The sequence below is a fragment of the Camelus bactrianus genome, chromosome 22 (genome assembly GCF_048773025.1).
Source record: "Camelus bactrianus isolate YW-2024 breed Bactrian camel chromosome 22, ASM4877302v1, whole genome shotgun sequence".
Lineage (NCBI taxonomy): Eukaryota > Metazoa > Chordata > Mammalia > Artiodactyla > Camelidae > Camelus > Camelus bactrianus.
In genome coordinates, this window is record NC_133560.1 from 29,073,123 (window position 1) to 29,191,917 (window position 118,795).

Sequence of the window (118,795 nt, forward strand, 5' to 3'; positions counted from 1 at the left end):
TCAAAGATGTGAATGCCTGCTTGACAGTAAAGATCTATTTTTTTCTTTCTTCTAATGCTGGCAACCTAAAAGAATGGCGTTCTTTCCCAACTCTGTAGGGGGCATGATGACTTGCTGCCCCCTTTGTACTTGCTTACCTGGACAATGCGTCTTTGGTGAATTTTACGTGAAATATCAGTATGTCACTTTGATGTACACAGGATCCTTTGTCTTGAAAATGCATGTGACTGTGCCTTCAACTTCTAACAGGCAGAACAGTTCTTAGCGCTTTCTGAGAATATGCTTCCTGGGTTATAATCCCTAATTTGGCTCAAATAAAATTCCCTTACTTTTCTTCTTAATTTAATAGTCAATTGAATTTTTGTCAACACACTTCTTGTCCAGTCCAAGTCTCCTTTTGGAGTCACCCCACTGCACCCCTACCTGAGGTCTAGCCACCAACTGGGTATCCCCCAGCCACTCAGACTCAGCAGAACCCAAAATGGCCGCTCATACCCCTGCCTATTTTGTCTTCAAAAACCCTGGGCTGGACCTCCAGCCTCTCTCATTTGGACCCTGGCCATCTTCTAGGCCTCCATATTCACCCCCAACCCCACCCCTCTCCCATCTTGACTACAACTATGCAGGGGGAGGGTATAGCTCAGTAGTAGAATGCATGCCTAACATGCACAAGGTTCTGGGTTCAATCCCCAGTACCTCCATCAAAAAAGTAAGTAAACCTAATTACCTCCCCTGCAAAATAAATAAATAAATAATAAAATAAAATACAGCTATGACCATCTCCCTCCCCTGCTCTAAATCCTTCTGTGAGTCCCCATTGCCTTTGATAAATAAAATTAAAACTAGTTGCCGTAACTTTATTAACTATTAACCATTTATGGCACCCCTATATGGCAGTTCTTGTAATCAAGAATACTAGACAGTTCAGCAGATGAAGAGGTTGCCCAGAGTCACACAGTTCTTGGGTGGATTCCAAAGGCTATTCTTTGCTATGTGTATAAAGTCCAGGCAGCCTTATAACTATTCAATAAATTGAATTTGTAATTTCAAAAATCACAAAAAAGAGGTAGGTGGGTATAGCTCAAGTGGTAGAGCGAATGCTTAACATGCACAAGATCCTGGGTTCGATTCCCAGTACCTCCTCTTAAAAATAAATAAATAAATAAATAAACAAACAAACAAACAAACCTAATTAGACACCCCCCCAAAAAAATCATAAAAAAGAAGTCTCCACGCCTAGGTAGAGAATTCTACAGAGGTTCAAAGAATTAACACTACTTTCACATAATCTCTTCCAGAAAACTGAAGAGGAGGGAACACTTCCTGATTTATTTTATAAAGCCAGCACTAGCCTGATACTAAGCCAGATAAGGAGAGTACAAAGTAAACTACAGAACATCCTTCATTAATTCACACACGAAAGTCCTTAACAAAATATTAGGAAATAGAATTCGGCAATATATAAAAAGAATTGCACATCATGACCAAGTGGAGTTTATTCCAGGGATGCAAGTCTGGTTCAGTGTACCAGATTCAATCATTGTTACCCACCATATTTAACAGGCTGTGGCAGGTAAAATAATGGTTCCCTACAGATGTGCACATCCAAATCCCCAGGACCTGTGACTATTTAAGTTACATGACAAAAGGGATTTAAAGTTGCAGATGGAATTACAGTTGCTAATCAGCTGATTTTAAAATAAAGAGATTGATTACCCTAGATTATCTGGGTGGGTCCAATGTAATCAATCACAAGGGCCCTTTAAAAAGGTCGAAGGAAGAGAGAGTATAGCTCAGTGGTAGAGCGTGTGCTTGGCATGCAGGAGGTCATGGCTTCAATCCCCAGTACCTCCATTAAAATAAATAATTAGAAACCTAATTACCTACCCACCCCCGAAGAAAAGAAAAGAAAGGCCAGGTCTGTGGATTGGAAGACTCAACACAGTACATAAAGATGTCAAGTCTCCTCCAACTTATGATAAACAGGTTTAGTGCTATTCCTATCAAAATTGCTGCAAGATTTTTTGGTAGATACAAGCAAGATTGTTCTAACATCCAGGCAGCCTAAGGGGCCTCCTGGAACTTGTGTCACTCTCTGGTCACATCCCCTCGCCACTCTGGCACCAGAGTCCTTCCTTTCTCCCTTTCAGGCCTTTGCTTAAGCAGGTCCCCCTCTGGTGCCCCGGCTGCCCCCCACCCACCCCCGCCTGGCACTGAAAGGCTCTCCTCCATTCCCTTACTCCAGCCAGCCTTTCCTGACCTCCTTCAGGGACCTAAGAGGCCGGGATTTCCCTGGGATCCCTGGGCAGGTCCTGCCCCAGCCCAGCCGCCGCCCAGTGCTGGCAGGGGAGGGAGCTCGGGAGCTGACAGAAGAGAGGAAATTCCCCTGGAACCTGTTTCTCAGCTTCCTGGCTCAGCTGGTGCGCCCACTGGAGGGAGAGGCCGGACCAAAGACCCAGGCCTGCCATGGCCTCAGCCCTGAGCCCACCCCGGCTCCCCAAGCCCAAGAGCATCCAGCCCTCACACTACTACGAGAGCTTTCTGGAAAAGAAGGGACCCCGAGACCGGGTAAGACAGGCCAGGGAGCTGTCACTGCTGGGCCACCCGGGCAGGTGCGGCACCTCTCTGAGCCTAGACCTCCCTAGCCAGCCAAGGAGGGTGGGGTGGGTGCTGGGTAGGGCAGGGCACAGATTGGGGGGTTAGCTGGGGAAGATTCTGTCCCTCGTCTCTCTCTCTTTCTGTGTCTCTCCCTGCCTGGCTCCATCTGTCTCTCTTGGTCTCAATCTTTCTGTCTCTCGGATACAAATAGGATCAGGTTCTTCCTCCAGGAAATGGAGAGCCTTCTGATTCCCATGCCTCCCTCCTCCCCCAGCCCAGAGTTTTGTCTGTGAACCTCAGCCACAGAGGTCAAGGGTGGCACAGATTGCAGGTGTGGACAGTGAGAGTTGAGGGGGTGGGGGCTACATTGCACAGGACCAGATACTGGCCAGGGGCCCAGTGTGTGTGTGTGTGTGTGTGTGCCTGTGTGCCTGTGTGTGTGTGTGTGTGTGTGTGTGTGTGTGTCTGTGTGTGTGTGTCTGTGACTGTGTGTGAGAATAAACCCCAGCCTCTCGGTTCCCACTTAGGTCCCATCTCTCCTACTAGGACCCAAACCAACCAGGCTTTCCCCTGCCTTTGCCAGGGCAGTTTCTTCGTCCTTTCCTTCTGCCTCCTTGCCTCCAAGTCCTCCCTAGCCTAGAAAGCACTCAGAGGCAGGAGACCACAGGGTTAAGAAAGAGCGTGAGATCCCAGAGTGCGAGACCCAGGTCAACATCCCTGCTCCACGCCTTCCCAATGCCCAGGCCATGTATCAGTGATTCTGCAACTTTGTTCCTCAGTTTTCCCCATTATAAAATGGGTTGAAGAAGAACACAGTCACTGTTTCAGGAGGGGAGTAGCTCTTAGCATGCCCAGGAGCTGACTCAGTGGGAGCACTGGCACTTTGCATGTGTTAACTCACCCAATTCTCACAACAGCCTCTGAGGCAGGTACCATTATCATTACCATTTCCTAGGTGGGGAAACTGAGGCACAGAGAGCTTAAATAACTTGTGCCATGGCACAAGCTGGAGCCTGACGAAGCAGGTCTGACCGTGCTGAGTTTAATCACTTTTTGCTCTATTCCCAGTGGTTGGCACATAGCAGGTATTCAGTAAATGTTAGTTAAATGTATGTCTGTATCTAGGATGTATCTATGGGTGGACAGATAGGTGAATGGTTGGGTAAATACAGGTATACTTTGGAGACACTGAAGGTTTGGTTCCAGACCACCACAAAAAAGTGTATATTGTAAGGGAGGTGGGTGGGAAGGGACAGACTGGGAATTCGAAATTTGTAGATACTGACAGGTATATATAGAATAGATAAACAAGATTATACTATATAGCACAGGGAAATATATACAAGATCTTGTGTTAGCTCACGGTGAAAGAGAACGCGACAATGAATATATGTATGTTCATGTATAACTGAAAAATTGTGCTCACGTTGAAAATTGACACAACATTGTAAACTGACTATAACTCAATAGAATAAAATTTTAAAAGATGAAATGCAATGAAAAAAAAGTGAATATTGCAATGTTATGGAAATGACAGGCCAGCCAAGGAACGAGCACCACTTGGAGGGTTGGAGTACTCAGATTTATTACGCCAGCGGGCTCAGAGGGGCTTCTGCTCCAAAGCTCTGAGCATCTCCAAGACGTGTGCATGAGGTTTTATGGGGTTAATTACAAGCTTGGGGTATTCGGCCAATAGGCATGGAACAGCTTTAGCAGCATCATTATCACAAAAGTAGAGGCAGGAAGGCAGCAAACCAACATTTCAAGGCCAGATATGTCTCTTTGAAAATCCAGCTGGCTGGCAAAAAACATGAACAGGGAATCAGCAAACCGACACCTACTAACTTAGATTTACGAGTTAGCCCAGCAGAACTTAGATCAGTAAACCGACACTTGTTGCACTTAGATTTATGAGTTATCTTGTTAGCCCAGCCCGGCTTTTCCTTCTCAGCAATAAAGTGAGTCATATAAATTGTTTGGTTCCCTCGTGCATGTAAAGGTGATCTTGACACTATACCGAGCCTATTCAATGTGTGATAGTATTAAGTCTAAAAAAAGAGAAAAACTATGTACATACCTTAATTTAAAAATAATGCTCTTGGAAAAATTTTGTTGATAGACTTGTTTAATGCAGGGTAGCCACAAACCTTCAATTTGTTAAAAAAAAAAAAAAAGCAGTATCTGTGAAGTGCAATAAAATGAGGCATGCCTGTAGATAAATAGATGGATGGGTGGGTGGGGACATAAGTGGATGAAAGGATGGATGGATTGATAGGTGGATTGCTGGATGGATGATCACTGTCAGTGTAAAAGCTACCCTCATTATCACTATGGACTAATCAAAGTAACTCCTCTTTCAGGAAGTCTTCCCAGATCTCCCAGTCGGAGGGCCTCTCTCCTCCTCTGTGATCTCGGCCCAGGGTCTGTCCCTCCCTGAGGGTACTAATTTCTCTTCTCTGGACAATTTTAGTATCTGTGCTTTCTCTATCCTTCTGACACATTATCTGTTTAGCAACAGATGCCATGTCCCATTTATTATTTTGCCTGCAACAGAGCTGGGTGCAGAATAGGTGCTTAGGGAATATCTTGTGAAAAAAAATCCTAGGATCTTACTGTAGACTCAGCACCTCGCCCAATGCCTGGCACCTAGGAGATGCCACTAAATATTTATGGCATAAAGGGATGGGGGATATTTGTATGTATGTGTGGGTGGGTGGATGGACGCATGGAGCACCGTAAAGTGAGTTAGTTCTAATCACTCCTAGAACTCCCTCCTTCGTAGATTCCCTTTGGTCCTTTCTTGGAGAATAACAGATCCCCAGAAGCTGGGCCATGGATGGAGAGGGCCTCCCTGAGAAGGCAACAATTGTTCAAAGAGCCAAAGCAGGTGATGAAGGAAACTATGTAAAAATCTAGAAGAGTATTCAGGCAGAGCAAACAGCCAGTGCAAAGGTCCTGAGGCAGAGTATAATAGAGCTACCCAGCTTTGCCACCTCACTTCCTTCTCTTTCTCCACCTCTTGTCCACAGGATTACAAGAAGTTCTGGGCAGGCCTCCAGGGCCTGACTCTTTATTTCTACAATAGTAATCGGGACTCCCAGGTAAGAATGGAAATGAAGGCTCAAGAGCTGGTCCACCCTTGACCCCAGGGACCAAGCAGAGGGTGCGGGTGGTGTGTTCAAGTCAGGAGGCCTGAGGGACCACAGGTGTAGTGCTCAGACCCTGGCTTCTGTGCCCCCAGTACGTGGAGAAGCTAGACCTAAGAGTGTTTGTGAAGCTCAGAGATGAGGCTCCCTGGGGGAGCTCCCAAGACCCTGGCACCCACTTCTGCTTGGTCCTGCGGAACCAGGAGATCAAGTTCAAGGTAGGTCTCTAGGTAGGGCTGGTGGGAGACCCTCCCTCCCTGTTACACCTACCATCAACACACACTAGCATGGTGTTGTAGTCTACTACTGGGTTGGTGACACTGGGTAGGTCACTGAGCCTCAGTTTCCCCAACTGAAAAATGGCATAATACATGTACAGTGCCCAGAACAAGATCTGATCCAAAAGGATCATCACTGTCATACTCTATCTTTCAGCTAATTTTATTGAGCACCTACTATGTGCCAGACACCCTTCTAGTTGCACAGCAGTGAATAAAACGATTAAAAATCCTTACTGTAAATGTGTAAAATATATGGAGTGTCAGATTGGTGGTAGATGCTAGGGAGACGAGTACTGGGGAAAGGGGATGGGGGGTCAGGATTGCAATGTTAAGAGGTATGATCAGGAAAGGCGGTATTGAAGGCCTGAAGGAGGTAAGGGAGCCAGCAGTGTAGATATCTCTGAAACAGCTCTTCAGCAGAGGAAACAGCATGTACAAAGGCCCTGAGGCAGGACTGTGCCTGGTGTGTTGGAGGAACAGCGAGGAGGTCCATGTGGCTGGAACAGAGTGAGTGAGGCAGAGAGAGGGAGGAGAGGAGGGCAGGGAGGGGACAGGGCAGGTCATGCAGGGCCTTGTGGGGCACAGGGAGGACCTGGACTGATATCCTGAGGGAGGCAGGAATCAAGGGAGGGTTTTAAGCATAGGAGATACATCATCTGATTTATACATGTATAAAAATGTTGATATAATAACATTAAAGAATAATAATACCCTGTATTACTAAGGATTTATATCCAGACGTCATCCTAAATGAATCTGTTCTAACTCATTTAATCTTCAAAACAGCCCTTGGAAACAGGGACTCATTCCTCATTCCAGCTTCACAGATGAATAGACAGACGCTCATCAACGTGGAATCTTTTTCTTTCCCTCCCCAGGTAGAGAGTGTGGAGTCTCGGGAGATGTGGAAAGGCTTCATCGTGACGGTGGTGGAGGTGAGTGGCTGCCCTCAGCCCCCTCTCTCCCATTCCCCACTAGGCCTGCTCAGAAATCCTCCTTTGTGTTTCCATCCTTCCCCCAAAAAACCTCTTGAGTATAGCACACTGGTCTCAAACTGGAGGCCTATGAGCCAGATGTAGCCCATAAATGTCTTTTGTTTTGCCTGCCAACAAAGTGCTATAAATTTAAAAGTTAGCTGCTATCACTTAAAAACCAGGAGTTTTAGTCAATATTCCTGATTTCTATTTTACTCATTTGTTCCCTGCCTGACCCCTGCAAGCTGTTGAATTTGAGACCCTGCATTCTAGCATCTGCCCCCGACTCCTCCCCAGCACCCGTCTCTCTGCGCATCCTCTTTAAGCCCTCTTTGCACTTGAGGTGTGAGGAAGCTCTGGAGCCCCAAACCTGAGTTTCCATCCTAGCTCCATCCACACTCTGGCCTCTGTTTGCCCCTCTGTGACATGGGCACAGCCGCCCGTTCCCTGACGCCCCAATCACCCCTCAGCTCCGTGTCCCATTCAACCTGACCCTACTTCCCGGACACCTGTACATGATGACCGAGGCCCTGGCCAAAGAGGAGGCACGCCGTGCGCTCGAGATGCCCTCGTAAGTGGACCAGGGTCTCCAGGATGGCGGCGGACTGGAAAGCTTGGGGCTGAGGGTGGACAGTGAGTGAGGTCTCCAGGCATTGGGTGTTGCGTTGAGTACAAGGCTGCATCCGGGCAGGGGCGGGGGTTAGGTCTCACTGCTGTGAGCCCTACTGGGTGTCTAGGGGCGGGACATGTTTTCCAGGGACGGGTTTAGGTGCCTGGGAGGCGGGTCTGGGTCTCTGAGTGTTGGACTCTGTACCTGGAGGACAGCCCTGAGTCTCCCGAGGCACAGCCTGGGCCTGAGGTGCGAGGCAGCGTCTCTAAGAGCGAGATTGTGGACGAGTGGGCGTGGCTGGGTACCCGGAGACGCGGCGTGTTACGTTCAGGGGCGTGGCTGTTTTCTCGAGGCGGGGTTACGAAGGGAGGGCGTGGCTGTGCCCCTGGGGGCGGGGCCTTTCCTGGTGAGTGACGCGGCCCGCCCCAGGTGCTTCTTGAAGGTGAGCCGGCTGGAGGCGCAACTGCTCCTGGAGCGCTACCCGGAGTGCGGGAACCTGCTGCTGCGGCCCAGCGGGGACGGCTCTGGTGGCGTGTCGGTCACCACTCGCCAGGCGCTCAACGGGTGCGCATGCGTGGCTCCGGAGCCGGGGTTGGGGGGCCGTCGGACGCGGGGGCGAGCTGAGAGTTAGGGGCGGGGCCAAGCCAAGGGTGGAGTCAGAGCCTAGGGGCGGAGCCAGGACGGGGGCGAGGCCTCCCCGGGGTGAACTCCTTTGGGGCATGGTCCTGGGGCCGGGTGGTGGGGCGCAGTGCCAGGACCAGGGGCAGGGTCTTTCGTGCAGGTGGAGTCAGTCGAGAGCCTGATCCCCCACAGAGAGCCACGCCAGGACGGGGAGTGGTCAGTGTGGTGGGGAGCAGGAGGTGGGGTTAGGCCCTCCGTAGGTGCGGGGCCACGGCGAGGGGCGGGCTCTTCCCTGTCCTCAGCCAGGCCACTGCCCTCGCAGGACTCCGGTAGTCCGGCACTACAAGGTGAAGTGCGAGGGCCCCAAGTACGTGATCGACGTGGAGCAGCCGGTGAGCGTTGGGCCGGGGTCCCGAGAAGGGCAGTGGCGGGACCTGCGCCCCTTCCCCTCAGGCCCTGACTGCACCTCCTATCTGCCCCCAGTTCTCCTGTGCCTCACTAGACGCAGTAGTCAACTATTTCGTGTCGCACACCAAACAGGCGCTGGTGCCCTTCCTGCTGGATGAGGACTACGAGAAAGTGATAGGTGGGTACAGCATCAGGGAACTCGGGGGCCCAGTCCGCGCCTCTCCCGCCCCATTCCTGGACGGGGACACCCCTGGGTCAGCCCCCTGCCACCGTACCTTCTCCAGGCCACCCTCTCTGTTCCAGGCTACGTGGAGGCCGATAAAGAGAATGGCGAGAGTGTGTGGGTGGCGCCCTCGGCCATCTGCCCAGGTGACGCCCCCTTCCCGCGGCCGCTGCCAGGGCAGAGTAGAGACTTAGGACTCTCGTGGCTCTGCCTGTGCCCAGGCCTGTACCCTGAGTTGCAGGGACCCAGAAATTACCCAGAAAGTGCCCTGTAGGGGCTTCCAGGTTTTGGAGGGGGTGGACATGGCTGGGCACAGACACTCCCAGCCCCCTGGGGTTGAACCTGGGGTTGGAGCAGGGACAGCACCTGAAGATGGGGAGAAGAGGGGGCAGGGCAGAGTAGGGGGAAGTCTTTGTGCAGGAGGGGGTGTTCCCTGAAGTTTTCAAAGGATTTCAGTAGGTAGAGTTGGGAAATTGGGGTGGGAGGTGGTTCAGCATATGAAGCAAGAGGAAGAGACTGGAAAGGTCTGTGGCATGAGCAGCAGGGTCCCCTCTGGGCTGGGCAGATGTTACAGAGCCCATGTGCATGATGGTCACATATGTAGGTACACACATGCCTCACTCACAAACACGAACTGTGTCCACCTGCATAATCAGCTCCTATGCAGACAATGGCTCCACACATGCATGAGCAGGGGCGTCACACAATTTCAGTTCCATGTAGCACATATATATATACCTTGAGCAAGCCAAAACCACGTGTGGGCACACAAATGCAGACATTCCATTCACGAGCACAAATTCAGAGCTTTATAGACACACGTGTACACACAAATACCGACAAGCACCCAAGCCATACCTCAGTACCCACGTGGTGTCATTCATGTATACACACGGTTAGGTGCATGTGTAGAAAACCTTTACATGCATTCAACTTCTGCAAATTCACCCAGTGTACACATTGATGCTACAGACACAAACATACAGATTCATAAACGGGCATGTGCACAGACACTCACACACAGGGACGCATGCCTGTGTCTGGGTGTGCACACACACATCCCCATTCACAGAAGCACACAGACCCACCCTGAGTTGTCCCTGTACCACATGGGCCCCGACAGTGACCACAGTTTCCCACCAGGTCCTGCACTCCCCAAGCAGCTGCCTCCTGCATCCATCACGCCTGTGTCCAGCCACAACAAGCTGCCCCCACTACCAAACCAGGATGAGAACTATGTGATCCCCATTGGAGATGACCCTGCTGCCAACTACGTGAACGGGGACGGTGGGTGGGGGACCAGGGGTGGCTGAGAGTTGGGGACAGGAAACAGGCTAACAACTGGATGTGACACACCATATCTTTGTCCACGCAGTGCCTTCCCCTAGTCGGCCAGTTGTCCAGAAGCCCAGGAAGTTGGCCAAGTTTCAGGCCAAGCCTCCAAAGACACCTGTTATGCCCAAACCAGGTAGGGGGTCCCTCCTCCCAGCCCCTCCCCCATCCAGTGGAGGGAGGGCCAGCCTCAGCTTTCATCTGCCTTCTTCTCAGAGCCCAAAGGCCTCAACAGTGGCCTGGCGAAGAAGCTGGCAGTCAGCTCAGCACAGGTTTTCTCCCCTACAACAGGTAAGGGGTCAGTGCAGGGTGGGCTTTACAAATGGGAGCCACACTCTGGACACTCTTGGGTTAATGCTCTGCTGTGTTTGTCTTGAAATGCTTCATGCCCACTGAACACACTTTCGTTTTGTGCTGGGCCCTGAAAATTCTGCAGTGGTCCTGGGTGCATGTAAGGGGAGAGAGCCTGGACTGGGGACCCCTGGCGCCACTGAGGCCTTGGGTACCCACCCTCCATCCCAGGGTTGGCAGGTGTGACAGCAGAGCTGGAAGAGAAACTGCAAAGGAGGCGGGCGCTGGAGCACGCAGCTGCGCGCACTGGGGACCAGCAGGCCAACCTCCAAGCATGACACATCAGTCAGGCAGACCCCTCCTCCCAGAATTAAAGCTCCAGAGACCCCAGGACCCATGTATGTGGCTTGGCTTGGCTTGGTGGGGCAGTGAGGGGGTCCGGCAGATGGCTGGCCACAGCTGGCCCCACTCAGTCCCAGTGGTCTTCAGCTCAGCAAAACCTGCCACCTGACCCTGCAAGAAAAGCCCGCTTTACAGCCAAGAAAGCTGAGGTCCAGAGAGGGCCGGGCACACCCAGGGCCACCCAGTCCCAAAGAACCAGCAGCGCAGCCTGGCCAGTGTTTGACCTTTATTAGGAGGTGAGGTGGGGAGAAGGGCCCACCCCAGGGCCCGCTCCCCATTGGTGACCTCCATCAGGAGTTAAGGCTCCAAGCAGCAAGTGAGAGGAGGGTGCCCGGCTGAAACAGCCAAGGCCTGGAGGCAGCCCCCCACAAATCAGCCCAGCTGGTGAGCGGTCTGGGGGCCTAGGTGAGGCTGGTGTTGGAGCTGCTGGTGGCACTGCCCCGCTTCTGCAGGCAGTGCACAGAGCTGGGGACCTGCAGGCCTGTCGTCACGTGGAAGCTGCCACACCACACCTGAGGGACAGGGAGGGGACCCGAGAGGCTCAGCAGTGAGGCCAGCACTCACGCCACCCCCTCTTATCTCTGGGCCGCAGAGGAGGCCTCACCGTGAAAGCCGGCAGCAGTGGCTGTGTGAACTTGGCCTTGAAGGTGTGCAGCAGCTGTTTGGTGCGGGCGTTGTAGAAGGACAGGAGGCCTGGGGTGGAGGGCGAGAGTGACAGGGGGACCAGTAAGAGGGGTCTGGGCAGGGAGACAGTGGACAAGGCGGCTGGACGGGCTGGGGGGGTGCTTGGGGGTCACCTTGGTGGAAGTCGCAGTGCACGCCCAGGCAGTCGGGCACGGGGGCGTCCAGCACCTTGGCCTTGTTGCCGTGCTTGGCAGTGAAGCTGACCTGCAGCCAGTTGTTGACGTACAGGCACCAGGACGCGGCCGTCTTGCCCAGCTGCTCGAAGCGGCCCAGGCTGCGGTAGGCCACCCCCACGCCAAACGCCTTGCTGTCCGGCTCGTAGCGCACCTCCCAGTAATGCTCCCCGCCATCAATCAGCGTGTCCCCTGTCGGGTGGGACAGGTGGGCGGGGGGACTGGGTAGAATCGGGTCCTAGGTGCCCTTCCAGAAAGGGGCAGCCAGACCATAGCTAGTGCCTCCAGGTGTCTCCCAGGCTCCATCAGCTCCCACCAGATACTCATCAAGTCCAGATACTCCCCAAGCCTCAACTAGTCCTTTCGGATTCTCTATAAGTCTGAGCTAGTCCTTCCAGATACTTCCAGGCCTTAGAAACTTCCTCCATGTTCAGATACTCCTCTGTCCTCAGTCCTTCCCAGAGATTAGATAATCCCCAAACCTTGCTCCTGTCCGACTCCACATAATCCCGCAGGCCTCCGGGGAGTCAGTCCTTCTGCAGTCCAGATACTCCCCAGGATGCTGAGATACTCCCCTTCCTTTTGCTTTCTGAATCTAGGTTCTACCCACACCCACAGCTCCTGGTGGAGGTCAGGTTCTTCCAGACCCTTAGCTTATCCCGAGGTCCACATCCTCCCTGGAGTCCAGATCCAGATTCTGGCCACCTCAGCTACTCCCTGATCCAGCTACTCCTGAGCTGCAGCTTCTCCGCACACTCCTGCCCCACCAGACGGCAGCTCATCTCCATCTAAGACCTCAGCTCCCCCCAAGACACAGGACAGGTCCCCATGTACATTTCTTCTCTAGGCCTGCTGCTCCCAACCACGAGTCCGGGCTCCTCCTGGGGGTCAGATGGGTGAGATATCTCCCTCTTGACTCTTGGCCACTCTGCAGGCTCCCCCACACCATTCCCTGCTTTTTCCCCAGACCCCAACTTGCTCCAATCCCAGATGCTTCCAAGAAAATCCAGACCCTCTAGAGAACCTTAACATCTCTTCAGGTGTTCATTTATCCCTAAAAACCAGCTACTCCTCAACTTCGTCATCCTCCACCCACACCTGCCATATGTTACAGACCACACTGGCTTCCTCACACACCCCAGCCTCTTTTTCAAGCTTTTCTTCTGGACGCTGGTGATTCCCTCTAAACTTCAGCCCCTCCTTGGACTCCAGCTTCTCCTTCACAGGGTCCGGTCACTCCTGCGGTGCTAACCATTCCTCTAATCCTAGTCCTTCTCTCCGCTTAGACTCAGTGACTCTTTCTGGCTCTTCCACACACCCTAAGCCACCTCCTGGAGCCCCCGTCTTTCTTCAGCTCCTCCATAAACCCAGCTGCTCAAAGGCAACTGTTCTTTCCAGCTACTCCCCAAGTCCCAGCTGCTCCCTGATTTTCAGCTACTCCCCAAGTCTCAGCTACTCCACAGACCCTGGGAAATCCCCCCTCCAGAGCCCAGCCACTCCCCAGTCCACAGCATCCATATGCTTTGGTTCCCCCCAGTAATCCCTCATCCCCCAATCTGCCCACTCCCCCAGTGACACAGTAACACATTATTGGGACCATTCCCACAGAATCTTTGTTAGCTGCCTTGGTTTCCCCAACCAAAGGAATTCTCTCCCATCACCCGCCATCAGGGCCCTGCCCAGAGTTCTCCCTCCTCCTCTCCTTACCCAGTACCGTGTAGGACTCAGCTGTGAAGCGATCCCGTCCCCCACGACCCGAGGGCATCCTCTTGGGAGATGGAGTACCTCTGTGGGTGACAGGGAGGGGGAAGGCTCAATTCAGAACTCACCTCCCCATAGGAGGGCTCCCTGGCCCACCCCAGCCACCACGGACTTTTCATCATTCCTTGACAGTATGTGGTTCTTTTCATACACTGGGCCTCTCATGTCAGAACATGCCTGTGCCCTTCCTCATCAGCAAAACTCCTATTCAACTGTCAAAACCCATTTCAAAGTCTCCCCTCCTTTCATTCACTCTTTGGGCTCGCCCAGCTCTGTGTCCCTCCCTCCACCCCAGCCTTGACCACACTGGGCTCTGTGTGTCCATGTCCAGCTTGATCTCCTCCACCAGAGACTCAGGGAGGGGAGGGGGCAGGCTACCTGGCTGGGGAGTTGACGGGAGACGCCGTCCGCCCCTTGCCATCTTTCTCGCGAGCTTTGATATCCTGCACCTTCCCGCCCATGGCGTCCCATTCCACGGAGAGATCATCCACCCGCAGGTTCTGGTGGGATGTGGACGCATCCAGGCGGAACATGAACGCTGGGGCCAGGCAGACGCGGGAGTCACAGAGATGGGGAAACCCGGAGACACAGAGACAGAGAGAGACAGACAGTGACCAAGACAGGCCATGACAGGAACAAAGAGAGAAGAAAGAGAACAGAAAGAGACAAAGAAACAGAGACTAAGAGACAGAGAGAGACAAAGAGACCAACAGACAAAGGCTCAGAGACAGATATGGAGACAATAGGCAGAAAGACACCAGGCAATGAGATGAGGAAGAGTGGAGGGGGCAGAACATGTAGCCAGAGGAGTGAAGGCCAAGGGCTTGCTGCCTAAAGGTCTCCCAGGTCTGAAATCTTTTTCAAACCACTGTGCTGCCCTACACATCCACTGGGGATTAATCCCAGGAAAGGGGCTGGGCTACAGCATGACAGAGTTAAGCTAGACTGCAGAAGGACTTCCTATCTGGACACACAAATGTGTCACTCTGGGAGGCTAAGTAATCTATCTTCACTACTGACATTCCATTCCCAATTCTATAGAGCAGTTAGCTATTTTTTGGAAAAGAGAGTGAGTGAGACAGAGTGAGTGAGTGTGTGTGTGTGTGAAAACCATCCAGGTATAATGGAATCAACTACATAAATTAACTGCAAAACCAAAGGACAATACCAAGTTTATGCCAGACACTCAGGCTAAGGAATCAACTGTAGACTGAGCACTGAGCTTCCTGGCAACCAGGGCAAAAAGGGCCACAGAACCCTGAATAGAAGATTCTCATTAGACAGCAGTCCCTGGGGCCCTGAGAGTAAGGGGTTATGGAGTCACAGCCGGGGTAGGGATGGGAGCCAGTCACCTGGTGTCTCCAGGGTCACTGGCTCGGAGAACTCGCCTGAAACTGCCTTATTACAGGCCTTCACACGGAAATTCATGTATTTCATGTCAAACTTGAGACCTACAAGGCAACAGAGGGATCTTAACAACATTCTGTTCACTTTGAGCAATAGATTAGAGGCCCCCTGTGTCCCACAGTAATCCCACTGCCCCTCATTCTAAGGAGCACCTTGCAAATGACATCTTACCCCTGAGAAACCATCCTTGATCTCATTTATCTGAGGGGCTATGGATGACTTGGCTCTGCCCCCAACCCAGGCTGGCCAATCAGGATGCCCTATGGCCCAGTCACAGCCATTGATCCAGGGAAAAGCACATGACCCACACTGGCCAATCAGAATCTGCCCTGGGACTCTGGCTGGTATTAGAGCCAACAGAGTCCCCCTTTCCCCTGGGCTGGCCAGCTAGGAGGAAGCTCATCCTGGGAAAATTTGCCAGTGCATTGGCAAGCCTCCTTGAGAACGCAGCCCCTCGAGCCGGTAAGTGTGTGGAACAGAGCTGAGCGAGTCATTTGCTTGAGCCCCTGGATCTAGCCATGCCTGATTCCTTAAAGATTTTCCCTGCTACTAGGATAGATCCCACCCTCCCTTTCTGTCCTTTTTCCTTATTAATTTCTTCTAATCTTAAAAAAATAAAGGCAACAATCAATCTGTCTTCCCCCTCAAGCTAAACCTCTTTGGATAGCTGTCCACACCCCACCCTCGGCTGCCTCACTCCATCTTCCTCCTCTGGCCTTGTTAGTCCCATGTTGCAGGATTTCCTGGCTGAGCACTCCTTCCTTCATGGAAGTTAGGCGCCAAGGCATTGCTCTCTCCTAGCTGCCCCCTTTGATTGCTCCCCCTTGGTCTTTTTTTTTTTTTTTTTAAATTGTTTGAGGGGGGTAATTAGGTTTACTCATTTATTTTTAGAGGAGGTACTGGGGACTGAACCCAGGACCTCGTGCACACTAAGCACGCGCTCTACCACTGGAGCTATACCCTCCCCGGCCTTGGTCTTCTTTGCAGGCTCCTCTGTACCCTTCAGTGTCCAGGTGGCTCCGTCTGGGACCCCTGCTCATCTCACTTTACTCACTGTCCCCTTCTCGCCCTTCAGGCACCACCTGTCCACCCACAGCACCCATAGCCCCACCTCTAGCTCAGACCACACATCCGGTTGCCTCAAGTGTTCCCTGCAGGATGCTCATTCTCTGGGCCTCTCCAGCAACACTCAGCACCTCTTGCTTTGAACCCTCCCATAGCTCTCCCTGCCCTCAGTGTAAAGTCCCCATTCCTCCTCTCCCCTCTCCCCACAGGTATTCCCTCTGCAAACTTAACTAGATCCAGGCATAAAGGCTCGGTGTTCTGGCCTCTGAGCCCTTGATCAGGCTGTTCCTCTGCCTGGAGGCTGCTCTCCCCCCTTCTCCTTTGGCCCTCAGTCTGGCTGTTACCTCCTCCAGGTGCCCACCCAGACTGCCTCACCCTTCTTTGGATCCCTTCTCTGAGAAGTCTGTGGTTTGCTCATTAGCGCCACCTACTGCCCCAGAGCTAAGACCACCACCCACTCTGCGAACCAGCAGTCGCATTCCCCACACTGAGCAGGGTTCTGTGTGCCGATGAGATGAGTCAAGGAATGTCAGTTACAAGCATTTAACCCAAACCTTCCTGTCTCTCAAGCAATCAACGAGATAGTAGGTGGACTGCAAATAATCACACAGGCTATTCACACAGGTGAGTGAATTCCTCATGATCAATATCGCAGGTCTTTGTGAGGGATTCAACTTCCTGCCCTGAGGAATTCACTCACAAGGAATTTTGGAAAAGGCCAGAGGGGTAAAAGGGATGCATCAGGAAGCCTATGGTAGAGAAGATCTACACCTTGATTGGGGTGGTGGTTACATGAATTTACACATGGGATAAAACTGCCTACGGGATTACACACGTGAATGAATGCGTGTAAAACTAGTGAAAAGTGAGTCAGCACTGCGGAGTGCACCCAGGCCAGCGTCCTGGTCCTGGTCTTGGACCCTAGTTATGTAAGTTGCCACTACTGGAGGAAGCGAGGTCTAGCCATACAGTGGAATATTATTCAGCCTTAAAAAGGAAGGAGACTCTGACACACGTTACAAGGTGAATGAACGCTGAGGACATGATGCTCAGCGACATAAGTCAGACACCAAAGGACAAATTCTGTGTGATTCCACCTATGTTAGGTGCTTATGAGTACTAACAATCAGGGAGAGGACGTAGCATGCTGGGTGCCAAGGGCTGGGGGTAAGGGAATGGAAGTTAGTGTTTAATGGGGACAGAGTTTCACTTTCACAAGATGAAAAGTTCTGGAGATGGATGGTGGGGATGGTGCTGGCACAACATTATGAATGGACTGAATAACTGATCTGTATACTAAGAATGATTAAGAAGGCGAATTTTACCTTATGTGTCTTTTCCCACAATAAAAAAAGATTGGGGGAAAAATGGGATGTGTTTATTTTGATTCCCATGCAAAGGATAAACCAAGAGCTCAGGCCCTCTGGTCTGCCGGTGGCTTTTCTTTCCTGCAATTGGCATACTCGTTATCACCCATGCATGCTAATTACAGACAAGGAACAGACTGATTACAGTCCAAGTGCTGGGGTGTTAGTTAGCTTGTCAGCGAGACTCTCCCCGCCCGTGAGGGTTTCCTCTGGCTCAGGATGGCCTCTTAACTCATTAGGGACCCCTGACTTTACCCTCCTGCAGACCCTCCCCTACCAGCCGGATGGATTCCCCCTGGCTTTCTGCTTTCTTATAACTGCCAAGGAGACCCCCATATTGTGGGGCGGTGACCCCCAGAACACCAGCTCCAGGAGAGGGGGGGGTTTCACCCACTTTGCTCACTACTGCAAGGACAGTGCCTGGTACCCTGCAGGCACTCAGTAAATTAGAATGAATGAATGAATGAACGCTGGGTCAGAGAGATGACAGGGATGGAGGATGCCCTCTCTCCCTATGCCTCGGTTCACTCGTCTGTAAAATGGCGATAATAAGCATGCCCATTACATGTGGGTAAAATGCTTAGCGCAGAGGAAGCCCTCAATACACGGCGTGGAGGCCGCCAGCAGTGTTTTCCTTATTACTTCTGCTACTCCCAGTCAGCCCAGCCAGGCTGTCCTCACCCCGTGAGCCCTGAGGATCATCCACGAGCCCCGGCTGATGGATGCAGAAACGGGAGCCCGGAGCTGCCCTTACCGGTCAGGGTGTGTTCCATCTGCCGAATGCCCTCGATGACCATCCAGGGGTGGTCCTCCTTGAGGCGGGGCGGGCCGTCAAAGTTGGTCCGCCGATACTCCAGCACATAGTGGTCAATCTTGTTGTCCTCATCCGGCATGCGCCACACCAGGGTTACACAGTTGTCGGCTACCAGGGACTCGGCCAGGTCGATCACGGGGGCGCTAGGCACTGCCCAGGGCAGAGGATGGGGTGGGGTTAGGGTACTGGGCCTGCAGGGCCAGGCCCTGCTGTAACCCCGCCCACACACAGACCTTCTTCGGGGTGGGGTCTCCTCAGGATCCCAGGGTTGGGGGAACCCCTCTGGATTCTGGGGCTTCCTTGGGGCTTCACCAAAGGGTAGGGAATGGAGAAGAGCTTTCTCTGAGTTCAACCAACAAATGTCTAGACCTTCTCTGGATTCCACTATTTGGAGACAGAACGTTTCCAGAGCTCTACCAGTTGGGGGTGCAGCCTTCATGGGACTCCACCTGATAGGTGAGGCTTTTTTCAGGGCTCGGTAACAGGATGGGGCTTCCTCGGGGCTCCACCCAGGGGTGAGGCCTCCTTGTGGCACTAGCCAGGGTTGTGGCTTCCCCCGTGGCTCCACCCACTGGGGGTGGGCATCCCCAGGGCTCCACCCCTGGAGCAGGGCCTCCTGGGGGTTCCACAAATGGTTGTCATCCTTACTCCAGGCGTTGCCTCAGGGACCCCCCAGACTCCTGGCTATTTCCCTGTAATCTTGACCCTCCAGCGAGTTTTCCTCTCACCAGGCAGGAACGTGAGTGCCTGCAGCATCCTCCGCTCCTGTGCAAAGTCCACCATGAGGTGACTCATGTTGTCGCTGACCTTGGCTTTCAGTGACAGCCGGAAGGCAGGGGCCATTGTCACACTGCAGGGAAGGAGGTGGAAGCAGCCTGCACACTGCAGGGAAGGAGGTGGACGCCCAGGCCTAGTCCTCTGAGGTGTGCGTAGGGATCCCCCTCCCCCCTGTTCTGGTCCAGGGCTCTGGGCCGAGGGACCCTCACCTGGGCGTCCCCACCTTCACACCCGGGGTGGGGCACTGGCGTGGGTGCCAGATCCCAGCATCTTACCCATCTTTGATTTGCTTGGCAGCCTAGAAAGAGGAACAGAATAAAATCCACAGAGTTCTGTGCACTGGATTAGAAAGCCACAATGCAGACAGGAAGACGATGCCCAGCCGGCTGGCTGGTGGGCAGGTGCCCAGCCCTGAGGCAGAGCCCCCAGCGCGCCCCGAAGGGGCGGGGGGCAAAGACAGGCTCCCACTCCAACCTCTGCCTTCTGGCCAGTGCCCAGGACATACGGTCGGTTAGCTTAGCAAATAAAGATACAGGATGCCAAGTTAAGTTTGAATTTCAGATGAACAATAAATGATTTCTTTAGTATAAGTAGGTCCCATCCAATATTTCAGACATACGAGATACCGCTTGCAGTGTGTTGCTAAGAAACTATTCGTTGTTAAATCTGGATTTCAAATAAATAATGAATAAGTATTTTAGCATAAATATGTCCACGTAGCACGTGGGAAATACTTACACCAAATGTTTGCACGGGATATGCTCATACTGAAAAATTATTCGTTGTTAAATTTGAATTTTTGATCGACCACAAATACATTTTTTTTAGTGTACGTATGTCCCAGGTGATCTTTGGGACATACTTAGACTAAATGTTTCATGGGCCACACTTATTCTCTTATTCTAAAAAACGACTTGTGGTTGATCTGAAGCGCAAATGTATCTGGGTGTTCCATGTTGTATCCGGCAGCCCTAGCAGTCTGGCTTCTGAAGTGCCCACCTGAGGAAAGTCTTCGCTGTCTGTGGCCTGCAAGGTCTGGTTGGCCGTCTCCAGAAGCTCCTCGGAGCTCTCCAGGGCTCGTGTGCAGGCAGCCAGCTGGTTCTACAGGTTCATGGCACCGAGGGAAGAGACACCTCACCCCACCGCATCAAACCCTCCCAGGGACCCCCACTGCCTGCGGGCCCCCGGGTCCCATGCCCTTCTCCAACTCCAGGTGGGAGACAGAGGCTAGGGGGAGGTTGGGCCTCTCTGCTGACAGGCATCAGAATCACCTGGGGATCACACACGCCCGGCCCCACCTGAGCCCAGGGCGCTACATTCCCTGGGGATGGGAATCTGGGCTGTCAGGAAGTTGCTCAGGAGGTTCTAATGCAGCCCCAGAGACCCCAGCTTGCAATCTGAGACCCCATGGGAGCCATGGGGGGGGATCAGGTAAGGAGTGATGCCGTCAGATCTGGGGGACCAGGGGGTAGGGCTGAGGAATTAGAAGCGCTGGGTGAGGATGGGAGGGGAGGAATAGCCAGATGTCGGGGCAGGGCCGTGTAAAGGAGGGGTGGGGGGGGTGGGAGGGGGGATTAAGGGGAAGAGCAGGAGGCCAAGGAAGGGGCTGGGAAGAGCCCAGGGAAAAGAGGAGGTGAGGCCAGCACCCCTGGAGGGTCTGGCTCTGGACACTGGGGACACATGGGGGCATCTCTGGGAAGGGGCACAGGAGGAAGAGCAAGTCTGGAGGAAGACACTGACGCCGGCTGGGCTCTGCTGGGTGTGAGGGGTCCAGTGGGGGATGGCACCTGGGCAGGGGTTGGAGAGAGCCTGCCCCCCATACCTGCAGCTCATAGGTGCGGCTGGCACGGTCCTGCTTTATTTTCATAAGCATGCCCTCCTTCAGCTCCTCCAGGAGGGAAAAGAGGGACTGGAACTCCACTTCCAGGTCCTCCTGCACCTTGGCCGAGTTTGCCTTGGAGAGACGTCATGGGGTCAGAACGGCCAGGACTGGCAAACCAGTGCTCAGATGGGGAAACAGGCCTGGATGTGGCAGCCGAGCCCAGAGTCCCGTGGACATCAGCATCAGGTTAGCCCCTCTGGCTGCCCCTCCCCACCTCCCTCCTGGGGGCTGCCTTCCTCACCTCCACATTCAGCAGCATCTGCTTGAGGGAGTAAATGAAACTCTGAATCTCTTCATTCTTCACAGCCAGCGTCGTGATGATCTTCCGCAGAGCCTCCTGCCCCAGGGAAGCACACACACACACACAGGGAAGCCCCCCAACCTGCCTGGCTGGGACCCCTGACCTGAGGCTCCCTGTTCTGCCCTCCAGGGATCCAGGGAGGGCATGTGGGGGCTACCCTGCCAATGAGCTTGGGCACCTGCCACCGGCAGGACCTGGGCGGAGCTCTGGCCCTACATTCCTCACAGAGCAGGTGGGCTCTGTGAGCACGTCCATTTCACAGGGGAGGAAACTGAGGCTCCAAGAGAGCGTCTTGGAAAGGACAGACCCTGGGGCCCAGCCAGGTCTGCCTGAGCACAATGCCTTTAACCAGGTACCTATATTCTGAGGGCGGGGCGTGACCTGGGGTGAGGGGCTAGCTTGGGGAAAGAAACTCCAGAGGAAAAGGATGCCTGCAGAACGCGGGGTCTTCTGGGGAAGGGGCTATGCTGGGAGGTGGGATTAACAAGGAGAAAGGAGGTACCTGAGGAAGGGGATGAGGAAGACCTGGTAAGTGGAGAAGGGCCCGGAGGCCTGGGGTCGGGGATGCCGGGACGGAAAGAGGCGGCGTGGGAGGATCCTACTGGGGCCTGGGGCCCTACCCAGGCCTTGGATGGGTCCTTTTCCAGGCGGGGCAAGATCAATGGGGTCACCTGTGCTGAGCTGACGGGGCGTCCTCCAGGGTGGGGCGGGGGCCGGGACACCTGGTCCGCAGTCCCAGTGGAAGGCATAGGGGATGGAGTCAAGGCTGGGTCTGGGATACTGGGCGGGCGAGGGGAACATGGAGGGGATGCGCCTGAACCCAGGCCAAGATGATGTGGGGTCGCGGCGAGGGTCGGGGGCTGCATCCAGAATGGGGGCTAGATCCGGGCGGGGTTACGGCGGGGAGGGGCTTCGGCCGCAGAGCAGCTGAGAGGGGTGCGGGGAGGGCGCTGCGGCATCACCTGGTCCTCTTCCATCGTCCACCCTCGCTGCGGGCCCCGCCTCGCCCCGCCTCGGTCTTACCTTCTGGTGCTCCATGGCTGCAACCCAGGTCTTCTCCTGCCAGGCCTGCGGGTCCTACTCGCCCTTCTAGTCCCCAGGCTGCCTTTGCCACTGCCGGGAGCCAATGGCCCGCCGAGCCCTCGCCGCCGCTGCCGCGCCCCCAGTCAGCGCTCCATCACTGGCCGCTGCGCGCAGGCGCGCCCGTCGTGGCAGGCTGGGAAATGTAGTCCTTTTGCGCTGGGGTCGCCGAGACCCGGGACCCCCAGAGCATGGGTCTCACCAGGCAATATTGCTAATGATGTCTGAGGTGGAGAGAGCCCGGAACTGAGAGTCAAGATGCCTGGGTTCAACTGCCATGTGACCTCGAGCCCATCCCTAGTCCTCCTAGTGCCTCAGTTAGTCCACGCGTTCACCCAAGCAACTTCTTGGCTGCTAATCAAACTGGAATTCCACAGCAACCCACCCACCCCACCCCTACACACACATCCACCCCAAGATCTGGCCCTTGACTATTCACACTTTGCATTTACTGAAAAGCTAAAGTCTTTTGCCTAAGCAGTTGTTCAGTTACCAATGCTGCCTTTCCCTCCCTACATCACAACTGAACTCCTATACATCCCACAAAGCCCCAGGTGCTCACAATCTCCAGAAGCCTCTCTGCCTGCCCAGAATCCATAGGGCTAGGAATGTCTGCATCCAGCTCTGTCTAGCCCGTCAGCTTGGGGCTGACTTTATCCATGATCTCCAGCATCACCCCTTGCAGAGGACAGGTGAAGAGTGGAGTTTCAGAAAGTCCTTTCTGGGGAGGGGGCTATAGCTCACTGGTAGAGCGCATGCTTAGCATGCACAAAGTCCTGGGTTCAACCCCCAGGACCTCCGTTAAAAATAAATTAAATAAATAAATAACCTAAAAGACAAAAAGTCCTTCCTGAAAGTCTGAAGGAGGGGGGAGGCCTGGGCAGCAGGAGGCTGGGAAGCTGTGTGTACCTACTTGGGACGTGTGGGCAGAGCGCCACCAGAGGGACTTCCCTGTGGTTGACAGGAACATTTCTGTGAAGAACACTGACCCTCTTCTTTCTAGTTGAAAAAGGAGGTCACACTGTGGTCTGAGATGAGACATTGAGGCCCAGGAGTCTGCAACCTCCTCTTCCTCCGGGGCTGGGTACTGCCAGCTGTGATGGGTGCAGGGCTGGGAGAAAGTCTAGAGCCTATGAACCCCCTCAACTGGGCCCCCAAACTTCTCCCCAGACTGTGGGGGTAGGGGAACGCCCCTACCTGCCGCAGGACTCAAAGTCATCAGCAGAAATCCATTTCTCTGAACCTCAAAAGAAGACATCTTAGGGGCAAAATAACTGAGGCTGGGATTCTGTCTTTCTGTCCTCTGCTCAGGCCCGTGTCATCTGTTCCCCTCCCTAGTCCTTGCTTTACCTGCCCTTCCAATGTGTCCCCCCAACCTAGGCGTGTTTATGTAGTCTTTCAGAAAGATTTTCACTCACAGTATCTCCATCGCATGTGTATACCACCTTTCAGATTAGGGAAAAAAACCTTTGAGGAAACTGAGGCACGAGATGACAGGAAGTGGAGCCCCAAGCAGCTGTGGCCACCGGATGTCTGCCGGCTGGCCCAGGTGTCACATAGGCCCCTGTGGCGGGGATGGAGTGTCACATATGCCTTTGTGGTAGGAAGTCTGTCAAATAGGAGGGGGAGTGGAGGTGGTGGGGAGCCACCCAGGAGAGGGGGACCTGATGGGCCAGGAATGGGGTCCCCAGGCACAATGCTGGTCCTCCTGGTGCAGCTCTGGGGTGAGTACTTGGTCCTCCCTTCCCTCTGTGGCCATCCTCTTGGGGCCCATCACCCCAGCTGCCTGCCCGTCCAGTTCGGAGCCCCTGCAAACCTTAATCTCTCCGCTGTGCCAGATAGGCTCCGTCTCTCTCCTTGATACTCAGAACTTTACAGGGATTGAAGGATTCTAGCAAGGATCCCCAGAGGGGGCCCCTAGAATAACATTCACACCACAATCTGCAGGTAAGTCTTGTGTGACCTGGCCCCGCTGGCCTCTCGTGTCTCCACCATCCCCTGCATTCCCTCTCTCCCTGGGGTCCAGCTGCTGACTCCTCTCTCTTTTCTTTTTTTCCTCAACACATCAAGCCTGATCCCACCTCGGGGCCTTTGCACGTGCTGTCCCCTCTGCCCAGAACACTCTTGCCCGGATCTCCTCTTTCTAGCTTCGGCTGCAATGGCATACCAAATGCCAGGAACTTGACACAAATTCACCCCTCTGGGGAGTCTCACAGGCGCTCCTGACTTCTCTTGGCCGAAAACAAACTCTTTCTTTCCCCCGAGCCCTGCGTCTCCCTTGGTGTCCTTCATCTTGGAACAAAGCCATCGCTGTTCACATAGTCCCTCGAGCTAAAACCTTGGAAACCTGCCACCATCCCTCTCTCCCAATTCAATTCTTCTTGTAGTTCTTCCAGGGGCAACCTTCAAAATCTGTTCGGACTCTGATCTCTTGTTTGAGGGTCTGGCCCCAATTACTGCTCTCCTGGACCCTCATTTCCCAGCAGCCCCGATATCCTCAACGGCATATCTGTTCTTACCACAGCAGTCAACTTAAATTGGACCCCATTTCCTCCCTGCTCCACTGGTTTCCCATCACTCGTATATTAAAAAGTAAACTGCTCCTCTTTCCCCGCCCCCACCTCCCTACCTCTGCAGCACCCGACCCCTATGGCCGGCAAGCCTCTTATAAGCCATTCCTTGCCAACTTCTCTGATCCCATTTCCTTCCTCTCTCCCCCTGGCTCACTCTGTTCCAGCCACAGGGGCCTCCTCCCTGTTCCTCCAACTCACCAGGCACAGTCCAGCCTCAGGACCTTTGCACAGGCCATTCCCTCTGTCTGGAGTGCTTCTTCCTCCATATCTTCCTTCCTTCCCATAACTGCCTACTTCTTACCATTCAGATCCTTGCTCAAACGTCGCCTCCTGGGAGAGGCCTTTCCTGACCACTGTCACTCAGTAGACCCTCCTACCTCAGCCTTATCCTCTGTTGCTCCTCCCCATTCCTTTCCTCCATCATGATTCTCATTTCACGACTTCCTGTGCCTCTCTCTCCCCCTAGACTGTCAGCTCCATGAGGGTAGGGATTTTTGTCTATCTCAGTCACCTCTGTGTCTGAGTCCACAGTGTCCAGAACAAGGTCTGGCACACATGAGGTGATATCTACGTGGCTGAGAGCTGGACACGTCATAGAGTCCACCGTGAAATCTCACAAGTGCCGAGAGACTTAGACCCATTCCACCGATAAGGCCACTGAGCTTCAGCAAGCAATGACCTTGCAAAGATCACACAGGTGGCAAGCTTTCAGACTGGTAGTGCCCCATCCCTGTGGCCCGGCTAGCGGAGCAAGTCTCACACTCACACACGTACTGAAAAAGGGCTCACTCACCTCTTCTGTCCCCCAGCCCTGCAAGGAGCCACCGGCCTGAGTGTGCAGCAGGCACCCAAGGTGCTGCAGGTGAGGCAGGACAGCCGAGTGACCTTGGCCTGCCAGGTGGTGCAGGCCCCGGCCTGGGAGCGGCTCCATGTCGAGTGGACCAAGGACGGAGACACTCTGTGCCAGACACACATCACCAACAGCAGTCTCAGCGTGGGGGGGTGTGGGCCCTGGGGACGGCTCTCCTGGTGGCCACCTGGCCACCTCACCCTGCAGCTGGACCGCGTAGGCCTCAATGACAGCGGGTCCTACGTGTGCTGGGCGACCATGGAGATCCCCGAGTTGGAGGAGGCCCAGGGCAACGGGACGCAGCTCCTAGTGGAGGAAACAGGTATGAGAGCAAGGGGGGGCAAGCCCGGGGCTTGGAACTCCTAGAATCTTAAGACTCTAGACTCTCAAATTCCTAGAAACACAAATTCTCCAAATCAGATTCTTAGGAACAGAGAGTCTACAAACGCAAGAACATCAAATTCTGGGTAACAGAACCAAAGACACACTGGAACCTATAATTTCAGACCAGGGCTTGGCAATTTCCTTTGTAAAGGGCCACCTGGTAAATATTTTTTGTTTTGTACACCAGATAGTCTCTGTCGTAACTACTCCACTCTGCCCTCATAGCATGCAATTCACCATAGATGTACATGTAAGAACGGGCGGGCCTGGGTTCCAATAAAACTTTATTTAAACAAAAAGGCAGTGGGCCAAATTCGACCCACAGGATGTAGTTTGCTGAGCCCTGTTCCAGGATATCACACTCATAAAGACTCTTGAATATATATAATTCTGGATTTTGAGTCAAAACAATCCCATAAAACGTGTTATTCAAGTATATCCTACATACAGAGAAATGTACATGCCAGAAGCGGCCAGCTCAATGGACGTCTTAATTCAGCTGCTGCTTTAAAAAAATACTACAGGTTGGGTGGCTTATAAACAACAGATTTATTTCTCATAATTCTGGAGGTTGGAAACCTGAGATCAAAGCAGCGGGGTCGTGTGGTGGTGAGAACCCTCTTCCTGGTTCATCGCCTGCACCCTCTCGCTGTGTCCTCATGTGGCGGAAGGGGTGGAGGTGCTTCCTGGGGTCTTTTTTTATATAAGAGCTCTGACCCCATTCATGAAAGCTCTACCCTCATTCTCTAATCACGGCCCAAAGGCCCCAACCTCCAAATACCATCATATTGGGGGTTAGGATTCAACCTGTGAATTTTGGAGGGACGTATGCAAACCATAGCAATGTATTCTCCCAACCTGAGCACACCCAGGTACCAATCACCCTGCTCAAGAAACATATCTGCACCCCCAGATCCATCCTCATGCCCCTCTCACATCATCCCAACTCCTAACAGCGTAAATCTATTTTGACTGCTTTCATATTTTATTTAACAACCTAGAACTTGTCTTTTGGTCAACTTTCGGGCACATTTCTATTGTGCCTAGGACAATTCCAGAATCTTAAACTACAAATAGAATCTCTCAGTTCTAGAATGCTAGGGACATGAATTCCAGGCCCCTAGAATTACAGCATATGTTCTCAATGGGGACTACCACTCTTAAGGAGGCAAAAATTGGTTTTGGGGGAGCAAAGAAAATCTTACTTTTTTTATATATAAAGCACAGACATGCAGATAAACAGATTTCAGTATATCTGTGATATTAAAATTTCATGGGGGAACAAATTAAGAGTCTTAAAAAGTCTCCTTAGTGGGGGTGATAATGAAAAAGTGTTGAGAAACACTGAAATAAAGGAATGGATGATTCTAGAATCTTAGAATTGTAGTATTGTAAGTACTTTGAATAGACAGGTGCTTAGAGAATTTTGCAGTCTCAGAGTGTGTAAGAGGAGAGAATTCTAGAATTCCAGAATCGAGACTCGACAGCCATTGACTCTCAAGACTGGCAGAAACTTCCCGGATCAGCTAAACCAGCTGCAGCTGCCTCGGTTTACAGAGCATGAAGCCACACACGCAAGCCAGGGGTGCTGCCAGCTTTCCCGGGAGCCCCAGTCACACGTTTGCCCAACTCTGCGTGACACCCCCTCATGGGCTAACCCTGCATGAGGCAGGAGACCCAAGCTGACCCAGATAGGGTCCTGCTTTCTCAGAGGGTCTGAAGGGCCTTGTGCGCATGCCCAGCCCCTATCAGGCAGAACGGAGAACTGCCCGCGGGCTCCCAACTCCGAAGTCCCTGTCTCTCCAGCTGGCAGGACCCACCCACTGCCTGCCTCCAAGGCGGTGTGTTATGGCTGTCCTGCCTGCCCCCCATCCCTCCAAGTGACGAAGGGGCCAATTACCAATTAGCAGAGGCGGGGTGGCAGAGGCACCAGGCTGTGAATTGTTGGCAGCTGCAAGGGAGTGGGAGCTGGCGGGCACAGGTCCAGCTCCACACAGCTGGCTTCCTCACCCCTGAACAGCTGCTTGGCAGCCCCCCGACCCCGGGACCACTGCCAGCTTTAGAATCTGCAGAATTAAGGGGCTGGGGCACCTGGACTCATTTCAGTCACAGAAGAAGGAGCCTTTGGCTGGGATTCATGTCAATTATAATTATAATTTAAAATATAAAAGCACATGCCCATTCTGCTATTTACTTGCTGTGTGACCTTGGGCAAGTAACTTGACCCCTCTGTGCCTGTTTCCTTAGTTATCAAAATACAGCTTATAGTGCTTTCCTCATCAGACTAGGTGAATTTAAAGGAAGCATACCGGAAGAGTTTATTACAGGGTCTGGGACATAGTAAGTCCTCAATAAACAGAAGTGGTTATTATTGTGTCTGCGGTGCTGATTATTCAGCAAGACTCAAAAGTTCAGGCCAGTGTAAGTTTTTGTTTGTTTGTTTGTTTTCTGAAACAGTGAAAGTGGTGGGGGAGCTGAGGGGAGCAATGCCTTTGCTCAAAGCAGGGTGTGCGACCCCAGGCAAGTGACTCAGGCTCTCTGAGGCTCAAAAAACAGGAGCCATGAGGATGATGGGTCCCATGACCAGGAGGATGGAGCTCATGGTGGGGTTGATGAAGTTCATGGTGAGGACGATGGGACTTATGGTGGGGATGATAAGGTTTGTGATGGGAGTGGTGTAGACTATTATGGGAGCAATAGGGCTCACGATGAAAAAGTCCCGTTGGCAGTTATTTCACAATAACTCAGCAAAACAGTAATGATTAGTCTCATTTTTCAGAAGAGGAAACAGGTTCACAGCAAATACTTCCCTAAACTCACACAGCACGGCAGGGGCAGGAGCCCTGAGGTCCCATACGGGGTAGAGGGGCTCTTACCCTGAACGGGTGCAGGAAGCTGGACTCAAAGGTGAGCACCCCCCGAGACGTAGGTTTCTTCTCTGCAGACGGCTCGCCGCTGAACCTGGACCAGAGCTTCTCAGGTGAGCTCCGCCCACGTGTCCCTCCTCTAGCCCCGCCCCCCGTCGGACCACCCACAACCTTCCCTCCCCTCCAAGGGCTCTTTCTCGCGCTGCTGGTGACGGGGGCTGTGGCTGTGGCCGCTTTCGCTCTGGGCGCCTGGATCTGGGGCCGCCGCCGCCGCCGGCACACGGACGCAGGTAGGGAGCCGCGCAGGCAGCGTCGCGGAGGGCAGACGGTTCCCACGGGCGCTGACATCCCCTGGCGACTCCGCCCCCGGGTGGCGGAGGCGGGAACTGCAGCTGCGAGAGAAGGATAGACTACATCCCCGTCTGGCTTCCATAGCTGCCCCTTTTGGAAGGGGGGAGGGTGGGGCTGGAGGGGCAGAGAAGGGGAATAGATGGAGAAGCCTGGTCCCTACACCCATGTTTTTCAGAAGTATAGACAAAGCCCCCAGAAGTGAGCTGGAGCGGGCCAGGCTCTCTTAAGTAACTGTTCCCTCTTGGTGTCATACCCTCCGCTTTCCAATGCAGGGAATCCAGTCTACAGCAATGTCCTATACCGGCCCTGGAAGACCCCCAAAAAGAGTGAGGCATGGTCTGTGGAGGGGAAGGTGCTGGACATCCCCAGGGAGGATGAGAATGGCCAAAGCTTCTATCTGATCTCTTTTCCCCAGCCCCCCACCCCCAAGCGGCATGTAGCTCCCAAATCCTGCCCCAGTCCTAGGCCCAGTCCGCCCATCTCTACAGTCAGAGTCTCTCCTGGCCCAGGCTCCTCTGGGCAGCCAAGGCCAAGAGCGTTCCCGGGAGTGGGAAGGGGAATCAGAACCCCCAGACCCAGAGAGGGCCCCCCAGCAGCTGTGATGGATTCCAAGAGGATCAGGGAGTCCAGTAGCCCAGCCTGAGACCCCCATCCTTATTTCTGTGAGGTTGGACCTCTCCCTTGCCCCCAGAACACCAAATAAAAGCTCGTAAAGAAAGCAAAGCCAGGATTTGTGGCAATTTGGGAATGCTGAAGACATCAGTCATCTGAGGGGGGGGGCCTCAGAGGACCACTGTGGTGAGGGCTCTTTGACGACTCACCAGCTTCCTTCCTCTTATCCTTGGAGGGACATGTCCAATTAGCAGAGAAGTGATGTCCCTAGTCTCTGAATAGTGCCCTGAGCTGAAAGCTCTCCCCCTCCCCAGCTGGTATCTCCCCATGGGCAGGCTTCGAGTCCGGTGCGGTGGTGGTGGGGTGAAGGGAGATGGGGCAGTGAGTGGGGAGATTGGGGCTTCCTGGCATTTATCAGTCCCGGGTCCCCTGTCCGACTGTCACCTTGAAGTGACACCAGCTGGGCTGGCTCCCTTCCCCCCTTCTGCTGTTTCCATGGGGACAGATGTCCTTTCTGCAGCTGCATCAGCCGGTGGCCACCCGCAGGGATGGGGAGGAGGAGCGGGGTGGGGGTGGGGTTGGCCGGAGAGCCTTGGCCCCTTGGTGTCTCCATCTTTTTTGTCTGTAGGTCTCTGCTCTCTCCGGGTTTTTATCTGCCTCCATACCTCTCTCTCCCTGCCTGTCTCCAGCTCTCCGAGTTTTGGTCCCTCCTTGTGAGCCATTCAGGCACCAACCCCAGCTCCGTGCCCCAAAACCAGGGGCTGGGGGTGCTCTTCCCCCTCCAAGGGTCTGTCTCCCCTCTTCCTTCCGAGGGGCTGAGATCCCCATCTCCCAGAAAGGACACCTGAAACATACAATAACTTATTTATTTTCCAGGCCAGAGGATGGTTTCCAGACACCATTCTGGGCCATAGAACCCAGAAGGGGGCCGAGCAAGGCGACTCTGATGAGGACCCAGGGCCTGAGGGACAGGGAGTGTCTCCATCTGGCCTCCTCCAGGGCTGGAAAGACCTCCAACGTTTGCAGCCAGTGTTTCTGGGTCCTTGCAGCCCAAGGCAGGAGGCTGAGGCTCCCGGTCAGGGGGTCTGTGAGACCACTGGGTACAGCAGGGCCAGATGCTCAGCGCCCTGCACGGGCAGCGGGCGGGAGCTATAATGGAGCACCAGCTCGGGCACGCTGGCGAAGGGGCCACTGTGCTGACCCAGCACCAACTGGTTCTCTCGGGTCCGTGCGAACTTCAGATGCAGGAAGCCCTGGCTGCTCCTGGAGGAGAGGGGTCAGAGGAGGCACCCACACTCTCCAACCCTCAAGTCACCACCTCGTGGAGCCCAGGAGCTCTGGGCTGGCGTTCCAAAATACTTCTGGTTAACAGCCACTTGCCTTCAAGCTGCCGGCTAGTTCCCCACTGCAGGGAACCCTTCCAAGCTTGTCCCCAAACAAGGCAGGCTGGAGCTCCTACGAGGTGGAGGTCCCTCCCCGGGAACACGGAAGGCACTTTCTCTCCAAACCTCCTGACTCCTTTTGCTACCTATCGTGGGCTCCTCGCTAGTTACCCTCAGTCTAGGGTCCCTTTCCTTTCTCTCCATCTCTGGTGGGGGGAATGAGAGAGAACCTGGAAATTATTTTATCATCATTATTAATATGAATTAAGCACTTCCTGTTTCCTAGGCATTATTCTTAATGCTTTGTCACGTTTTTGTTTTGTTTCATTTTCCCATGTAATCATCACAGTATTATAAAGATGTTGATGCTATTATTATGCTCATTTTACAGCTGAGGAAACCGAGGCCCAGAGAGGCTGAATGACTTAGCCGAGGTCACACAGCTACAAAGTGGCAGAGGCAGGATATGGACCTGGTTCCAAGCCCTCTTCAATCCTGACCTTTTAGGAATCTCATACTCAGATGTCTGGTAGACTCTTAGGAGGGTTTTATAATCAGACACAGTTAGAATCTGAGGCAGAGAAGCACGTAGAACTGAAGTCTCAGACTGAGATTTCTACACTCTGAGATTCTGGCCCTGGACGCATACAAATGGATGTACTTCAACTTTTGGGCTGGAGGGGGATCCGAAGGGACTCCCTAGTTCCCCATCTCACTCAGGTCCTAGATCTACTGAATGGCTTCTTATCCATCTTCCTACATACCTCTAGTGACAGTAAGCTCATTCTCAGTGGAAACCACACTGGTGCCCTCCTTAGAAGTCCCACCCACTGGCCTGAAAACTCCATCCATGAGCCCTGAAAGTCCCGCCCACTGGCTGCAGGAGCCACACCTCTCTGCTCCCACTGAATTCAACTGAAAGCATGACAGTCAAAAGCATGCAGTCCTGTGACCCTCTGTCCCTCCAGGGGGCTGGGGTCTCACCTGAGGGACAGGGAGCAGTCTTGGGGGCTGGTCTCGCTGAGCCGCACTAGGTAGCTGCCTTCCTTGCAGAGCGACAGGAGGTTCTCCGCATCTGCCCGGCTCAGCGGGCCGTGAAACCACCTAGCGGGTGGAGATGGATGTCTCCTGAAGGGCGATCCCCCTTCCAACACATCCTGAGGCTGAGTGCGGGTACAGCTCATTCAAGGACTTGTGACGTCCAGGCAAACAAGTGAGAAAAATTCCCTTGGATTTCTCAAGAGGAGCCTAGTTTTCAGGCAGACAAGGTTTTCTCTGGGAGGCAGCTGAGCCGAGGTCAATCTGGAGCTGCTCCTTTCAATTAAACACGTACCCCTGACCTTGATCTTTAATCTCCCTCAGCTGGGTCCCCAAGTGTTCTCAACACCTCCCTAATCCCTCAGCTCGAATCACTTGCATAACACTTTCATGAGATTCGCCACAACCTGTATCCCCACCCACCTGTACCATTGTTTAATTTTTTTTTAATGCGCTGAAAGAGAGGATAGCAGTGCCAGCAAGGTGTCAAAGATAGATAAGCACCAGTTGTTTGTATTGAAAGAAAATACCCTGTGCTTCAGCATGAATTAGGCAGTTCTGTACTTCCCAAAGAGTTTGAGAATGACTATGATAAACACACCCCAGTACCCCTGGGCTGGCCTCTAGGGGCTCAAGGAGCTCCTCCAGGAATGACTAGGCTGGAGAGACACAGAGAACATCCAGCCCCTCCCAGCTTGGGAGCTTCACCCTAGCCTAAAGTTGGGACCCCTTCACAATCCTGCTCCCCCCACTGTCATCATAAAATCTCGTGGCAGTGAGAATGACTTCTGTGTCTTTGCTCTCAGGCTTAGAAGTCCCAGTCAAGGGCAGGGAGGAAATCCCCTTTTATTCTGTTTGAGGCAGGCACTATCTTGGGGGTGATGAACACTGGGGTTCAGAGAAGTTAAGTGACTTGCCCAAGGTCACACAGCCAAAGGATACAGAGAAAGGGTTTGAACCAAGAATCTGACGCTAGAGGGAATGGAAACTCCATCTGATTCTTTGAACTGAGCTGGGGATCCGGCCCACAGCAGGTGCTGGCACCCAGTGAAGATTAGCTGAAGAAACAAACGAAGTGAATGAATGAATTGAAGTGTCTCCAGCCTCCCTGGTCTGAGGAATCTGTGGCTGGTATGGGGTGGGGAGGGATTTAACCGGGCTCTTCCATCTTTCACTTCCCCACTCACGGCTGTTTTTCCAGGGGCAGGGCTGGGTCCACGCGCTCTGCGGGCTGGGGGCTTCTGGGCGGGGGTCTCCGGAGCTCCTTGGCTGAGCCTGAGGTTCTTTCCCACTCCGGACTGTCAAACTGCACTGGACAAGGAGGGTTAGAGAGAAGAGTTAAGTTCCGCTTACCTGGGGTAGGGGGCAAGCCAATGGAATTTCAGTAGGAAGGCGGTGCCAACTTGGGGCAACCTATTAGAATCCAAAAGAGGAGGGGCTGGGTTTGAGGCAGGGGCAAGACTGGTACACAGGCAACCAACCGGGAGCTTCAGAAGAAAGCGGTGTGGTCATTCATCAGTCTGGGGGCAAAGAGGGGCTGGTAGTTCCATGAGTAATAAATCAGAGAGTAGGGGGCGTGGCTAGAGAGGTGGGTTGGAAGTTCTGCCTGATTCTGGCCAAGTCATAGAGCTAGAAAATTACTCCCAATATGCAGACAGACAGACTGAGGCACTGTGTCCCAATTTCCCTTACAGTCATACAACTTCTGGGGCAGATTTTGGTTTGCACAACTCTTCCTGGTCCAAGTTATTTTACTTCTTAAAGCTGACCTTAATATTGGGGTTCAGAGACTTATCCAAGCTTACCCAACTCAGTTAGGAATTGAGTCCAAGAAATGCTACCCTCTTCCCTAACAGCTCCTGAATAATTGAGCACTTTAGCATTCAATTTACAAGTACCCTGTTGGATGGGTACTAGAATGATCCCTATTTTACAGGTAAAGGAACTGAGACTCAGGGAGATCAAGTAATTTGCCCAAGTAAGTGACCCAAACTCAGGTCTAGTCTGACACCAAAGCCTATTCCTGCACTATACGGAGCAGAATGAGTAAGTTCCATTGCACTCTAAAAGGGGTTTCAGTTTTCAAGGGAGATTCAGGTTCTTGCGGGAAGAGGAATTTATGACCATCAGTCATTCACACTTTAGTGAGAATTAACACACTACCAAAGTGTCAGGTGATGGGAATTTACTTGAAAGTTGAAACAGGGGATGTGACCTGAGCAGAAAATAGAGGGAGGCAGGCATTCAGAGGTCAGGGTCAGAGAAGCACCTGCAAATGCCTTGGAGATGTGGTCTTTCTTCCACTCCCAGGGCTGGTCATACTCATCCGCTGGCCGTTCATCCTCCTGGGGCAGCCGGCTCTGTCGAGGTTTCTGCCCTGAAGGAGGCCCATCTCCCGGCTCTTGGTCCTGCTCCTCATAGGGAGTGTCATACAGCTGCACCCCTCTGCCTGGCAGTTCTGGGAGGTAGAGGACACTGGTCAACTCCCACTCCCACCTGGGGCCCTAACACCTTCCCCCAGGCCCTGCTCACTCACCACTCATGACTCGCTGGGCATCGTAGGGCTCCATGTAGCCATCATCCAGGGGTGGGGGATGAGGCTGGGCATCAAAGGGGTCTGAGTACTCAGTGTCGACTTCCGACTGGAGAAAGGAAGGAAGGGGAGGGGGCCAAGGGTTCAGGGGGATCAAGCCTATAGCCCTGGGTACCTCTGCTGGGCAATAGTACACCCCTTGCCTGCCATCTCTGGGCCAACTGACACACCCCTTCCAAGGAAGTAGTCTTATCTTCCACTCACAAGTGTCCATAGATAGATGCCAGCTTCCCTTGCTTTTTCCCTCCATGCTGTTCTAATTCTCCCCGACACAGAACTTCTACCTCCCTCCTTCAATAATTTTAATGTTTATCAGATGCCAGTACTATTCTAAAGGCTTCACATATATTTACGTGTAATACCAACACTTAACAGTAAGTACATTAGCCCCTTTCTTTATGGAGGAAGAAACCAAGGCACAGAGGGCAAGTGACTTGCTCAGGGTCACACAGCTGATAAGTAAAAGGCAGGGTTTGATCCTAGGTTGTCTGCTTCCCCAAGTCCCTGCCTCCTCCTACCTTTCTCTGTGCCATTAACCACTACCCAGCGCAGCTTCCCGTAACCTTCCTAGAAGCCTTCTATTTGTCTACTGAGGGTTTGGGGTGGACTCCCTGATCCTCTAGGAAAAATGCTGAAAAAAGCACGGGCATTGGAGGCAGGTCTAGGTACAAAAAGTTCTAACAAACTAGAGCCATGTGAGCTTGGGACAGTCACTTCTCTTCTGTGAACCTCAGTTTCCACTTCTGTAAAATGGGAGTAATAACAGAAGAGGGGTGAGGAGTAGCGCCGAGGATGTACCAGACCTGACTCACTCATATTTGTTTTAGGAAGATACCTCCAGCTGCCAAGAGGAAGGGAAGCTGGGAGGAGGGATCTGGCAGGGGGGAATCGGGAAGGAGGAGGACAAGGGGACACAGCAGGGCCAGTCAGCGGCAGGAGGACAGCCAACGCTGCACACTGAAAAGGGACAGAGAGCAAACTCTGCCAAGCAGGTGGAGGATTGGGGAGTGTCTGGCCGGTGCCCTGGCCTGCCCTTGGGGTCACACATAAAACAACATCCCCAAAGTCCAGGGGAGACCCAGCCTGGCCCTCCCCACCCAGTCTCCTGGGGCCATCCAGCCTCTGGGACTTAGCCACGCACCTCTTCCCTGGGGCTGCCCAGCAAAACCTTTGCTCTGGCCAAGTCGGCTGCCTCCACCTTGATGAGCCGGTGCTTCGGAGAGTCGTACTTGGCGTCTCCAGGGCCCTTGGAGTCCACGTGCCCCGTGGCGTCGGGCTCCAGGCGGCTGTCGGCGTCCTCATAGGGGTCCTCAAAGTCCAGATCCTTCTGTTCCCGATAGGCCCGCAGGATGTCGCTCTCCGTGTAGTCGGGGGTGGGCGGCTGCGGAGGGGGCCTCCGACCGCCAAAGCTCAGGTAGTCTCGTAGCCACTTGGCCATCTGAGCGCGTGTCTCCCCAAACCTGTCCACCGTCAGAGGCGGACCCACACGCCCCCTTCTTGGACCCCTTCCTCGGTAGAGTCTCCAGGGAGGAGGAGGAGAAGGGAGGAAGGAGAGAAAGGAGGAGGAGAAAGACCCGGTGTGCCCCTTGGTTGGGGTCAGAAGAGGATGAAAAGGGGAAAAAAAGGAGGAGATAGAGGTGGGAGAAAGAGAAGGAAGGAGGAGGAGAGAAAGCGCACCTTAGCCCGGCTCCTGAAGGACAGCGTGGGAAGGGGGCGCTCCGCAGGGCCCTGAACGCCGAGCGCGGGGTCGACCGGCCGGAGCTAGGGGCATCCGCGGAGGCGCGCAGAGTTCCCACCGGCAGCGCGGTCTCCGTGCGTGGCTCGGCCGCCCGCTGTCTACGGGAAGCTCGGGGATCCCCTCCTGGAGGCCGGGAGCCGGAGACCCGGGAAAGTGCCGCCTGCGGACGCCCCCTAGCCCTGGCTCAGCCTAGACGCCTGGGTTCTCAGCGCAGCGGGCGGGCTCCCCGGGGACCCGGGCTCCACGCACAAAGTTGGACCGCGGGGACGGTGACCCCGGTGCCGCGCATCCTTTGTTGCGCTCCTCGCCGCTCCCGGGGGAGCCCCAATCCCGCGGCCCCGGGGCCCGGCCGCCTCGATCCGGCCCCGGCCGCGGGCACAAAGGGAAATAAAATCTCCTCCAATCCCCCTTCACGCTTTCGGAGAGACTTTAGCCGCGCCGGCAGCGCACGGTCGGGAGGTGGGACTTTGGGGAGGGGGCGCTAGGGCGGACGCCCCAGCCCCACCAGCTCAGGGCAGCGTCCGGGGCAGCGACGTCAAGGCTTCCCCTCCCCCCCCACCGCGTCTTCTCCCGCCCCCTCTTCCCCCCCCGCGCTCCCCTCGGAGGTGACTGAGACCTTCAGCTGTTCTGGGGAGGGAGGGGAGCCGCTGCCGGTGGGGGGAGGAGGGATGCGGGGCGGGAGTCGCGGGTGCTGAGGCCGCGGCGACTGGACAGTGACCCGAAGGACCCAGGCTGGCAGGAGCGAGAGAGAAGCGCGGGAGGTGGGAACCAACAGAGGCTGACCTTGCTCGGGAGAGCGAGAGGTGCTGAGGTGGGGAGGTGGGAGAGGGAGTGGAGGTGGAAATTGGCCGGGAAGTGTGGGGCTGGACTTGACCGCCAGAAAGGGTGAAATTGACCGGCAGAGGGGGTGAGAGTCGCCACTGCTGAGGACTGAAATCGACCAAGGATCTGAGGTGAAACTGACCAGGAGACTGAGGGTGTGGAAATTGTTCCAGAGGTCACTGGCTAAAATGGGTATCGACGCAGCCAGCTGAAGGAAGAGGGCAGACGACAGAAGCGACGGGGTTCTGCCTTCCCCTCCCCCAAGAGGGCTCTTCTCCGTCCCCTCTTCCCAGGGGATTAATTGCAGGATGGGGGAAGGGGGCTGGGGCAGCTGGCCATGGGAAGGGAGATGGTATCTGTGCCTGCGTGTGTCTTCAGCATCTGTCCTTTTGTGGTTTCTGGGGGTGGAGGCAGGGAGGGGTCACAAATGAGAGAGGTCTCCGTCTTGCCTGGCCTGGCTGCCTGTAGGCAGCTGCAGCTGTCTGGGGGTGAGGACGCTAAGGGGTTAGGGGGCAGTGAGAGAGGCAAAGGGAGCTGCTGGCCGGTTCTAGAGCAAACACATTTTTTCTTTTCCCATAAAGGGGCTTGCTCATTTCCCCCTAATAGTGCAGTAAGAGAGGGGTGGTCAGAAAGGATGGGCCCTCAGATTTTCTTCTCCAAGCCCCCTAGGGTGGGCAGGTGCCTATGGCTTGGAGGGGAGGAAGGACACAAGTCAGAGGTGACACTGGTGTGAGCTGCCCCCCCCCAAGAATAGTGGGACCAGGGCAATGTCTATAGGGACTGCACTTTGCTCTCCTGATTTGAAAAATGGTGCTTCTGGTAGGAAAACCCCAGAGAGCTTGAGGAAGGATCGCCAAGGAGGGAGTGAATTTTTTCCTGATGGGGAAACTGAGGCACAGAGAGGGGAGGGACACCCCACACAGCTCATTTCTGCTTGGACGCCGTGATATGTCCTGGCTTGGGGTGACATTTGACACCTGCCAGGTCTCTTCATGGAATCAGAGGTTCTCTGTCTCCCCTCCACTATTAGTCCATTTCCCAGATGGGGCAAATGAGGTCCAGAGCTGACAAGGCAAGGTCTGTCCTCCCCTCGTCTTTCCTGCTTTGGCTGACTCACCCAACACAAACCTGTTGAACTCGGTCCTCCCTCCCAAAAAACATTCATACAGCCCCCCACCCCACCCCGCCCTCTGCTATCAGCAGCAAGGCAGCACCCCTCGGGACTGCCAGGGAGCAGGCGGATGATTGTCCTGTTTTCTGTCAGCCGTAAGGCAACTCCCTGCCCAGCCAGGGATGAGCTGCTGACAGATCTCATCAAATCCAAGTCCTCTCCCTGTCAGATAAATACACGATGTCTAAGGTATAGATATTTGAAAGGGGCCTTCTAATTACAGTGTGTGTCAGGAATAGCAATTAGAGGGCCCCGGAGGCAGAATCAAACGGCGTTTGACTTTCCTGCGCTTTTGAGCTGGCTTCTCCTGGGGCTGCCCCGACTCCCACCGCAAGAGAAGGGAGGAGGTTTGGGGAGGAGGGAGCGGGAGGTCATGGATGAGGAGGAGAGTCAGGCTGGGGGTCTAGCGACCCCAAGGTGGTGTGACCTTGAATAGCCACATAACCTTGGGTGTGATTTTCTTTTCTTTTTTTTTTTTTTTTTTTTTGGTGGGGCGGGCAGGGAATTTTTTTTTATGCGGGTACTGGGGATTGAACCCAGGACCTCTTGCATGCTAAGCATCTGCACTACCACTAAGCTATACCCTCCCCTCGGGTTTTGGCTTTCTGACTGGGGGAGGAGGGAGCGAAGGAGCCATGCCAGGAGGGGGCTTTGGCATGGACAAAGACAAGGAGGCAGATAGTCTAGGGGTCCTGGACTGAGGGGACCTCCCTTCCCCCAGCACGAGTGGCCTCCTCTTGGGTGGGGCTCAGTTTCTGACCTTGGGTAAGTGATCTGGACTACCTTCCTGTCTGTACAACGAGAGTAACAGCTAACTTCTGTTGAATGCTACTGCCTGGCACTGTTTTGGGCACCTTAAAACATTTTTTTTGGAGATGTAATTCACATACACCATAATCTACCCACTTAAAGAGTAGATTTCAATGGGTTTTAGTACATTCACAAGATTGTGTAATCATCACTAATTCTAGAACAATTTCATCATCCTCCAAAGAAACCCCACACCGTTAGTAGTCACTCCCCATTCTTCCCAAATCTTCAGCCCCTGGCCTCCGTGAATCCACTCTCTGTGGGTTTGCCTGTTCTGGACATTTCACATAAATGGAATCCCACTCTATGCTACCATCTGTGTCTGGCTTCTCTCACTGAGCACCATGTTTTTAAAGTTCATCTAAATGGTAGTGAGTGTCAGTGTTTCATTCCTTTTTATGGCTGAACAGTACTTTCTTGTATGGCATTCAGTAGGTGCTCAGTATATGCTTAGGGTGGATGGGACCTCAGGAAGAAGAGAGAGGAGGTCCCTGGTTGGGGTTGTGCCTGCTCTCTCTTGCCTCATGGATCCCCATGTCTGCAGGGGGGTGGGAACCAAGGCACCGGACAGGAGGGGACCAGAGGGGCATGGCCCATGATGGGGCCTAAACACTCCTGATCTGATGGAGGAGGTGTGGCCTCAGGAGCTCCTAGTCTGATAGGAGAGGTAATTTCTATCCTCAGAAGCTCCTGAACACAGCCCTGCCTTTCTGAGCTCACAGTCTGATGAGACATGGCCTTGCCCTCAGAAGCCCCTAGTCTGATGGAGGAGGCATGACCCTGCCCTCTGAAGTACCCAGCCTGACAGAGGAAATACGTGCCTGCTTTCAGGAGCTCCCAGTCTAACGGAGAAGACATGGCTCTGCCTTCCAGGGCCCCAGGCTGATGGGGAAGGCACTGGTCCGCCCCCAGAAGCTCCCAGTCTACGGAGCGTGGTGGTCAAAGCTGCAGCCTCGCAGCCCTGCAGTTTCAAACCCAGGTCCTGCCTGTCACCCACTCTGCGTGTAAGGGAGTGTGTGCCCGAGGCCATGGGCGGCGAGCTCTGGGGTGGAGGGAGCTTGGGGAAGCAGAAGCGGCCCCTCGGCCCCTCCTCTCCTTTGTGAAGCCCAGGACCTGGCGGGAGTGGGCTCCAGCAGGAGGGGAGGCCACCCCCCACCAAGTCCCTCTGATGTGCTCGGGCAGCCAGGCAGCCCCAGGGGAACTGACGGAGGAGATTCTGGATGAGGCCTGACAGCTCCCAAGGACCAGATGACAGACACAGAGCTTGAGGGGGAATGGGGACCGTCAGCCGTGATGGGGAAGGGCAGGCCCCAGAGAGTGAAAAGGGGAGTATCCCGGGGAGGCAGGCTCAGGGCAGGGAGTGGGCTGGGGCCCTGGGGGGTCAGCACACATGACAGACCCCCATGTGTGGCTGTGCTGTGCCTCTGCCTGCTCGGCCTTGGGAACCCCCGCAAGGAAACTGGGGGCCAAGAGACACACTGTTCTGAGTGGGAGAACAATGCCTGCAAGGAAAATAAGAATGAAAGAAACAGTTCCAGTGGAGTGCAGAGGAGGCGGGGGGGGGGGGGAGTGGGCGGGGACATGGGGCTCCCTGGGCTTCAAGTTCCTTATCTGTGAGTGGGGGCCACCCACTCAGGCCCCAGACATGCACTGAGCACCTACTAAGTGCTCAGATGATCTCAGGTGCTAGGGACTCATTCATCAACACATTGACCCTTGCAAAGCTCACTGTCCAGGGGGTGGTCTGCAGGTAGACCCTCAGGTGGTCCCGAATGACTGCAGTCTCCTGGTGGTTGCACCCACCTGTGAGCCCCTGGAATGTGGGAGGGACCTGTGGCTCACTTCTAACCAGTGGAGCAGCCACAGTGATGGGGTGCCGCTTCTACCAGACCCTCCTTATGAAGCCAGCTGTTGGAAACATCTGTGCAGGCAAGGAACTAAGGGCAGTCTCTGGCCCAGAGTCCGTGAGGAAATGCATTCTGCCAACAAACACGTGAATGAGTTTGGAAATGGATCCTGCCCCCGTTGGGCCTTCAGATGAGACCCCAGCCCCAGCCAACACCGCACCTGCTGCTGTGAGACCCTGAAGCAGACAACTCAGCGAAACCACACCCAGATTCCTGTGGTTTTAAGCTGCTGAATTTGGGGATCACTGGTTATGCAGCATTAGATCACTAATACAGGGGCCACAGGCAATAAACTCACCTTCTCAGGCACCCCCTCAGAACCATCCTACCCTGCTTTAGTTTCCCAAACATTATCACCACCTCTTGTATTTTTTTTATATCTTAATATGATATTTAGATGTTTAGCCTTTTATCTCTCATCTTCCAACAAGTATGTCACATTTGAGAGTGGTCTATGAGGCTGTTTTTCTTCACTGCTGTAGCCTCAGTGCCTAAAACAGAGCCGGGCACATAGCTGGTGCTCAATAATTGTTTGGAACGAGCAAATGGATTAATCACTTGCTTTGGGAAGCTTAAACAAATGAGTGCATGTGAAGAGCTTAGCAGAGGTTTGGCAGACGGTCCGTGCTTCACTGACATTAGCTGTTATTATTCCCTAAATGGACCCCACGTACTCCATCCACCGTGTCACCTGTCCTCAGGGTGACATCAGCCAGCAGGGATGTAGGAACAGTGTGAGCCTAGAAGTCAGGGTAGGAGTTGTCTTGGCCACCTTTCCCTGGAGGCTGTGGGGAGCAGAGCTGTGTGACCCAGACTGGGGCCAGAGAACCTTTTCTATAAAGGTCCTGAGAGTAAATATTTTGGCTTTGCAGGTCCTAGAAATACTGTCTTAACCACCCACTTCTGCCGCCGGAGAGTGAAGGCAACCATGGATAATATGCACACAAATGGGTATGTCAGTGTGCCAATAAAACTTCATTTACAAAAATAGGCGAGGGGCCAGGTTTGGCCTGTGGACCATAGTATAGTGACCCATGTTTTAGAATGGAGTTAGGTTAAGACTTAATAATATTAAGTAGATAATAGTAACAGATGGTGCTCAGCAACTTATAACTGGCCGCGTACAAGGCAAAAATTGTGTGGATCAGGAGCATTGGAAGTTCAGGAAACAGTCTGACAGAATGAATCAGAATGAACCAGAGAGGTCCCTCCCCTAAGTCTCTGTTCACAACTACTTAAGCTGGATGATTTATTTTTTAAGTATTTTTTTGAGGGGGGAGTTAATTAATTTATTTACTTTTAATGGAGGTACTGCGGATCGAACCCAGGACGTCGTGCATGCTAAGCATGCATTCTACTACTGAGCTAGACTCTCCCCCGGGTGATTCATTTTAACCCAGAGTCTCTGAGTGGCCAACATCCCAGGCCCTGCCTGTAGGATGCTGAGTTGGGAGGAAATGGGTGCTGGTCCATGCTTCACAACTGGCTCTGGCATGGAGGACCGATTTGCAGCATTTGCTGACTTCCATGGTGTAAACACTCCTGCCGTGGCCAGCTGTAAGCTGCTGAGCATAGAACTTGGAAGAGAGATGCAGGAGGCTTCAGTTCTCACCAGCTGCCAGTGGGGGCTGGCTTCAGGGTTTCAGAATCAGGACCCCCAGGTTCCATCCTCGCAGCCATGGAGCTGTGATGTGAGACCCCCTGCCCCTCACAAGAAGCCTTGGTTGGATCCCGGTTCACTTCTTCATCCTGTCCCTAAGCAGGGAAATCATGGTAGGAAGCAGATCCCCAGAGTGGGGGCGTTTCATTCCCAAACTCTGACCGCGAAAAGCACAAAACCTAATTATCGGATGCCAGACGCAAGTCTGTGTGTTTGTGAGTGTGTGTTGGAGAAGGGCTGATGGCAGTAACCCTGGGAGAGAAGAGATGGGGGTTGATCAGGATATGGAGGAGTCTTGTGGGGGCACAGGACCTTCAGCTAGAAAATACTGCAGTAGGAGAGGCAACCCTCAAGGAGCACGAGGTGTGGAACCAGACTTACTGGCCACGTGACCATATCAGTTTCCTATTGCTTAACAGATTATCCCCAAACTGCATGTGCTAGACAGCATTTATTATCTCGTCTTTTCTGAGAGTCAGGAGTCAGGGACTGGCTGGGTCGCGTGGGTCTACAGCCCCTCCTCAGATGCTGGCACAGACAAGGTGCCCAGGCCAGATCAGCAGGTTCCTTTCACTGGTTCCAGATGGTTCTGTGGTGGGAAGGGATAGAGCCAGTTGGGGTGGGAGGGCTCATCCACGTGCACAAAACACCTCTGACAACTCAAGGACTGTCCGAGAGACTACCTCCAAGGCCTGCTGGAAGCTGTTCCAGGGATGCTGTGGTGTGAGCTGCGGACCCCGAGCTCCAGAGAGCGGGAGGGCGGGGGGACAGGAGAGACACTGAGTCCTTTGGCGGAAGCTCTCGCTGGCCCCACCGGCCTTGGAAGACATTCGTGTTTGTCTGGTCGTAACTCCAGTTGGTCCCAAGGCCTCCTGCCCGACCACTGACCACCGTCTGGAGCTGGATGTGTGACCTTGACCCCAGGAAGGGCCGGGGGCAGGGCTCAGTTGCTGCTGTTGCTGTCCTCGCTGTCCGAATACACACCCAGCTGGCTCAGGGAGGAGGTGCCGGGCATCCGGGGAGCAGGGTCAGCCACCTGCCCATTCTCTGTGGCGCCTGGGGGAGAGGCAAGAGCTAGCTGACCAGGCGTCTCCCTGCAGCCCCTCTCCGGACAGCTCTGGGAGGGCTGAGCCCAGGTGAGGTCGGCCATTCCTGCTTGTTTGCAGCCTTTCTGGAAACCGCCTGGCAGACCCATCACAGTGCAAATCCACACACCCCTTAGCCCAGCAGCTCCACTTCTGAAAGCTGACCTGGGTGGGCACAGGTGCCTGTGCAGGAGTACAGCACAGAAAATGGAAATGTTCCGAGTCCCAAGTGAACCTGTGTACCACTGTGATGAAGAGGGGCAGACACTGGCTTCGCCACCCACCCGGCTGTGTGGCTCTGGGCCAGTGGCTTCACCTCTCTGGGCCTCAGTCTCCTCATCTGATAAGCGGGGTAGTAACTGTTCTGGTAACAATGGCCCACGTATCCAGAAGGCCCGGTGGGCACCAGGATATACTGCAGGCACCTGATGTGGAGCAGCTCAGGGATCAGCCCCAAACTCTACGAGGCCCTGGGGGTTGGTCCTGTTGTCATCCACGTCTTACGGGGGACAGGCTCCTCAACCGAGGCCACAGACCAGCACGTGGTGCCCCAGAATCCTGCTCTTTCCACCTCGCTGGGCCGACCCCACCCTAATTCTCCATCTCCCAAGGTTCGGGGGCCACATACACAGAGCGTAAGCGACACAACCACCAGGAGGCAGACACATGGGAACCGGCCTGGGGCTGGTGTCTGTGGACAATGGAAGACAGGGTACTGGAGGCGGCGGGATCTGGCGATCTACCCTATACATCCTCATCCGACTTGAGTTTTAAAAACAAGCACTTGCTCTTTTTGTAATTAAAAGAAAAAAGGAAACTCCACCCTTCTCCCCTTACCTTAGGTGGGGTGCACACACTCCCCAGCTCACACCCCACGGAGGCTCTGAACAGCAGGAGCGCTGCTGCCACCTGGTGGCCACCTGTGGTACTGCATGCAGCTTCCGGGTCAGCAGGAACCTACCTTGGGCAGGTGGGGCCCCACCGCACTCGATGCTGCAGTCCAGGTCTGTTTTCTTCACCACGACCAGGCCCGACAGCTGGGGCCTGCTACCAAGGGTGCCCACGCTGCGCTCCCAGCTCTCTGCCTTCTTCTTGGCTTTTGGGGCCTGCAGGTGGTGGTGGTGGGGAATGACTCAGGGGTCTGTCCCAGATCCCACCCCTTCTCTGGCCTCCCTGCTCCTAGTACCCAGCTGAGCCAGGAGATTTACCATTCCCATTTCCCCTGCTGTGCTGACCAACTCTCTCCCCTACTCTAAACTCCTCTGTGGCTCCCCATTGCCCTAAGCTTGGCACTCAAGGTGTCTGCCCATTTTCTACGGCACACACCCTGCACTTACACTTCCTAAATCACACCGTGGCTGCTCACCTCCACGCTTCTACCCACGCCATTCCCTTCACCTGGAATGCCCCCTTTGCTTCTAGTTCACTTGGTGAACCCCTACTCATCCTTCAATACCCAACGCAAGTATCTGCTCTCCTGGGAAGCCTTTCCCCGTAGTTCAAGTAAGTGCTGCATGTCTGTGACCACAGTGCCCTCTACTGCCTTATTAACTGCCTCCTCAACCACGCGGTGGTGTGCTGTCTTGTTCACTGCTAGGTCTGTATTAGGTGCTCAACATGTTCTAAGGAATGATGGAAGATGCAGGAACCCACACTGGGAACTAGTTAGGGGGAAGCAGAAAGAGACTCAGCCCCACCTCCAGCTCTTTTATCTCACCAGGAGGGACCCCTTGCATCTGTTTGATGTTTAAATAGAGGAACTGGAAACCACTGGGTACAGGAGGCCGTCAGAGCCAGGAGCTGGGGGTGCAGGGGAGCTCACCACAGGGGCCAATGAGGGTGGGTGAGCAAGCAGATGACAAGGACACAGTCATCAGACCAGTGGTGTGAAAGAAAGAAGTCAGGGTGGTGTGACAGTGTACAGGGGGGCGGCCACTGCTGCTAAGCTGGTCAGCAGAGGTTTCATCAGAGAGGTGCCCTTGTGCTGAGGTCAGACGAGGAGATGCAAGGGAGGGCGCTCTAGGCAAAGGTGGGGGGGGGGGACTGGGCCTGGCCCATTCAGGGGGCTGGTGCGACTGGAGTGGTGGGGTGGGGGGAGGAGGAGGACACAGTGGCCACCCTGCATTCCCTGTGTGTGGTGACCAGGACAGACGCAGTCCGGGGCAGGGACAGAGAGAGACTGGCAGTCCCAGCTGAACCTTTCTTATCCGGCACCACCGAGCTGACTGGCGGAATAACTGCTGTCCTTCACCTCTTGTCAAGCACCGTTACGGGCCCCGGTGTCGGGCTGGGCGCTGAGAGCTGCGTGTATTCGACCCCAAGCCTGTTTAAGCCAGGTGCTTGTGTGATTAAACTAAACCAAGGGAAAGAGAGGGCTAAAAAAAGAGGTGCTTCCCTAAGGGTTATAGGGAAGTTTGTGTAAAACAAAAGAAAACAGAAGGTCTACCATCAAATTAGTGACAAACAAGGTAACTATAAAAAAAGACGGGGAAAATCATAAAAGGTCAGACTGCGCTGAGAGAACCTTCAATCTCTTCCTCCACTTGAAAGAAAAAAATAAAGAGGAAATTTTAGACAATGAATCCTGAGGGTACAAGACAGTGTGAGAACTCTAACCAGGGGATACAGCCTCAAAAAAAACATCTAGGTCCTATGTCAAAAGATTAATGGGTGAGAGTGAGTGGCCTGCAAACCCACGCTCGGAATTCTCAGCTGAAACATGGCTGTGCCACGAAAGACTACATTTCCCAGGCCCCTTTGCAGTGGGGTGTGGTCGGGTGGTCCAGTTCTGACCAATGGGGTGTGAGCAGAGGGATGTGCTCAGCCCAGGGTATGTGGACCCTCCAGACCCTCCTCCCCTGCCCTATCCTTCCCACTGGCTGGGATGCAGACGTGGCACTGAGCTGCCTTGCAGTGAGGGCACCATGCTCGGAACGGCAGGACAATGAGGAGGCCTCCTGGGCCCGGGACACCAGGGAACCACCCTCCCTGTTCTGCATGGCCCTGTACAACTGTTGTTTCAGAGAAAAGTAACTTCTGTGCAGTTGAAACCGCTGTTCCTTTGGGTGGTGTCCAGTGGTTAGACTTGTATTTAACTAATACAGACCACAAACACGGTTTGAATTAAAATAGAAACACTCTGGGGTGTCTGTGTTATTTACAATTTCCCACTTTAACCCCTCTCCTTCGATTAACAAAACCGAGTGGCCCTGACCACCTTGGGTAAGACGGCCATGCTGGAAAATGCCAGTCATCCCTGGCCCCTCCCGGCCAAACCCTCTTCTTGCCATCTGTCTGCCAACGCCGGCAGCTGGAGGCGGCAGCTGTCAGCTTCCACTGCGGCAGATATGGCCCCGTGACCACGTCCAGCCCTGGGCCTGGAGGGGAGTGGAGGTGGGCTGCATCTGAATCCGGGCCTCGGGCTGCTTGCAGGCGTTCCTCCGCACACCCTCAGCCTTCCTGCAGCGGGAACCCCAGGGTGCGCTGAGCCAACTGTAACCACGGAGCTGGAATCCACGTTCCAGGACAGGGCAGAACAAGATGCGGGGGAGCCTGCATCCCTGAATGATCGCACGGAGCAGGGCTGCCCGGGAGTCCACAACTTGGGGAGTCTCCTGGTTTCTGCAGCTGAAGCAGGGGTGCAAAACTACTGATCCACAGGGCCTACCACCTGTCTTTGTAAATAAAGTTTTATTGGCACATGGCCACGCTGGCTTATTTACACATGATCTATGCCTATTTTGTGCTACGACGGCAGAGGTGAGCATTTACGACCCAGACTCCTCTTTCAAGACAATGTTAAGCCAAACCCTGGTTCACTTGGTTCCTGCTTAACCTGTGAGCGGGTGGAGATGCAGGCAGCCCCACTCACCTCGTCCAGGATGGCAGTGGGGTTGGGCCAGACAGCCGGCCGGGGCTGGCAGGGAGGAGCACCCTCGTCTGAATCAGAGTCTTCCAGGAGTCTTCGTTTCCTAGATTCTTCCACTAAGGTGCTGCGGGACGGAACATGGGACTTGGGGATGCACTCTGGTGGGGGGCAGTGGCTGAGACACACAGTCCCTTCCCCACCTGCTGAGGCGTGCTTCCCTGACCTCACTGAGCAGGGGATGCAGGGTGCACAAATACCTTAAAAAAGTAAAAGTGCTTTGTCTACTGGGCCCAGTGGGGTGGTTAAGTGCCTGGAGGCTGGAACCAGGCTGTCTGGATTCGAACCCCAGCTGGGGGATCCTGGTCAGGGCTGTGCCTGGAGCTCCCTATACCTCAGTTCTCTCGACCACCATAATGATGGGGCCAAACCCCAAATAGCCTGGCACCCAGAAGGGGCTCGATAAATGCAGACACCGCTCCCTGCTAGTCATGGAATCACCGATCTGCCAACCCAACAGTGCCGACTGCGCACCTACTACGTGCCTGACCCTGTTCCAGGCCCCGGAGCCAGAAGCCAAACCAAGTCCCTGTTCAGACTCTCGAGGGAAGACACGATAGATCTGGAAAGGGGTGAATCAGCAAGATGGCTCTGGACAGCGGGAGACGCCGTGCAGAAGCATGAACACAACAGGCCTGAGGCCATGTCTTGCGAAGACTGCTCACCAGCCTGGCCCTTGGGGGTGTCTGGAACTAGGCCTGGGGCTCCTGCCACCCTTGCTGATGAGGGGCTCCCTGTCCCTGCACTGTCTGTGCAAACATGGGGTCTACACAGGCACCTGCTCTCCTCTCGGAGCCTGGGGTCTCGGCCGTGCTGGACAGAGGTGCTTGCGTGACTGGGTCTCATGAGTCCCCCTGGGCACGACAGCTCACCTGCACTGTCCCATCTCGTTTTGGGGGAATTAAGCCCGTCCTGTGGGATGCCACCGGGAGAGGACAGCTTGCACCCGGTCCCCCGACTCTGCCCCAGGCACCTTTCCCCTCTGCTGATGTTTCTCTGTAACTTCACTACAATTAGCCATTGAACCTGGGGGTGGTCTTGGGGCCCCGATACAGATGCCATGAAAGAGAACGTGAGATGAGGGGTGCAGGGAAGGCCTCCCTGAGAAGGTGACCCTTGAGGGGGCCGTGGAAAGATCCGGACGGGGAATTCCAGGCAGAAGGAAGGGACCTACGAGGGCTGTGCGCTGGGTGGGCACACCCAGGGCTCCCGGGACTGCGGCCCTGCCCTCCATGACTCACGCCCCGACTCACGCCGCCTCCCTCTCGTCCTCCTCCTGCTCCTGCTTCTGCCGCTCCTCCTCCGACAGGCGGTGCTGCCGCAGCATGGCCTCGAAGTCCACGTGCGCCTGCCGCTGGTTCAGGTCCTTGAGCTCCTGCAGGTTCTCCAGCACCTCCATCTCCAGCTTGGAGTCCTTGGTTCTGTTCTCCAGCACCTGACGGGCAGGCAGACACTGGGCTCAGTGTGCTAGGGCCTCACCCCGCCACACAGCCTGTCTGGCCTCGGGGGTCATGGGGGCAAGGCAAGGACACCACACCCTGGTGCCTCGATCCACAGCGCCTGGTCCCGTCACTGTACCCATTTCACAGCTTGGAACACTGAGTTTCTGGGAGGGCAAGGGACTGCCTGAGGCCATGTGGCTGGTCAGTGGTGGAGCCAGGTGGCCTGGACATCCAGCCTGGCTCTGTCACTCAGTAAAAATAATAAAGCAGATTAACAAAGACAACCTGAGCAACTGCCATGTGCCAGGTGCCAGGCTGAGGTGTTTCCAAACATAACGTCATTTACTCTTTGCAACAACCCCATTTTACAGCCAAGGAAACTGAGGCTCAAAGAGGCGGGGCTGGTCCCCCCAGGTGTCCGAGAGGTGGCTCTGGAGCCCGGCAGGGCTGGGTGTGACTCCTTCCTGGCTCTGTCGCCTTGTTGTGTTAGCCCTCTGGGAAAGCTCTGGCGTTCGTGGTGGTTTGGAAACACGGTCACACGTTCTTTGGCCTAATTCCCCTCCCACGGAGGGAGGGCTGGTTCAGTGACTCGCTTCTAAGGAACAGAATAGGACCAATGATGTGTGTCACTTCAGAGACACAGAAGGCCCTGGGCTGCTCCTTGTTCTCTCTAGGACTCTCACCAGGGGAGGGGGGCGGCCCCCACACTGTGAGGGGGCTCGAGCTGCGGAAGGGCCCACGTGGAGAGGAGCTGAGGCCCCCAGCCCACAGCCACACGTGGGAGCCGTCCTGGAAGCAGCTCCTTCAGCCCTCAGGTGAGGCAGCCCCGGCCGACAGATTTACTGTGACTGTGTGAGGGACCCCACACCAGAACCATCCAGCAAAGCTATTCTTGGATTCCTGACCCTCAAAAACTGTGGGATGATAAACATTTCAAGTTGTAATAAACGTTTGAAGTTGCAAAGTTTTGAGGTAACTTGTTACACAGGGACAGCTAACCCATACCAGGGTAACAAGCCCTTGCTGGCCAGTGTAGCGGTAACTGGAGCTGCACACGGACAGCACTGGAGCAGCTCTGGGCACACAGCAAACTGTCTCTAAGGCCCATTTCTTTCCCTGCTGCTCTGTGCAGCCACTGAAGAGTCAGATCAGATCATAACTGGTAGAGGCGGGAGGGACCAGGAATAGAGGAGGATTACGGGGCGAGAGAAGACAGGAGGGAACACGGACATTCAGTATTTCTGAGAAAAGTAGCAAAAATGTCCAGTTACAGATGAAAATAATTTCTTTAAGGAATAACAACAGTCTGCACATTTATGGACTACTGACTATGTGCCAGGCCCCGTCCTCAGTTTTATGTGTATGAGCTCATTTAATCCTCACCACAGGCACATAAGGAGGGGACAGTTTCGATCTCATTTTACAGATGAGGATGCTAAGGCACAGAGAGGCCACGTGCCTTGGCCAAGGTCACATAGCCAAGGAATGGTCAAGAGAACTTTTCCTTCTATAACCTAGACTTAACCCCCTTACTGGTCTAACAGGTCACGGGAACCTCTGTAGAAAACTGTAGGGTAGCCGCCTGCAGGAAGTACCTTGTGTTCTGAAGTCCAACTTCCTGGCTCCCTGAGTCTGTTCTCTCTTGCTGTGCAACAATTTGCCACCAGCCCAGTGGCTTAACACAGCAGGAATTCACTGTCTCACGGTTTCTGTGCGTTGGAAGTCTGGCCTGGCGTGGCTGGGTTTTCCAGCAGGGTCTCACTAGGCTGAGGTTAAGGGCCCAGGGCCCTCTTCTGAGCTTGCCCAGGCTGCTGGAGAATTTAGTTCCTCGTGGTTGTGGGACTGAGATCCCCGCCTTCCTGCTGGCTGGGGGCCGGGGGCCATTCTCAGCATCTAGACACTGCCCACCTTCTCTGCCATGTGGCCTTCTCCACAGTGTCACTCCTTCACATCTCTGATGTCCTCTGTCTCTGACTCTAGACCCAGACTAATGCGCTCAGGTGACAGGCCAGGTCCACCTGTCTCCCTTTCATGTGATCTCCCTTTCCTGACGGCAACAACTGGGCTACAGTTCAATCTAACATATGTGATCACAGGAGCAGACCCTAGTATACCCAGTCCCAGGACTATGCAGGGCGTGTGACCAGGAGGTGGGGGTCTTGGGGACATCTTAAGAGTTCTGCTGACCACACTCCCCACCCCATCACCCTGCCCAGAGGCCTGAGGCAGGAAGGGGCACCGACTCCACCAGCATCCATGCACGCATGCACACACACACGTGTGCAGCCACGCACGCACACGTGGCACCTGGCTCACCTTCATGGGGTTGTTCAGCTCTTCGTCCTCCCGCTCTTTCTGTACCCTCTTCTCTTCCTCCTCCAGGAGCTTCTCGGCCTGGAAGTTCCGCGTGGCTCCGTGCTCCATGGTGTAGTCTGTGTTTTCAGGGTCTGTCTGGGAGGGAGGATGGGCAGATGTCAGCTCATAAGTCCCTGGGCATCGAAGCTTCTGCTACTAAACAGCAGCCAGCAGCCTCGGACACCTCTCTGTGCTTCACTCCTCCTAATATTGATTCTTTCTTTTCTTGTCTTATTGCTTTGGATAGAACAGTTCTTTCTTTCTAGTGCTCCTGTGTCCTTCTACAGAAACGCTGAACTCCCTAGCATGGAATTTCAGACCCTTCTCCACCTGCCTACTGCCTCCCTGCTACCTTTCACCCCCCACATTTGCAAATAAAAGTCTCTGGGCCTCTGCACATTTCCCTTCTGTTGTGTGTGTACGCATGCACACTTGACGTTTTTCCCTTGATTATAAATTACACATCAAGTACACACAGGGTATGCTCCCATTTGCATTTATAAAGCAGAGAGGCAAAATACAACGTTGCATCCTGGATAAGACCCTGGAACAGAACGAGGACATTAGTGGAAATGCTGAAATCCACACCATGTCTGGAATTTGGTTAACAGTAATGTTCCAGTGTTGGTTTCTTGTGCAACAGGTGTCCTGTGGAAACGGAAGGTAATAGCAGGAGGGGAAGCTGGTGGGGGCAGATGGGGCCTCTGTGTGCTGTCTGTGCAACTTCTCTGCAAGCCTAAAAGTATTCCAGAACAAGAAGTGTACTATTTCAAAAGCACTGCTTGAATTCTGTTTTTACCACATGCTCACACACGCACACATACACATATATGTGTAATCCTAGTTATTTAATCAACTGAAATTCTTCACAAGAAAGGCCAGTCTGTAACACTGTGCCATAGATACTCCAGTCCGTAAAAAAGTCACGTGTATTCATTAATATCTAAATATATACATATTCCACAATTCAGGTTAAAAATATCATTTTCAGGACATATCAACCCCAATGTCCATTAGCTGATGAGTGGATAAACAAAACACAGTCCATCCACAGAGTGAAATATTATTTGGCCTTAAAAAGGAGTGAAGCATTGACATTCATTACAACTTGGATGAACCCTGAGGACTCGATGCTCAGTGAGAGAAGCAGACACAGAAGGACACACAATGTGTGACTCCATGGATGTGAAATGTCCAGAGCAGGCCAGTCCACAGGGACAAAGAGTAGGTTCCTGGGTCCCAGGGGCTGGTGGGGGGAGATGGGGAGAGACTGCTAATGGGGATGGGGCTTATTTTGGGGCTGTTGAGAATGTCCTGGAATCAGGCAGAGGAGACAGTTTACGACATTAGGAATATACTAAAAAACCACTGAATTACACACTTAAAAGGGTGAATTGTATGGCATATAAATCATCTCATAAAGCTGTTGTCAAAAAAGTAAATAATTAAAATACATAATTTTCAAATGTACTCTGTTTATTTTAATCAAATCTGGGTCTTTTTTATTGAATTATAGTTTACAATGCTGTGTTAATTTCTGGCGTACAGCACAGTGATTCAGTTATAAATACACATAAATCCATCCCTTGTTCATATCCCGTCTCATTATAGGCCGTTACGAGGTCATGAGTGCAAGTGCCTGTGCTACACGGTAGGACCTTGTTGTTTATTCAAAATCTTGTGGGGTTTTTTTGTTGTTGTTTTGAGGGATTTTTTGGGAGGGGGAGGGGAAGCAATTAAGTTTACTTATTTATTTAATAGGATTTTTTTTTTTTTTTTTGGCGAGAGAGATAATTAGACTTACTTACTTACTTTTAGAGGAGGTACTGGGGATTGAACCCAGGACCTTCTGTATGCTAAGCATGCGCTCTACCACTTGAGCTATACCCTCCTCTGCAAGTTTATTTATTTTTTAATGGAGGTGCTGGGGACTGAACCCAGGATCTTGTGCATGCTGAGCACATGCTCTGCCACTGAGCTGTACCCTCCCCACTAAAATCTTGGTTTTTAACTGAACGAAAAAAGCCTCTGGCAAAAAACAAAACAAAACACTCCAACGGTACTTGTGAAGTATGTGAAGAGAAAGCTGTAGGTTCTCTTCATCCTTTCTCCACATCTTTAATGCCACCCTTGGGGTAACAGTTGCAGTGACAGCGTGACCCTGCTGGCGGGAACTATCCCACCGTATAGCAGTTTGTCTGCTGAATCCCTCATGATTGTACAGCTAGGCTGCTTCTGGGTTTTTGCCTTTATAAACAGCACTGCCGGGAACTTCTCCCCAAACATTTGCCATTTCCTGGATTTCCTAGGAAGGAGAGGACAGGAGCGGTGACCCCAGGGGAGGAGGGATAGGCCCGACTGGCCGCCTACCTTGAAGGTGATCTCTGCCAGGCAGCGCGTGCACTTGATGTAGAAGCGGAAGATGGGCAGGCCCAGGTAGGCCTCGTTCTGCACCGTCTCTTTGCGAGCGTTGAACTTCTTGCCCTTGTAGATGTACTCTCCACATGTCTTACACCTGTGGGGCAGGATGGGGACTCAAGCCAGGTCGGGACCCTGGTTCCTACCGGTAGGATGCCTTAGCCTTACCTGGCAGATGGCTGCTTACATGCCTCCCGGGATGGGGAGCTCCCTCCCTCCCAAGGAGCCTGGCCCACTATGTGTACAGATTTCTCTTAGCTGGCACACTCTTATCACTAATATCCACCCAGGTCTCGGCCCAAGTGTCGCCTTCTTGAGAAGCACCCAGACCATGCAGACTAGGTGAGACTCACCTGTCACATACTCCTGGAAGCAAGCCTGATGTTCACAGGGCATCCTGACCTCAAGGGGGGAGATTCCACCAAAAGGAAAGCCACTGGGAGCAAGGCAGAGGTCCTGACCCCCTGCCCTCCCTCAGCCCGTCCCTGGGCCCAGAACACCAACCTCCTGGCTGATCCTACAAACACTCTGGCTTGGTCCCACCTCCGGGCCTTGGCCCTGGCAATTCCCACCGCCCGTGACACCCTTCACTCTTCAGGTCCCAGTTCCACTGGCATGTCTTCTGATATTTCCCTGACCACCCCAGCGAAGCAGCCCTGCTTCCCTGCCCCAACCAGTCACTCTCTCTCACGGTGACTGACGAGTCCTAGAAACGCCTCTCGTGAATAAGCCTGAGCACCTGTTTGTTATCTCTGCTTCCCACCAGACTGGGGTCCCTGGGGTCAAGTCCTGATCCCTACTGTGTCCCTGGCACACAGCCTAGGCCCCGGCACACAGCAGGTGCCAAAAAACTGACTGCTGAGGGGTAAAAATGAAGAAAGGAAGAAGAGAGAGAAAAGCAGCAGATCAGTAACATGTAAACAGGTGCTGAGTTTAACAAAGGTGTCTCTGATCACTACTTCATTTCCAGCAGGCTAAAGTGTGAAAAACTGTGGGGCTTAGAATTGGAGAGCTCTGGTAATTCCGAGGTGGTATAAAGGACCAGGTCTGGGGACTACTGGGAGTTAGGGGAGAATAGAGAGGGTTGGGCGGGGGTCAGGAGGACCTCTCTGAAGGGGTGAGATTTAAGCCAAGCCCTGAATGGTGAAGAAGAGCCAGCCACATGAGAGCAGAAGGAAGAATGTTCCAGGCAGAGGGAACAGCTTAACAGCTTGTGCAAAGGTCCTGGGGCAGCAGTGGACCAGGCTTTTGGAGGGAGTGAATACATGGTAAACACTTTTACTACCGCTGATCAGGATCTCGAGGCCAGAGCCAGCCAGGAGCTCTGAGAGGTCAGAGAGATTAATCCTGAATGGCAGCAAAACAAGGTCTGGCACGGTCACTCTCTCACTGGGTCCATGCCTGAGCCAGGACTGGTGACCTGGTTTGAGCACTGGGGATGGGCTGCGCCCTGTGGACGCCGGGCACTGGGTCTGTCTGCCCTGACCAGTGCACGGGACCTGCAGGGTCGCTCACCTCATGTTGAAGGGGGCCATCAGCCGCACCACGTACTGCCGGTCTTTGGGCAGCTTGAGCTTGGGGATCTTCGATGGGTCGAAGTCAGGCGGGTAGTATTTCTGTGGGGACAAAGGAAGGGTCAGGGGAGCTGCTTTTAGATGCAGGGGTAGGCCAGGGGCAGAGGGAAGGGGCTCTGGGGAGTTGTGTCCAGATCTCCAAGACCACCCCCAGGTTCGATGATTTGGTGAGAGGATTCGTACAACTCCACACACACTTGTGTTCACAGCTACTATTCATCACAGCAGAAGGACAGAGAAGAAAATCAGCAGAGGGAAAAGGCACATGGGGTGGGGCCCAGGGAGACCAGACACAAACTTCCAGAGTCTTCTCCTGATGGAGTCAGGTTCCCCAGGGATGAACTGTGATGATACATGTGGAATGTCTCCCAGGGAAGTTCGTGGGGACCTAGTCCCCAGGGTTTTCACTGGGGGCCGATCATGCAGGCATCTCTGCCTGGCATGTACAAAGAGGCCAGAACCCAGGAGGGGAGCAGATGCTCAGCGAAACCACATTGTCTGTACACAGTTTAAGCTCAGGGAGCCATTCTTTTCAGAGAACAGTGGGAACCATCCTGAAATTCAAGTTCACAGATGCCAGCCAGGTCCAACATTGCAAGCCAGACTTTGCAAGGACAGGTGTCTCAGGCCTGCTGTATTAACTCTTCCTGCACAGGAGCCTGGGATGAGAGATGTGGAGGAGGTGAGTTTGGATTATGAAAAAAATAACTACGTAGGCTAATCAGAAAATAAAGCACTTTGCATTTTGAGCACCTACTTGGTGTCAGCTGCTTTTTAGAGAGATTTATATTCCTTGCCTCATAGAATCCTTGCAAAGATTCCATGAGATGAGAGTGATGTACCCATTTTACACAACAGGAAATTGAATCCCAGTGGTTTCAGCTGCTGGAGATCACACAACGTAAGCAGCAGAGCCAGGATTCAGACCTAGAGACATGACTCTGGGAAACTATAGTATAGTGATGAATTAGATGAATTACAGAGCTGGGGGGGGGATGGGTTTGAGTCCTCTACTCCCTGGCTATTATATAACCTCTCTGGGCCTCAATTGCCTCATCTGAAGAACGGATAACCTGTCCACCTGCGAGGACTTGTTAAGTATGGCACTTAGAGAAATGGCTGGCAAATAGAAGTATCAACCAACAAGTTATGGAAATAGATGGGCCCCCAGTTGGATCCTCAGAATGGAAAGACTTTCAGGACACGAAGTCTAGCACGCTGCAGTAGAATGTGGGGTGGCTAGGGCTGGATCCCTAACATAGGTGTTTAAAAGATTAGGGCACTGAGTCACAGGAAGGGGACATCAACCTGACCTCGGAAACCTGGGCTCCAAGCCATCAGTCTGGAGGTCTGCTGTCTACTCCGTCCTGACATCTTGAGCTTACACACTCCCATGCCGGGGAGCTCATCCCCTTCCTGGGAGCACATACCCTCCTGGAGAGTGGGAAACAGGGACTTAGAATTCCGGAGCTCTCTTCTCCAGAAGCTGAATCCTGCCTTCCAGACACCCCCTCTAAACCCCAAGAGTCCTGGTTTCCCTCAACAGAGCTGGGAGAAATTGCGGCAACTGGAAGGGCACCTCTGACAGCAGAGCAGAAGTGTTTAGCAAAGTCTAACCCCTCCAAGGAACACGATTGGCTAGAGACCCCAAGTGGGGCGGGGTTAACAGAGCCACGCCTCCTGAACGTGAGGGTGTAGAGTGGGCATACCAATGATTTACGGAATCTCCGCCCCCAATAGAAGTGATTGGATAATTCCCTAGGACAACCCAATCAGGAGAAGTGATTGACTAGCTACCCCAAGCTCCGCCCCCACAGGTGATTGGGTACAGCCCAGCCTGGAGGGGAAGGTGTAGCGAAGGCCCACCCCCCGCGGAAAGTGATTGGGAGGAGTGTGGAGAAGCCCGCCTGCGGAAGGCCGTTGGGGAAGAAGGCAAAGATACCGAAAGCCCACCACGACCAGAGTTCCGAAATGTCCCGCCCCGAGTAAAAGCCCTAATCGCCCAACACTTACGTTTAAAACTTTTCGCTCCGACATCTTTGCCTCCTATTCTTGTCACTAGCACGAACGTACTGGTTACGCTTGGTGCTTATCGAACTTCCCCGATCGTCCGTCCCATGTTTCCGACTACGTCACATCCTCCACCCGCTCTTATTGGCTGCGGCACACACAGCTCTCCTTTTCATTGGTTATAAGCCCGCCTGTCAAGGTCCTAACCATTCTGTCTTCCCTTCCGAGTTGCAAACTCGGTGGTGCACAACAAAGGTTCCGGGAGGTGCTGGCCCCCTAGAGGTGAGCGGCGTCTCGTTAAAATTTCGACGTGGCCGGTGGTCGCGACATTTCCGGATTTGTTCTTTCATTCAGCAAATAAAGGGCTCACTGTTGGGCGCCTACCCTGTGTGTTGGGCCTTGGGAACCCACACACTTTTCCTGTGTCCCTAGCGCTCACCTGGGGACTGGGACAGTTCTCAAGGGCCACACATGTCCACAAAGGAGCACCCTGGTCGCCCTACCCCAAGTTTATCTTGAGTCACAGGCAGAGACTCAAAGACCAGGCTCCAAATCTACTTACCCCTACACACACGTTAGCTCCCTGCTGTCCTCCCACCATTGCTTGCCTCTGCATAGTCCCTCTAAAGAGGATGTCCCTTCCCTGACCTCCTCCCTCCTTTTTACAAATGTTTGTTCCGTGTCAGAGACCTTCAGGATAAAAAGTGATGAGTAGTGGCTACTTCCGATGTGTCAGTGTCCTGTGGCTGCTGTAACAAAATGCCACTAGCTCAATACTTCAAAACAACACATTTATTATAGTTCTGGAGATCACAAGCCTAAAATGGGTGGTAGGACTGGTTCCTTCTGGAGGCTCCAGGAGAGAATCTGTTTCCTTGACTTTTCCAGCTCCTAGACGCTGTCGGAATTCCATGGCTCACGGCCCTGTCTCACTCTGACCTCTGCTACCATTGTCACATGACCTCCTATGTCTCCCTCTGACCCTCCTGCTTCCCTTTTATAAGGACACTTGTGATTACCTGGGGCCACCTGAATAACGCAGTATAACTTTACTTCATTTTCATTAAGCTAATGAAAGATCCTTAATCTTTAAATTAAGAATCCTCAAGATCATTAATTTAATTTCATACGCAAAGTCCCTTTTGCCATGTAAGGTACCATAGTCACAGCTTCTGGGGATTAGGACATGGGTATCTTTAGGGAGTCATTATTCTGCCTGCCATAGATGAGGTGGTCGGGGAAGGCTTCTTGGAGGAATTGACCTTTGACTTGAGACCTGAGTGAAAAGCACAGAGAAACCCCTGGATTGAGAAAACGCTTCAGGGACTGGCTGTTTTTCCCCCTCCTCAGAGAAATCTTCCCAGACAAACTCATGTCCCATTTGTGCCCACCACAGTGGGGCTCACAACTAGGTAGCCTCTGAGGAGGCAAGTGAACCCAACTGCTGAACCGAATGCATTTCACCATTCTATCCCAGGCAGAACGCCTCCACCCCTGCCCTGACTCCCCCAGCCCATCTCTTCCTCTGGTCCAGCCCTGACCTCACACACAGAGCAGGGATTCACTGTGTGTGTCTGGTCTGCCCTCTCCTCCCAGACTCTCCTCTGTTGAAGGAAGAGGAGGAAGAGTCCCGATTCCAGTGGCAATGACCCTTTTCTAATTGAACAAGTGAAAAAAAACCCCTCATATTCACAGTTCACGAAACTTTGCACTATTTCAAAAGAGGGAAGGAATACATCCCCATTCACAGATTGAGAATTGGAGGCTCAGAGAAGCAAAGTCACTTGTCCAAGGTTGTCCAGCAACTCGGCAGCAGCGAACCCAGGTCAGATAGATCCCATTCATCCCCAGGTGAATGGCAAGGATCCAGCCCCTCTTTAGGGGGTGCTGGGAGGCCCCTACTACTTGCCCAGGGTGACAGAGGCAGCAGCAGGGAGACTCCAAGCGCTCGATTCCCCGTAGTCAGTGAGGTCCTGGGCAGCCACCTGGATGCAGTACCTGGCTTGGGGCCTCACAGCCCTGAGGGTGAAGGACGTGGCCTCAATGGGCCCCACCTGAGAGCAGAAGGAGTGCCGGCTGAGTAGCAACAGGAGGCTGTGATGGAGCCTTCTGTCCCCCAGCTCAGGCTGCTGTGCCAGGACTCAGGCACCAAATGCCCATCCTAAAGGCATGCCATCGGCGGCCCCTTCCACGTCTTTGGACATCTTAAACATCCTGCTGACCAGGGAGAGACTGCCCCTCCCGGAGCTCATCAATTCTTGATCAACCAGGAGCATGCCTTTCATAGACAAGCCAATCAATCCTGAGTCCACACCCCATTCAACCCCCTTCCTCTACCTCACACACCATCCCACACCCCCTGCCCCGGCCCTGAATCACCACAGAGCTGGGTACCAGGCAGCTGGAGACCACCTTGCAGCCCGGAGCCCCTGGAATTCTTGAAACGCGCCACCTCTAAGCTGTTGACCTGCCATGCCTCACCCTTCCCGCGGGAACCCCAGTTGCGCTCCGGCCTGGGCTCTCCCCTGGCCCCGCAGGCCTGATGTGACCTGTGTGGTGCAGTGTGCCCCTTTCTCTCAGGAAATGTAATAAATTCTTCTTTTCACTGCCTTGACTGCTCCGTGTCCTCACTCAGGCACAGATTTCATCTGTGATGAGACACCCGCTCAGCTCTGCCTCTTCTGTTCTCCCTCCATCTGGCCTGTCCTCTCTGTCCCTGGCCCCTGCACAGTCTTCCTCCTGGTCCAGGTCCCCCCTCACCTCAGCGTGTCCCCAGCCAGCCACCACAGGCAGCTTCCCAAGCCCAGGTCTGTCTCCCTCCTCGCTCACCGAGCTGTCCCATGTGGCAGCTGGATGTGACACTTTACATTTTAAATTTAGATCAATTAATGGTTGAACAGCCTATGAGTCCACTCAGGGCTCCTGGCTTGTGCGCTATAAAACACTCAGCTTCGTGGCATGTGCATTCTGTCTCAATTTTGAAATTGCAGGGGGGGAAGGAAATAGCTCAGTGGTAGAGTGCATGCGTTCAGTTCCTGGTACCTCCATTTAAAAAAGTTGCAAACATTTACACAGTGAAATTAATGAGCGCCGAATAAAACTTAAAGCCAGTTCCTTGGCTACTCTCTATGTTGCTACCGCCCGGTAGCTCATATCCGGGACAATGTGGATATGGAATATTTCCACTGTGGCAGAAAGTTTTGTGGGACAGGATGGCAAAAGCCTCAACCCTGCAGAGACTCAGCTCCTTGCCCTAGTGCCCGAGGCTGCCCAGGACACGACTGACCTTCCCAGATGCTCAGCGGTTCCCTGCCTTTATTTTTTATTTTTTAAGAGTTTAAAACGATGGCAGGGGAGGGTGTAGCTCAGTGGTAGAGTGCCAGCTTAGCATGCATGAGGTCCTGGGTCCAATCCCCAGCACCTCCGTTAAGTAAATAAATAAACCTCGCTACCTGCCCCCCACAAAAATTAATAAAATTTTTAAAAATTTAAAACAATGTGTGTTGCTCTCCATTCAGGTGAAATTCCCATGACATAAATGTAACCATCCCGAAATGCACAATTCAGAGGCATTTAGCACATTCGCAGTGTTGTGCCACCATCACCACTCGAGTTCCAAAACATTCCATGACCCCAAAAGAAACCCTGTCCCACTCAGCGATCACTTCCGCTCCCCTCCTTCAGCCCTTGACAACCAGGAGCCCACTCTCTCTCTCTGTGGACCGGCCTGTTCTGGACACTTTATATATGTGAAATCACACACTGCGTGTCCTTCTGTGCCTGCTTCTCTCCCTGAGCACCGCGCTCTCGGGGTCCGTCCCCGTGGGAGCGGGTGTCAGGGCTGCTCTCCCTTTCACGGCTGAGCGATGCTCCCGTGTGTGGAGGGACCTCGTTCTGTGTCTCCATCATCTGCTGATGGGCATTTGGGTTGTTTCCACCTTTCGGTCGTTGTGACTAGTGCTGCTGGGAATGTTCGTGTACAAGTATTTGAGTCCCTGTTTATAATTCTTTTGAGTGGACGCCCAGGAGGAAACTGCCGGGCTGCCTGTATGTCGCTCTCTAGCGCCCCAAGCTGTGATCCAGGCGCACTGCACCTTTTGCACGTGCTGCTTCCTCGCCCTGGGACCATCCACCCGTCCCCCAGTCCTCCTCACCTGGCGGAAGCGGGTAGCTCCATGACGCTTGTAGCGAAGCCGGTATTTGAGTGAGAAGATCTCGGGGAAAGGCCAGGACCGGGGGGGTTCCCACTGTACCCACAGTCGCTGCCCAGGGAGGGGGCTCAGGCGTACGCCTTCCGGAGGGTCTGGTTTGACTGACGGGCAAGCAGGAGGCAGGGTCAGCGGAAGGCACATTTGTTCAATCATTTATACAATCAGCCAATAAATACTGAGTGCCTACTGAGTGTTCAACCATGTCCTGGACACTGGGGACACAGGGGACACAGTAGGGCCAGCCCCAACCCAAGCCCTGTCCTCTGGGTTCTCGGTCCATCAGAGCAGAAGACAACAGACAAGAGGCAAATCTGAAGGTCATAAAAAGGAGGGAAGAAAATTCAGGAGCACAAAGAGGGGAGCGGACTGTAATGTTTTCTGACACAGTCTCAGAAATACCACAAAACATACCACAAAACTCACCTTTTAAAAATATACAATTCATTGATTTTTAGTATATCCACAGAGTTGTGCAGCCATCACCACTATTTAAACCAGAACATTCCATCACTCCCAAAAGAAATCCCATCCCCCTTAGCAGTCACCCCCCATTCCTCCCTCTCTAGCCCTGACAACCACTAAACCACTCTCTCTCTTTGTGGACTGGCCTGTTCTGGATGTTTCATTAAGAACAGAGCCACACGCTGCGTGTCCTTCTGTGCCCGCTTCTCTCCCTGAGCACCGTGCTCTCGGGGTCCGTCCCCGCGGGGGCGGCTGTCAGGGATGCTCTCCCTTTCACGGCGGAGCGACGCTCCCGTGTGTGGAGGGACGCGCTTTGCAGGGGCACTTGTGCTGTTTCTACTTGTCTATTACGGGTCGTGCTGCTATGAACACTTGTGTTCATGTGTACATGTGTTTCCATTTCTCTTAGATACATGCCTAGAACTGGGGTTGCTGGGAGTTACGTGGTAACTTACGTTTAACGCTTATGTTTAACTCTGCCAGACTATCTTCTAGTAATCAACAGTAATGTATGACGGCTGCAATTTTTAAAAATATAGGCAGAGGGAACAGTTTGCAAAAGGCATGGGGCAGGACCATGCCTAGCTTGTTGGAGGTACAAGGAGGAGGCAGGTGTGGATGGAATAGAGTGAGGGGGACAGAGGGAGGGAAAGAGGGCGGGAAGGGGACGGGGGACAGGTCAAGGCCCTGTGGGCTGCGGGGGGGGGGGCCTCAGGCTTTTACCCCAAGGGAAGTGGGAGCCCTGGAGGGCTTGGGCAGAGGGGCGGGACCTGACTGGGAGCTCACAGGCGCCCTCTGGTGGCCACTGCAGGGAGGACAGACTGTGAGGGAGAGGATGGGAGCCTAGGGCAAAATCTGACTCGGGGCTCAGAGGCGCCCTCCAGTGTCCGCTGTGGGGAAGACAGACAGGGGTTGAGGGCAAGAGCTGGGGTACCAGAACCGAGGGAACTGCGCTGGTCCAGGTAGGCACTGATGATAGAGATCTGACCAGGTAGGGGCTCAGGAGTAGGAGAAGTGGGCAGATTCTTGATGAGCTATGAAGGCGGGGCCCACAGGATCCAGGACAGATGGACAGGATGAGTGACAGGTGGGAGGAGGGGAATGGTGAGAGGAGGGAGGAGCAGGAGCAAGCCGGCGCCCCTCCACACCCTCACCGCCACCCCCACTCACTGATGTTCTCCGGGACAAAGGGCAGGAAGCTGCTGCTGACGCCCTGGCGGTGGACGGCTGTGACGTTGAGCACGTAGGGCACCATGGAGAACATCTGGACGTCAGGAATGGTGCAGCTGGTGGCCTCCGGCCTGGGCTGGAGGCAGGGCCGGCTCTGCCCCTGGGCCGCCACTCCAAGCCTAGACACGGGGCGGGCGCTGTGAGGGTCCTAGCACTTCCTGCTGCCCTGCCTGTGCCTTGGACCCCAAGTGCGGACAGGGGGTGAGCAGCCCCGGGTTGGGGTCCTGCTCTTGGCTGCAGGTCCCTGGGGGAGCTGCTCACCCCAACATCACAGAGCCCAGGTGACCCAGGGTCTGGGGTAACACCCCACGGGAAGATGCTAGGGTCCAGTTCTAAAGGTTTCTGGAATGTCAACACTCCAGCCCTGGAATTCCAGTACTTCCAGGCCTACGATTCACAGACGCCAGAATCCGAAATAATAAGATTCCAATTCTCTCTAGTTCTGACATCCCAAGATTTCAGACTCTGGAGACTCGAGCTCAGCACGCTCCCAGGAGCTCTGTGCAGCATCCATCCTAAATGTTGGGCTTCTGCGTGTGGATGTGGGCAGCACCAGCCCCAGGTGGCCACCCCGCAGTTCGAGTGTGGCCAGGGCAACCAACTGCAACTTTTTATCTTATTTTATCTCATCTAAATGAAAAGTTTCCAGTTATCAGAAGCCTTGGAAAAGTTTCTCAGGACAACTTTGGTGGGTGAATCTGCTTTTCCAAACATAAATTGTATGAAATCTCATCAGAGACCAAGAATTTCTGATGGAAATTTAGCATCTGAATTGAAACATGCTATCACGTAAGACATACATGGAATTTCCATGACTTAGTGTAACAAGACAGAACGTAAAATAACTCATTAATTTTTAAAGTATGGATTACCTGTTGAAATAATACTTTAGATAATCATATTAAGTGATATTAAATCAACTTCTGGTATAAATTTAAATATATGAATCATATATAAGCGTGTTAAATTACATTGCGTTCAACCATATTAAATGCTGGTTGTAATATTCAGATATTATTTAAATAAAATATTAAAATCAATGTCATCCATTTCTTTTTATTTTTTAAAATGTGGCTTCTAGAAAATTTCACCCTCCACACGTGGCTCGCAGAATGTAGCTTAGGGATTATGTTTCCAAGGGTTGGTGCCTGCTCTAGAATCCCAGGGGTTTCAGGCTCTCATTAAGTCTCCAGTTGCCCAGATCCTAGCGTGTCAGCCCAGCCCTGGAATCCCCAGGAAGCCCTCCAGGCTCTCTGACCTGTATGTGGCGATGAAGGAGGTGGTCCTGGTGGAGTCTGGAGCAGGCGGCAGGGTCCAGAAGCAGTCCACGGCGACTGGGTACCTAGAGGCCTGACACTGCAGCCTGGGTTGGGTGGGAGCTGCTGGGGTCCCAGAGAGAGAAGTGGAGAGGCTCGTGAACTTCTGATTCACCCAGGACTGTCAAAGCTCTACCATGCCTCAGCCCCTGCCGCGCTGCCAGCCAGTGCTGGGAACACAGTAGGTGACTAACAAGGGTTTGTGGAAACAATAAGTACCTGAATGAAAGGCGTCTACCTCGTCTCTCAGCCCTGCTACAACCCAGCAAGGAAGGGACTGTTAGCCCATTTTCCAGATGGAGAAACTGAGGTTGTGGGAGCCACAGAGGGGACCTGGGGATGGAGGGGATTTCTGATAGGAGGGAGATGTTTTACTGGACCCCCCTCTTTGTGATAGTTTTATTTTTAATCACATGAAATGAATGCAGACGACTAAAATTTCTCTCTCTCTGCTTCCCTCCCTCCAGGCTGTAGCTGCCACATCCTGGTGTCACCCTCAGGTAGGACTCATCCTCCCCGTGCCTCAGTTTCCCTGTCCATGCAATGGGATGGTCACCCCTTCCCACCAGGGGGTACACAGTAGGTGTGTGAGCTCCTAATCCACCCAGAATGTCCCACAGCAGACAAAGCCCAGTCCCCAGACAGTGTCCCTCTGTCCTGGCCCCCCCACCCCTTGGGGTCCCCACGTACCTTCTCTCCCGAGGCAGGGTGAGCAGCCCACCCAGAGGGCGAGGGCCAGAACAAGTCCCGTGGCCATGGCTCTGGCGAACTCTGCTTCCAGGGGTTGGGGCAGGGAGAACCCTCAGGGAGAGAGAGGACTTAGGTCCCACCCAGGGGGAAGCCCAGGCCCTGGTTGAGGCCCCCCACTTCCCCTTCCCTTTCTGACTCACTGCCCGGTACATGGGGCCAGTGGAGAGTCAAGCAGGGATGGAGGAGGAGCCCCTGGTCCCCTCCTTGGCCACACCTCTCGGGGATGGAAGGCCCCAACAGAGGGCAGGGAGAGGAGGCCACAGAAGGGAGAAGTGGTGACCCCATGGCCTTTCCCAGCAGAGCCTTCCTTCTGGCTGCAGTGAGGAGGGGGAACCCCGGGGAGGGGGATGATGACATAGAGAAAGACAGAGAAAGGCCGAGGAGGGGAGGGACAGAGAGACAGAGAGAACCAGGCACCGACACAGGAGATGCCCATGCACGCATCAACCCCAGTGCTGGGGACCCCCCCACCGCCGCCGCGGAGCTCCGCCCTCCAGGCCACAGGGAGACGGAAACACAGGCCCTGGGGAGGCAGCCCCCTGTGGACAGCCTCTGAGGGCCTGGGGTGCCCAGGGACAGGCTGAGCCAGTGCAGGACACCAAGGAAACCCCAGAGACAGGCTGGACACAGGGCTGCCCCCTGCCTGAGCCAGAAAGCAAAGAGAATCCCCAGGGATTCCGGGAGGGCCGCCCCAGGGCAGGGGGGCTGGGGCGGGGCACCCCCACCCGGCCGGGTTAGGGTGAGGGCAGTGAGGTAAGATCCTGTCTCCACTTAACACTCGGAGAGTTTGTTCATCGTGAACTTCTGGGTGTCCCTTCTGACTTTCCAAAAATAACGCTCACGTGGCGTTCACCGCGGAGACTGCATCCGGCCTCACTCTCCCCCGAGCCCCTCATCCCTGCTCGGGGGTGGCCCCTGCGCGCCCCACAGCGGGAGCCCAGCAACCAGGCCACACGGTGCTTTCATCCTCTGCTCCGTGAGCTTTTATTCCTATGGTGGCACCTGGTGACCAGACCGGACGTGGGAGAGGGGACACACAGATTGTCCGGTTGGGGGTCAGGGGCACAGTCAGAGCCTGAGTCTAGACTGACCAGGGTGTGCAGGGACCAAGGGGCAACACGGACAGTGAGGGACAGTCGGGAAGGGGCCCCAGCCGGTCTCCGAGTGCGGGTGGTCAGTGCGTGAGTCTGGACACCCCAGGGCGGGGCCTGGTGGGCAGAGGGCAGGGCTCTGATCTCAGCGGCCCTGGGCCTGGAGTCTTTGCATCTGCAGGATCTGGCTCAGAATCCGCTGCACATCTTCGTCCATCTGACCCTGTGGAGAGGGCAGCAGAGGGAGAGCGTGGGCGCCTCCCATTTTCCCGGGTTCTCCATTCCCCTCCCTTCCCATCCCTGGAGGCCATGAACCTTTCCCGTCCACCAGCCCCCTACTGTACAGATGGGGAAACTGAGGCCCAGAGAGCAGCAATGCTGCGCCCAAAGGCGGGGGGACTCACCTGAATGGCGTAGAGGAGGTGGCTCCTATACAAAGCCACCACTGCACTGTGGTCCCTGGCAGCTTCCTGTGGGTGTCGGGGAGAGGCGCTCAGCAGAGCAGGACCCCCCTCAAGATATGCCCCAAAGCCTCCTTTGCAGCCCAAGCCCCTGTTTGGATGGCACGCACCAGGTGGCAGCTGAAATACTGCAAGATCTTCCTCCCGTGCGTGGCCTACATGCCCAGCCACCTGCCTGCCCGTCAGCCTCCTGGGACCCCTGCCCTGGGCCCGGCGGGGCCGCGGGTGAAGCCCTCACCTCCAGCTGCTCCTGCAGAGCCTTCACCTGGCCACGGAGGGCCTCCACCTCTGAAGTGCTTGGGGCCGCCGGCTGGTCCTTCAGTGCCTCCTTCAGACTGAAGACTTCCTTGGAGAGCTCAGTGATCTGGTCGGGGGAGCGGGGCAGTGTCAGCCGTCCCAGAGCCCGGGGCGGGCGCTGGGGACGTCTCCGGGGCGGCGGGAAGGGGCGAGGGGCAGGCTTTGGAGGGAAAGTCACATCCTAGAGGTTAGCAAACCCCGCCCGGCAGGCTGGGCTTGGCCTGCGAGCTGAGAACGGTTTCCACATTTCAGATGGTTGGGGAAAAAGGGGAAAGAAGACGGTTTCAGGACACGGGAACCTTAAGCCAGAGTCACATTTCCCTGCTCAAACGTAAACTTCCCTCGCACACAGCCACGCCCATTCGGTTACCCAGCATCTATGGCTCCCGCTTCCAAGGCAGAGCTGAGGGCTGTTGCCCTGCAGGGCCGAAAGCACCGAGCACCCGGCCCTTTACAGAAAAATGGTGGTCACACCCCACCTCGGAGGCTCCGGAAAGTGAAGGGGGAGGCAGACAGGACAGGAGGGCTGCAAGCAGCCCAGCCGGGTGGGGCTGGGCCACACAGGCTGGGGTTTCAGGCCCTCTCAGTCGCCTCCTCACAGGAGATTTTGGGAAGATGACTTGACCCCTCGGGGCCTCGGTCCCCTCATCTGTAAAGTAAGGAGAATCACGGTTCCCACTCGGACCCTGGTAGGTGGCTGCGATTCTGAACAGAGACGAAGTTTAAGCTGTGCCGGCAAACAGCAAGTGCTCAATAAATGCTGGGCTTTATTGTTATTTTTATAGATCAGAGGTTCTCAACCAGAGGTGAGCCTACCTCCCAGGGAACGCCAGGCAGTATCTGGGAACATCTGTGGTTGTCACGACGGGGCTGATCCTGCCACTGAGGGGGTGGGGGCCTGGGATGCTGCCCCACGCCCCACAGAGCCCGGGATGGTCCCCCACAGACACTGGCCCAGCCTGGAGTGTCACCGCTGTTGAGGGGGCAGAACTCTGCTACAAATAAACCATAACCCTTACCATAGTTTTCTCTTCATCTTACAGAGGTGGAAACTGGGACTCAGAGAGGTCAAGTGACTTGTCCAAGGTCACAAAAGTTGGGGCTGGGTGACTCTGTGCTAAAGCACCTGGGGCCCTGGGGCCCATCCACTGTCTAGTGATGTGCTGTGTGACTCTGAGCCACTCACCTGGCCTCTAGGAGCCTCAGTTGGCTCATCAGGAAAATGGGGCTGATTTCCCCAGACCCTTTCAGCTGGGGCGTCCGCAGACTCCCCTCAACCTCTGTTGAGCGGAGGAGCCCCCCGACTGAGCACAGGGAAGGGGGCCCACCTTCTTGTCCTTCTCCTTGGCCTTCTCCAGGGCCTCCTGCGCGTGGCTCTGGGCCTGGCGTGCCCGCTCAGCCTCGGTCCGCAGCCCACGCAGCTGCTGCTCCGCTGCGGCCAGCTGGGCCTCAGCCGCGTGCCGTTCACTCTTCATGAACAGTGCCTCCCGCTGCACCTGCGGCCCAAGCCCACGTGTGACCCCGAGGACATGTGGACCCTAAAGATTCTGACCCTTCTATTTGGGCCTGAGGACTTTCAAGCCCATTTGACCTCAAGGAAACTGCTTCAGGGAAGTTCTGCATTTCCTTGGGGACTTATGAACATCGTGACTCTGCCAATCTGTGTGGCCTTAGACAAGTGACGTAAGCTCTCTGTGCCTCAATTTCCTCATCTGCAAAGTGAGGAGAGTAAGAGCCCCCACTTCACAGGGTGGTCATCAGGGTAGGATGAGCAAAAATGAGGAACAGGCTTAGAACAGTGCCTGGCACGCAGTGGGTGCGACATTCAAGCCTGTGATATTGTTGTTACTATTATTATTACAAATAACTAATATTATAATTATAACTAATTACTAATATTCTCTTCTCTGCCAGGGGTATGAAGGTTTGTAGATTTCTTACAAAGTGAAGGAAAAACAGAAGAATCTGGATGAAAAGTGAACAAACGTCCAAAACCTGAAGACTGCATTTTCACAGAAGTATCGAGATCGGAGCAATGTCAGATCTGCAGAAACTGATCCTGGGGGGAACACTGGCCTTTATGGAAATGACAGCTCCGGGAAAACAGATAATAATCTGATGTTCTACTTGGTACAGACTGGATACACATTAACAGTAATTTTTTTAAAAGCCCTAAACTGATTGATGAATCAAATCAGACTTGCAAAATTTACCCCAAAAAGAAGTGCTCATGAGAGAAAGTAAAATTTGGAGAATAAATATGAAGATTAGTACACTTAGGCTGGACTGTGAATTCTAAGAAGTAATCAAACACTTAACCGGTTTAAAAGAGCACATTCCTGGAAAAAGAGCACTTTTGGCTGCCATTCGCTAACGGCTTGTACGATCACTGTCCTGTCACTTACAGAAATTAAACCATTTAATGGTCATGTGAGGACTAGGAACTACTATTATTTCCATCAAATGGGTGAGTAAACAAAGGCATGGAGAGAAAAATGCTTTTCTGATGACAATGAATAAATGTGGCTTTTCTGTACACCAGAAATTGACACAACATTGCAAACTGACTATACTTCAACAAAAACTATATATATGCAAAATAAATAAATAAATGTGGCTTTTTATTCACATATTTGTTAAGACAGTTGCTAGGGATCTTTTGTGTTTTGTTTTTTTGTTTTTAAGAAGAAAGATGGAGTCAAAAGATCCACCATCAAGGTCCAAAAAGTATTCCCTGTATTTAAAAAACAAAGAAAACAATTTGGGATCAAAATCTACTGGGTCCAAAACAACTGGATCAAAACTCTTTACACGTGACACCCCCCTACTTTTGGGCTCAAGCATCAAAAATGATCAGAAGATAAAATGACAATCTCAAAACTGCCAGCTGAAAAAAAAAAAAAAACCCACAGGGTCATTTTGACCAACAGAGAAAATGGACTTTAGATTAAAAAAGTCAGGATAAAAAGCCCAATTCACTGTTTACCAAAAAATGGGTGGATGCTGATTCCTCCCTCACACCACACACACGGTTAGAGACAAAGCACAGACGTGACTGTGAGGCTAAAACAAAAAAGATGTCGGAAGAAAGGGTATGAAAACACTTCCACGGCCTTGGGATGCACAGGTTTTATACACAGATCACAAAGCGCTAAGCATCAGAAACAATGAAGGAGTTGAAGTGGCCAAAAACAAAAAGCCCCGCAAGCTGAGACATTCAGGAGGTCAGAATGGCTGCAGGGTCAGAGGCCCACCCCGGAGCGCCGCAGGGCCAGGCGCCTGTGGGACTGACACCGCGGGGCTGACGCGGGCCCGGCGGCGGGGCCAGACAGGCCGGCGGCGGCCTCGGGCTGAGCCGCGGGGCGTCCCGCTCACCTGGAAGACCTCAGCGCTCGTCTTCTCGTGGCGCCGCGCCAGCTCCTCCAGCTGCGCCTCCAGCCGGGCCACGTCGGCCTGCAGCGCGGCCACGACGCGCTCGTGCTCCAGGCGGGCCACGCTGCCCGCGCGCTCGCGGTCCAGCTCGGCCCGCAGCCGCGCGGCCTCCCTGCCCGCGGCCACCGCCTCCTGCTCCAGGCCGGCGGCGCGGCCGCGCAGCGCCAGCGCCTCCTCCTGCAGCCGCAGGTGCTCGCAGGCCGGCACGGCCGCCTGGCGCAGCGCCTCGGAGGCCTCGCGCAGCTCCGCCAGCCCGCGCCGGGCCTCCTCGCAGGCGGCGGCCAGCTCAGCGGCGCGGGCCTCGGCCGCGTCCCGCGCCCGGCCCAGCTCTGCGGCCGCGGCCCGCTGCTGCTCCCCGGCGGCCGAGGCGGCGGCCAGCTGCCCCCGCAGCGCCTCCAGCTCCCGGCTCTGCTCCAGCCGCGCCTCCTCCCGCCGGGCCAGCTCCGCCCGCAGGCCCCGGGCCTCCTCCTCGGCCAGCAGCCGGCCGGCCTGGGCCTCGTCCAGCCGGGCCGAGGCCGCCTCCAGCTCCCGGAGGCGGCAGTCCCGGCCCCGGAGGTCCTCCCGGGCCTGCTCCAGGGCCGCCCGCAGCTGGGCCGTGTCCCCGCCGCCGCCGCCGCAGGTCCCGGTGCCCTCGGCCTCACGCACCCGCTCCCTCAGGCGGCCCGCCTCGGCCTCGGCCGCCTCGCACTTGCCGTGCGCCGCCTCCAGCTCGGCCGCTGCCTCCCACTCCCGCTGCCGCAGCGCCTCCTCCAAGCTGCGGATCCTGGTCTCCAGCTCGGCCTGCAACTTCTTCGAGGCCTCGGCAGCACCAGGGTGCAGGACGGGGCCTGTGGGGACCCTGGAGGTCGTGGCCTCCAGTCCTGTGGCCTCCATTTTCCTGCTGTCTGTGCCTGTGAGCTCTTCCCCCACAGCACCCACTCCATTGGCCTTCATTTCTGGTTCCTCTGCTTTCATATTTGTGGCCCCTGCTCCTGTGGCCTTTGCTTCCGGGTTTCCTGCTTCTTCCAGAGTTTTCATTCCTGTGACCTCACTCTCCATGGCCTTTGTTTCCAAAGCCTCGGCCCCCCCACCCCCTGTTTCCGTGGCCTCAGCCACCGTGGATGCTGCTTCCAAAGACCTGGCTCCCATGGTTTCAACTCCTGCAGCCTCCTCGTCTGTGGTCTGGGCCCCGTTAACCCTGATTTCCGGAGCTGCGGTGCCGTTCAGCTCCGTTTCCATTGGCCCATTTCTGGTGGTCTTGGCTCCCAAGCCCTTGCCTTCCCCAGGGGCTGCCTCGTCTTCTCCAGGGGCCTCCCGTGCTTCCTGCTGCTCCAGCGCCTGCAGGGCCTTGGCGTGCTGCCTGCGAAGCTGGTCAAACTCAGCCCGGAGAGAGTCATAGAGAGCCAAAGGGATGACCTCGGCCAAGCCATCCGCCTCCATCTCGTCCTTCTCGAAGTTTTCCAGGATCTGGTGAGGGTGGGGGAGCCAGGCAGGGGCTGAAGTGGCCCAGGGTGGGGCACAGGGCAGCCATGCCACTTTCCCTGACCACAGACTCAGCCACGTGCACCTTGGGTCCTCAGGTCTCTCCCCACCCCCTCCCCAGGGCCTTGGTTTCCCCACCTGGACCTTCTCCATCAGCTCCTGGTTCTGTCTGGTAAGTGCAGCCACCTGCTCCTGCAGCGAGGCCAAGAGCTCCCGGGCCGACGGGCTTATCTGCTTGGAGAGCAGCGCCTCGGCCCCTGGCCGGGGACACAGAGTCAGGCCCCAGGGTCCTGGGCTCCAGGAAATGGGAGCTGGGGGTCTGGAGCGTGGGGTCAGGGCCCCTGGGGCAGGCAGGCTGGGGTGAGCGGAATAAACGTGTGCGGGTCAAGTTCCCTCCCAGCTTCAATATCTTTCCACGCCTGTGGGTCAAGGCTCTGACCCTGGGGCCCCCGACGTGAGGGGGCGAGGCATGGGGGGGGCTCACCTGGGAAGTCGGACAGCTCCCCCTCCTCATCCTGCAGGGTGGCCACGTCATAGCTGGTGTTCTCCCGTTCATTCTGGGGGCAGGGACCAGGGTACAGCTAAGGGTCTTGCCCTCCCTCCAGCCCCCACGTCTCCCCCAGAATCTGCAGTGGGATGTTCATGTGTCCCTGTGACTCCCCACAAGCCTCAGATTGTCTGTGTTTGACCCACAGGTATTTATTGAGCACCAACTGTGTGCCAGGGGGCATGCAGACCTCCCTAGTAAGGCCAGTAAACAGTCCAGCCACTGCCCGAGTGTGTGCCCATAACCCCAACGACTAGGGTTGTACGTGCCACCCGGGAACGTGGGATTGAGAGAGTGGTGGCGGTGTCCTCACAAGGGTGCGTCTGGGATTCAGCATCAGGGCCACGTCAAGTCAGGGGTGTCTGCGTGTGTGTGTGTGTGTCCCTGTGGGGCGTGCACAGTGGCCCCGCCTCTCCTGTGTGAGTTCCTGTGACTGCGTGTGATTTTGCTCTTCTGTTGTAGTCTGTGGCATATGAATGATTGTTCTGTGTTTGTGTATATGTGTGAGTCTGTGTTTGTGTATCTATGTTTGTGTAATTATATATTTTGAGAAATATTTATGTCTGTGCAAGTATTGTGGGTGTGGTGCCCGGGTGTGTGAAGGAGAAGCATCTGGTGTGTATGCACCAGTATGTATCGTGTGTGTGTGATTATACACTCACGAGTGTGTTTGTTGTATGTCTGCCTGTTGCACGTGTAAGTACGAGTGTGGTTGCCCACCTCTGGATGTACGTGTGTGTGACTGCATGTTTCAAAAAGTGTCCATTATGTGGATGTGTGTCTGTTACCTGTGTGTGATTGTGTTTGTTGGGTGTGTTTGCTTGCGTGTGAGGCTGTTTGTCAGGAAGCTGCAGCAGGAGGAGGCCCTGCCCCCAGTGGCCACGCCCAGTAGCCCCACCCAGTGCCCCCTGGCCCCACCCCCTAGAAGCCCCACCCCATCCCTGCTCCCGGCTGGGCCCACCTCCAGCAGGGACAGCCTGCTCTGCAAACTTTCCACCTCCCGTCCCAGACTCTCCTTCTCCTCCTGCTTGTCCGCCAGCAGCTGCTGTAGCTCTTGCACCTGCAGGAAGGGGAGAGGGGCTCAGCTGGCCTCTGGGAGAAAACACTGGGCAGCTGGGGGTCCAGCTTCCGCCTCTCTTCTGCCCTACCTGTCTCTCCAGGCTGTGGAGGGAGCTGGCCTCTGCCTCTGGCAGCTGACGGAAGAAAGGGGTACTGGGCTTGGATCTGGGCTGGGGGGCCTCCCTGGACCACCTCCTGCTTAGTATTAGTAGCCCTTCATCCTACAGATGTCTTCTGTGCACCCGCTGACCACCCCGTCCTGCTCCACCCCCTCACTCCTTAGTAAGTATTTATTGAGTGCCTACCCCATTTGGGGCCACTAATACATTTATTCATTTGTTCACTCACTCACTCAAATATTCGTTCATCCAATAAATATTTATCAAGCATCTACTATGAGCCAGGCACCATTAACCACGCCTGCCCTTACAGATTTACAGTCGAATGGGTGAACATGAATAAAATAAATGGTACATCCAATAGCAGTAAATGCTTTGAATAAAAATAAAAGGAACTGGGAAGTGAGTGGGGGGGTGTTACAATTTTAACGAGGGAGGCAAGGGAGGTGTCTTTGAGCAAAAAAGGAGGGGAGGGAGGGAGCCATGGGGACATTTGGGAGAAGGTATTCCTGGCAGAGGGCGCAGCACGTGCCAAGGTCCTGAGGCAGGACCATGCCTGCGTGTTGGAGGAAGAGCAAGGAGGCCCGTGTGGCTGGAACAGAGCGAGCCATGGGGAGAGAGGGAGGAGTGTGATAAGACAGGTAGAGGGGCCTCCCCTGAAAATGGTGCCCGCCCTGGGCTTAGCCCCAGGCCTGTGTCTGCCACCCCTCACCTCCTGCTTCCTGCGCTCCTGGTGTTGCTCCAGGCCCCGGATCTTCTGCAGCAGGCGGCCCCTCTCCTGTCTCAGCCTTACGATCTCCTCATAGGCATCCTGATCATCCTATCCCCCCCGCCCCGGGGACCCACCACCTTAATGTGAGGCCCAAGGACTGTGCCAGAGCTTTCTCCCCATCCTGCCTGGAGGCGTGCACACCTCCCCCCACGGCCAGGGCATCTCTCACCGGCACAGGGATACTGGCTGGGGGCTGAGGTGCCTTCCGCTTCTTGGGAGCCCCTTGCTTCTCATGGCTAGACACAGAGTTCTGGGGGGGGGGAGGGTAAAGAGGGGACATGAGGGACATGCCAGCCTCCCACCCAAATAAACCAATACAGTCAACCCACGATGTGTTACCAGCCCCAACTCTGCGCTCACTTCCTGTGTGCTTCTGAGTGACTCCCTGCCTCTCTCCAGTCCTCACTTACCCACACAAAACGGGGCAAGGCCACATCCCCTTAGCGATCCAGATCTGATGTTTTACTCTGTGCCCACCTCCAGGCTTTGGGACTTGCCCCAGCTAGACCCCATGACCTGCAAGTTTCCTCTCCCCCTGGAGCTAGATGCTGCAGGGCTGGGAGGCCAGGCCTGCCCCCTCCCCTGACTACACCAGCCCTCACCAGTCTCAGTTCCCTCTGCCATCCCCGCTCAGCCCCATGATTTGGCCCCCTCCCCCTAGGGTTCTCGCCCAGTTCTGGGAGGCATGTTGTGGGTGCTGCTGCCAGTTGGTGGCAGTGTACCCTGAAAGTAGCATTCTTCCCAAATAAGTCCTTCCAGATCACAACCCTGGGGCGAGGGGGAAGGCAGTGTGTGCATAAGGAGGGGGACTTACTCACTGCTCTGGGTCCATACCTGAGATGATGCCTCGCCTGAGTCGTCCTCTAGGAGGGCAGGGGAGAGAGGGAAGCAGGGTCAGGCCCTGTTCTAGGGACTCCGTGCCCAGCCCTCTGAGGGAAGGGCATCAGTGAGCCCAGGGGACTTGAGGGGGCTCCCAGTTCCCCCCAGAATCAGGACTTTCAAGGTAGGAATCAATCATTTGGACAGAATGCTAATAGGAGGGACCTTGAAACTCTCAAAAAAAAAAAAAAGAAAAGAAAAGAAAAGAGAGTGAGCAGTGGTATCTACAGGCTGTGCTGAGTGGGAATGCCAAATCTTAGGAAAGGCAAAGATCCAAGAATAGGGATGACCCAGGAAATCAGAGTTGACCCCTAGGCTATTCTAAAAGCTCTGGGGCTCCTTGAAACTGTGCTGAGTAGTAATAAGGGAAGCCATGGAACCGCCTATAATGCAAGTAGGGATACCTTGAAACTGTCCCCAGTAGGGAGAGAGAGGGGTGACAAGAAACTACCTAGAAGATGGAGGAGGGTGCTCAAAATTGTTCTGAGTTGGGGTTTGCATACCGCTGGCTGGTGATGGGCGCTGGGCTGCCTCTTGCAGGAGGTGCAGGATGAGCTTGTCCCCTGCCAGGGCACCGTAGTGAGTAGCGTCCTGGCCCAGCGCATCGGTGACGCCCGGCTGGGCCCCGCCCTGCAGCAGCACCTCCACTGTTTCGGGGCTGGCCGCCTCACAGGCCAGCATCAGGGCCGTCCTACCAGAAGAGGGGGCTACTGAGGGGGTGAGGACATTTTCAAACCTCCACCTCCTTCTCAACACGCAGGCTGGATCAGGGAGGAGGCCAACCAGGTCCCACACCCAGAGAGGTTAAGAGACTTGCCCAAGGTCATACAGCACACACTGGACTGGCTGAGAGAGGAGATGCTCACCTGCCCTGCAGGTCCTGGTCATTCGCAGCAGCCCCTTGCTGCAGGAGGAGGCGGCACAGATCTGTGTGACACATCTGAGCTGCTATGATGAGGGGTGTTGTACCCAACTGGGGAGGGGGTGAGGGACGAGACACAGCATGAGAGGCTGACTCCAGGAGGCAGGGAAGCCCACGACTGCCTGCCAGCTTCACTCCAAATCTTCACACTTTTCAAGAGGTGCCCAGGATGCCGCCACTTGGTGGCAGCATACCTCAAATGCAGTCTCTTTTCCAGAAAGATCCTAGAGCCTCACCTGATCTCGGGGATTCAGATGTGCTTTGAAAGAGCAGAGCATTTCTGAGCAGGAGATGCAGCCACCAGCCACTGGGAAAAGAGAGAAGGAGGGTAGGCAGGGCAAGGCTTCGACACTTTCTGGGAGCCTTCTGCCTGAGTGTGATTCTTACCCTTTATTTTATGAGAAATTCCCGCCTCCCCCAGAAGATAAATAACAAAGGCATGACTCCTATTTTACAGAGGAAACGGAGGCCCAGTCAGGCCCAAAGTCACCCACTGAGGTCAGAGACAGAGCCAGGATGAGGACACAGGTCTGCTAACTCCAAGTCCCAATCTCTTGCCACACTCCACCGAGGGTCCCTCTTAAGGTGGAACTTTTGACTGATTTTCCTGTATTTACCCTCCTATTGACTCAACCAGCATTTATCGCATACCAACTGTGTACCAAACCCTCATACGAAGAGGGTTTAATGTTTATGAGAGAGATCAGACCTCAGCTGAGGTTGGGCAGGCTTCTTGGGTTTTGAGTTGAGTTTTGATGGTGAAAGGGGGAGGGCAGAGGTTGCTGCATGGGCAAGGACTCTGAGGTGGGAAGGAGCCTGGAAGAAGTTGGTGGTTAAGAAAGTAGGAGAAGGTGTGTATGTCCAGAGCCTCAAAGAGGGAAGGGAAGGCTTTGTGCAAGATGTCGGTGGAAAATCAAACTCTATATGATTACCTGCTGTGTGCCCAGGGGGCTATGGGATTTTGTTTGCTGCTGAAATCACAGTGCTTAGAACAGAACCTAGCAAATAGCAGGTACTCAAAAATTACGCATTGAATGAAAAAAAAAAACAAGCATTGTAAATCAATTATACTTCAATCAAAAAACAAAAACAAGGGGGGAGGGTGTAGCTCAGTGATGGAGTGCGTGCTTAGCATGCATGAGGTCCTTGGTTCAATCCTCAGTACCTCTGTTAAAAATTTTTTTTTTTAATTAAAGGAAAGAAAAAAACCAAGAAGCTTTTTTAGTCGGATCAAGGTCCTCACTGCCACTAGGTGGCAGTGTACTCCAACTACGGGGAATTTTTCTACAGCGAATAAAACTCCAAAGCAAATTTACTCTTTGCTCCCAAGAGAATAGACGTTTCTTGAGTCATCAGTGAAAGACGTTCCTGAGGGTCATGAGCATGGTGGACAGACGATCAGCTGGGCTGGGCTCTGGCTCAAGAGGGTAGTTCCCTCCCCTCCTTCGGGAAAGGAGTTTGGATTTGATGTTTATGAAGGCTGCCCGGACCACTGGCCTTCCTGCGATGCCCCATGAGTTGCTTGAAGGAGATTTCAGTCTGGTCACCCTCTGATCGTCCTCACCCAGGCCTGACCTACAGTAGGGGTCAGATGGCCTGGATCCTCCCCACTTTCTTGTTGGTGAGCCTCAATCACCTTGTCTGTCCAATGGTCAATGTCCACGGCTCAAAGGGTCACTGAGGATAATGTGGAACCCAGTGCCTGGCACACAGTAGGGGCTCCATGAGGAAGGAGGAAGAAGGAGGCAGAATATTCGAGACAAGTCCCCAGAGCCCCGGGTAGAATAATCCCCAAACCTAGCACCGTCCGGGCCACAGTGGCCAAAGTGAGGCTGGGCTGCACCCACCTGCATGATGAAGGGCCGTCCACCCACTGCTGTCCACAGTATCCACCGCGCAGGATGCCTGGGGGGGCAGGTCATTTGAGGTAGAGCCATCCCTCTTCGCTGCCTAATTCCTCTCGGAATTGCCCCTCCTTGGGCTCTGCTACATTTCAGGCTCCTTGCCTCTCCCTTTCCTTCCCTCCCACCCACCTGCTCTGCGGACCCCGTCTAACCAACTCCCAAGTGATTTTCTTTGCTTTTTGAAAATTGATGAGGAAGAAGGACTAGCTGGGAGCCCAGGTGCAGCTGGGGGTTTGGAGAATAGATGAGAGCTGAGAGTGGCTGCGGCTAAGAGAGTGTCTAGGTTTGGGGAGAAGCTGGGGGCTCAGGAAATGTCGGCACTGGGGTTATATCCTGGGTGTGGGAAGTAGCTGGACACTCCGGGAGTATCTGGCTGTCCAAGAAGTAGCCAGGACTCTGGAGTCAAAGAGACCAAGGAATACCTAGGATTCAGGGGGAACTGGGGGCTCAGAGACTTGCTGGAACTCAGGACTAGTCAGGGCAAGGGAGTATCTGGGGTTCCAGGAGTATCCGGGTTGGGGGAATATCTGAGACAGAAAAGGAAATGACCTGTAGCAGTTGCTTCAAGCACTGTGGGTGCCCGTACTTGGCGGCCAGGTGGAGGGCATTGTAACCTGAAAGGGAGCGAGGATGGCTGGAGCTCCAGGTACTCAAGGAGCGTCCGGCTGCCCCTCCCCAACCTGTGTCAACTATTTGTGACAACTCCATCTAGCAAGTCCCCAGCCCAGGTACTTCTCAAAACTGCACTACTCCCTGGAGCCAGAGACCCTCCAAGCCCCACACAGTCTGTGTCCCAGATCCGCTCCACACCCACCCACTCCCCAAGCACTGCAGCCTCTGCTCGTCCCCGCGCCCAACTTACTCGGTAAACTCAGTGACATCAGCGCCAGCCACAGCCCTCAGCACCCACAGCTGTTCAGTGTTCCTGCTATCCACACACCATTCCACGTGCCAGCCAAGTCCCTGACTCTGACGCTCCACAAATCCCCAGTACTCCATAAACCCTGGCCGCTGCACCCGTGCCCCGAAACTCCAGACATGCCTATACCCCACGCCTAGCTACTCCCTGAGTCCCTTCTGTTCCCTTTGGCCATGGCTTCTATCTCGGAGTTAGTTCTGAGTTATTCCCTCAGGGCCTAGGTAAGTCACACACCTGGATTCCAGCTCTATCTCGAAACCCCAGCTACTTCATGGACCTCAGACACTCCCCCCAAACTGTGCTTGTTCTCATGCCCCTCCAAAATGCCCCTCAAGCTCAGATACTCCTCTGGTCCAGCTACTTCCCCTGACTCGACTACTAACCGCGCCCCAGATCTCCCAGTCCGCAAGCTGACCCACTCTGTTTGGTGCCAGCCATGGTCCTCCATCAGGGCACCGCAGCCTGACACGCCTCTGAGCCTCCCTGGGGGCACTGAAGGGAACCCCTCTTTTTCAGCAGGACACTGGGGCCATGAAGCATGGCCCAGCTGGACCCTCAGGCTGGGCACCTGGTCTGAGTTCCTTCTCCCTCCCCCAGGGCCCGGCGGGTGGTACCTGCCCCATCCGTGCTCATGACATTGGCGCCGTGTGCCAGCATCACCTCTAGACAGCTGGCTGCACCTCTCATGGCCGCCAGGTGGAATCTACAGACCAGAGGTCAGGGGTCAGCTGCAGGGTGGCAACTCCTCAGCCATCACCCCCAGGTCATGGGCACTCACGCGGACTTGCCCTCGGGATCCAGCTTCGTGGGCACCAGCCCCTTGCGGACAATGAGGGCAGCCACTCGTGTGGCATCACTGTTCTCCACAGCCTGCAGCAGCCGCTCGTCACTTTTGCCCCAGTCCTGGCTCTGTGGGGCACACCCAGGGGAGCGTGGGGCTGGTGGCCACTGCCCATCCCTGCTCCCTCAGCAGGGCCCTGGGCTCTTGCCGCCCGCCCCGGGCACTTGCCTGGCGCCTGCCTCTGGCTGCAGGCTTTGGGATGGGGCAGGGGCCGCAGGGCGGGCAGGAGCCAAGGTCAGTGGGGCTGAGCCGCAGCTGCCGGGGGAAGTGGTCCTGGGTGGGGGCCTGAGAGAGTGTCCCCCCAGCATCTGCCCCCAGGTCCACGGCCCCGGCTGTCATCCCACCCCCACTGCCAGCACTGTACCATTAAATCATCCCCAGATCAGCTCCCAGAATCTTTCCAAACAGTTGTCCCCTAAACCGAGGCCCAGCCCATCCCTTAGTGAAAGGCCCCTTTCCAGCATCACCTCACCATGTCTTTCTGAACCACACTTCGAAATCTTCCCATAGGAACCCTTAAAAGCTCCCGTTAAATGTCCCTCAGCACCTTCCTCTGCCATCTAGCCTTCTTCAACTGCCCTGAGATGCCAAAATTGCCCCCCAAAATGTCCCAAGGCTGAAATGCATTCCAAAATATCTTCCCCAAATTCCCGATGTTCTCCAAAGTCATCCCCCCAACGACCCCATCATCTGTCCGCAAAGTGTCCTCCCCCCAAAATCTTTCAAATGTCCTCTGAAATTGTTCTCCAAATGCCAATATCTTTTCCCAAAAAAGGTCCCCAGTGTAGCGTCCAAATTGTCCCCCAAATGATCCCATCCAAAACTGTTCCCCCAAACTGTCCCTCTAAATGCCCCCTGAATTCTCTGGAATGTCCCCATCTGTCCCCAAATGTCCCATCCATCCCCCAATCTCTGCCCCCGACCCTTCCTCCCTGATCATCCTTGGAAGGTCTAGGGGGTGGAGGGTCTGGGCTCCGCGTGGGCAGGGGGCCGGAAGGAGTGGGGCGAGGAGGGGAGGGAAGGGCCCGCGCCCGCCCGCTCGCGTTCCCGCGCCCGCGCCCCCTCCCCCGGCCCTACCGCGAAGGAGGCGGCGCACAGGCACAGCTGCTTCATGGCATCCAGGGCGCCGGGTGGCCGGGCTCCCGGAGGTGACCCGCCCAGAGGGGACCAGAGGGGCCGGAGGGAGGGGCCCGTGATGCTGGAGCTCAGCCGCCGGGCCGCGCGGTCCTGCCAAGCCCGGCGCCGCCCCTCCCCCGCGCGCCCCGCCTGCAGCCCCCCTCCGACTAGGGAGGAGTGTGGGGCGGCGGGGGGGGGGGCGGCGGGGAGGGTGGGGGTGGGGGGTTGGGGGCTGGACTCTGGAGGAGGGGCCCGCCCTGGCCCGACCTGACCTTTTTGCCACCGGGAGGCTGAGGCAAAGGGGGCCAGGCTCCCAGGCTCTCCATGGACCCGCCTGCATCCGTCTCCGCCTCCTCTGAGATGGCCTGAGGGGGTCTCAGGTGACTCCGGCCCTGGTCCCGCTGCCGCTGGGACTCTCACGCACTCACTCACTCATCACTCATTCACTCATTCTGTCATCCGCCAGTGGAGCTCTGCAGTCTGACAAATCTGAATTTGAATCCAGGGCACCACACCCCCATCCCGCCCTCCATACCCCCGCATTTACCACCTATGAGATCAGCCCAGAAACTTACCTGCTTTGGACTTCACTTGCCTCATCCAGGAAAGGGGTTTCATATTAAACAGCAGGTACTGGGAGGATTACTGAGAGGACTAAATGAGATGCTACATACGGGAAGCACTCAACAGCACACTGCCTGGCACGTAGCAAGTGCCCAACAAACGTGGATTCGTTCATCAAAGAAAGGTGCCATTGGGCCCGTGTGCACATCTAATGCTGAATCCTGGGGACTCAGGACACAGTAGGTGCTCAGTTAAACCACTGACAGAGGACACACAGCCTTTGGCTCTAACTCCAAGGGGCTAGGAGGGTCAGTGTTTCAGTGGTTCTTTTCTTAGACCGGGAGACCCTTGAGAGCAGGTCCCACCAAGGCCTCCCTGGCACAGGGCCCAGCACCCCAGGGTGGGGTGGGGCAATTTGTGAATGTTGGCTCGGTTAATGAATGACTCACAGGCCAAGCCCTCTAAGCCATGTGTAGTTTATGCATTCAGTCCACTCATCCTATACGGTGTCTGGCACTGCACTGGGCGTTGGGACTCAGTGGTGACAAAGACAGACGTCCCTGCTTTCACTGAAGTCCCTGGGGAGACAGACACACCCACAGATTTATGAACCAAGGTGATCAGGGCTGTGATGAGGGAAGTCCAGGTGAGCTGGGAGACTCCTGACACCATCTGGGGGAGTCAGGGAGGGCTTCCTGGAAGAGAGGACATCTGAGTTGAAACTTGAAGAATGGGCAGGAGTTGGAGAAGGCAGGAACAAGATCATATTCCTGAGAAAACATGAAATTGTTGCTCTCCTGGACCACGTCGGGAGCCTCTGCCCTGGTTCAGGGACTGGGGTGTTGGGAGGGGCACACTTAAGGGTAGGGAGGACGAGGAGGTCATGGGGAGGAGGGGGAAATTATGAGTTTGGAGGAAAGCCACAAACAGCTCCAAAAGGCAGGCTAGTACATGGTATTGTGGCTGCAAATTCACGAAGGGGCCAGGAGAAAGAGGAAGATTAGGATTACAGGGGAGAGATGAGATGAGTGAGGAGACAGGCCTTCAGGAAACCGAATTTAAGAGCAGTGATTGCCGACAGGCACTGGGGCTTTAAACCCAGCTTGGGCATTTTATACCTGCTCTGTGACCCGGGGCCAGCCACTTTCCCTCTCTGGGTCTTAATTTTTCAGCTGCTAAATGGGAGAGATCATGGAACAGACACCACAGAGCCAGGTTCCTCCACCCAGAGGCACTGCTGACATTTGGGACCTGGGCATTCCCTAGGAGGAGGCTGAGCAGTGTCCCTGGTCCAGGAGCATCCCCCGCCAGTGTGATAACTACAAATGTTCCAGACATCACCCAGTGCCCCTGGGGGCGGGATCACCTCTGCTGTCCGTGATTATTCTTAGACACCTTCAGATAGGCGGAGGGAGAGGTGGGGCCAGGTAAATGGAGAGGCTGCTGATAAGCAATTAGGGAGGTGGAGGGAGGGTGTTGAGGGCTCATTTTCCCTCTTACATTCAGAGGCGGGGTGACCCCCTCAGGCTTGTCCAGAGAGGAGACTGAAATGGATCTCCCAGCTCAGGCCTCAGATTTCCAACTGCTCTCAGCCTGTTCTCCTGGATGCTATGCAAGCTCAGAAGCTCCCCACCACTGCCCCTGTGGTGTGCCAAGGGCATTGCCGTTCTCCCAGAGGCTCAGGCCAAATTTTGGTATCATCTGACTCCTCTCTCTCAGCCCACATCCAATCTAGCGTCCAGCCCCGTCACCGAGGGCTCCATCTTGGGGACACCTCCTCCAGGATCTCCTGCTTCTGCTCCCCTCCCTGGTCCACCAGCTACCTACAGCCTGCATCAGAGCTCCGCACTCTTCTGCTCAAAAGCCTCCAGTGACCTCACCCAGCATAAAATGCAAACCACTCGCAGGGCCCAGGAGGTTCTACAGCAAGGGGTCTGCCAAGTGCGGTCCCCCTGGGGCAAATCCCACCTCACTCCGCCCTCACCTGGTTCTGTCCAGCTCAAGAGCTAAGAATGGTTTTTACTCTTGTAAGTGGTTGGGGGAAAAAAAATCAAAAGAAGAATAATACTACATGACACGTGAAAATTACATGAAATTCACATTCCAGTGTCCATAAAAAAGGTTTCATTGGGATGGAGTTATGCTCATCCAATTTCAAACGGCCTATGGCCGCACACAAGATAAAATGGCAGAATTGAGGCTGGAGGGCCCGTGGAGACAAAAATATTTACTGTCTGGCCCTTTACAGGACAAATGTGCCCACCCCTGCTCGAAACAGTCCTCCTTGTCAACTCCCTGAGCTCATCTCCCCTACCTTTCTCCTGGTCCAAAGCATTCTGCCGCAGTGGCCTCCTTTCCAGTCCTCAGAAACTCTGTCCCACCTCCAGGCCTTTGCCCTTGCTGTGTCCTCCTGCTGGAACAACCTCCCTCCCCTACCACCCACAAGGCTGGTTCTATGACTGTCAGCTGCACTGGAAGACACTTACTCAGAGAGCCCTGCTCTGACCACCTGATGTCATACTGTGTACCTTTCCAAAAATATTATTTCCTCTTGATCTCTCCATAGAATGTCAACTCTGCACAAGCAGGAATTTTTGTCCACCTTTGTCACTGTCCCTAGCCCCAGGAGGTACTGGATATAGATTCTGCTGGGCCAGTGCAAAATCAAAATACAGGGCCTGTTGTTGAAAAATTATTAAGAATTTCATGACGGGGAGAACAGAGCACTAAATTAAACACAGGGCCTTTCTGAGTGGAGGGGAAGTAGTGGTCTGTGACGCCAGCCCTGATCTCCAGCCCACAGTAGGTACTCAATAAATGTTTGTTGAATGAATTAAAGAAATAGTGACTCTGGGAATAAAAGTGAGGGAGAGACAGACAGACTTTCCAAGAAACCTGGGGCATCAGGAGTTTAGGAATCTCTAAAATTTTCTACAAATCCACAATCTTCTTCCCTATGGGATTTTTCTAAAACCAGAAATAAAGGCAGAAGGTTGGTGGGATTTCAAAGACTAGACTCTGGCTCCAGTTAATCCCCATCTTGTGGATGGAAAGACTGAGGCCCAGAGAGGGCATGAGAAGGATAAGAGCAAACAGGCACTATGGGGGCCTTGAAGAGAAGGCTGTACTGATAGAGAAGCAGGAAGGAGCAGAGAGGACACACGGGGCAGGAGGGAGGGGCTGGAGCCAAAGTGTGGAGGCTGGACTCTGTGCTGAGAAAGGGGAGAGGAAGGTCTGGAGGGACAGAGGCAGGGCTGCTGCAGTCACGGGTGTTTGCTTTCTTCCCTCAGGGCCACTGAACAAAAGCTGAACCTGACTCCACCTGCCTGCAGAGAAACAAGCCGGCGGGTGGAGGGACTGATGGGAGCTGGGGGCTGTGGGAGAGGGGATGGAGGAGCATCTTCTCTGCTCCTTCCTCTCCCAGGCCTCCCATCTGCTGCTCCCGCTCCAGCCCAAGCAGGCTCTGCTCAGAGCCAATGCTGCCTCCACCCTCCCTAAAACCCCCAGGGACCCTCACCTGCAGTTTGAGGTTTTAACAACACCCCCGTCCCCACCCCCACACCTTGACTCAGTGCCAGGCACCCATCAAAGCACTGACGGCCCAAATTTTCTGTGCCTTTTTTTTTTTTTAAGTGGCTCCAATTTTTTTTTTAAAGGATTTGACTTCAATAATTCTGCTTTTTGAAATTCAACAATTATATGGTTTGGTTTACCACTGGCTCCAACTTCTCAGGAATTCTTAGGGGAGAAATGTGAACAATCTAACTAAGAGTCGATTCCAAGTGGGATGAAAATTTTAGGATCCTTCCACAATGAATGAAGTTGACCCCATGACTCATTTTGTAGGGATTAACAAGCTATTTATTCCTCCTTCTGTCTGTCTGTCTCTCTCTCCCACTCCTCTCCCTCTCTCTTTTCAATCAACTCTCTTTCCTCCCAAGAAAAGGCCCAATCACATTCATAGTAACAGCCTAGGGAGAAGGCAGGTATCTCACTTCCTAGCTGTGTGACCTTGGGCAAGTTCCTTAACCTCTCTGGGCATCCTTTACGCACTTATAAAGTGGAGATAATAAAAGCTTCTTCCCCACATGATTGGTATAAGGATTAAATGAGCTGACAAAGCACAAGGTAAGCTCCTTTCACTACTTGAAAACAAATCAATAAAAACAAAAATAGGATGAAACAAAAAAAACTAATTCAGTGACATTCAATTTAAATTTTAAAAGTTAAAATAAAATGAGAAGGAATGTTAAAATTGATAAGTACTAAAAATAAATGTAAAAATGTATTGGGTTGGGAAAACTAGGGGAGGCCCTAGAAGGGTGGAGGTATACCCAGAGTCACCAAGCTAGTCATGGGCAGAGGAAGGACTCAAGTCTAGAGCCACTCGACTTTAAAACCAGGCTTGCCCCAGTACCTCCATTAAATAAATAGATGAATAAACCTATTACCTTCCTCCCCACAACAACAACAAAAAAGATTAAATAAATAAATTAAGTTAAAAAAATAATAAAACCAGGCTTGTTCCCCTCTTTTTGACATTCAAAGACTCCTCAGGCTGGGCCCTCTCAGCCTCAGCTCCTCCTCACATTCTCTGTTCCAGCCAAAATAACTTCTTCACCACCTCATTGTGCCCTGGATCAACCAGACCCAGCCCAGCCTCCAGACCTTTGCCCACACTGGCCCCCATCCCCCTCCTTGGGGGTCTTCACTTGTCTGACTCTTCCCTGTCCTTCCTCCTCCAGGGAGCTTCTCTGATTGCCATGGGCCACACCTGCTGGATGGAAAGGCACTGTTGTGGTAGACAGACCAAGGGCTCTGAAGTCAGACATGTGTGGGTTTGAATCTTGCTCTTGCCACTTTGCTCTGTGACCAGGAGAAGTGAGTTAACCACTCTGGGCCTTGGTTTCTTTGTGCTGTAATTGTGAAATCTAGCCTGACAGAGGCCAGGAAGGCTGGCTGCCTGACTCCACGAGTGAATCCTCACTTAGTTTCTCTCAGTCTGTGCCCTGGACCAGCCTCCACACTGGCAGGGACTTGGGGGTCTGGGAGGGATGAGGGATGGCTGAGGAAGGAGCATGCTCTCTGGAAGTTCACAGTCCAAGATATAGCTGCAAGGGAAGCCACTTCATCCAACCTCAGGGCCTTTGCACTGGCTGTTCCCTCTGCCTGAAATGCAGTTCCTGCAAATAGACACACAATCCCCTCCTCCCGTCCCTTCCGGTCTTCGCTCTAATATCAGCTTCCTGGTGAGGCCTTTCCTGACAACCTGATTTAAAATGGCAACCGTCTCCCCTGCCCCAGATGTTTCAAATTCCCTTTCCTTGGTTTCTTTGTCTCCATGGTACAAAATATGCTTTTTCACTTATTTATCTTGTTTAGTGTCCATCTCCCCCACTCAGCTCCCAGCTCCACAAGGACGGGGGTTTTCTGTCCTCCCTATTCGCTGCTGTGCCCTCTGTACCTAGAACAGCATCCAATACAAATATTTGCTGAATACTCAACAGTAAGAAATCGCGGTCCCCAAGAAAGGGAGGCTCCAGAAAAGCAAATGGTCACTGCAGCTGGGAATGTGGGATCTTCTGGAAGGAAGGTTATTGGAGCCAGATTGTGAGGGATGAGGGAGGGTTTATCCAGGGATGGGCACTTCCGGTGGAGGAAACTGGGCACAGGATGGTGGCTGGAAAGCTTGAACTAGGGTTTGAGGAACTAGGAAGTAGTGTGGGGATCAGGGCAGCAGGGGGCAGTAGAGAGGAAAGAGAGGGGAGGGGGTCAGAGCCTTTGAACCTGTGGATGGAGAGGAACCACTGAAGAGTTTTGAACAGGGAGGTACCTGGTCATGTGGAAGTTGCCAAAAGAATCTGATGAAGGACAGAGATAATGGTCCAAAGGCCCAGGGGATCTTCAGCCAGGCCCTAGAGGACAGGAGCCTGAAGTTGGGGGACATTGGGCATCTCAGTGGCCTCAGACTCACCTCTGTCTTCTTAAATCGTGCCCGGAGGGTCTTCATGGCCAGCGTCTCTGGTTTCTCCTTCCTCCAGGCCACCTGGGGAAGGCCAGGGTCTGAGGGACAAGAGTCCTGGTGGGCAGGAGGGTCGGCTGCCTCCCACTCCTTAAAAGTAATTCTTCATCCTCCCTGGGCCATCCTAGCACCCAGAGTAGGACACAGACCTACCCTATCTCCTAACTGCTGTGTGTCCTTCAGCAGGTCACTTGCCCTCTCTGAATTTTGCATCCCTCGGCCTTAAAATGCAGGAGATAATCCCCTCTTGACTGAATCATGGCCAGTTTTCACTGAAACCCCTAGCAGAGAGCCTGGCAAACAGTAGGTGCCCAATAAATGCATCTCACCAGTATTCCCTGTTGCCCAAGTAGATCAAGCTTCTTCTGGTCTCCAAGTTGTCATCTGTGTAGGTATTTCTGCCTAGAATGCCTTCCCTCTCCTTCGCTAATAAACTCCTATGCATCCCTCAGAACCCAGTTCCCAAATCCTATCATGTTCTAATCAGCTTTGCCTCTTGCCAGTAGGCAGAGTTCCAACTCCCAGACTTGGTTCCCCCACCCTTTCCTCTGCCCCATCCCTGGCTCCACAGGCTGGAAGTGTCTGGACTGGATCTGTCTTCCCAAATACTTAGGGACTTCTGGGGGGCCAGGCCCAGAGCTGAGGCCTCTTAGCACAGAACATCCTTGCAGCTAAGTCCCTTACACCAGCCTGGCTTCTGCGTGAGTGAGAGAATGGAGGCAAGTCACGGAAGATGCGTGGAGGTTTGGGGTGATGGCTGTGTGCATGTATGTGCACATGTGAGCTGAGGTGTGTGTGCACGCATGTCTGTCCAGCTTGGCCTGTTCCATGTTGCGTGCACATGCAGGTACAGAGGTCAGGCAGGGTGATCTCAAGAGGGTGTTTTGCCAGGTGTCTGGCTAGGACTCCTTCCCGTGTCTGAGTGGGATTTCTGTGAAAGCGTGTCTTCACCTGTCCCTTCACCTGCCCATAAATTCTCCAAACTATCGTTCCATTCATCTACTCACACGTCCACTCACCTGTACATCCATCCAAAACGCAACCACCCATCCACTCATTTATCCATCCACCCTCCCCTCCATCCACTGCCCATCCATCCAGTCATCTCTTCAGTTCACCCTATTCAATCAACGCCCCCATTCACTCACTGCCCACCCCACCCTTTTTCTCTACTCCTGTCTAAAGGACTCAGTCACACCTGGAGCAGAGTGTAGCTGACACCCAAGGGAGGAGTCCACGGGCTGCCTGGGCAGGAGGGGGTCTGTGGGCTTGGGGGAGCGGAGCGTACCCTCATCTAGGGAACTGCTTCCTGAAAGAGGCGATGATGTATCAGCAGGGCCTGATGGCCAGGCAGGATACTGAGCGGCAGCTGTGGGAAAGGAGGGTATGTACCCTAGACAGGGCAAAGGCTGGGAAGTGGGAGGTGCACACATGAAAGTGCGTGTATGTGTGTGTGTGCGTGCGCGCGCGTATCAGGGTGCCTGGGTGCCTCAGCATGGCGGGGACACACACAGGCCTCTCCTGTCTCCCACATGCCAGGGCTCAGGGGCAAGGAGCCCGAGGCCCTAAGGGAAGCCTGCATCTGGGCCTCCCTTACTTCCTTCCTCTCCTACCTCCTGCAGCTCCGCGACTCCAGTACCAGGCCACCGTGTCCACTGCCAGCTCCGGTTACCTGCTCCCAGCTGGGCCACCAGCTTGCACCAGCAGCTCCCAGGACTCAGCTCTGATACCTGATCAGCTCTGAGCGGGCAGCTGCCCCAGGGGGCCGGGGATGAGCTGAGGGAGGAGACAGGCTGGCAGCGGGGCTAACTGTTGGCCAACGGGCTCTGGCGGGAAGACACCGATGTTCTTCCCTAACATCACTGGACTGATTTCAGTTTCTGGAATGAGCCACCCTCTTTGTCTCTTCCCAGCCTTTGTACTTACTGTTCCTCTGCCAAGAGGCCACCTTCTGTACCTCATGTCACCCCCCCAGCTGGCTGATTCTCCCCACTTCACTCCTTACTCTTCAGATCTTTGCTGCAACATCCCCTCCTCCAGGAAGCCTTCCCAGGTGCCCCTCAGACTGGATCAGGTGCCTCCTCATTACATGCCAGTCACTCTAAGTCACCACTGCCTGGTCACCTGTTTGTGTCCATCACTCATCACAAGATGCCACCTTTGTTCGCCAGTGTCTCCCCAGCACACGGTAGGTGCTCAACACGTTTCTTGAATGTCACTAGCCCCAGTGACCTTGACCAGTTTCTCGAGCCTCTTGGTGCCATCAGGACCTGTCCTGCTGAGTGTTTATCACCCATTTGGGTAATGTTCAGACAACTGAGAGTGGCGTCCGTGACCCTCCCAAGTGAAGCCCCAATTTGCCCCCGCCCCCGCAGCACACATGCAAGGTACCCTGCATTTGTAAATGTAGAAACTTCTGAAATGTGCAGGGGAAAGAACCTTGGACTGGAAGCGTGAATCCTGGCCCCTTCTCTCCAGCTCTGTCCTGGGGGGATGGGGGAAGGTAGGGAGAATCAGTTTACTCATTTGTAGAAAAGGGAAAGCGGGCACTCATCACTTGAGCCCCTCACCTTGGAAGTTACTGGAGAACTCACACATGGGAAGTCTCCCAGTTTCCAGCCAGGTCACTGGACAGCCCTTTTCCCGCCATTCCCCACTTCTCCAGCTTACAGTAGGAAACCAGCTTCTCTTTGCCATCGGTTAATATGGCGACTGCGGCGTCAGCGCGAAGCGCATGCGCCTTGGGAGGGGCGGCCCTGTACGGAGGATGGGAATGCGGCTCCTCCTTCCTCCCCCTTCCCACCCCCGTTTCCGGCGGAAGCGGCCGCAACAAGGGAAACTTTATTGTTCCCGTTGGGGCCGCGAGGATGTCGGTGAATTACGCTGCGGGGCTGTCGCCGTACGCAGACAAGGGCAAGTGCGGCCTGCCGGAGGTGAGCGCGGCCGGGGGTCCCGGCGGCCGTCCCCAGGGCCGTGACCTGGGCGGGGCCGGCCAACAGCGGGGTATTGTGGGAATATCAGGAGACACTGAGGCTAGACAATGGGAGGGACTTCCCAGTGGGGAGGGGGCGGGAAGTGACGCCCCAGCGCGCCCCAGGACGCGTACACGCCCAGCTCTGGGTCGGTCAGGCTGGGACTGAGAGAAGGACCCGCGTCCGAGACATCTTGAAGTAATGATGGGAGAGCAGGGGATGTAGTTCCAGGCGGAAGGGGCAAAGGCGGGGAAGTGAAAATAAACTTGGAGAACAGATTTGGCCAGAGAGGTTTCCAGAACGAGGCCAGGATGGGCCTAAAATGCGAAACTGGGGCGTTGGCACTATCCTGAGGGTGATGAGGAAGGGTTTTGACCTGGAGAGGAACCTGGAGGATTTAAGTCAGAAAGATCCTCTGGCCACACTGAGAGGAGGTCCTTCCATACACCAAGACCTTGGCCGGGTCACATCCCTTCTGGCCTCCTCTCGCTTTCTGTAAACTGGTGGGAAGATTGCCGGCATCCCGAAAAGGCTAGGCGGTTCATTCTGAGTCAGGGGTCAGGAGTCAGGCATTTAATGAACTCTCTGGTGGTGTGAAACCCCACTCTTCTCTCCTGTGTTTCATTTCATTCCATACACGTTTATTGAGCACCTACCGTGCACCAGCCCCTTTCTCTGCCCTGGGGCCACACTGGGGAACCAGACAGGCCAAACCTCCTGGTTCCAGCCGGGAGACTGATGAGGAGCAAATAAATATAAGAAGTCAGATGGTGGTATGTGCTATGGAGGAAAGTAAAGCAGATGATGAGGAGAACTGGGGGCTGCACTGAAACCAGGTGGTGGGGAGACATCACTAAGATAACTATTTTTTCCCCTAATTTCAAAAATTGTGGTAAAATATACATAACATAAAATTTACTGTCTTAGCCACTTTTAAGTGTATGGTTTAGCAGTATTAAATACATTCATAATCTTGTGAAACCTTCTCCACCATCCATCTGCAGAACTTTCTCATTTTCTCAAACTGAAACTTAGTCCCCACTAAACACCAACTCTCCATCCCCTCCCCCAGCCCCTGTCACTCACCATCTACTTTCTGTCTCTGTGAATCTGACTCCTCTAGGGACCTCACATAATTGGAATCTTACAGCATTTGTGTTTTTGTGTCTGGCTTATTTCACTGAGCATAATGTCCTCAGGGTTCTTCCATGTTGTAGCATGTGTCAGAATCTCCTCCCTTTTAAAGGCTTAATAACATTCCCTTTTATGTATAGACCATGTTTGTTTAGCCGTTAATCTGTTGATGGACAGTGGGGTTGCTCCCACGTTTTGGCTACTACAAATAATGCTGCTATGAATGTGAGTGTACAAATGAGATGACTTTTGAGCCAAGACCTAGTGGAGGTGAAGAGGGAGCCATGTGGGTGTCTGGGCAAAGGGCATTCCATACAGAGGGCACAGCCCACGCAAAGGCACTGAGGCTGGACCACACCTTGCGTGTTGGAGGAACAGTGAAGAGGCCTGTGTGGCTGGAGCAGAGTGAGTGAGGGGGTGAGAGGGAGGAGGGAGGGCAGGGAGGAGATAAGGCAGGTGGTGTAGGACCTTGTGGGCCTTGAACAGAACTTGGGCTTTTCCCTTGAGAGAGATGGGAGCCCTGGAGGGCTGTGGGTGGAGGAAGGACTTGATGACAAACTGCCTTTTCCCATCCATTCTCCTCCCCGTGGGCAAAGACAGGGCAGTTCAGCCTGTGGCTTGTGGCCTTGCACTGTGGGACATGTTTTGACCCCTCCCTTCTGCTTTCTCTCACCCAACAGGTCTTTGACCCCCCTGAGGAGTTGGAGCAGAAGGTGTGGGAGCTGGCGCAGCTAGTCTGGCAGTCCTCCAACGTGGTGTTCCACACAGGCGCGGGCATTAGCACCGCCTCAGGCATCCCCGACTTCAGGTCCATGGGTGTGGAGGGAAGTTGAGGCAGGGCCTGCCATGCTACCAGGGGCTTCCCTGTGTGCTCACAGATGCCCAGGCATCAGAACCTTTCCTGCTGCCTTCCCTCCCACTGAGTCTGGGGTGATCAGTCAGTCACCTGGGGTGTTGGGGAAGGGAAAGACCCCTCCTTTTTAAGCCTATCCCATTAAATCATACCCAACATTCCATGCACAACCCATTGGCCAGAACTTGGTCACCTAACCATACCTAGCGGCAAGTGATGCTGGGAAATGTAGTCTTTTGTCTAGGCTCACTGTGTTTGGTTAAATATTGGGGTTCTATTATTTCCATAGAAGAAGGGGACAGTTAGCTCCATACTCACTTGCAAATATTTTTCTATCTGACCTGGTGGGGCAGGTGGTTTAACCACGCGGACCTCCGTTTCCTCACCTGTAAATGAGGTGTGAGACCAGATGATGTCTGACGTCCCTGTGCTTCACGCAGCCTGTGTCAGACAAGAGTCTTGTTGCTGAAAAGCAGGGGTCTCAAACTGGTGGCCCCTGAGTGGCTCCTGTAGGTGCTAAGTTTGCAACCCTACCCCGTAGGGCCGGCCTCTTGCATTTATACTCTCTTTCTAAGGCCTCTCAGGCCCCCAGCACAGACTCTCACAGCAGAACAGATTCCTCATTCTTGGAGGAATGATAGAATTCTAAGGTGTGATGCTCATCCCCCTTCCATAATTGCCACGGCTCCCCATTGCCACACAGGAGAGTTCCAAGTACTTCAAACTGGAAATCGAAGCCCTTCCTGACCCAGCCCTGGATCCTCTCTCCAACCTCAGCCCCTGCTGCTCCCACAGCAGCCACCAGACCACTCACAGGCTGTTGCCAGCCCCCTGGCCTCTGCGTACCTCTTCTGTCTGAACTGCCCTGCCCTTTCCTCTCTGTTCAAGAGACAGCTCAACCTCCTCTCGGAAGCCTTCCCGCAGTCTCACAGAGAGCCCTCACCACTTCCACTGGGCCGCCCCAGCTTTGGGTCCTCCCTCTGCCTCAGCCCTACAGGGCTGGAGGGCCTGTGTCCACCTGTGTGTCTCCCAACAAGACTGAGGCCTCCTCAAGGGCAGGGCCTGGGTCCACTGGGGCCCCAGCATCACCCAGCACAGGGCCAGGCTGAGTACAGCAGCAGTAAGGGTTTGTTGAATAGTTTCTGCCCTTGCATCCCGCGTTCTCCCTCCTTCCTTCCCCTGGACCCCATCTTTGTCTGTGTCACTCTCTCTCTGTCTCTCTCTGATTCTCCATCTTTCTCTGCCTCTGTTTGTCTCTCTGTCTACCATTCTCTCCCTCTATCCTCCTCTCTCCCTGCTCCCTAAACTCTGTCTCTCCTACCTGCCGCCTCAGGGGCCCCCATGGCGTCTGGACGATGGAGGAGCAGGGCCTGGCACCCAAGTTCGACACTACCTTCGAGAACGCGCGGCCCACGAAGACGCACATGGCACTGGTGCAGCTGGAGCGCGTGGGCCTCCTCCGCTTCCTAGTCAGCCAGAACGTGGACGGGCTGCATGTGCGCTCCGGCTTCCCCAGGTGCACCCGGGGTCCAGCCCTGCTTGGCCTTGGGTGGGCCGCCCCCTCCCCAAGCCTCAGTTTCCTCATCTGTAAAATGGGCTTTGATGGTAGCCCCTCCCTCTCAAGACCAATGTGGTGCTTCAACTGGGAGAAAGGTTTGGTGCCCAGCTGTCACTGCCAGCACCTCCTGGGCACCTCTGGAGAACTGAGGAATCCCCTCCTCCTAGTCCCCAGGCAATTCCAGCCCTGATCCCTGCATCTCGCTCGGCCTGGGCTCCGGGGTCCCTCCTTCTCCACTAAGCGTCTTCCTTCTCCTCCCACAGGGACAAGTTGGCAGAGCTTCACGGAAACATGTTTGTAGAAGAATGTGTCAAGTGTAAGACGTGAGTGCTGCGGAGGGTGCGGGCGGGCACACAGGGTGGGGACCACCCGGGGCAGGCTCTGTACAAGGGTCTCGAGAGGTGAACTAGAGATGAGGGCGTGACCCCCCCAGGGTGGGACCTGGGGGCATGTCTTCCTCCTGGGGAGGTGTATTCACTTCCTGTGGCTGCTGGGACAAACTGCCATAAACTGAGTAACTTAAAACAACAGAAATTGAGGGTCTCATAGTTGCGGAAGCTACAAGTTCAAAATCAAGGTGTTGGCAGGGCCGTGCTCCCTCTGAAACCTGTCGGGAGGGACCCTTCCTGCCTCTTCCAGCTTCCGGGAGCGGGTGGGCTCTGGGCGTGGCTCCCGCTGCTGGTTGGCAGCCTCACAAGTGTGAGCATCTCAGGGGGGAGAGGTGCACCGGGCTCCCCTGCAGCTGGAATATTTGAGACCAGTTGGGCCCCAACTTTAAAACATTCTTTTTCTCTCTAAACTTATTTTGAAAAAATTTAAACCTGTGGAAAATTCACAAGAACCTTACAATGAACTCACACTTCACCTAGACCAGGGGTCACAAACTTTTCCCGCACGGGGCCAGATGGTAAATGTCTTCAGCTTTCTGGGCCAGACTCTGGCATGACCGTTGGCTCTGCCCTTGTAACGTGAAAGCCACCGTAGGCAACACATCAAGGAATGGGCGTGGCTGTGTGCCAGTAAAACTGTTACAAAAGCAGGAAGCAGAGGGCTGAATTGGATCCTCGTGGCCATAGTTTGCTGACCCTGAAAACCTGGATTCACCAGTGTCACTGTTTTGCCACGACTTGTTTCTCCTTCTCTCTCTGTGTTGCTAGGATTTGCTGTACTGTTCAAGGGGCAGATTTCCTCATCCTTTTCCCTTAAATCCTTGAGACATTTATCTCCCAGGAGACACAGTGCAGTTACTAAAGTCGGGAAATGTAAAAACCACAGAAGGCGATGATTCAATCCTCAGTCCATATTCCCAGTGTTCCCTGGTCCGGGACCCAACCCAGGGAGCCACTGTCAAGTCTCATCCATCTCCTTTATTTGGAATAGTTCCCACCTTTCTCAGTTTCCCCAGCTGTGGGCCTTTTGAAGCAGCCAGGCCAGCCCCCCCAGACCCCCATGCTGGGTTTGCCGGATGTCTCCTTGTGTTTAGATTCTGGTTGTGTGGCCCCTGCTTTCCTGGGAGAACAGCTCCCCACAAAAAAGCAAGAGGCATCCAGGTGGGGCCGCAGGGTGGGCGCACAGGAGGGAGCAGGCGGTGGGCTGACTCACTTTTACCCCGACACAGGCAGTACGTCCGGGACGCCGTCGTGGGCAGCATGGGCCTGAAGGCCACCGGCCGGCTCTGCACAGTGGCCAAGTCAAGGGGGCTGCGGGCCTGCAGGTGAGCGGCCCTCCGCATGCCCTGGACCCCAGGAGAGGTGGTGGGTCTCCCTGCTGACTCCCCAACCCTCCATCGCAGGGGGGAGCTGAGAGACACCATCCTGGACTGGGAGGATGCCCTGCCTGACCGGGACCTGGCTCTCGCCGACGAGGCCAGCAGGTCTGACGGAAGACCAGCCCAGGGTGGGGCTGGTGGGGGAGGGGGCAGAAACAGCCAGCTGCAGCACAGGGGACACCAGGAAAGGATTCCAGAAAGAAGCAGTCCACACCCTCTCTGGGCCTTGCTTCCCCTGTAATAGTGGCAGCTCCTGTATACTGAGCCCTCACACCCCTGGCCCTGGCTAGAGGCCTCTCACACACCCTCCTCATCACAGCCCAGGGAGGGGGCTGCTTGGGGCCATTTTACAGACGAGGAAACTGAGGCTGCCACAAGTTGACTCCTCCATCCATGCTGCCCAGCCAGGAAGGGACTGAGCCAGGATTGGAACCCAGGAGTCCCACATCAGCAACTCTACCTCTGCCAACCCGGGTGGGAGGTTCAGGCAGAAGGGAGGCGGGAGGGGTAGGATTCAGGGCAGGTCAGGAACGCGGTGGCTGGGTGCCCTGCCGCCGGCTTCCCCGCCTCCCTCCCCCCACGCCCCCCCCCCCCACACCTCAGCCTCACAGGGCAGGAGGAGGACTGCAGATACCCTTGCCAAGGGGCTCAGACTCATCATGCCTCCCGGGCCCCAGGAACGCGGACCTGTCCGTCACCCTGGGCACCTCCCTGCAAATCCGGCCTAGTGGGAACTTGCCACTGGCCACCAAGCGCCGCGGAGGCCGGCTGGTCATCGTCAACCTTCAGCCCACCAAGCATGTACGTTCCAGAGCCCGGCCCTGACCCCTAACATTGCTGTGGGCCCCCACAAGCCTTCTCCTGACCGGCCCCCACCCCTGCAGGACCGTCATGCCGACCTGCGTATCCACGGCTACGTAGATGAGGTCATGACCCGGCTCATGAAACACCTGGGCCTTGAGATCCCAGCCTGGGACGGCCCCCGCGTGCTGGAGAGGGCGCTGCCGCCCCTGCCCCGCCCGCCAGCCCCCAAGCTGGAGCCCAAGGAGGAGACCCCCGCCCAGCACAACGGCCCAGCGCCTGCCAGCCCCAAGCAGGAGCCCACAGTGGAGCCCTCTGCCCAGCACAACGGCTCTGGGCCCGCCAGCCCCAAAAGGGAGCGGCTGGACAGTCCTGTCCCCCACAGGCCCCCCAAAAGAGTGAAGGCGGAGGTGGTTTCCAGCTGACCAGGGGGCCTGGGGAGGGCGGGGCTTTTTATAGAAACTATGGATTCTTTTTTTTCTTACTGGTCTCACTTTGTTACTTGTCTCTGTCCTTGGGGGGAGCCCTCAGGGCGCTGAGAGCTGGGCTCCAGACTCCGGGGCAGACTTGCCCTTCATTGCACCCCCCTTTAGCTCTGGGGGCCTGGGAAGGAGCATCCTCGCCCTAAACCCTGACCCTGGAGCTCACACCCCCGGCACCTGCTCCTCCCCCAGGCCCCAGCCCCTGACTCAGGATGTTCTTGGGAGGTGTGGCCAGGCCCTCTCTGGTTTCCAGCCTAAACAGGAATTAACTCCCTCTGCCCCCCAGGTCCTCATACTCCCCAACCCCTGCCTACTCCAAAATGGCCTTCATAGTCCCTCCACGAGGGAAAGGAGGCATAGCCACCATTTAGGAGCCAAACTTCATGGCAGGACAGACAATAGAGGTTGCACTGCCTTCGGGGCTGGAGGGACAAAGAGGTGGGTCCACTTGGCTTCTACCAGGCTTCCAGAAAAGCCTTCAATGCAATAAAAGCAGAGTTTCTTGCATCTGAGTCTGTGTTTAACATCCACAACTTTGTGCCAGGTCCTAGTCCCCGGGAGCATGAGTGTGTGGTCCTCTCGCCCCCTGGAACGTCTGCCAGTGCGTCCTTGCAATCTAGGCCTGGGGTGAAAGAGGGCCTTACCAGCAGCTGGCATTCCTTGAGCCCTAAGACTGTAATTGTTATTAGTGTGATTTCTTAATATGTGCCCTCTGCTACTAGGCTATGATCCCTTCTAAAGGGATGAGAGAGGCGGCGTCTCCTCATCGCGATTGAAATCCTCCGGCACCTGCGCAAAGGAGGCAGCGCTGCGGCGGGCGACGCGTTAAGGGAAGAGCGCAGGCGCAGTGGGGGAGGGCTCAATCCTCCCCTGCTGCGATCTTAGGCGGGTCTCATCTCTTCCGACGCCTCCGTTTCCTCAACCGGTAAACAAGCAGGGTGGACAGCCCGGCCCCCAGGAAGGCAACTGCCGCAGACCTTCCGCGGACACCCTTGAAGGGCCTCCGGGGCCCTCCAGAGCCTCCAGAACCCTGCGCGCCTCCCGTCACCGCTCTCCAAGGTGCTGAAGACGCCTCTGGCGCCTCTCTTTTCGCCGCTCCAGCCTAAGAGTCCAAGGTCTCTCCACCTCACTCCTCTCCATTCTAGGCCCTCCAGTTCTTCCTTATGTAGGTTGGAGAGCCCCAGACTCTAATTCAGCCCCTACCTTACTCTGTCTCCACACCAGACGTGTTCTGTCAAAATACTTTATTAAAGATCACGGCAGTCTTAGAAAAAGGGGTGGCTGTGGGCCATGGCTGCCTGGAAGTTCAGAGCTCAGGCCGTGCTCCGGGACCAGCGTCCCTGCAGTCTTGGCTGCTTCCTCCCCACTGTGTGCGAGGGGGCAGGAGGGAGTCCCTGGGGCGGGGATTTGTTGAGGCCTGGTATGTATATCTGTCTGGGTCTGTGGATCAGTCTGTGCGTGTCTTCCTGTCTCCTCCTGCACCTGGGTCTGTGTGTGTTTCTCAGGCTTTGTGGCCCTATGGTCACCCTGTGTCTGAGTGTCAGTTTCTGCATATGCCTGGGTCCCTGGGTCTGTAGCTGTGAGTCTATGCATCTCCGTCCTGGTATCTCCTCAGGGGTCTCTCCCTCACCTGAAATCCCCGGGCCTGTCACTGTCCACTGCAGCACCCTCGAGCAGAGGGGCCTGGGGTCATGTCCCCGTGGTGCTCACAGCTCCCCACCCGCCGCCTCCAGCCCCACTTGTCCCGGGCTGAGTGCTGGCTTAGGTGGAGCACAGTCCAGCAGGGTGGCCCGATCCAGCTCCTTCATCTCAGTGCCCTGGACCAGGGTAGAGTTGTCTAGATCCTCTGTCGAGTTGTCCACAGACGGCGTGTCCCGGGGTCCCCAGTACCCCCCGGGGCTGCCTGGAGACCCTTCCTGAAGTACACCAGCCTCGGGCCAGGGTCCTGGGGCCTCGGAGCTTGGTGCAGCATCTGGGGCCACTCGAGATGCACCGTCGTTGTGCAAAGTTCTGGAGAAAACTGAGCAAGGGTTGGGGAGGCATGAGGGATGGGCTGGGTGGGGGGTTGGTGTCCCTTATTTCCTTAGCTCCCAGCCTCAGGGAGCAGTTGCAAGGGGTCCAGTTCCCCAGAGACCCAGTATGGGGGCTGGGGAGCCAAGGGGAGTGTGCCCACGGTGAAGCCCAGAGAGGTTTTGAGGGAGGACTGACCCATGTCCACCTACCTCGCACAGGTGTGAAGTCTCCTGGGCTCTCAGCTTTGTTGGAGGCGAAAGGGCTGATGGAGGGGAGGACGATGAGGGCGAAGGAGAAGAGCAGGACCTGGCAGAGATGGGAGCGGGGTCACCGCATCCCTCCCCCTCCCCTGTGAGCACACTCATCTCAGAGGCAGGGAAACCAAGGCCCAGAAGACTGGATCATGCTTGAGCTGGGGCTCAGGGCCATTCTCCTACTCACACTCACCTCCTCCCACAGGCCCCTTTGCCAAGGCCAAGGATCCCCTCGGAGCTAGGGGCCAGGACTCACCGCTATGCAAGTGCCTGTGTGAGCTGACTTGGTGGTGGACTGGACCACAATGGCCTGGAGTTTCTTCAGCTGCTCCAAGAGGGACCTTGGGGGAAATGGGTAGGCTTGGCTGAGCCCTACATGGCTGACTGGCTCCTTGTCCATTTTGTGAGTCCCCTGCCCAGCTGAGGGCTGAGTTCTGAATCCCATACATCCCTCAAGGCCCCACTGATTTTAAAAGTCCCAGACCCTCCCTCTTTGCTCCTATCCCCTTCCTGCCTCACCTCCTCCTTCTCTCCCCATCTCTCATTCTGCTCCAGACAAATAGTTCCCTCACTCTTCCTCCAACACACAAGCATTCCTGCCCCGGGGCCTTTGTACTAGCTGTTCCCTCTGTACCGAGGACACTGTTCCCCTGGGTCTTTTTGTAGCTGCTTCGTCCTTATCCATCAGGTGTCATCTCAAATATCACCTCATCTGATCTCTCTGTCTAAAACAGCCCCCTCTTACTTTTCTTCCCAGTGACAATCACTATTTGAAAGGTCTTTTATAATTTTTGTTTGCCTTGAGTATGTTTCCCACAACACTGAGTTCTTTAAGTGGAGGGGCCGTGTCTGTTTTGCTCACTGTTGGGGTCCCAGTGTCCAGAACTATGCCTGGCACCTAGAAGATGCTAAATAAAAATGGACTAGGTGGATGTACCCCATAGACAGAATCACCCACAGTTCTACACAACATACTCCTAGCCTTTGCCCATTCATATGCCAATTCCCCCACTGGGAGCATCTTCCATCGAGTGAACTCCTATACATCCTTCAAGGGTCCAAGTCCAAGTCCCCTCCTCTATGCAGCCTGCCCATTTCTAGGTGGAGCCCTTACCCCCTGATCTGCCCTGCCAACACACAGGCTGTACCCCCATGTCCACCTCTCCTGCAAGAGACTGTGGAGCCAGCTCCCCCTGTCCTCTGCCCCAGCTGGATGAAGACTCACAGGTTCTGCTTCTCAAGATGTAAGACCTTCCTCTGAAGCTCCTGGTTCTGGGCAGTACAGGCTGACATCCTGCAGGGCAATGTCACAGAGACATTCAGAATATGCCTGTCATCAATAGGTCTAATTAATATCTCTTTGTGAGGCTCCACTTTATAGGCAGGGAACCCAAGGCCAGAGAGGGGAAGTCATTCATCCAAAGGCACCCTGGCAAGTCTGTGACAAAGCCAATATTCGAACACAGTTCTGCCTGGCTTCTAGGTGCCATCTTTGCATGGATGTGGGGGCTTTATTCCAGCCTGAGCACCCAGGATTGGGAATGGAATGCCAGACTTAGGCAGTGATGCTTCCCGTATGCATCCACCTGTGAATGTGGTCTTGGCCCAGACCACTCAGATGTAGAGTCAGAACTCTCAAATCCTGGCATGAGAATATGTTAGTCCTCATATCCCAACCAGGAAGGAGAATAAATTCCCCTACTAAAAGGCTCTCCTTCTAAATACATTATGGGATAAAGAAGAATCCACAGTGTAAATTAGGGAAGACCTAGGGACTGTATGGTAATGACAATGGTACAAATCCACATATGTAAGATGCAGCTAAAGCAGTGCTGAGAGGAAAATGAATAGCCTTAATACAGCTTCACCAGCTGAACGTACACATTTAAAAATTAGTGAATGAACAACAGAATAAACTCCCCACAAAAAAAAAAATCAGTGAAAGACACAATAAAGCTAAGAGTAGAAATAAAAGAACTAGAACACAAAAATACAGTGGGGTGAGAGGAAAGTCCAGAAATTCATTCTTTGAAAAGAATAATAAAATAGACAAACTTTTGGCAAGACTGATCAAGATAAAAAGCAAGAGAAGGCACAAATACACAATATGAGTTATTTAAAAGGGCATAACTATAGATTACTCAGAGCTTAAAAATAATAGAAGAAAACTATGAAGAATTTTATGTCAATATGTTTGAAGTGGACAACTTTCCAGGAGAATATGACATCCCAGAATTGACTTGAGAAGAAATAGAAAACCCAAAGAGACCTGTAATGTGATAAAAATCACTTTTGGTTTAAAAAGTGAACTAGCTCAGCTCCTATGTTTCTATTAAAGAATGATAAGGAGCCTGCCGCTCAGTACCCTAAATGAGTTGAGAGAGGTGACTGGATGAGATTGGGGTGCACAATTCTTAAGTTGAGGAAATTCAGCCTTCCTTCTTCCTCACCCAAGGAAGCCATGGCAGCTCTCAGGACCAGTGATTCTCAGACAAGGGAAGTAAGTGTCCCATCTTCAAGCAGAGAGCCAGGACTAGATGGATGATACCGTCCTCTTTCTTGAAATCACATATGCTAGCAGACAAAGAAACCTCGAACCCTAGCCCTGTACCACCTGTAAGCATTTTTCATCCTTGCTATTCACATGAAAAACGGTCTCTCCCAGAGAAGGAAGCAGCTCTAATTTCATCAGGTCCTGAAAACTGTGACCTTAGCCCCACTGCATCCCTCTCTCAGAGTGAAGATCCCCCCGGAGTGCAGAGTCCTTGGGCCCCAGCCTTACCGAGTTTCCAGGCCGTCAATATATTCCTTCTTCTTTTTCCGGCTTTCTTGGGCCGACTGTTTGTTTCGGATTTTCCGGCGAATTTTTTTCAGCACTCTTTCCTCATACTGCAAAGTGACACAGGGAGGTGGCTGAGTCAGTCTGGAGGATCCATTCTCCCTACAACTTCACGCTGTTATCTTCCCATGGGAGCCATCCCAGACTCAGGGACCTGGGGGCAGACCCCTAATGACTTGAAGACCAGGTTTTCTGCCCCTGAATTCCTGCAGAGCCTCTAGGCGGGGGTTCTGGGTCCCAGCTCCCAATCCTAGTCGGTTACTGGGTACCGACTTTGTGCGCTGGTGAAATCGCGCCACCTTCTGGCCACCTGTGGGAACAGCGCCCTTCCCAGGGCTGGTTGTTATCAAGACTTAAAGATGTCTTCAGACTGGAAAGGCAAATTTGGGTATTGATGCTGAGTGAACAGGCTGGGTGGGGACTGTGGCCAGCCAGAGAGCCCCACTGAGTTGTCTCTGAGGATTATTTTTCTGGCTCCGATGACAGACACGTCCTAAAATTCTAATGCAAGAAACCTAAAGGTGAGACTCGTGGGCAGGTAGCTGCAGGAAAGGGGCAAGCCTGGGAGCCAGGGGCCCCGCTGGCTCACCTTGGTGAGGGGCAGCTGTGTGGGCAGGGTGATGCCTTCTTTGGCCAGCAGCTTCTTCTCATCCTCCGTCAGCACCAGCTCCTGGCAGTGCCCGGTCCCAGGTCGCAACAGGTGGGGGGCTGCCAGGTGATGTTGCTGTGGGGAAACCAGGAGAATTGTTTTAGGGTTAGTGAGAGCTTTGGGGAAATAAGACATCAGATCTGAGAAACTATCGATCCGTCTGCTGTAGCGTGCCCGCTGGCACTAGGGCTCAAAAGAACCAGCACACAGACCTCTGACCCAGCAATTCCACTTCCAGGAATTAATCTTACAGATACAAGTTTGTCATTTGTTTAACAAATAGTCACTCGACAGCTATGTATTTAGCACCTACTCCATGCCAGGCACTGCTCTGGGCTCTGAACATTCATGGCAATGCCATCTGCAACAGCAGAGGGGAAATCCAACAAACAGGGACAAGTTAAACAAGCGAGCCTCCGGGAAACAGGGGTGAAGGGCGAGTCTCCCCACGTGCCCATTTGTACATTTGGAACTTGGACTGTGTGAGTGCATTTGCCTATTGCAACAATTTTAAAATTAAATTTAAATTATGAAATAGAAACACTAAAAATTAAAGAATCTTGTCTGAGTGCCAAGTCTTAGCAATGTCACAGGGTGGAATGGGAGGCTCAGGAGTAAAGGGGGAGACTGGGGCAGGCTCCCATTCATCGGATCAAACTCCACTCCCTAGAATTCCGGACCATCAATCAGCACAACCATTGTCTCTCTTAGGGTCCAAACCTCAGTGTGCTCATCTGCAAAATGGGGATATGGTCTCCTACTTTCCAAGGTCATCTACACACAGATATGCAACATTAAATTTAATGCATTTACAAAGGCCAGTTAGCATTTCCAAAGTAGTCATTCACGTTTCCTATCCTTCAAGACCTGCTGAAGTTCTGCCTCCTCCAGGAAGCCTTCTTGGACTTGCCTCTCTCTTTATCGATACACTTCCATGAGTAGTCAGTTGTCCCCTCTTGACCATGAGGTCCTCAGAGGCTGAGTACACAGCTGGTGTTCACCTCACATCTCTTAAGTTGGGAGGGGCATTCTGGCCTTGTTTCGAGGTTGTCAGGACAACTTTGGGCAGCAGGCAAACTGGAGTTCAAATCCTGACTCAGCCACTTGTTTGCTGTGTAACTTTGTGGCTCAACCTCTCTGGGCCTTGGCTTGCTTATCTGTGAAATGGGGACACTAACTGGGTTGGCAGTTCTGGTTTACCGATAGAGGAAACAGATGGCCCTTGGTCAACATGCAATGGGCACAACAGGTCCAATGGGCCAGCCCAGGAATTGAGCCTGCAGCAGCTGTGTGACTTAGGGCAAATTACTGAACCCCTCTGTGCCCATTTGCTCCTATGTAAAACTGAGATAAGAACCTGAATCTTCATGGGTTGCTATGAATTAAGAGATAACCCATTTAACCACTTAGAAGCGTAGCCGGCCTATAGCAGGTGCTTGGTGAGTTTTAGCTATTATTATTATTTTTGAAATGGAGGCAGCGGGGCCCCCGGGACCGCGCGCCCCCCAGCCCCACTACCCCGGTTGGGGGCAGGGCGGCTCACCGTGGCCCCGCCGCTGCCGGAGAGCAGGAGGTCCTTCACCGTGGGGCTGCGGCGCGGGGGTGAGCCGGCCGGCCCAGCCCGCTCCTCGGTGTGCAGTCCTGGGCTCCACGCTTCTGACGGGGCAGGTGGGGAAAGAGACAAGGAGACAGTCGGTGGGGGGGGGGGCCCTGAGGTCCCAGCTTCTACCTGCTTCCTCCAGCAAAGCTCCCAGTACTGACCTCGGTGTGCTAGGGACTTGTGGCGCAGCTTAGGACCCCCAGGCCTGGGTTGAAGGGGACAGCCCCAGCTGATGCCTCAGTCTCCCTCTGCCACAGCACAGGAACCCAAGTTCACCAGGACTTTATCAGGAGCCCACTGCCAGCCCAGGAGGGAGCGGCCGTTATCACCCAGGATTAAAGGCTAGATCTGCAGCCAGCCTGGCCTTATCTCCCCCCTCGGGGCAGGGACCAGGTCTGATTCACCTGTGGTTCCCTCCCACCAGGTACCTAGCACATCATAGGTGCTCTGGAGAGCCCCAGACTTCAGTCAGACAGCCTTCGGTTCTAATCCCCGACCGGGCAGAGCTGTGTGACCTTGGGTAAGCGATGAAACGTCTCTCAGCCTTAGTTTTGTCAAGTCTCCAATGGGACAAATAGGAGCTCCCACCCCACTGCGAGGCTCAAGAGACAAAAGATGCCCTTCTGGGGGCGTCTTCTGCACGAGACTTGTTCCCCAAGTCCAGAAGGTGCACCCCAAGGCCTGAGCTCCTACGACCTCACACACTTTCACTGAGCATCTACTGGGACCCAGGCATGGGAGGCACAAAACCGAGGTTGCCAGCATGATGTCTGGGGCTGGAGCCAGCCTGGCAGGGTGGCATCCCAGCTCTGTGGCTCTTTTTTTCAAACTTTTTTTTAATGAAGATACTGGGTATTGAATCCAGGACCTCATGCATGTTAAGCACACACTCTACCACTGAGCTCCACACCCCCTCACCCAGCTCTATAGCTCTGACTCATCCCCTAACCATCTGCAAATTGAGCCCACAACAGCGTCCCAGCACCCACCTCAAAGGGCGGGTATGTGCGTACAGTGCCTGGAACAAGGTGAGGGTAGTGAGTGAAGACACGGAACTCACCCAGGTCTATGGCCACGGAGGCCTCGAGCCCGTGGGTTACTGGCCCAGGGTGCCTGGTGGGGTAGAGGGGCCCAGGATGGTAGGAGAGGCAGAGCTCCTTGCCAGACTCCGTGGTATGGCAGCTGACTGGGGTGGCAGCCACCCCACCACGTGGAGGGGTGTCTTGGGGGTCAGAGGGCAGATCTTCTGAGATGCCACTGTCACTGCCTGCAGGAGACCAGGTCGGGGAGTTGGGCACTGAATCTCCAGAACCCAGAATGGAGTTGAGGAAATCATCAGAGTCCGGGCCTGGCAGGACCTGCTGGGAGGGAGAAGGATGAGTGGGAATTAGGAGGCCTATGCTTTGCTTTGAATCACTGTGTGACTCTGGGCAAGCCACTGACCATCTCTGGGCTTCACTTGTCCCTTCTGCAAGGTGGAAAGAACTAATGTTCTTGCCTCTGGTGTTGGCGCCTGAACACAATCCGACTGTGTTGAGGCACGAGCCCCAAGCTGAAGTCTGAGCCCAGCTCCAAAACGCTGTGTGACCCAGGACAAGTTACCACCCCTCTCAGGGCCTCGGTTTCCCCACCTTTAAGGAGGTAATGTCACCTGCCCCTTAGGATAGCTGAGAGGTTAAGCACAATAACTTGCTTTGCTAAAATCGCCCACCACGAGCAGTGAATGCACAGAGCTGAGCGGAGTTCTGGCTCTGGCCCCCGGTGCCTGCAGTCGGTTATCACCTGATCATCGACGTGGCCCCAGTCCTCGCCCAGCTCTACATGTCTCAAGATGCCATCCTGCCTGTCAAACAGGAGATCCAAGAGCTCCAGGCTGTCGATGGGGCCCGTGGGACTGGTGGAGGAAGTCATCTGGGGCAAGGAGGGGACATTTGTGAGGTCACTTAGCCCCTCTCCTCCCCATTACCCATCTGCACACCACCCCAAGGTCCGTCCCACTCCAGTTCAGTCCCGGCTCAGTCCCCAGGTTGAACCTGCCGCTCCCACTTGCTAAGCCTCGGTCTCCAAATCTGTGCTGTGAGGCTGACCCAGACACTCTGCGGCCTGAGAGCCAATTTCTTTAAAAAGTGCTTGACAGATGCTCCCGTGGGGGTGAGCTGCCTTCTCTTATATCCCCATCCTGCCCAAATTCCCCCCTTCTGGAAGGGGGGGGGAAGCTAGAAGAAAGACCAAGAGCAGCCCCAGAATGGAGGCACTATTTTGGTCACTGCATGCTCCCTCTGGGCCTCAGTCTTCCCATCTGTGCAATGGGGTGTGAGGTTCCTGCCAATTCTGAGAGCTTGGGGAGTGTTCCTGGCATAAATCCTCCCTCCCCCGTGGCAGGGCTCACCTTTCCAGCTGCTAAATCCCCATCCATGAGCCCGACCAGCTCTGTCTCCAGACACTTCTGCGTCTGCTCCGAGCTGGAGGCTCGCCCCACCACCAGGGCTCCCAGGCTCAGCCCGCTCCTCTCTGTGGCTCTGTCACCACCCTCAAAAGATGCTGAAATAGTCAGGAGGAGCTCCCAGACCACCCCCAGGTGCTGATTGGGGGACAGGCAAGACAGACAGGATTGAGGGCCAGTGACACCGGGGCAGGCTTGGGGGAGGGGAGGGAAGACCGTTATCTCGGTATTTTGTGCTTTTCCTGCCGGCAGAGGGCAAAGGCCAAAGTCTGGCGTGCTGCCGCTCTGCCATGACCTCTCCCCTACTTTCAGGGACTGTTTCTTGTCATAGTCCCTGGACATCAGCTCCGAGAGAGCCCGGGGTCCTGGCGGGGTCCTGTCTACTCCCAGGAGAGAGCAAAACCAAGACAGCCCAGGCCTCGGCAGAGCCATTCCCTCTGCCAGGAGCTTCCCTCCCCATCGCAGCTGGTGAGCCCCTACCCACCCCCCGGCAAGCCCTGCATGGCCAAACCAGAGCAACCAATTCCTTCTAGAATCCTCTGTCATTCATTTGTTCTCAACAAATATTTATTAGATCTTTTGGTGTGGGGAGGTAATTAGTTGGTTATTTTTTTAAATCTATTTATTTTTAATGGAAACCCTGGGGACTGAACCCAGGACCCTGCGCATGCTAGGCACGCACTCTAACCCTGAGCCGTACCCTCCCTTCAATAAATATTTATTGAGCCAAACTTATTCCCCCCTCAGGGCCTTTGCACTAGCTGTTCTCTCTGCCTGGAACTCCTATCCCCTCCACTCCAACTCTGGTCGCTCTGTTCACATATTTGTGAATGTTTGATATTTGTGGATCTCAGCCCAGACGGCTGAGAGGCTGTCTCTGACCCCCCAACAGAGAGGAGCCCCCATCCCGTGCTTCTTTATCACATCACTCTTTTCACTGAACCCCTCACTATTTGAAATTCTCTAATTTGTTCACTTGCCTATATTCCTCCCTCATTCCTCCCCTGCCCCTACCTGTAAGCACCTAGGGGCTAGAAGAGAGTCTCTTTTATTCTCTTCTGGACGCCCAGTGTCTAGGAAATGCTCAGCACACAGGAGGTGCTCAGTCAATGCTTCCTCAACGCGGGGGGTACAACTCAGTGGTAGAGAACACGCCTAGCTGCACAAGGTCCTGGGTTTGAGCCATCAAAATAAATAAATAAATAAATAAACCTAATACCTCCCTCCCCCCCCAAATCACACACACACACACACAAAAATGGAAGCAAAATACAGATATATATATATATATATGCTTACTCAATGAACACCTCTTGTGTGCCAACCACTATTTTAGGCACTGCAGATAAGGCAACAGATGAGCTAGACCATAAATGCATAAACACATCAGAAAACTGGTAAATGGGCAAATGCTACTAAGAAACTAAATGTAGCCACAGAAAAGGGCAAATAGAGGGCTGGCAAAGGCTTCTTCTAGAAGGTGACATTTAAGTACAGTTCTGAATGATGAGAAGGAGCCAGCCACTGGGAAAGTTATTTCAAGTCAAGGAAACTGCGTGTGCTAAGGCCCTGGGGCAAGGCAGTGCCTGGCATGCTGGATGAACAGTGAGGGGGCCCGTGCACCTAGAACAGACTGAGTGAGGGGGAGAGAGGGAGCAGGTGAGGGAAGGAGGGGACGAGGGCAGGTCATGCAGGGCCTAGCATTCTGTGGGAAGGAGTTTGGCTTATACTCAGTACAACAGGAAGCTGTTGGGAGCTGCGTGAATGCATGACTAAATCAAGCCTTCTGTGCGCCAGGCATGATGCTAGGTGCTAGGTGTACATGCAACTCAGACCCACTCCTTGCTCGCAAGTAATTCACATCCTGGTGGGGAGAGGAGGTGGGAAGGGATAAATTGGGAGTTCAAAATTTCCAAATATTAACTACAATGTATGACATAGATAAAAACCATATTTCTTCTGCAGAGCACAGGGAACTATATTCAATATCCTGTAGTAACGTATAATGAAGAAGGATATGAAAATAAAGATATGTCTGCATATGTGTGACTGAAACATTATGCTGTACACCAGAAATGGACACATTGTAACTGTCACATTGTAACTGACCATACTTCAATTAAAAAAAAGAAATTCACATCCTGGTGTATGTTTCTCCGTGGACCAGTTATTGTGTATTCATGCAACAACATTTAATGAAGACCTACTCTGTACCGCGCCTGCTGTGGTTCTCTTATCTGACAGTGGCATCCGTGATTATCGCAACTGGGGGTGCTCCTGGCACGAAGTGAGTGGGGGCCAGGGGCGCCGCCCCACATCCCACAGTGCCCAGGTTGGGCCCCCAAGGAGCATGCCCAGCCCTGGTGTCACAGTGCCTAGCGCGAGAGACCCTGCCTTACGGTACCTGCCCACCTCTGGGTGCTGGTGCCATTCTCACCCTCAGCCTTTGGAGCTCTTTTATTTCCTTTTTAACTCTGTGCTGGACTTTGAAGGGATTTGTGAGGTTTGGTTTGGCTTTAGCAAGCCCTGTCATAATATTTATTCAGCCTTTGCTGTGGAGGCACAGTCTCTCCTGGTGTAGAAAGTAGGTGAAGTTTGACATCTGGACTTGTCATTGCCTCTTTCTTACCCCCATGAATGACTCTCAAGAGCCCCAGTGTCCTTGACATAGCACTCTTCTTCCTCCTCTACCCAAAATCTGCCAGAGGAAAGGACCTGGCTTTGCTCATTTACACCTTCGTGTAGATTTAGACCCCATAGTCCCCCCTGCAGGATATTTGTTTGTTTTTTTGTAATTTTATAATTATGAACTTTAGAAGGCTTTTAAATGCCCCCAGTAAAGAGAGATCTGAAAAAGTAGGATAAGGACAAGCATTTGAGGGACAAGAGGACTTTTAATGCCCTTGACATCATATGATCTAATTTCCTGGACACAACCACATGCCTCGAAGCAATGCTTAGTTGGAATCTAAAGTAAAATTCCCACAATAAATGCCACCAATGTGTTTAAGCATGAGACACAACACGAGAGGACGTCGTGGTCAAACAAGATTGAGGACCAACTGTGCTAATAAACAGCTTTACAGGACTTATCAGAGCCTTTATGTACACTTCTCTGTAATACTCTTGGAGGAGACAGAGTTTGTAGCATTTCCCAAACATAATTGTGTAGGTGAGTTTTGCTTTGAATTTTTGCTTAATTCATACTGAAACACTTCTGACATATGAAAACGCTTATAAAGATGTTCGCTAGAATGACTACAATAAAAAAGACAATATCAGATGTTGGTGGAAGATATAAAGCAACTGGAAGGCTCATCCATTGTTAGTGGGAATCAAAATGATCCAAACACTTTGGGAAACTTTGGAAAATTGGGCAACCTCTTATAAACATGTACTTACCGTATGATTTAGCAATTTCACTCCTGTGTATTTACCTAAGAGAAACGTAAATATATGTTCACAAAAAGAATTGTACAAATGTTCATAGCAGTCTTACTCATAATTGCCCAGAACTGGAAACAATTCAAATATCCAACAACAGGAGAATGGATAAACAGACTGGTATTTCCATAAGACACAATACTACTCAGCCATAAAAAGGAGCAAGCTACCACAACACGGATGAATATCAAACGCATTGTGACAAAAGAAATCTGACAAAAAAGAATACACAGTGTATGATTCCATTTATATAAAACCCAAGGAAGAAGTGAAAGTAACTCTTCAAAAAAATTTTTTATTGACGTATGATCAGTTTAAAATGTTGTGTCAGTTTCTGGAGTACAGCATAATATTTCAGTCATACAGAAAGTAATTCTTGGTGATAGAAAGTGGTTGCCTGGAATAGAGTGGGGAATTAAGTGGACAGGAACATGAAGGAACTTTCTCGGGTGGTGAAAATAGTCTATATCTTATTTTCAATCATGGTTACATGATTGTACAGAATCATCAAAACTCATCAAATTGAACACACCTAGGACCTGTGCATTATTGTGAATTAATTCTGCCTCAATAAAAAGCACACAAAATATATAATGAACAACCATGTATATAATACATTTACTAAAACATTAGAAATAACCAAAATACCCCTCAACAGGAGACTGATTAATAAAGTCCGATTCATTATCACGATGGAATATTATGTAGCTGTGAAATGAATGAGGATTATTCTTTATGTACTGAAATGGGATAATATTGAAAATATATAGTTATATCAGTGTTTCTCAACTTCTTAAAATTTTTTTAAAATTTATTTTTATTTTCGGGAGGGGTAATTAGGTTTGTTTGTTTGTTTGTTTGTTTTTAATGGCGGTACTGGGGATTGAACCCAGGATCTTGTGCATGCTAGCAAGCACTCTACCACTGAGCTGTACCCTCCCCCTCAACTTTTTTTTAATGCTCACCTCCCACAAGGAGCCTTTGAAGACATTTTTTCTAACTGCTCTCCCAGAGAATTGCAATATCAAGTATATACTACATATATGCTTGCGTACTGTATGTATATCTGTGCTTTATACATTAAAAGGGTTAGATCTGTTCACCTCCTAAGAATTAGTGTTCACTCCCCTTGAAGACAATAACTTCTACGTTGAAAGTGCACCATTTAAGTAAAAAACTGAAGGTGCAAAACACAGGATACTGTCTGTGTGTGACAAAAGGAAAAACGAATGTATGTATTCATTTCTTGTGTATTCCTAGAATATTTCTTGGGTGGGGAGCCGGGAGCTGGCCTTGAGGAGGACGAAGGCTTTTTCCTGCACAGTTATTTACACTTTTGGAATTTTGAGCCATGTGCATGTTGCACACATTCCAAACAAAGAAATACAATTTAACTTTAAAAAAAAAAAGAATAAAACAATACACATTAAATGCAAAGCATACCTTCTCTGTAGGTTCCCAAGTTTTCTAATACAAGCTCACCTTGTATTAAAGTTAGTGTTTAGGAGTTCCCTCTCCTACAAAAGTAAATGGATCCACCTGGGTCCCCACATTCCAGCATTCCCACTGAGACTAGATGCCTCCCCTGTAACACTCCCTAAATAAGGTGATGCGTCCCTTCCACTATTTTGCTTTGTTCTAATGTGAACACTACCATTTCCATAATTTCTAGCCAAGTCCTGCCAGGAGGCAGTTCACTGTATCCCTGCTTTTCTCACTGATCCCTCTTCTTAAATCCATCGCTAAAGTTACCTCAGGTGGTTTCTGACAGGACAAAGGGAAAATGTGCTCAAAGCACTTTGAGCTAATTCCAACTAAAGTGTGAATGACTGATAGCAGGCACATATAGTTCTTTCCTGGAGAGCATTTACATTTCCTTGTGACATTGTAACTCAAAGATTAGTTTTTAGCTTTTCTCCCAGGGCAAAAATCTCCCTTCTCGGATGACACTTAGATATAACTAGATCTAGTTAAAATGTGAATGACTGACGTGGGTGAGTATCTCACTTTTCTTGGGACTATTTACATTTTCCTGTGGAACCTGAAGGAACTGCAGCCCAGATCCATATCAGCTCTTAACATCTTGCCCAGGGAAAATTCTTCCCTATGTGGGTTCCAGGTGTACTGAGTGGTAAGCTGTCCAAAAGCCACTGGGTTCTACACGAAACACCTTGAAATTATGATTTTCAGTCTCATATGCTTAAACATACAAGTTTCCCACCCATAAAATCCCAGCATTTAGTTAAGGGCACGTAAGAACTGCTTCCCGAATCTTTAGTGACTGGAGATTGCATACTGTACCAGATTTTAGCTCAGACAAGTGGTAGTTAAAAGTCAGAAAAGACTGGAAAAAAATCATATGAGAGAACTCTCAACATTGGGGAAAATGCTACCATATTCCTCTGCAGCCTGGGGACAGTCCGTAGGAGGCAGTATGATTCAGTGGTAGGAACTCAGGGTCTGGAGCCAGATGGACCTGTGTCTGAACTCTACCTTCAGTCCTCACGGATATTATGTTGGACCCTGGGAAGTCACTTCACTCCAAATCTCCCCTTTCCACGTCTATAGAATGGGCATTCTGGGGATGCTGTGCTGTAGGGGTGTAGATTGGGGGCTGCTGGCCATCGTTACCCCATGATGGGAGAAGCTGCCTGAGAATGAAGCCCATCCAGAATACAGCAGAACAGACAGAGAGCAATCCATCTCTGACAACATGGTCTGAAGTCCTGGATTCAGCCATACCTGAAGTCCACTCCTTGGCTTCAGACACATGGCAATGATGTGAGCCAATGAATTCCCTTTTTGGCTTCAAAAAGACTAACTATTCACCTCCTCTGATTGATTCTGTCCACAGAGCTCCCTTCCACCCAAACTTCACATTTGAATGTAGCTCATAGAGATCAGTGTTTAACACACTCTGCTTAGGTACTTGCTGATTGGTCCTGCCTGTCTGTCTTGTCTTTCCACAACTAGACTGAGCCCCTTGAAGGCAGGTCTCTTCATCTCTCTTGACACTACTCAGGACGTGGTGGATACTCAGGAACGTTTGGCTAGTTCTGAATTTGCCAAAATAGTTCTCCCCTACTCATGTATCTTTGAGTTGTTTCTGCCTTGTTTTATCTGGCTGTCAAAGGTCCATAATTGAATCACTTATACTCTTGAATCACTTAAATCACTTGAATCTTACAGCATGCTATTAGCATTGGTTTGCACCAAGAGCCTGCATAAATTTTTTAATTAAAAAATTATTATTATTTAATTTTTAAATGAAAAAAATAAGTTAAATTATATTTAAACTAAAAATAATTATTATACGGACCTATATATTATCATATTAAGTGAAGTAAGACAGAGGAAAACAAATATCATATGATATCACTTATATATGGAATGCAAAAATAAAATGATACAAATGGACTTATTTACAAACCAGAAATAGACTCACAGACAGAAAGCAAACTGTGATTACCAAACGGGAAAGGGGCAGGGGGGAGGGATAAATTAGGAGCTTGGGATTAACAAAAACACACTACTGTATACAAAACAGATAAACAAGGACCTACTGTATAGCACAGGGGGCGATATTAAATACCTTGCAATAACCTGTAATGGAGAAGAATCTGGAAAAGAATACGCATGTATAAGTATAACTAAATCACTTTGCTACACACCTGAAACTAACACATTATATATGAACCATACTTCAATAAAAATTTTTAAAAAATTTAAAATATTATCCTCTCAGATATTAAGCGTACAATACATAGTGCAAAATACAAGTAGATGAATTTTCACATATACATATAGATCCCGTGTAAGCAACTTCCAGATCATGATATAGAATGTTCCAGAACTCCAGGCATTACCCTCCCTGAAGAGGCAACCACTGTTCTGACTTCCAAGGCATTCTTTGGCTCTCACTGCTTCCTGAGTATCTGCCACCCTCCTCCCTCCATTACTTCCCTCTCTCTTGTCCGTCTGTTTGTCTTTCGGTGGGCTTTGCACATGTTTATTACAGTTAGTCAGCAAGTCTTGACTGCTCTGTCTTCAAAATACATCCAGTCCTTGCCTACTCCATTTCCACTGTCTTGGTCAGCCCCACTGTCACTTGGCTGGACCAGTGTACTGGCTTCTTTCACCTTTAGATGGCTGCTCAAATTCACCTCCTCCATGAAGCCCTCCCTGACCACCTTCTTTAAAATCACAACCTCCCCTTGTCTCCACCCCCTATCTCGATTTATGTGTCTTCATAGAAACTTACCATCACCTGACACACGATGTATTTTGTTAATTTATCACGGCGTGCATTCATTCAACAGACACTCATGGCGTCACAGTTCCGTTCCAGGCGGAGGGACACATGCTGGGGGATAGCAATATTCATTACTTATTTCACTCAACCAAGATGTCTTTTGCTCCTTTTCTACATCAGCATTGGTCCAGGGGCATAACTAGTCAGGGAGAGGAAGGGGTGTGGCGTGGGGAGCTAGACAGTCTGCAGGTAGGATTCATCTGCAAAACAGGGAAGACCATCAGAACAAGACCTACCGAGTGCAGTAACCTCAGTGCCTGGAACCGTGCTTGGAACACAGCAGCTGCCCAGTCGATACTTGCAGAAGGAACAGAACAGGAGTTTAGTGCACTCTTGACAAACTATAGCCCATGGGCAAATGCCAGCCCGCTGCTTGTTTGTATAAATAAAGCTTTATTGGCACACAGCCATCAACACGTTTGTGTATTGTTTACAGCCGCTTTCAGGCCACAATGGCGGTGGAGGTGAGTAGACGTGGTAGAGACCCAAGGCCCACAGAGCCGAAAATATATACCACCTGGCTGTTTTCAGAGAACATTCCCTGTAACCCACAGGTTCTGAGGGTCGGACCTGATCAGCCCGGTAGGGGGCCAGAGCACTCGAACTGTGACAGAGGAACTGCATTTTAACTTTTATTTCACTTCTATTAATTTTTTAAGACACTTCTATTGCAGTGTGGTTGATTCACAATGTTAGTTTCAGGCGTACAGCAAACTGATTCAGTTACACATATACATACATATACATTGTTTCTTTTCTGATTGTTTTCCATTATATGTTATTATGAGAAATTGAATATAGTTCCCTGTGCTCTACAGCAGGTCCTTCACTTTTATTAATTTAAATTCTTAAAATTGGTACTCTTCACTGTCTTGTAATAGCCCATAATCGAAAATAGTCTGAAAAAGAATAGATACATGTGTGTATAACTGAATCATTTTGTCGGACACTGGAAACTAACACAATATTGTAAATCACCTATACTTCAATACAATTTTTTTAATAAATAAAAATGAAAATTGATACTCAGGTCAGTTAATGGACAACTTTTGAGTACGTATGGAACAAGTCGGGCATGTGAATCTACATTTTTGCTGTAAATTTTCTGAGCTCTGCAAATACCGGTGGAGGATCTCTGATGAAAAATGAGTGTCCACACCGAGACGAGCTGCGCCTGCAGGGTGCACACTGGATGCCCAGCCCAGGACTTAGCGTGGGAAATGTGAAACAGTGCTTTCAAACTGTGGCCTTGACTGTGCGCTGAAATGGCAACAGCCTGGGTTCACCGATCCAATCGTGGAGGTTAACAAAAATGTGTTATAAAGAGGAAACTTCATTTTACTTTGTACTTTTTCAGTGTAGCTACTAGAAACTTTAAAGTGAGACACAATATTTCTGTGGAACGGGGCTGGTGCAGACCAGCATCTGGGTTCAAATCCTGCCTCTGCCCCTTGTGGCTGCGTGACTGTGGGCAAATAACTTTGCTCCTCTTGCCTCAGTTTCTTTATCTGAAAAATAGGGGATAAAGAGCCTGCTTCACTGAGTCGTTGGGGAGGTTCGATCCATTAAAACATGTGGAGTGCTCAGAAGGGACAGTCACACATCAGGTCCCCAATCTGGCCGCCTTTATGCTTGTTACTATTATTACCAGTGTATGTGTCTGTAAGAAACGCGTCAGGCTCCAGTCCCCAGGATCCGGGAGGCCAGACGTCTGCTGTCACTTCCCGGCTGCCTCAGCCCTTTGGCCTCAGCACAAGTCTGGTCATAACGACAGTCCCCGTTCTGCACAGGAGAACAGAGGGACCAATAAGTGTTTATGACTCACCAGAGCCATTCCATGAGTTGCCACCGTCAAGACAACGCCCATGTCCCCTGCTCCAGATGGGGACTTGCCTCTGATCCCCACATCACTGCTCCTCTGCCTTGACTGCTTACCAGAGGGGTGGCTCTACACTTCCCTTTAGGTCGGTTTCAGGGGGAAGGGGGAGGGGGTGGGGGAGCAGCAGCTCCGCCCCCTCCTCTCCCTCGTCCCCCTCCTCCTTCTCCCCCTCCTCTCCTTCCACCCCCTCCTCCTCCTCCTTCCCCGGGACCCTCCCTCGGGTACAGCCAGGCCAGGCAGTGAGTAAAACCCTTGTGACATGGGTGTGGAAGGGGCAGGCCTGGAGCTGGGGACAGGGGGACTCTGATCCGCCTCTTGGGCAATGCCAGGTGATTAGCACCTAATCCTCCAGGCTGCAGTCCTGGGGACCCTGGGCCCTGGGGTGGGGGGAGGGCGGGGCGGGGTGGGCTGAGAAGACTGGAGGTTTGAGTACCACACAGGAGGAGGCTTTGGCCGGGGTGGGCACCTTCTGCCCTTCCGAAAGCATGAAGGACCTTATGTCTGAGAAGTCATTCTTTCAGTTTCTTTTTTGTCGGGGCAGGGGAGGTAATTAGGTTTATTTCTTTCTTTATTTTTAATGGAAGTACTGGAGATTGGGTTCTCCAAGTTGGTGTCTGGGGCTTGCCCTTAGCCAGCCGACCCAAGAAAGGTGGTCCCCCAGCTTCAGGAGAACAGGTGGCCTCTGGGGCAGTGCCCCCTGAGGGCCCTGAGCCAAGGCCAGCAAATCTTGCCCGCCCCCAGCACTGATCTCAGGACCCACACCCTTCTGGCCCGTCCCCCCTCCACGTCCAGCCGCCACCTCACCTCATCCCGGTGATTGTTTTATGGCCAGTGGGTCCAAGGGTCACGGCTGACCCTCTCCCCAGGAGAAGGAGGCCTCCCTGACTGCAGATGGGGTCACCCCAGCTTCCTCGCCCTGATGGGGAGGAGGCTGCTTGGGGGAGGGGTGTCTCTGCAGGCCCCACCAGGGGGGATTCTGGGGAGGAGCCACGAGGGTAGGGGTGCGGGAGGCGTGTCCAGGTCTCCAGATCCTGAATTGTCCTGACCCTCCGTCCCTCACCTTCTGAATCTGTTTGCCGTCGCTGCCGAAACAAAGTCCCACAGACTGGGGGCCTGAAACAGCAGAAATGGATTCCCTCCCAGCGCAGGAGGCTGGAAGCCTGAGATCAGGGGTTGGCAGGGCGGTTCCTTCTGAGGCCTCTCTCCTTGCTTTTTATCCCTTTAAAAAAAAATTGAACTATAGTTGGTTTACAATGTTGTGTCAATTTCTGGTGTACAGCATGGTGATTCAGTTATACAGACATACATATTCCTTTTCACAGTCTTTTTCATTATAGGCTATTACAAGATATTGAATATGGTTCCCTGTGCTCTACAGTAGGACCTTGTTTATTTTATATACAGTAGTGTGTATCTGCAAATCTGGAACTCCCAATTTCTCTCTCCATCCCTCTCCTTCCCTCCTGGTAACCATGTTTATTTTCTGTGTCTCAGTCTGTTTCTGTTTTATAAATAAGTTCATTTCTCTCTCTCTCTTTTTAGATTTCACATATAAGTGATATCATATGATATTTTTCTTTCTCTTTCTGGGTTACTTCACTTAGAAAGACAATCTCCAGGTCCACCCATGTTGCTGCAAATGGCATTATTTCATT

The 118,795-nt window shown here is 53.5% G+C and overlaps 9 protein-coding genes and 1 long non-coding RNA gene across 28 annotated transcripts; 4 read left to right on the top strand and 6 right to left on the bottom strand.

Annotated features, from left to right (window-relative positions):
- The first annotated feature begins 2,340 nt into the window (after positions 1-2,340).
- Positions 2,341-10,877, top strand: STAP2 (signal transducing adaptor family member 2). Of its 3 annotated transcripts, XM_010966722.3 has the most exons (13): positions 2,344-2,568; positions 5,628-5,699; positions 5,840-5,962; positions 6,904-6,960; positions 7,470-7,570; positions 8,039-8,173; positions 8,553-8,622; positions 8,714-8,816; positions 8,942-9,007; positions 10,005-10,148; positions 10,237-10,329; positions 10,410-10,484; positions 10,716-10,877. In XM_010966722.3, exons 1-13 carry the CDS (start codon positions 2,467-2,469, stop codon positions 10,820-10,822), a joined length of 1,248 nt encoding a protein of 415 aa, XP_010965024.2. In that variant the 5' UTR covers positions 2,344-2,466; the 3' UTR covers positions 10,823-10,877. The 3 variants fall into 3 exon arrangements, with proteins under 3 accessions (XP_010965025.2, XP_010965026.2, XP_010965024.2); XM_010966723.3 differs by lacking the exon at positions 8,942-9,007 and having other exon boundaries at positions 2,341-2,568; XM_010966724.3 differs by lacking the exon at positions 5,840-5,962 and having other exon boundaries at positions 2,343-2,568.
- Positions 10,878-11,242: 365 nt separating this feature from the next.
- Positions 11,243-22,522, bottom strand: FSD1 (fibronectin type III and SPRY domain containing 1). Its single transcript, XM_074351069.1, has 13 exons — positions 22,141-22,522; positions 21,058-21,153; positions 20,757-20,888; positions 19,934-20,035; positions 19,210-19,232; positions 18,886-19,007; positions 18,098-18,307; positions 14,857-14,955; positions 13,883-14,042; positions 13,451-13,530; positions 11,684-11,935; positions 11,491-11,579; positions 11,243-11,398 (listed from the first exon to the last, which is right to left on the bottom strand). The coding sequence occupies exons 1-13, from the start codon at positions 22,153-22,155 to the stop codon at positions 11,288-11,290; spliced, it is 1,491 nt and encodes a 496-aa protein (XP_074207170.1). The 5' UTR covers positions 22,156-22,522; the 3' UTR covers positions 11,243-11,287.
- A 390-nt stretch (positions 22,523-22,912) lies between these two features.
- On the top strand, positions 22,913-30,178 carry TMIGD2 (transmembrane and immunoglobulin domain containing 2). 2 transcript variants are annotated; one of them, XM_074351071.1, is made up of 5 exons: positions 22,915-23,921; positions 25,580-25,942; positions 28,949-28,984; positions 29,060-29,161; positions 29,495-30,177. In XM_074351071.1, exons 1-5 carry the CDS (start codon positions 23,630-23,632, stop codon positions 29,863-29,865), a joined length of 1,164 nt encoding a protein of 387 aa, XP_074207172.1. In that variant the 5' UTR covers positions 22,915-23,629; the 3' UTR covers positions 29,866-30,177. The 2 variants fall into 2 exon arrangements, with proteins under 2 accessions (XP_074207171.1, XP_074207172.1); XM_074351070.1 differs by having other exon boundaries at positions 22,913-23,921; positions 28,949-29,161; positions 29,495-30,178.
- Positions 30,179-30,686: 508 nt separating this feature from the next.
- On the bottom strand, positions 30,687-37,128 carry SHD (Src homology 2 domain containing transforming protein D). Its single transcript, XM_010966720.3, has 6 exons — positions 35,989-37,128; positions 34,791-34,896; positions 34,524-34,712; positions 33,442-33,565; positions 32,201-32,320; positions 30,687-31,097 (listed from the first exon to the last, which is right to left on the bottom strand). Exons 1-6 carry the CDS (start codon positions 36,283-36,285, stop codon positions 30,911-30,913), a joined length of 1,023 nt encoding a protein of 340 aa, XP_010965022.1. The 5' UTR covers positions 36,286-37,128; the 3' UTR covers positions 30,687-30,910.
- Positions 37,129-37,226: 98 nt separating this feature from the next.
- LOC105078213 (uncharacterized) lies at positions 37,227-45,019 on the top strand. Of its 3 annotated transcripts, none has more exons than XR_006718880.2 (3): positions 37,227-37,346; positions 42,168-42,246; positions 44,883-45,019. It is a non-coding gene; the product is annotated as an uncharacterized LOC105078213 (long non-coding RNA). The 3 variants fall into 3 exon arrangements; XR_836146.3 differs by having other exon boundaries at positions 37,262-37,388; XR_836147.3 differs by having other exon boundaries at positions 37,276-37,396.
- On the bottom strand, positions 43,388-57,915 carry YJU2 (YJU2 splicing factor homolog). 2 transcript variants are annotated; one of them, XM_010966719.3, is made up of 8 exons: positions 57,768-57,915; positions 55,696-55,796; positions 54,133-54,277; positions 51,724-51,858; positions 49,219-49,400; positions 47,912-48,032; positions 45,002-45,146; positions 43,388-44,011 (listed from the first exon to the last, which is right to left on the bottom strand). In XM_010966719.3, exons 1-8 carry the CDS (start codon positions 57,789-57,791, stop codon positions 43,899-43,901), a joined length of 966 nt encoding a protein of 321 aa, XP_010965021.2. In that variant the 5' UTR covers positions 57,792-57,915; the 3' UTR covers positions 43,388-43,898. The 2 variants fall into 2 exon arrangements, with proteins under 2 accessions (XP_010965021.2, XP_045360093.2); XM_045504137.2 differs by lacking the exon at positions 57,768-57,915 and adding an exon at positions 57,068-57,180.
- Positions 57,916-58,541: 626 nt separating this feature from the next.
- Positions 58,542-66,537, bottom strand: EBI3 (Epstein-Barr virus induced 3). Of its 3 annotated transcripts, none has more exons than XM_074351080.1 (5): positions 65,674-66,537; positions 64,926-65,046; positions 63,608-63,786; positions 61,919-62,076; positions 58,542-59,818 (listed from the first exon to the last, which is right to left on the bottom strand). In XM_074351080.1, the coding sequence occupies exons 1-5, from the start codon at positions 65,738-65,740 to the stop codon at positions 59,666-59,668; spliced, it is 678 nt and encodes a 225-aa protein (XP_074207181.1). In that variant the 5' UTR covers positions 65,741-66,537; the 3' UTR covers positions 58,542-59,665. The 3 variants fall into 3 exon arrangements, with proteins under 3 accessions (XP_074207181.1, XP_074207182.1, XP_074207180.1); XM_074351081.1 differs by having other exon boundaries at positions 58,542-59,040; positions 64,926-65,049; XM_074351079.1 differs by having other exon boundaries at positions 64,926-65,049.
- Positions 66,538-66,693: 156 nt separating this feature from the next.
- On the bottom strand, positions 66,694-90,840 carry ANKRD24 (ankyrin repeat domain 24). Of its 6 annotated transcripts, none has more exons than XM_074351074.1 (22): positions 90,710-90,840; positions 88,092-88,163; positions 80,606-80,692; positions 80,375-80,505; positions 80,211-80,299; positions 79,227-79,291; positions 78,621-78,678; positions 77,010-77,080; positions 76,718-76,824; positions 76,355-76,542; positions 75,807-75,835; positions 75,142-75,222; positions 74,913-75,020; positions 74,171-74,215; positions 73,984-74,082; positions 72,960-73,032; positions 72,614-72,732; positions 70,958-72,460; positions 68,911-69,078; positions 67,524-67,742; positions 67,229-67,294; positions 66,694-67,047 (listed from the first exon to the last, which is right to left on the bottom strand). In XM_074351074.1, exons 2-22 carry the CDS (start codon positions 88,125-88,127, stop codon positions 66,970-66,972), a joined length of 3,420 nt encoding a protein of 1,139 aa, XP_074207175.1. In that variant the 5' UTR covers positions 88,128-88,163; positions 90,710-90,840; the 3' UTR covers positions 66,694-66,969. The 6 variants fall into 6 exon arrangements, with proteins under 6 accessions (XP_074207175.1, XP_074207174.1, XP_074207176.1 ...); XM_074351073.1 differs by having other exon boundaries at positions 67,524-67,649; positions 88,092-88,180; positions 90,710-90,836; XM_074351075.1 differs by lacking the exons at positions 88,092-88,163; positions 90,710-90,840 and adding an exon at positions 84,432-85,661.
- A 97-nt stretch (positions 90,841-90,937) lies between these two features.
- On the top strand, positions 90,938-98,214 carry SIRT6 (sirtuin 6). 4 transcript variants are annotated; one of them, XM_074351087.1, is made up of 9 exons: positions 90,938-91,072; positions 92,926-93,053; positions 94,432-94,614; positions 94,920-94,979; positions 96,275-96,370; positions 96,449-96,529; positions 97,102-97,225; positions 97,309-97,419; positions 97,715-98,214. In XM_074351087.1, the coding sequence occupies exons 1-9, from the start codon at positions 91,007-91,009 to the stop codon at positions 98,195-98,197; spliced, it is 1,332 nt and encodes a 443-aa protein (XP_074207188.1). In that variant the 5' UTR covers positions 90,938-91,006; the 3' UTR covers positions 98,198-98,214. The 4 variants fall into 4 exon arrangements, with proteins under 4 accessions (XP_074207188.1, XP_010965018.1, XP_074207187.1 ...); XM_010966716.3 differs by having other exon boundaries at positions 97,309-97,840; XM_074351086.1 differs by lacking the exon at positions 97,715-98,214 and having other exon boundaries at positions 97,028-97,225; positions 97,309-97,490.
- A 720-nt stretch (positions 98,215-98,934) lies between these two features.
- On the bottom strand, positions 98,935-107,594 carry CREB3L3 (cAMP responsive element binding protein 3 like 3). Of its 3 annotated transcripts, none has more exons than XM_074351083.1 (10): positions 107,452-107,594; positions 106,845-106,973; positions 106,123-106,420; positions 105,006-105,118; positions 103,403-103,537; positions 102,757-102,863; positions 101,200-101,268; positions 100,231-100,315; positions 99,930-100,026; positions 98,935-99,727 (listed from the first exon to the last, which is right to left on the bottom strand). In XM_074351083.1, exons 1-10 carry the CDS (start codon positions 107,476-107,478, stop codon positions 99,414-99,416), a joined length of 1,374 nt encoding a protein of 457 aa, XP_074207184.1. In that variant the 5' UTR covers positions 107,479-107,594; the 3' UTR covers positions 98,935-99,413. The 3 variants fall into 3 exon arrangements, with proteins under 3 accessions (XP_074207184.1, XP_074207185.1, XP_074207183.1); XM_074351084.1 differs by having other exon boundaries at positions 105,006-105,115; positions 106,123-106,423; XM_074351082.1 differs by having other exon boundaries at positions 106,123-106,423.
- Between the last annotated feature and the right edge of the window lie 11,201 nt (positions 107,595-118,795).

Bases quoted from the DNA above. Each gene is read 5' to 3' on its own strand.
- STAP2 (XM_010966722.3), top strand. From the start codon at position 2,467: ATGGCCTCAGCCCTGAGCCCACCCCGGCTCCCCAAGCCCAAGAGCATC. The intron at 8,174-8,552 runs GTGCGCATGCGT...CTGCCCTCGCAG, and splicing joins ACTCGCCAGGCGCTCAACGG to GACTCCGGTAGTCCGGCACT. The intron at 10,485-10,715 runs GTAAGGGGTCAG...CCTCCATCCCAG, and splicing joins GGTTTTCTCCCCTACAACAG to GGTTGGCAGGTGTGACAGCA.
- CREB3L3 (XM_074351082.1), bottom strand. From the start codon at position 107,478: ATGGATGGGGATTTAGCAGCTGGAAAG. The intron at 106,974-107,451 runs GTGAGCCCTGCC...TCCTTGCCCCAG, and splicing joins GGGATTTAGCAGCTGGAAAG to ATGACTTCCTCCACCAGTCC. The intron at 99,728-99,929 runs GTAGGTGGACAT...ACCCTTGCTCAG, and splicing joins AGACTTCACACCTGTGCGAG to TTTTCTCCAGAACTTTGCAC.
- EBI3 (XM_074351079.1), bottom strand. From the start codon at position 65,740: ATGGCCACGGGACTTGTTCTGGCCCTCGCCCTCTGGGTGGGCTGCTCA. The intron at 65,050-65,673 runs GTACGTGGGGAC...CTGGGACCCCAG, and splicing joins ACCCTGCCTCGGGAGAGAAG to CAGCTCCCACCCAACCCAGG. The intron at 59,819-61,918 runs GTGAGGAGGACT...TTCTGCTCTCAG, and splicing joins GAGCTACCCGCTTCCGCCAG to GTGGGGCCCATTGAGGCCAC.
- SIRT6 (XM_074351087.1), top strand. From the start codon at position 91,007: ATGTCGGTGAATTACGCTGCGGGGCTGTCGCCGTACGCAGACAAGGGC. The intron at 91,073-92,925 runs GTGAGCGCGGCC...CTCACCCAACAG, and splicing joins GCAAGTGCGGCCTGCCGGAG to GTCTTTGACCCCCCTGAGGA. The intron at 96,371-96,448 runs GTGAGCGGCCCT...CCTCCATCGCAG, and splicing joins AGGGGGCTGCGGGCCTGCAG to GGGGGAGCTGAGAGACACCA.
- FSD1 (XM_074351069.1), bottom strand. The intron at 18,308-18,885 runs GTGAGAGGAAAA...TGCCCTGGGCAG, and splicing joins GGCACTCACGTTCCTGCCTG to TGCCTAGCGCCCCCGTGATC. The intron at 11,399-11,490 runs GTGAGGCCTCCT...CCTGTCCCTCAG, and splicing joins CACTGCTGCCGGCTTTCACG to GTGTGGTGTGGCAGCTTCCA.
- YJU2 (XM_010966719.3), bottom strand. From the start codon at position 57,791: ATGTCGGAGCGAAAAGTTTTAAAC. The intron at 54,278-55,695 runs GTGAGCGACCCT...CCTGCCCCACAG, and splicing joins ATGGCCCCCTTCAACATGAG to GTGTAAGACATGTGGAGAGT. The intron at 48,033-49,218 runs GTGAGTCGGGGC...TCCGTCCCGCAG, and splicing joins GAGGACGAGAGGGAGGCGGC to CACCTTAGTGGAAGAATCTA.
- ANKRD24 (XM_074351073.1), bottom strand. From the start codon at position 90,836: ATGGCAAAGAGAAGCTGGTTTCCTACTGTAAGCTGGAGAAGTGGGGAA. The intron at 79,292-80,210 runs GTACCACCCGCC...GCTCCCTTTCAG, and splicing joins CATGAGCACGGATGGGGCAG to GTTACAATGCCCTCCACCTG. The intron at 75,223-75,806 runs GTATGGACCCAG...CCCCCCCCCCAG, and splicing joins CAGGCGAGGCATCATCTCAG to AACTCTGTGTCTAGCCATGA.
- SHD (XM_010966720.3), bottom strand. From the start codon at position 36,285: ATGGCCAAGTGGCTACGAGACTACCTGAGCTTTGGCGGTCGGAGGCCC. The intron at 32,321-33,441 runs GTGAGTGGGGAA...TCCACCCGCTAG, and splicing joins CTGCCCCTGGAAAAACAGCC to GTGGTTTCACGGCCCGCTGA. The intron at 31,098-32,200 runs GTGAGACCCCAG...CCTCTCCTCCAG, and splicing joins GACTGCTCCCTGTCCCTCAG to GAGCAGCCAGGGCTTCCTGC.
- TMIGD2 (XM_074351070.1), top strand. From the start codon at position 23,630: ATGTGTATACCACCTTTCAGATTAGGGAAAAAAACCTTTGAGGAAACT. The intron at 23,922-25,579 runs GTGAGTACTTGG...TCTGTCCCCCAG, and splicing joins CCTCCTGGTGCAGCTCTGGG to CCCTGCAAGGAGCCACCGGC. The intron at 25,943-28,948 runs GTATGAGAGCAA...TCTTCTCTGCAG, and splicing joins GCTCCTAGTGGAGGAAACAG to ACGGCTCGCCGCTGAACCTG.